The 144,179-nt window shown below is 37.1% G+C and overlaps 1 protein-coding gene across 1 annotated transcript; it reads left to right on the forward strand.

Moving 5' to 3' along the window:
- The first annotated feature begins 38,715 nt into the window (after positions 1-38,715).
- Positions 38,716-86,131, forward strand: SLC6A15 (solute carrier family 6 member 15). Its single transcript, XM_084794123.1, has 12 exons — positions 38,716-39,131; positions 55,567-56,014; positions 59,978-60,135; positions 60,631-60,757; positions 61,814-61,995; positions 69,422-69,532; positions 72,937-73,178; positions 73,281-73,473; positions 75,884-76,076; positions 77,343-77,502; positions 83,425-83,587; positions 84,781-86,131. Exons 2-12 carry the CDS (start codon positions 55,726-55,728, stop codon positions 85,150-85,152), a joined length of 2,190 nt encoding a protein of 729 aa, XP_084650249.1. The 5' UTR covers positions 38,716-39,131; positions 55,567-55,725; the 3' UTR covers positions 85,153-86,131.
- The last annotated feature ends 58,048 nt before the right edge of the window (positions 86,132-144,179 follow it).

Here is a 144,179-nt window from a genome sequence, read left to right on the forward strand (position 1 = left end):
AAAAATAAGTAACAAACAGAAACAAAAAAGTTGGTGTAATGCAGCTCATTTGTCTAGACAATGATAACGTTATATTTTCATTCTATGAAAATTATAATTAGGCATAAATCTTCATGTGGTGGTGGTGGTGGTGGAGGAGGAGAAGGGATTACCTCGGATGTGAACTCTGGTGCCTGCAATTTGATCACTGCCTTTTGTTGTTGCGGCCTTGAAGGGGCACAGAGAAAAGGGACGCAGGCTGCCCTAACGAGACCTTATAGGCTGTGGTCATATGGTGGGGGAAGAGGCCCTCTCCAATCAGAGAACTAGAGTAGAGGAATAGGGCAGAAGAGGGAGGGAGAGTGGGAAATGGGGAGATAAGAGCAAGGGAATAACAACTGGGATGTTTTGGGAATAAATTGTAACAAATAAAAAATTAAAATTAAAAAATCATTAATTTGCAATAAAGTCTTGAAATCTGCATGCATGGTTTTAGTCATTTCTGTAATGAAAATCCCTTATTATAGCAACAGGAGCTATGTTATCTATGAAAGAGTGTTATAATTTTATCATGTTATTTGACATATGTGTGGATCAATATGCATGTGCTCATTCATGTTTCTGTGGGTGCATTGTAGAGGCTGGTGGTCAATCTTGGCTATATTTGCTCAGGTACCAGGCATTGCTTTTATAGAGGGGTAGTCTCTTATTGACCAGGAGCTCACAGAGTAGGCCTGGCTGCTCCCTGAGCCCTCAGGATCCATCTACTTAGTTCCACCTTATAACTACAGTGATTCCAACTGTGTATGTCACCGTGTTGAACTTTTTTTTCTTTTACGTTTTGCAGATTAAATGCATATCCCCAGGCTTGTGTGGCAAGTACTTCATAGAATGCACTATTTTGCCAGTCCAGAAAACATAGTTTTACAAGTAATTAGAGGCATGTTACTCACACGGCTAAAATGTTGCCTTTGTGAATGCAAATTCTGGAATCTGAGAGTCTAACTTTAAAAGTCATCATTACTTAATAGGTATATGACTTCAAACATTGCTGTTCCCTCAGGGCCTTGACTTTTATTATCCACAAAATGAGTATATTACAAAAAATACCAACTTCACTTAGAAATGCCAGATTAAGCAAGTGAGTATATGACAGGTTCACACCTTGCAGGCAGTACTCAGTGTGGACACAGAGGTAGTGTTCTTTTGCACAAACAATGTTTATCATCCTGGATCAACTCACTGTTGGATGGATATCATGCATCAATGCATGAGGAAAGTGAAGGGAAAAAATTAAGGTTATAAAAAGAAAGATGTAGGTAATAAAATGTGCTTTTACGTATACACTGACTACTTTGAAACTTGAAACTTACCTTTTCCAACACAGGAGTTGATGATTTTCTTGGGTTTCATATACACTGTTTTAATTTACATTTATAGAATTGGTGAACTATAGAGTTAAAAAAAACTCATATAAGTTAGGTAGCCATAAACTCATGCTAGCATAAGCTGATTTATTCAGTAAGTACTTACAGAATGAATTTGCATATCATGCATGATTTTAAGTGTAAGAAGCAATAAAATGAAGGGAGCATACTTCTGCTGTTTAGGGATATAGATTAGTAGAGATTAGTAGAGATAGAAATAAATGGTAAATGAGAGGTAAATAGATATGATAGACGGTCATATGACAGATATAGATAGTTGATAGAAAGATAGATAGATAGATAGATAGATAGATAGATAGATAGATAGATAGATTGAAGATCCATGATGCCTATGGACGTCCAAGGACATCTTATAGAAGTTAACTCTCTCCTTCCACAATGTGGGTTCTGGGGAACAAACTCAGCTTATCAGCTTTTGTGACAAAACCCCCACTATTTTAATGCTGTAGAGCAAACTCTAATGCTGTGCATGATTTGACATGTAAGTTCATAAATGTGCTTTTATGTTTACGAGGAATACCTTGGCACTTGAAACTCACTATTAACTTCCCACCACAGTAAGACCTCATTTATATTGGCTTAACATACATTGCCCTAAAAAGCAAAAATGTGTTTAGTGAATTCCACCATGCTATTTTAAAAGGATTATAATCACAAGGAAAAGTGCATTAACTTCATAATACTACTTAATATTAAATAATACCTTTGCAATTCCATTATGGTGAAATCACAGAATCATAAACCATATGATGTAAATCTACCATTCATTAGGAGAGAACATACGGAAAAATGAGAACAAAACTTAAAGGCAGCAGAAGATCCAACAACGTGAACCAAAAGTGGGATATATATGCATATGACTCACATGCATTGATGTATTGTAGGATTATATAGAAAAGTGAGTTTGCTTTGGATTTGGAGCAGAGTATAAGAAAACAATTTTGATTATATAAAAATGAATTAGCAAAACCATGGAAAGATTGGGGGACATCACATAGCTGGTGATAATGAAGGGCTCACAAGGGAAAATCAGTTTATGTCAGCTCAGAGAATACTGAGTTTGTATTACGTGACATTTGTTTCCAGGATACTGAAGGAGGGACCCACAAAGAGCAAGAAGCGGTCCAGGCTCTGAATACTGTAAACCGGTAACAGTGAGAAGTGTTTGTCAAACACATGCTCAATCGGGGAAGATGCCCCCAGAAAATTAACTTCTAATGACTTCTAAAACTTTCCTTGTATTTGACCCATATATGGTTACTTGCACTGAATCTATAGGCTGGAATTACTAAGTCTCTCAGAAACAAACAAATTATAGCAGAAGTAGATGATTATTCATTTTTAAATTACATAATAAATAGGCTATAATTTACATCTTGGTCACTCTGGCTACTTTCGAGAAAGCAAATGGCTTTTATTGCTACAGGGCAACTCTGAGGCCATAAAAAGAGTGTTCACCCAACAGCTACCAAGAGTACAAGATCTTCCTCCAGCCAGGCACAGGGCTGTAAAGACTCCTTCCAGAAGTTCCAGACCAGCTAGTGGTGAACATATGATACACGTTAAGCGAAAGGTGCCCAAGGTGAGCAACACTGGGTTCTTAATGCAAAGAGGTGGTACTCTTAAACTTCGAGGGATTAACAGCAATTTATTATGCAGCAGCAGATAACTAATACCATGTGGAACAAAACATACAAAAATATAGCAATAGTGGTCCTAGAAGGCTGTAGCATACATAGAATGTTGACGCTTTGCCTAAATGTGAGCTTGACAGCTTCTTGAACTGCTTGGTATGGAAGAGTGAAAGCTATCCAACAAAAGAGAAGGGAGGTCTATGCTTTAGACAGTAAGTGTATTATCATGCATAATGACCACAAGGAGGGATGGCCATGTAGTCACACAGCAGGCTTGGGAGACACTTTTCAGGTCCAAGAATCATTAGATGTTAAGTTGTTATATGCAAATTAGTGGAATTAACCAGCTAAAGGGCAGTTTAGTTTAATTACTAAGGCACTGAAGGTTTGAGCACATGAAAAATCTGGTCAATTAGATGTACAACCCTGCTTCTACACAGTGAATGAAAAAATGAGGGAAAATGCATAATGTGTACAGAGGGAGTGCATAACATAGTTAGGAAGCTTTACAGTTTCCAGTACTCTTCCCTAGAAACAATCAAGGTGGGACTCTGAGACATTCCTGTAGGACTGGAAAACAAAAGATGGATGTTTGAATACAGAGAAGATGATGCCAGCAGGGCATTAGCAATTATTGGCTTTCAGAGAGCCACAAAGGAAAAAGGAAAAGCAAGTAAAGAGAGGCAGACTGCCCATCTACTACATCTGAGCAAAGGGTCTAGGTCCTCACCAGTCATGGTCCTTGGTTGGTGCATCAGTCTCTGAGCACCCCCCTCCTCCTCCCGAATTTGTTGGCTCCATTGGTCTCCTTGTTGAGCTCCTGTCCCCTCCTGGTCTTTTTATGCCCCAATTATTCCACAAGACTCCCTGAGCTCCACCCTGAAGTTTGTCTGTGAGTCTCAGCATCTGCTTTGATCCCCTGCTGCGTGGGGGCTTTCAGAGGACATCTAGTGTAGGCACCTGTCCTGTTCCTTCTCTCCAACAGCTTCCGGTTTCTATTCTATTTGCCCTTCTCAATGAGAATCAAGCATTCTCCTTAGGGTCCTCCTTGTTAATCTGGGGCAGGGTAGATATTAATCCTCTAAACTACGTCCCTAAGTGGGGCAGGTATGGGATCCCTGCCTCAATTCCATGCCATCTGCTTCTAATAATGTCTATCAAGCTACCTCCCATCCATAACCACAAATACTTGCTAATGTTCTTCATCTGGGCCAAATCTCCATCCACGGCAGCCATGTGCTTCTCCTCCACCTAACCCATGGCAGTGTAACCTTCTTCTCTTCCATCTCCTCTCTTCTTCCCATTCTCCACCAGACTCCTCCTCCTTCTTCTCTACTTCTTCTTCTTCTTCTTCTTCTTCTTCTTCTTCTTCTTCTTCTTCTTCTTCTTCTTCTTCTTCTTCTTCTTCTTCTTCTCCTTCTCTGGTCTTTCCTCCTCCCAGGATTCTCTAGGTCTCTCTTAAGCCTGGGAATTTTAGACACACCTATCCTCTTTGCTCTGCCCAGGTGATGGCTTTTTATTGGTCAAAAGGTGGGTCACAGAGACAGCAAGCAGCAATTAGCATAAAAATATATCAGACCAGAGACCACCTCTCTCTCTGACATTAGCAAATCTTATCCTTGCTGATTTTGCAGCAGTACAGCAGCCAGGAGTCTATTTGGCCTCAGAAAATGAGGATGCTCTGAGCTGCTTGTTAAAAATTATGAATGTACTGAGAGGAAAACCAATGGAAAATAGCTAGAGAAGTAGTTTGTCCTACTGTTCCAGGGGCAACACCAGCAGTTTCGCTGAGGATTGCAAGGAAGCACAGGAATTGAACTGCTTGCTTGTTAGGCCTTGCTGCTATAAACCCTATAATGGGAACCAGCAAAGGTTCTTCACCAGGCACCACTCCTAGTTTTGGAAAAGGGAGCACCAGAGCTCAAGCCTCAGACCATTCAGTGGGTAGGTAATGGAAGACTTGGGTGCCACAGAGAATTGTGGCATTGTGAACACTTGGGGATAGGGGCTGAGAGAGTGTGATATGTACTCCCTCTATTTTGATTGTTCCTGATGGGTGGCTGTGACAAATGCTGTAGTAAAGTTTACCAGCAACTCCTGCTTCCCACCTGAGGTTCCAGGGGTCCTCTATTAGGATGTAAATATTTCCCCATTCTACATAAAAGGTAGTATGCTTTCCCGAGTATGCATCATGTCTCCTACAGGACCGATAAGGACAGCCTCCATTAAGTCTCCGGTCAATAGTGATATTAATCCTTCATTTGATCATACAGAAAACAAGCATAGGTGTCAGGTGTTATAGAAATTTATTTGGGTGTTATGGAAATCAGTATGCCCTTCTGGCAGTCTGCTGCTGAGCACTCTCCAGACCCTATCTCATGCATGGTCTGGTTGAATTGTCCAGTATACATTTCCTGAACTTGAAATCTTCATGTGTAGTGCTTACTACTGATGGGAGTAAGCAGGAAAAAGTGGAAGGAGAAGAGGCAGGCCGTAACCCAATAGGATTGGGCTCCTGTCTCCAGAGATGTACAAGGTCTCATTCTGCTCCATCTTGGTGTCTTCTGGAACTTATAAGAGCAAGGCCCTGTTAAGGATGAGATGCAAAATGGAGGATTACCTTGGGGTAATGATTTAAAGGGCTTGAGATGAGAAAGATGAATCCAATAAGGGAAGCCATCGAGCTTAGCGTGGTTTGGGGTAGTAAGGATGACCCTAGGTGGAGGTACAATACCCCAGGGGACATCTGAGCTAGGGATCAATTTATAACTTGTCTCCTGGTTGGACTTTGTAAGGCATGAGAACCCATCACAATTCCTAGAGTGCCTTCCAAACGCCCTCTTACAATACACCAGTCTGGATCCTGAGACTCCAGATGGAAGACAACTCCTTATGACCTTACTTCTCTCTTCCCTGAGCCTGTCCTAATCTTCATAAGCCATTCTGACCATGTGCAAGGTGCTGTCAAGAGGGACATTGAGAAAGTGACTTTCCTCATGCCCCTGGAAGTGTAACGGCATCATCGCCAGAAGCCTCTCCAGCAGATCTCCTATGTCTGGCCATGGAAAACTGAAGGGGCCAGGGTTTTCTAGAAGGCAAACCAAGGGCGAATGAAAGGGTTTAGAGGACATAATTCCCATGGATGAGAAAGGAGAAGGGAAAGCAGATCTGCTGGAGCCACCCCACTCATGGGTGACTTTAGGTCCTCTTAAAGAATAGAATGCATTCTGTTTAAAAAAAAACTTTTTAGTTTATATCTTCTAGCATTTTTGTTTTTTAAAATATATTTTATTAATTTATTCATATTACATCTAAATTGTTATCCCATCCCTTGTATCCTCCTAGAATGCATTCTTAACAGCTGAGTCGTCTTCAGTCTCTGTGTGTGATATTTATGCCAGGAACACAAGATTGTGATCATGCTTAGAAACCAACCCACAGTCATACACATGCCAACAAGAGGAGCTATAAAATCAATTGTCTGATATTGTAGATAGAAGGACCAGGGAAAATGACAACAGGAATAGTCAGGGATGGATTTTAAATATTTCTCCTCTTAGCAGAGTACATATGGCAGCACTTTGAGGTAAAGGAAAATACAAGAAATAGTTCCAAAAGAGACACTGTGGTCCATTTTGACCTTGCCAAACTGTGATACCTGCAGGGTGTCAGGTGCAGATGAGCAGCAGAAAGTGAGCGTGAGCCTGAAGCTAAAGGATTCATGCAGGCCTCACAGCCAGATATGTGTTTTGAAATAAACTAGGTCAATTAGTCATCTGCTATGCTACATTTTGCTAGAAAAAATATAGATAATATAGATATTGAATCCCTACAAAAGAGGCTCAAGCATCATGAGGAATTTTCATTATGATTAAAATATTTACAACCACTTTATAATGTTATTATAAAAGCAAGCTATTGTGAGATCTAGAGAGAAATTGTAGTATGACTTTAGGGATTTTTTTCCTTTATTAATTTATTCTTGTTACATCTCAATGGTTATCCCATCCCTTGTATCCTCCCATTCTTCCCTCCCTCCCATTTTCCCCTTATTCCCCTCCCCTATGACTGTTCCTGAGGGGGATTACTTCCCCCTGTATATGCTCATAGGGTATCAAGTCTCTTCTTGGTAACATGTAGAAGGATCCAGAGGGTCCTAGAAACCTACAAGTAGAACATTATGATAGGTAGATTTGGGCCCAGGGGTCCCGCTCTAACTAAGGCACCAGACTTTAGGGATTTCATTCTAGGAAATCTGAGTTCTTATTTTCAGAATATGAGGAGTTATGGAATGGGTATGGCTTTATGCAGACACAGAGGCAGTAATAGGAATAAAAAGAAAAGGTAAATGATTAGGAGAAATCTGTGGTGAACTTCTGCTAACCTTTTCACGGTGCTTTTATTATATTCAATTTCTGCATACTGTTTGTGAATGACCTACTTATTTAAGAGCTTTTGGTGACTGTTATCTTGTACCTATTTATATTTTATGACATTATGACTCTATCATTATTTAATCTCAAGTAGTTTGAACGATAAAAATTAAAGATGCATTTTAATTTTCTTTGTTTTTGAGCATTTTATTCATCTATACAATAAATATAATAAAACCTCACCCCTATTTCCCTCTTCCACCACCCTCCATACTCTGCCACCAATATTGCTTCCTCCCAATTTTTTCCCCCTTGGGTAGCTCAATATATTCATTAGGACTTCCTATTTATACATAGGCCATCCACACTGAAGCATTTATATTGGCCACATTATCAATGAAGTATGATTTCCCTTCCCAGAATCTATTACGTATACCGCTTCAGTACAGGGCAGACAGAGACTGAGTATGCTGCCCTAGATGAAACATGTATATAAACTGAAATTTTCAAAGTGCCTAAATTATGAGCAAGTATAGCCTAGCATAGAAATACTTTAAAGAAAAAAGAATTTTAAAAAGAATAAAATAATTTTTTACTTAACAGTTATTAAAATATTCAATAGGATTGATTATTAGTACACATGATATTCAAATTATCTTGTTTTGTTTGGTGTCATAATCTAAGCTTAATGTAAAAGTTAGAATGTCAAGAAATAATGTTACTTTATATAATATACCTAAAATCCTTATCCACAAACGTAAAATCCCTAAACCAGAAATATAACTATGCAGTGCTAAAACATTATAATAATATTTTACATATTAATGTATACTCATATACCCTCATAGTAATCTATCATACACAGATTTGTACATAACTAACTTCAGCCACCAACCCATTAACAAAGTTTTGCTCATGTGATAGCTAAGCCCATAAACTGTTTATCTCCTAAGCATGACAACTGAGTTCTATTCTCCACAATTCACATTAAAATAGTAAAGGATGGTTGTGAATACTTGTAACCCCAGACCCGGGGAGGAAGACACAAGTGCATGCCTGTGGCTATTTGGCCAGCCCAACAAACTACTCAAGCCTCAGGATACTGAGAAATGATGCTTCAAACAAACAAACAAACAAACAAGAATAAAAGTGGGTAATACCTGAGGGATGACAACCAAAGTTGTTAAAATTTGACCTACCAAGGTATGTCACCCTGTAGATTGAATATTCTAATGCACATGGTTGGTAAAATTAGTCTTAATAATCTGCTATATACATTTAAATACGAGTTTCAAAGATATTTCCTCAATGAGTTTAGAGCCTTTCTTATTATGTCCTAGGCACACAATATGATAGTTATTAAAAGCTATCTTTTAGTAGCTTTGCAGTCTCTTCTGTTAACAAAAAAAAAAAAAAATCAAAGGGCATGCTTGAGCAGGGAATACAAATCATTGTTAGTTTTGCTCCCGAAAACAATCAATAGACTGTTGAATTACTTACTGTGATTGGCTAAGAAAGACCAATGATGCTTTCCTTGCTGAACATTAAGTATTCCAGAGAACAAAGAACACTAATGAAAGGATATGGAATTGAGTTCTAACGCTAATACCAGAAGGCTCTAAAAAGCCTCTCTGCTGCTGCTAATGTGCTGCCAGCATCAAGGTGAAGTGGTATAGATTACCCACAGCTCTTGTTTGCAACTGAGATCAATCTCAAAATCTATTGGCCTAACGTGCAGCAATGACAGTAGCTATTGGGAGGCAATCACATTTCCCCAGTATTGTACTATTTCTTTAAAAACCATTAATTCAAAGTCTGTTCTCAAGTAAGTATTTGAAAAGAGTACTCTAAATATAATGGTGCTTTTTTTTTCATTCACAACTCCTACCACAGTTTCATCTGTTCATTATCCTCACTGTTCATATTTATTTTTCTTATATTCACTGGGTATCCTTATACCTAAGGCGGCGTTAATGGTTTTTTAGTATATTCTAGTACAGACAATGTATGGATGAAGCAAACTTTCATGAAGTTGTTCTTGAAATCCAGTTTCAGACAAAGAATCTTCTCGTAAGATCAGTGTGGGGGAACATTGTTTTAATAATTTAGGGACTACCTGCACGGATCATTATGTGCCCTTCCTGAATCAATGCTTGCTTCTAATGCCATCAAATGTCTTAAATACTCAGTCTTGACATTTTCATAGAAAATCAAATGTAGTGCAAAGCACTTTACAGTTGTCTTAGCAAATGATGTTAGGTAGAAATTACACACTCCTTTAAAAAAAATAATGGCTTCAAAAATTGAATAGCCAAAACCATCCTGAGCAACACAAGCAGTATTTCATGCCTTGCCATAGGATTCAGATACCTGTAACTCCAGGTACAGGGAATCCAACATATTCTCTTGGCCTTTAGAAGCAACAAGCACACACAGAGAGCACATACATCATCAGGCAAACACTTTTACACCTAAAGTAAAAACGAATAAACTGAGTACAAAGAAATTTCTCAAAACTTAAGTTCCTCACGCCTAAGACAAATAACTGCTCTTCTAATGAAGGAAATCATTTGACCTAGAAATAACTCTAATTTCATTGTTATTTCTACTACGACTTGACAAATATAACAATATTCCTCCATAAACAGTTAAATTACATTATTCCTGAGAAACAGCTCAAATATCAAGAAACAACAAATATGAACTATTTTTCCCAACAAATTAAGACACATAAGCCTGGACCAATGTGTTGGCTGTGCGATAACAAGAATAGGGCAAATTGAAACAAGCCACTAGGATAGAAAGAGAAACAGGATCAATTTCTATTCTGGCATGGCACATTTCTTTTTCTGGTTCCCTTCTCATCTGAAATCTTCGAAATGTGCATCCTGCAGGTAATTTCCATTCTTCTTTATGCATAGCTGGAACATAATTCATGTCTGTTAGATAACAGGTTTATTCTCCAATTCTAGGAAGCCACTGTTTGAAATATTTCTGCCTTTCAGAAGTGGTTAGAAGACACGTCACATAGAAGCAAAGACACATAGCTTTCCAGTTGAGTTATGTGTGTGTGAAAGGATGATGAATGTACTTAGGAGTAAATATGTAATAAAATTAAGTTATCTATCTATGGCGTCCCTTCTAGAGTACAACCTTAGGAGATTAAACTATCAAAAATGATATTACATTCTCTGAAGGAACCATTTTTACCACAACTTTAATAGATTAATGTAGTTTTCTCTTAACCCAAATGAAGTCATGAGTTGGTTTAGGCTAGGTGAATCGGGGGAAGTGCTACTTTATTAGAATTTAGGTAGTAAATGAAGAAGTTTAAAAACAATTCCACTAATGCAAAGAAACAGCAGCAAAGAATATAAAGTGGCCAAATTAGTTCATTAGGATTTGCATTTATCTATGAACTCTACATACAAATACTATAAGAGGTAATAAAGGTATTCCAGCCAGAAACGGAAGAAAAACCATCAACTATACAAAATGTGGTATATGAAAAGGGAAAATATTTTTGCGGTTTGTTTTGTTTTGTTTTTCGAGACAGGGTTTCTCTGTGTAGCCTCAGCTGTCCTGGACTCACTTTGCAGACTAGGCTGAGACTCACAGAGATCTGCCTGCCTCTGCTTCCCAGTGCGGGCAGGGAGGGAGGTGGGGAGTGGATGATTTAAAGATGTGTGCCAGCACAGTGGGCTAAAAAGTGGGAACTTGAAATACAGTTCTGTGCATGTTGAACAGCTGGGGCTTTCGGTTCAGAGAGACTTCCTAGAACTGGGTATGAGAGAGGTGTTAAAGTTCATTAGTGATTTCTTGGGCAGGGGTACTGCCATTATATCACAGGGATAGAAAAGAGTTTTCATTCAGAAAAATGCAAACATGTGGCTTGCTTTGAAGAAGCTGTATATGGATCTATATTGTTGAAGGAAACTTTGTGCAATCTTTGGAAAGGGTGATTTTTTAAAATTTTATTTACAGTTTTTTAAATTATTATTTGTTTACATATATATTTATATTATTACACATATGTAAAATAAACTACTTTTTTTCCCCAGAGATGGTTTTTAAAACGTAAAAAACAAGAGGCCAAATCTGAGAGGTAGAAATTGAGACACAAATTATGGGAAACCATAAAGTCTGGAAGAAAGAGAGGGTAGGGCTGTCTACACATGATTTTAATGTCTCCTAAACATTCATATGCTGGCAGTTTGGTTTCCAGTGTGAAATAATGTTAAGAATGATGGATTTGAAGATATGAGGCCTAATGGAAAGTAATGCAAGGCTGACCTGATCTTTTGAATGAGCTGGTGTTATAGAGGTGAAAAGAGTTTGGTTTGGTTTGGCTTTTGTTTTTGTTTTAGAAAAATTACATCTACCTCTAAGCTCATAAGATTCTGTTCTTTTTAAACCATATAAATGTTTCTCCTTAATTCTTATCTTAAGTGGGATAATACAAATCAGAGGCTGACAAGGAGTTAAGAAGTTTTTGTCACAAAGCAAAATAATAGCACACTCTGCAGAGAAAGACTGGAAGGAACTGATCCAAAAAGAAGGTGGGGATTTTCTTAGTTTATTTTACTGTTGCTATGATCAAATATCCTGACAAGGCAGCCCGGGGAAGAAAGAGCTTATTTCAGATCACAATGGAAGGGTCTATGGGTCTATGGCATCAAGATAGAGGAGGTAAGGCCTCTGGGGGCTCAAGTAGCTGATCACAGCATTCCTATTATCCAGAAAGAGGAAACAGAGATCAATGGATGCTTCTGTTAAACTCATACTGTCCGTTTCATACGGTCTAAAACCCAAACCTAGAAAATAATGTCACCCACCTAAGTTAACCAGCTATCATAGACCCTCACAGTCATGGCCAGTTGCTAGACAATCCCTCCATCTTGTGCCTCAGGGATGTCTCCAAGGTGATTCAAAATCATGTCAAGTTGACAATACTAACGTCACAGTGGGGTAAATGGTGAGTCTTGTGTTAGGGATTTTGAAAAAGTTTTGATGAATTATTTATCCAGATAGATTATTTATTAGGGTATTTATGAGACTAAATTGATGCTTTTTCCTTCTCTCAAGTCATTGTGGGTCTGACTTCCCTCTCAGAGTATTTTATTTCACAGTCTTCTTGCAAGGCTCACAAAATAGTCAAAATCAGAATGCCAATGGTTTTTTAACAAAGCCAAGGTCTATTGGGGATCCAAACATTTCACCACTATACCAGTTTCACAACTGAGGAAGTGACCCAGCCTCTGAGTTTCTGATGGAAAGAGAAGAGCCTAAATGGAATTTTAAAGATGTCTTGCTGCAAAGGTACATAATAACAGTCGTAAGACATAGGTACTAAGATATAGCTTCAGTTTTCCTTGTTTATTTCATATCTAACAACTTTCCCATTTGTCTTAGGTTCTTTTTTTCCCTCCCTCCTTTCTCTTTCTTTCTTTCTTTCTTTCTTTCTTTCTTTCTTTCTTTCTTTCTTTCTTTCTTTCATGTGTATGGGTGATTTGCCTGCATCACAAAAAGGCCAGAAGCACGTGTCAGAACTCCTAGAACTCGAGCTATGGATGGTTGTGAGCCATGACGCAGGTGATAGGAATCAAACTAAGGTCCTCAAGAAGATCAGCAAATGCCCTTAATAGCCAAACCATCATCTCTCTGGCCCTAGGTTCTTGTTTCCCTGTCAGCCAATTTCTTCATATGTTTTCCCCCATGTGATTCTGCTTTGCTTTGTAAGCACCAGAATTCTTACCGGGGTCCAAAGTAATGGGGCAATCTGATCTATACTTCCAAATTATAAAATTATGAGCTAAGTAAGTCTATCTCTACTATCCATCCACAGGTAATTAGTTTAACAAACAGAAAAAAGAATAATTCAGAGAATACTGTAGGCTTTCAAGCTCTGAGAGATATAATTAAACACTTATTCCAAAAATAGAATCCACAGGAATGCATAAGTCCATGAATTTTAGGGTAAGGATGGAATCATACAGTCAAAATGGGTGTAGTGGTGCAAGGTTGTTTTCCCAGTACTTAAAAGGTTGATCTAAGAAGAATGTAAGTTCAAGGTTAACCTGTACTGTGTACAGATACCATCACTTCCAATACAAAAAAAAAAAAAAAAGCCAGAGAATACTCAGCATATGGAACTAAATTTTATTGAATATTGACTTTTTGTTTATATAGACAAGCCATTTTCATTTTGCTTCTTCTATTAAAGTTTTGCTCACATTTGACTGGAAAAACGTAGCCCAATATATTCTCTAATTGTGTTTTTCTCTCCACATCCCTCTCCTACTGGCATGTGATTTTTTTTCTAACTAAAGACCATCAACAACTGTTTAACAAATGAATGATTTATTATGGCATGGTCTCGTGCTTTGTATTTAATTAATTGCTTTCCCCCCAACCCCACCCAAAGATTTTGAATGTTCTACAAGCAAACCATCACATATGCCAAAATGATGTTGTGTAACCATGACTCCAAATTACCTCTGGTTGGTCAATAAATGACTACACCTGGGTAGAGCAGAAGTGAGGAAGGCAGAGCCAAGGTTTGAGGGCTGGACCACTGGAGGGGAATGGAGAGGAGAGGAGAAGAGAGAAAAGGAGAGGAGTGGAGGGGGTGGGGGGGGGCAGGGCAAGGGAGGGGAGGGGAGGAGAGGAGAAATCAGAGTCGCCATAGGTCAGTGTGAATAATAATCATGTAGCTAGGAGGAGCTAGCACTGAGGATTGGTGGATGAAGAGAAAAAGCCCAGATGAAGGTAATATGCAAGTATTCATAGAAATGCTGTGGGAAGTAGCCCACATAGGAATAATTAAAGCAGGTGGCATGGGATGTGGGCCTGGGGGGGGGTGAAAGATAGCTTAGTGGGGGTTAGTATCTACCCAGCCCAGTGTATAGACATATTAAAAATCTAACAGGTGTCTGTGTCTTTTATTGATATTATAGCACACCAAATAATAACCACTGTAATAATTATATGCTGTTAATAATAAATATTATAGACAATTTTCTACAACAATGATGCAAGGAGTTAATGTCAGATTACAGTATGACAGTTACATCGAATGCTTGTCTTTTGTTCTGAAAATCTGCCTATAAACTGACTAGTAGTCATTCTTTACTTTTTTTTGTCAAAACTGTGGCTTTCCTATCTTGCTGACATCAGCATCCATTTTATTGGTAGGGAAAAAGCAATACTTATTAATTTCAAATAGTTTTAGGAAAATCAATTAGATTATTATATATAAAATTTCTATCTTCCTAGCATTCTGATGTGCCTTTTTCTTTCTTTCTTTCTGTCTTTTTTTTTTTTTTGGTAGAAATAAAATACACACACCTCTGGTTAATATGGACATGAGTTTTATACAAACCTTATTTTTCTCCAAAGTTTGTATACATGGTGAACAATATGGCAGGAGTATAACTATGCCAGCACCGCATTAAGAGAAAATTGGAGCAAAACAGTTTGACAGAGATTTGTTCTCATTAAAGGAGTATAGATGTCCAGTCTGTTCCTTCTGTAAACCTACATAAAATATTCCACTCCTAAAAGGGGCTCTAAGTGCTGCCTTTGGTCTGGATTTGGAGTCTGATTTAGCAGCAGCAGACATGTTTTTTCATAAGTAACAGAAAAATGCTAGACCATAACTGGGAATTTGTATATTTGATCAATGATATTGAAGGGAAAGTCCATTAATGAATGTCCTATTTTTATTTTTCATCAATTGTGTTATTAATATCCTACTTGATTCTGGCAAAAGTAATGATTAGAATTGTAAAAATACTGAAAATAGAGATCTGAAAATCAGATAGGTAGTTTTTAATGAAAAGTGACAACTTGGAGTGTGTGTATGATAGTGTTTCATATTTGGTCATGAAGTTGTTTGTTCATTTACTGCATAATTCTTTTTAAAATTATTTCTTTTTAAAGATCTTTATTATTATTATAATTTATTCATATTACATCTCAATTGTAATCCCCTCACTCATATCTTCCCATTCCTGTTCCAACCTTCCCTCCCTTTTCCATTGTATTCCTTTCCCCATGACCTCCCCACTTCCTCCCCCACCATCCATCCACAGACTATCAAGTCTCATCTTGATAGCCTGCATCCTCTTCCTCTATGATTCCACAGGGCCTCTCCCCTAAAGGGCAGTGATCAAACTGAGGGCACTAGAGTTTGTGTCAGAGGCAGTCCTCCCCCTCCCCCGACCCCCACTGGAGAATGATCCGTCTATAGACTACATCTGTTCCAAAAGATGCTCCACCATCATACAAGGTCATTTTCTCAATTCTGTTCATAACAGCCTTCATCATAATAACCAGAATTTGAAAACAACCTAGATGTCCCCCCAACCAAACAATGGGTAAAGGAATTATGGCACATTTACACAATGGAATACTATTCAGCTATCAAAATCAAGCAAATCTTGAAATTTTCAGGCAAATGGATGGAACAAGAAATGATCATCCAGCATGAGGTAACCCAGACCCAGAAAGACAGGCATGGTATATTATGAGAGGATATTAGCCCAACATAGATGTCCTCTGATAGATGCCACCCGGTGGAGGATTGGGACAGATATGGGGACGGGGAATCTGGTTGAAGAACTGTGAATTGCATGCAAAAGTTGGGGGATAGAAAAGAAGGGGTGGAGGTGGGGGGGGGCGAGTGGGTATCAGGAGCACCACAAGGAGACTATCAAGGCTGGTGGATCTGGTCCTTGGGGGGGGGGCGGGGAGGGGGCCTGCACAAACTGATGCACCAACCAAGGATTTTTCTTTTGTTTTTGAGGTTATAATATAATCAAATAATTTCCCCTGTTCTCTTTCTTTTTTCTTCTTTTAAGTGTGTGTCATCCTTGAAACTTTCATTACTCTAGGGACTGGAGATACAAGTGTAACATAAATACCCTTAGCCTCATGGACTATAGGGGGTATAAAGCATGTAGGACAAATAATTGTAGTTCATAGTTGTGCTATAAATGCTATAGAACAGTAGAACTGAGAATGTGAGGAAGCTATGCTTCTTATTAATGTTTACATGATAAAAATGTTATATATTAGCCAAGGATATTTTTTAGAGAATAGTTATATATAACTGTTTCAATAATACAATACTATTACAATGGTTAATTCACTTAATACTTTCATTAATTATAATATTATTGTAGTGAAAGAATTTAAATGTATCCACTCTTGACAATGCACAATGTAAAAAGATATGCCACTAGTGATAGAGGAAAAGTGATAGAAAAAGATAAGGTAAGAGTGAATGGCTAGTTTAATTTCTTCCAAGGAAAAAATATGTAAATGTATACTAATATGATACTTTAAAAAACTATTGACATAGTGTGCTTGGGTATAGTGGCTTACAGAAAGACAGAAAATTATTATAATGAACATAATTAATTCTGGTCTTACAGCTTTTAAATTGTATGCTACTCAGCACAAAAACAAGAGAAATAGTCAACAGCCTCTGTAACTATAACTATAGGGAAAGAAACTTAATAATACAGTATTTGAAACACATTGAAATTATGTGAACTATTTTTTTTCAAAGCATAGTAATATGTATTTTGATCTTGATCTGTGAGCATGCATTTTTGTCCTGAAGTAAAAATTATTTGATAAAATCTACGATATAAAATTTTAAAGTACAAGTTCATTTATTATATCAATTTTATTTTGATTTTTCTTATTCTCATTTAAATACTCCAATGTAAGTAAAAAATAATAGGCACAGAAAGGGAAAGGGGGGGAGGAAGAAGGTGTGAGGGTTGGACTGGGGAGAGAGGAAAGAGGGGCTGTGATGGGGGTGTAAAGTAAACAAATAAATAAATTTAATTTTTAAAAATCCCAGAAATTAAAGAACAAGTCCAATAAACAGAGAAATGAAAGATCCTACTTGCATTATTGAGATGCCATGAATAATTAAGACTTTGTATTCCTTTAAACTGATATTTAAAATTTAATGTACTTGAAAAAAAATTCTCTGGCTAAAGCTGAAAGCACATTAGTAAGTGTAATAATAAATTGCACATCGTCGAGGCACTGAACAAACTGATTAGTGATAGCGTTAATAGGACTTTGTGTAGCAGGAGACCGCAGCCTACAAAAAGCATTAGAAGCAGCTGCTCTTAAAAAAATCTGAGAACATTAGATGGTTTTTCAATATTTTCCAAAGTTACTTTTTTTTTTCATCGACTATATTTTGATCAAATTATTTCCCCTCCCCCAACTGATAGGCTATCTTTCTTTCTGCTGGTGAAAGGAGATAATTTAAGACAAGTTAAAGTAATCAAATGCAGGTTTATTGTGAGCAGCTCTAGGAGGGGTTCACCTGCCCCAAAGAAGCCACCACGCACGGGGACACAGAGAGTCTAGGAAGAGAAAGTGTGCTAGCAGACAGAGGAGAGATGAAAATAGTTAGAGAGAAGAGAGGAAATGGAGAAAGAGAAAGAAGAGAGGCAACCAAAATGTCTGGGGGAGAAAAAGCCCCAGCCTCACTGGGATGGAGAGGGCAGGAAAACCAGCCGCTCCCTGTAGCAGGCAGGAAGAGAGGGATGCTGGGAGAATCTAGAGGCACCTCAGCTGCTTATCCAGGGTCTTGAAGCCCAACATCAACCTCTCCCTTCTCTCTGCCCTCCCAATTTTGTGTTCTTAAAAACAACAAAGAAAGAAAATCAAACAGCAACAAAAGAGGCAAAAATCAATAAAAAATAAAATAAAACCAACAAAAGTGCACAAAGAAATAGGGAGCACATTTTGCATGCCAACTACTCTTGCCAGCCTGGCGTGTAGCTGATCTGCCCAATGACACTACTGGAGAAAGTTGATTTTCCTTTTCCCTAGGAGGTGTCCACAAATAGGTGCTTGCTTGGTTAATGATGGAAATTTGTAGCTTCTTCCTCTTCTAAGTGCTGGGATTTAGTTTGGTTTGGACCTTATACTCCCACCAAATTGGTATCAAGCTTATGCTAATAAGATTATTTCAGAGGCACCTTTTGTGGTATTATTTTGGCCTTAGAATAATTAAAAATAAAAAATAAAAATAAAAAAGAAAGGAAGTAGTCAGGGATGGTGCTGACATATGTCTCTTTCCCCCAGCACAGGAAGCCGGGGAAGATTTTGATACCAGTCTGGTCTACAGAGTGAGTTTCAGGAAAGCCAGGTGAAACCCTATCAACAACAACAACAACAACAACATCATCATCATAAAAGAAGAAAAAAAGGGAGGAAAAGAGAGAGGGGGAGAGGGAGAGGGAGAGGGAGAGAATCTTTTAATTCAGAACATGGCTGCTCTGGACAACACAGCCAAAGACCTCCTAGGTTTGTGTGAGGTGATCCAGCTGGAATACAAACAGGCCTTTAATCCAGGAGACAGAGGCAACCAGATCTGAGCTCAAGGCCAGCCTGGTTTAGAGCAAGTGTCAGGGAAAGAAAAGCTTAAGTCCAGGCCTGGTTGTACACATCTTTAATCCCAAACAATGAAGGTAAAGTTAGTTTGTAGACGGAAGCACCCACGTTTGAAAGAGATGTTTGAATAGCAGAAAAAGTGAGGAATCAGAGAAGATTTGACAGAATAGGATATGCCCAACTTTCACCAGTAGAGAGAGGAAGGGAAAGCGGGAAAGCTATTTAATAGGCAGTGCAGAGAGAAAGAGAGAGCGGGGAGGTAGTTTTACTAGGAGAGTTATGCAGAGAGAGGTTGAATGAGAGAACAGGTTAGACGCAGGTGAAGACAGAATGATCTGGAATGGGAAGGAGCCAGATTAGAACGGATTGCTGGAGTTAGTTTGAGGCCAAACAGAGCAATTAAGGGACCGCGAGTAAGTCAGGTTGAGTAAGTCAGCTGGGAGAGTAGTTTGATTCAGAACAGCTTAGTTGAATCAGCCAGCCCAAAGCTCAGTAAGAACAAGAAAGGGTGAGCTTATTAAGAAGTAGGTCTCAGGGGCTGAAAACATTCTAGGCCTAGGTTAGATTGTATAGATGCTAGAAGCTTCCAGGAGTAGGCCTAGGTTAGCAGACAGAGCCAGCAAGCTTCCCTGACAGCAACTGAGATAGGGAAGGAGAAGTTCCTTTTATAAATAACGGACTCAAAGAGTACGGAATAAAATGAGAAAGGGTCAGGGATTCCAGCTCACCACGAAGCACGCTTAACGTACATTAGTGCGTCTGGAAGCTGCCCTGCTCACCCACATGAGCCACTGGTACCTCATTGGTTGTACTGATCACTTTGCACGCGGCTTGGGTGTGTTCATTTTCTGGACCCGCCCCTTCGTTCAGTAACATTTCTTTAATACCTCCCCACACCAATGAAAGCCACCCACAAGAAAAAGCATCAGAAATATAAAACATAGGTTTGTATTTCTCTAGCTTCGCAGACATCTTTCATGCCTGCAGATATTTTTACTCCTAAGACAGGCGGCAGCTCTGCGTGCCAAACTCAGACTTGTTCAACAAAATTTTCAGCAGCTGGTATGAAAATAAGCCAGTTTTATGCAAATTAGAGATTCTCCTAATCGAATTTTAACTACAAAATTAAATTTTAAAAATTGAGTTCATTTTTAATGAGATAAAATACCTGATTGCCTATTTGATCCACACTGTATTAAGCCTCTGATTTGGGGAAATATTTCTGTTTGGTCAAGGCAGCCTCTGCTTTCTTGATCCACATTGTTTTAAGCCTCCAATTTTGGGAAATATTTCTATGTGGTCAAGGTAGCTTCTTGGCCGAATACAACTTTTAAATGTACTATTCACCTCACTTCCATTGAAAATTTATTTTAACTTTCCTTTTGATAAAATTAGGTTGTTTTTTAGTAGTTCAAATATTATGCCATTGCTGCATTTTCACCCTAAGTATTTAAAAGCAACATGTTTATGTTAATAGTTTATATTGGAAGATAAGGCATAACAAAATAAAAATACTATTTTTTATTCTGAAGTAAGTTAACTCTAACTTGTCTGCCCGGATCTTTTTCAATCTAGAAAGTAGTAAATATTAATATAATATACTTTTTCTAAAGTGATGAATGTTTGTAAAAGAAAAATAATTTGCTATCTGTTTATAAAGCTACTTATTATTGTATGCAATGATATTTGATATTAATTCATGATGAGTCTTTATTCTTTGATTGTATACATATACCCACCTTTTCAATATCATGTCCTGATGTAATCAGAGATGAAATCGCTCAACTTGAATAATAATTATGTTTATTTCTTTTTGTAGGTACCATTTTTCTTTCAATTACAATTCATCATGTCTTTGATTTTTTATCTTCTGTAATAATCAGGAAATGTTAAATTATTCAATTTAGAGATAATGCAACACAGTCAACATTCAATATTCTCAGATGGATGCTTTGGAAACTGAGTACCTACATGCACAGTAAACCATGTAGGACCATTTGACTCTTAATAACTCACCAAGATAGGAAAGATGTTTTTTCAAGGTTGCCAAATACAAATAGCCAAAACACTATGATGTAACATTTATATGTCCTCGTTGTTTTGTGGTTCTTCCTGCTGTATGTAGTTTATTGTAGTTATGTGTAATAATATAAATGTATGTGTAAAAATAAGAAAAATGTCTGGTAAATGTAGGTAAGTTAGCAAAAAAAAAAATTGTAGGAATTCCCAATCTTAAGAGCTGAGATTTTTAAAACAGAATGCATCTGACTTACTTTTTTTGTATGGAATTTTCTTACCTTCTGGGTTTTGAATTGATAAGTCTTCAATGTGATAGTAATAAAACACTTTCTATAGAAATGATTATATTGAATTGAAAATCAAAACAACTATTTTTTTCTTGAATATGCAAATTTTTCTTTTTGTTGGGACTGAAAGAAGCTAGCCACATGTATCTTTAATCCCAGCACTCAGGAGGCAGAATGAGGCAGATCACTGTGAGTTCAAAGCCATCCTGGTGTATGCAGTGAGTTTTAGGACAGCCACAGCTACATAAAGAAAGCTTGTCTTAAGGAAGGAAGGAAGGAAGGAAGGAAAGACACTGATTTGTTAACTCTAAAAATTTATTCTGGAATTCACTTCAAATATGGATTATACTTCTCCCATACTACTCTCACCTAAAGTCCCAATAGGAGATCCCCACATCTATCCCAATCTCCTGGTAAGTGAAGATTTTCATGGAACATCTCTTTTGGGCTAGTGCCCAATTGTAAGTGAGTATATACCATGTGAGTCTTTCTGCTTCTTGGTTAACTCACTCAGGATGATCATTTCTAATTCCATCCATTTGCCCACAAATTTCAAGATTTCCTTGTTTTTAATAGCTGAGTAGTAGTCCATAATGTAAATGTACCACAGTTTCTTTCTTTCTTTCTTTCTTTTTTTGTCTTTTTTTTTGAGATTTTTATTTTATTTTATTTTTTTATTAATTTATTCTTGTTACATCTCAATGGTTATCCCATTCCTTGTATCCTCCCATTCTTCCCTCCCTCCCATTTTCCCCTTATTCCCCTCCCTATGACTGTTCCTGAGGGGGATTACCTCCCCCTCTATATGCTCATAGGGTATCAAGTCTTTTCTTGGTAACCTGCTGTCCTTCCTCTGAGTGCCACCAGGTCTCCCCATCCAGGGAAAATGGCCAAATATGAGGCACCAGAGTACGTGAGAAAGTCATATCCCACTCTCCACTCTACTGTGGAGAATGTTCTGCCCATTGGCTAGATCTAGGTAAGGGTTTAAAGTTTACCACCTGTATTGTCCTTGGCTGGTGCCTTAGTTTGAGCGGGACCCCTGGGCCCAAATCTGCCTATCATAATGTTCTACTTGTAGGTTTCAAAGACCCTCTGGATCCTTCTACATTGCTATTCTCCCATGCTTCTCTCATCTAGAGTCCCAATAGGATGTCCTCCCCTCTGTCCCAGTTTCCTGTACCACAGTTTCTTTATCCATTCTTCGACTGATCTTGGGTGTTCTGATGGGTGTAAGATGGAATTTCAGGGTTTTGATTTTTATTTCTCTGATGACTAAGGACATTGAGCATTTCTTTTTAAAAATTATTTTACTTTGTACATATACATTTATATTATTACACATATATACAATAGATTACCTATGGCAGGAAGAACTGTGACACAATCAGGAATTATATAAATGTTACATTCTTAGTGTTTTCGCTGTTTGTATTTGACAGCCTTGAAGAAGACATCTTTCCTATCTTGGTGCATCTAAATTTCTGAGTGTAAATCAGTCTCCATCACATATTGTCATTATCAACTTAGAACACCTATCTAGACCTAAAAACGTCTTAACCCCTACACAATTAAGATTCATTGTAAAACTAAGCTACCTGGTCTTCAACTCCCTCAGAGACTTGAGAAGGAGGACACTATTCAGGTAGAAAACTGTCTCTGCCATCTTTTCATTTGGAAAGCTACTAACCTGCACTCCCGGCATATGCTGAGCATTTCTTTAAGTGTTTCTCAGCCATTAGAGGGTCCTAGAAACCTACAAGAAGAACATCATGATGGGCAGATCTGGACCCGAGGGCGGGAGCGGGGGCGGGGTCTGCTCAAACTACTGCACCCAAGGAAAATATATGCAGTAAACATTTAACCCTTACTCAGATCTAGCCAATGGACAGGACATTATCTACAGTTGTGTGGAGAGTGGGGACTGACTCTGACATGAACTCTGGTGTCCCATATTTGACCACTTCCCCTTGGTGGGGAGGCTTGGTGGCACTCAGAGAAAGAATAGGCAGGCTACCAAGATGAGACTTCATAAGCTGTGACCATATGGTGGGGGAGGAGGTCCCCTTCTGTTACAGAGCTAGGGGATGGGAATAGGGTGAAAGAGGGAGGGAGGGAGGAATGGGAGGAGACAAGCAAGGGGATAACAATTGAGATGTAATCTGAATAAATTTTAAAAATATGGATTATACTTGGCATCCAAGCTCATGTCACCTTGCCCAGCTCAGCAGCTGAGGCTCTTAAGAAATGCAAAGAAGCTTGTCAGTGAAGGTGATGCACTCCTTTAATGCCAACACTTAGGAGGCAGAGGTAGGTAGCTCTCTCTGAGTTCAAGGCTAGCCTGAACTACAGAGCTCAGCCAAAGCTACACAAAACAACTATTTTTCAAATGAAAGCATCGCTTGTGCTTCTTATCAAATTCAGGACTTTCTGTTCAAATGTTTCCTTCTTAGTCCTGAAATTTTGCACTGTAGTAAATATCTAGCACTAGGTTTAGGATACACATGTATTTATTGAACAAATTAATGAAAATACAGAAACAGCATCTTCCTAGTTGCACTAATGATGAATTGATTATTAAGAATAAATTCTGATTATATTCTTTCCAGCTACAACCCTACTGATTATCCATTTTACTTCTATGACAGACTTCTTTCTTGTTGCTGATTCTTTTTTTTTAATAAATGTTACTAAAACCAATCAGAATCCTTAAGAGAAACACATGACCACCACAAGAATATTATCTGAGTTCCTCCCAATTTGCTAATTCTCTTCCACATCTGTACTTAGTCCTTCTCAGAATGTCTTGTGTATGTTTTAAGTTAAGACATGTGTGTTAATTTTTTTTTCTTTTTTGGTTTTTTGAGACAGGGTTTCTCTGTGTAGCCTTGGCTATTCTGGACTCACTTTGTAGACCAGGCTGACCTAAAACTCACAGCGATCCACCTGCCTCTGCCTCCCTGAGTGCTGGGATTACAGGTGTGCACCATGGTGCCCACCTGCAAGGGTGCTAATTGTATCTTTAGGTTTTGTTATCCTTAGTGCAACTTTCACCTACTTCATCCAGTGTTCTGTGTAGGTAAAAATGTTTGTAAAACTATTTTCTCCCCAAAATTTGACTTTTTACTAAGTATTTGACTGTTATAAAATTATCTGACTTCCATGGATTACAGAGATCTCTTCTAATAAAATGAAGAACGTTTTTTTCCTGAATAATTGTGAAGCCTTTTGTTGTTGTTGTTGCCTACGCCTCCATGCCTTCTCTAGATTAGGACCTGATGCTTTCTGTCACTTGGGTGCAGTTTTTCACACCATCTACCTGGAATATTTAGAATATATACACCTCTTTTTTCACTATGTTCTCTATTTTACACTACAAATGTTAAATTATGCTTTAAGGAATAGGTGATATTCCTTCAGCTGGAGAAAAATACAAAGTGTGATACAATAGAAAAAGGCAAAGTATAAGATCAACGCCTTCACACATTCAACCCTTCACACATTCAACCACTCGAACAGAAATTCTTTATAATGGTTTCACACACATGTAATATAATGAACCTATATATCTATAGATATATACAAAGGATGGATTTATATTTATGTGTTTACATACATGAATTTATACATATATACATGTATAAGTATGTATGAACATGCATATGAATGCCAGGCACTATTATAAACTTTTAAATGAGTTCTTAATATTTGTAACTACTCTATACTTTAAATGCCATATTCTTCATACTATACTCAGGAAATCTGAAGCGCAAGACGTTGTGTGATTCTAACGTACAAATACAGTTGAACTTCAGACCCCACCAGGGGGATCCTGAGTCTTTGTGAGGGCTAGTACAAGAGTTAAAATATTTCTCTGTATTTCTGTATTTGAGATTTAAATGGGACGGATTGTATATCAAAGGCTAGAGCTATAGTGTGTATATACAAGGTTTATTGAGTAACAGTTAGAAATGGCAATGTCACAAAAGACAGTCAATCCTAAGAGTGTTTTGTGAAACAAAAGAATTGGCTCATATGCAATGCATGGAAGGGATAAAAAGAAATGCTCGCAACGCAGTCATTATTTTACTTCTCATTTGATTAGTATCTTCAAGGACTTTCTACAGTCATAATCAAGTAGCTATCTAAAGGATTTATGACCTCTGTGTTATGGAGAAAGAAACTCTTTGTTTGGCAAGAGTTGATTCACATGGATCGATTTTCACTTAAAACCCCTGTACCTTATTTTAAAATGTTTTTTAGAAAGAAGAAGGAGATACTTAAAGAAATTATAGGTCTTGTGCGAGGCACAACGATGTGTACTTTCTATACCGCGAGTCTAGTGGAAATGGAATGACTAACAACCTGCTTCTCTTAGTGACTAATGACTCAGGCAGGGTAAGTTGTGCCTAAACACGGAAGACCATGACATCCAGCTAAGTTTAAGATTATAATTGTCAAGGACAGATAAATTGAGCTTTCCAGGGGAGAATGAAGTAGCAAGTTGTGGAATTGAGAGTTGAGACATCCCTCACCAAGTATTTAGATTCTTTAGTTGCTCCTGTCTTTTTAGGTTAGCATTCATGAATCTTCCATCCTTTCTTTTTCCCTTAGGGCAACTTAGGGAAAATATAACATAATCATCATCCATGGAACATGTTTTGGCCAATGAAACTTAGGAAGCTGTGAAAACTTGCCAATTCCACTTCTAGTCTTTAAGTTTCAAGTTTCTGTTGAACTTTTTGATGTTCCAGGATATTTCCAAAAGAGGTATAGTGCTTGGAGGTCATCAGCCTTACATGAGCAAGAGTCATATGGAATTAGTAGAGTAGGGCAATTTAGAATGTAATTACCACCACCATTTGTACAAAACAATGTATTTTCTGCAGTGTATTTTTTGCATGCTTGTAAATTATCACAGGGTTATAGTTTTGGGCATTCATGTTTGGGTCTTCTATTTTTGTTCCATATATCTATATGCCTATTTTTATGCCAATACCAATCCATTTTTGTTATTATAGCTTGAAACCTGGTAGAATAAATCCTCAAACATTGGTCTTTTTGCTCGGTATTTCTTTGGCTATACAGTATCTTTTGTGGTTCCATACAAATTTTAGGATTTTTTTTTCCTAGTTCTCTGAAGAATGTCAGAGGATTTTGATTATCGTTGCATTACATCCATAAACCACATTCAGTAGAACCAACTCCAGAACATTAGTTCCACCAATCTACTACCGTGGGTGGCTTTTGACATTCTAGTGTTTTCCTCTTCCTCAAGCTCCTCTCTCAGGGATTTAAATTTTTCATTGTAGAAATCTTTCACCTCCTTGCTTGTTTATTTCTGGATATTCTATTGTGAACAGAAGTATTTTGGTGGCTTCTTCTCCAGTGTGTTTGTTATGGAATGCCTACTAATATTTAGAGTGTGCTGTTGTATCCTGTCACTTTGCTGAAAATGTCCGTTGTTTCTGGATCTCTGGTGGGATACTTTTGACCTGTTATCTCTAATGCTGAATCACCTGCAGATGGGGATCCCTTGACATTTCCTATTTGCATTTCTTTAATTTCTTTTGGTGTCTGTTGTAATGTGTCCCTGTTCATCTATTAATACGCTCTGTGCGTCTTTTCCTTGATGCTTTTCCTGAACTGGGCCAAGGGCATGCCAATTTTTTTTTTTTAACTTTTTAAAGAAACAGCTCCCAGATTTACTGATTGTTTCTATTGTTTTCTTTGTTTCTATTTCATTAATCCCTACTCTTATTTTCATTATTTCTTCCCATCGACTAGGTGTAAGCATAAGTTGTCCTCCCTCTGTGTCAATTCTTGAGTTGCATCACTTATTTGTTACTGTGGGCATGCAGAGCCGGGAAAATGGAAGAACGCTATCTGAGTAATATCTGCCACTACACAAACAACAGCTCAAAATGCATCAGTGCTCTCCATGTGAAACCTAAAATGCTGAAAGTTCTAGAAGAAAATATAGGCAGCACACTATAAAGACATAATGTGGGGTTACTGTAAGTTGCTTCAGGATATTTGATCCCATTGTAAGCCCTGAGATTGTGAACTGTAAAAACCTGTTTCCAGTTGTGGAATTGCTCAGCACTAGCATACAATGTTAATCCAATAACTGTCTGTTTATTGTAAACACATATTTATGGTGTTGCCCAGCCTTGGCACACACCTTTAATCCAAGAGCTTTCTATGCACAGGGTTTGATAAGGTTAACCCTAGGTCAAGAGGCAGGCCATGAAACCAGTCAACAGGAATTAAATAGAAAGGAGGGGCATTGAATTGAAGGGTATTTAAGACAGGATGGAGAAAAAGAAGGAGGTTTTTGGCTTTTTCCTCCTGGGCTGTCAGGTGAGCTAGCAAGCTTTTGGTTTTTGACTTTTTCCTTTGGGATATTTGCTGAGTAGAAAGGTCAGCTGGATGCTTTCTCTGCGTCTCTGAGATAGTAGGTTTTCACTCCAGCATCTGTCTCCTGAGTCTTCACTGCTAAAACAGATCCGTTGGGATTTTTCATTCATTCTTTCTTTCTTTTCTTCCTTCCCTCCTTCCTTCCTTCCTTTCTTTTTGTAATCTTATTTGTTATAATGTATTCATATTATATACCTATTGTTATCCCCTCTCTTGTGTCTTCCCATTCCCACTCCCCCTCCCTCTTCCACCCTATGCCTCTCCCCTAGACCTCTGACAGGAGGGGGGCACCTCCCTGACCTTTTGGCCACAGCCTATCAGGTCTCATCTAGGTAACCTGCTTCCCCTTCTTCTGTGTGCTCACAGGGCCTCCCAGCCAAGGGGAAGTGATCACATCTGGAGCACCAGCGTTCACGTTAGAGGCAGTTCCTGCTCCCCCTTTTCCCTCAACTGTGGAGAATGAGATGTCCATTGGCTATATCTGAACAGGAGTTCTAGATTCTCTGCATGCACTGTCCTTGGCTGGTGCATTAGTTTATGCAGGCCTCCATGGGTCCAGATCCACCTGCCTTGATGTTCTCTCTGTGGTGCTCCTAACCTCTCCAGGTCCTTGTATCTCCCCATTCTTCCATCCAACTCTCAGATTTCCACCCAGAGTCCGGCTGCAAGTCCCAGTATCTATCCCAATCCCCGGCTGGATGGAGTAATCTCAGACGACATCTATGTTGGGCTAATGTCCACTTATAAGTGTGTATATACTATGCGTATCTTTCTGTGTCTGGGTTACCTCACTCAGGATGATCTCTTCTAGTTCCATCCATTCCAAATCAAAGCCCCTCTGTGTCATCACGGCAGGAAGCATGGTAGCATGCAGGCTCATGTGGTGGTGGAGAGGTGCTTGGGAATGCCACACCTTGACCCATGGGCAACAAGAAGAGTGAGACACTGGATCTGGCTTGAGCTTTTGAGACACCAAAGCCAACCCCAAGTGATATACTTCCTCCAGCAACATTATACCTCCTAGTAGTGCCACTCCCTAAATACCATGTATTTAAATATATGAACTTATAAGGGCAATCTATCCATACCACCACAGAGTGATGACATTGTTGGCATTGCATACTTGTGTCAAAACTCATCAGTTTATATAATAATTGCTGAGGGTATGTGTTTAACTTTCTGCCCAATTTGGTCACTAATTAAATATTTCTCTAACACTATCTAATGTTTCATTGTTTATTTTAGAACTCAAGGAGACACTTCTTACACTTAGCAGTTTATTTCAACAATAAATGAATAACCAGAGGAAGGGGTTCATAGTACAAAGCCCTACAGACTCCCGAGCAAAGGAGTTTCTGTTTCTATGGAATGGCATGTGGTTCTCTTTGCATACATGGGTAGTTTCGGGTCAAAAGCTCATCACCTTACGGTTTTGACTTTTACAAGAACTTTATCATGCAAATATAAACAATTGTTAACTCAATTGCCAGCTGCTCCTTCCCACTCTAAAACTAGAGGGTGTGGCATCTTATCACAGCTTAACCTTCTGTTGGTCAGCCCTCATCCCAAAGCTATACAGAAGCCACTTTAGAATCCTAACTACTGATATCACTCCGGAAATTAGCAACAAATTATGGAGTTTGTGTTATAACCAGAATTCAGATACCTAATACCAAATACATGTATCTGACATTATAATGCATGCTAAACCCAATAGACTAAAATGTGAATGGAAGAATATAAATAATGTTACACACATACGCACACATGTGCCACCTGGAAAATTCTCAAATTCATATAATTTATCTCTATATTTTTAATTTTTCATAGTCATTTTTGGAAAATATTTCAACTAGTATTATTAGAAATCAGAACTTATTTTATCCAGATCAATTACTTCTTTCTGGTTACAAAATGGTAGCTCTTTGTAAGAGCTTCATGCCAATCACATCATTATTTTGCATTTTACTATGTGAAAGTACAGTTCAGACTCTCATAATTATTGATTTATATCTTATAGATATGATCTTGTATTTTATTTTATTTATTGAGCTATATTAAATTATTTTTGTTACTCATCACCAAGGTCAAATTTTCTAATATTTAGCGAATTTAAAGTCTTACAAGCTACCTTTTGTTTCTTTGGTATAATTCTATTTTTGTAACCAGTTGTAACAGAAGAGTGTTTTCCATGCTCCTGTGATAATACTGTGCACCACACCTAGATACATCCATTCCTTTCAAAAACTGATTATTTTGCTCAGAGAACAGTATTGAGAATTCAAGATGAAAGGTCCATCTCATTGCTGATGTTATATTTCTTTTAGATTTTTATACTCATATAAAATTCGTAGAAGACTACTAAATTAAACTCTATATATTTAAATAATGAGTTTATTTGAAAGCCTTCAATTTTACTCTAGCACCAGAAGATTCATCTTTGCACTTTTCCTTATGTGGCATGCATCATTGCATATTTTAAATACTTCTGCATCAGTCAAAAGGCTGCCTCTCTACATGAGTGATTTATGCATTATTCAAATCATATAAGATACTCTCTCTATATATATAATTCAGCTAATGTTGCTGGGTAAGATGATGATATAAGCACAGGCAATTACCTCCCTTTTGGACCCTACTGTAATGATTAAATGAAATCCTACAGGGGTTTCTGAATGCATGCTGAAAAATAAGGAATAAATTTTTAGAATAAATAATGGTGATGAATTATATATATATATATATATATATATATATATATATATATATAAATATATATAATATGTGTGTGTGTGTGTGTGTGTGTGTGTGAAGTGTTATTTTTCTCCTTTGAATTTATTGTGTCACTTCATGATGAACTTTTTTATATCATCATAAATGTACTCTGACTTGCCAAGCAAGTATCAAGTCTTCAGTAAACTATGAATAAACATGATTTGCGTGTGGGGATTTGAGTGCATGCATACAAGAATATAAAGGCTTGGAATGGTGTCCAAGCTAGTTCTTGTTTTCTTAGGCCTGAGTTCCTCAGCTCCTCATGTGTCAAGGAGTTCAGGAACACACCGCTTAGAAATATATGTATTTGAAAGTAGCTTGGCTTTAAGCTGCAAGCTAAAGACAACAAAGGACTTTTAGAAAGCTGAAGCAGCATTTGAGAGAAAATCATGACACTGAGCAACAGCTCTAGGAAGGACACTGATAGTAGTGTCACTATGATTGGTGAGCCACTCTCCTTATCCAAGAAAGAATGAAGCAAAAACATCAGCTCAATATTAGGAAGAGCAAGAGATGTAAAAGTCACCAAACGAATATACTCAAGAAGATATGAAAGACTTAAAGTTTCATTTAGCAAGCTCAGAAATAGAAAAATAAAAGAAAACAAAATGAACCAAAACCAAAACCAAAAATATGGCCTTCCCAATGTACAGGATTTCCCACTCTTTACTGATTTAAGTACAATTGCATGGCTTGGCTTATGCCTCTTTTCCCCTCCCCTTGTCCTTGAAGGCATGATGTCCTTGATGTCCTTGATGGATAGCCATGTTCAATATAGCTACCAGACATTTCTCTTGTGCTTCAAAGTCAGAAGCCATCTGAAGCCTGTCTGATAGGCCACTGAGTTGGCTTAGTGAAAAACTGATCAAGCTAAGCAGTATTGTAACACAAAACTACAGTAGCAACAGAAACTACACATGTAGAATTCACTTTGGCTCAGGAAGTGGACATAACAGTTGCCAAAGGCTAGAAAAATAACAATAAATATGAAACAATGGAGAAGTATTTGGGAAACCCGATAGCTTCAATAACCGAGGAAATTGATAATATATCTAAGGAACACATGGTTACAGAGGAAGATATTTGCAAATGAATGGGAGTCTTGTTTCATTTTATTTTTCTTTTTAGCTGCATCTAATAGAATATTTCAAAATAAGAGGTGAATCTAAGATTTGGTTCTTCTACAAATATTGTTCTTATTTTTAATTTTGAGTGTATGTATGTACATGCGCGTGACTTTGGTTACTTTGTGCATGTGAACGCAGTCTCCATGGATGCCCGAAGAGGGTATTGGATTGTTTAATGTCCTGGAGCTGGAGTTACAAGTAGTTGTGAGCTGTTTTGCCATAGGTGCTGAAAACTGAATCCAGACCCTTTACAAGAACGTGTATTCTTTTAACTGCTAAGCTATCTCTGCAGCTCCAGCGTCTGATTCTGTCTAAAGAAGAGATGAGAAATATAGCACAGAAATTCCAGGAGTTGAAGAATTTTATGTAGATTTCTCATTTCCAATGAACAACAGGGGGAAAATGCTAAAATGTCATGAATGTTCCATGTACAAAGTAATTGTATGACTGGCATTTATTTTAATTAATTAATTAATTAATTAATTAATTACACCTTTTACAATGGGTGTTTGCCTGCATGTATCTGTGTGCCGCATGCATGCAGTACTCACAGTGGCCAGAACAAATCATCAGAATTGCAGTTTGACTTTGCTGGCTGTAGTGTAGGCTCTGGAACCCTAACCTGGGTCATCTGTAAGAGCAGTAAGTGCTCATTGCCTGATTTGGTTTGAGTTCTTGGTCTTCCCTTTCATTGAGGTAAGAGATATACACTGTATCAAGTTTTCTTCTTCCAGTAAGGTCCACAGTGAGAGGGCACTTAGCACTAAAGAGATCAGAACAAACTACAGCTTCAGAAGTGTAGAGTAAGAACAAGCATTCATTGTGTTGTGATCAACTGAGGTTTCAGGTGGCGAACTGGACAGGTAGCATGGCTAATGTAAGCTGGTGTGTAGTCATCTGTAATTGGGTAATTGTATCACAAGGATGAAACCCTCATGAAAGTGATTAGTGTCCTTAGTGGGACAAGAGTCAAGAGGTTGCTCTGCTCCCCCCTTCTCTCTGCCATACGAAGATATTTTTAAAAAAACGTTAGCATCTGCATTCCAGGAAGATCATCTTACCCAACCCTAGCTTTGGCAGCACCTTGCTGTAGCTTTCAGCCTCTTGAACTGGGAGAAATAAATGTTTATGGTTTAAGGCAGTCAATCTACGATAACCTCTTACAGCAGCTTGAACTCACTAAAATGCATGCTTGGTGACAGAACTGATTTTTAAAGATATTTAAAAGTGTTATGTATATTTGAACCTTAATATTATGATTCTTGACAAAATTTCCAAAATGACTACAAAGATAGGAATGTCTCAATAAATAGATGTTTTTAAAAACTGTAAAATAAAAATATGATGTATCTCTGAAAGGCTTCTATGTCCAGACAGTTTTATAAGCTAGTTAATCCCAATCTCTCTAAGAAGATTTTCTTCCTAAGTGATGCATGCACACCATTCAGTAATTTAGTAAGATACAACATCATCACACTTCACTTTGTAAAATAAACAGAGCCAAACTAGCATCTAACATAAAGAACTGAAAACAAAATAAGAGGAAGGAAAAAGGAAGGAGAGAGGAAATGAGAGAAAGACAGACTCCTAGAGTAAAAAGGAATAGATGGAGGAAAAAGTGTATGGTTGGAGGTGAATCTCAAAATAATTCAGTAGTTATGTGATGCTCTTCATTGGATTGGTTGTTGTCTCCTTGGTACTGCCTTGTCATGTGGCTTCTCTTGCAGGGACAAAACAATCATCTACTCACACCAGACAGGGCATCAAAAGATCAAAGAACTGATCTTATCTAAGTTTAACCTAGTGAACCCGTCACCTTATTGAGTTGATTATAGGAGCATGGAACACAGGTGAATGAAGACAGCTGTATCACCTGCAAGTCCACCCTCAGCACCACTGGTGCCTTGCAAAGCCACATCCCTGGAGCTCACCTCACATCTTCAGGAAGCTTTACCAACCTCCTTGTCCCAGAGATTGTTTTGACTCTCATGACTGGGGGCGTGTCATTTGACTGTTGCAAATTCATGAATTTTGTAAATGTTGTTAGTTTTCTGACTCTTATATGCTCCCTCCACAGAAGATAGTGATGCAGTTCAGATGAAACAGATACACAACCTGCCATCAGTTCTTTATAGTTCAATGGATACTTGTTCTAATAATTTCCTTCCCTAATGGCTGTCATAAACACTAATGCTCTTTGAAAGAGATCTTCATGCCAAGTGAAACTACACTGCTTCAGGACAGCCATTTTAAACACGTAAACATTTACTGAAATGTATAAAATCTAGGACAGGCCATGCACTTAAATGTCTTTCTTAAACTAGCTGTGTTATGTTTTTATTTGTGAATTAGAATATATTGATTTTGTTAAAAATAATTGAAAAAAATTGTAAAGACCACGAATCCATGGGAAGTTGTCCTTCTTATGAGAGTCACCAAAGTTCCAGTGGCTTCTTCAGTTTCTTTGAGAGTCTACCTGCTACACGGCTCGAGTCTGAAAATGCCAGTGCGTGTCTGATTCTCTCCATGCTGCTTATTGCCAGGTGCTACGATGTAATTTAAGAGAAGAGTTCATTGTTGCTCATAGCCATAGAGTACATCATGACCCCGAAGTCAATGATGCAGACGTTTGCAGTATCTGTGCCCACGTCACACCAACAAGCAGGAAGAAGAGAATAAGGAATACCAGCTGCTGTTCAGGTCCCTTTCTCCACTTACACAGTCCAGGACTGCATTCAGAGAACAACGGCACATTTGTTTAACCAAATTATCTTAAGTAAGACAACCCTCAACTATCATGCCTAGATTCTCAAGTAATTTTAGAGTCCGTTGTATTGGCAGCATTAACCATCATCAGTATGGTTCTAAACCTTTACTGTTTACCATGGGTCCATTCACATATATAAAGTGATATTTTCTATACTAGGTATCTTTCCTCAAACGTTCACCTAGCTCCATTTTTCTGATCAAATGAAGGATAGCTAAAAACACTCAAGCAAGAATAGTCTTAAGTATACAGTGCTTTAGGAAGGATATCGACTCCGGAATCTGTTTGCGATTTGAACGTTTGTGCTGTTCGTTTTTTGAGACAGGGTTTCTCTGTGTAGTCCCTGGAACTCTTTGTATACCAGGCTAGCCTTGAAGTCAGAGAATCGACAGTCTCTGCCTGCTGAGTGAGTTCTAGGATCAAAGGTGTGCACCAAACCACCAGGCTGGGCTATGATTTGAACTTTTAATGATTTCCCCTACGGTGATAAATGAGATGATAGTCTTCCCATGGCCAGGAAACACAACAGCAGCAACAACAAAACATTAGGACAGAGTGGTGAAACTGAGTCTAGAAGCTAAAGAATTATTAGTTGCAAGGAAGGACCCAATCAAATAGGGACGGCAGCTTTGTAACATTACAGCCTCAAATAGAGGCAGGTTTGTAACATTACATCCTCAAATAGAGGCACTTTATGAAAAGTTTGGTTGGTTTAGTCTCAGACTGTGACGTTCATGAATGTTGCAGTGGCTTTTTCTCTACAAGCCTCTCTTTCTATGTCTTATTCAATTCTACTGAGTAGCCTTGCTTTGTGTGTATGTGAGATCCTCATGCAACATGGTTTATCATAAGTCGTTTTGTTTACAACTTAAAATGCTGTTATTGTGATTTTAAAACAATTCTCTGAGTAGAGTTGCTAAGAGGCATTTTTTGTTCCTGCTGCGAAATGGGGAAATATCAAGAGGTTTTTCTAAGGTGTTTAATTTTCTAGATGTCATTCTTTTGTGTGTGCTTTCCAGTGTAATTAAGAAGAGAAGACCCCATGGTGGTACACAGGGGTCTGTACACATAAGTATTGGTATAATAGGAAGTACACTGCTTATTTAATATACTTTGAATAGCTCTGTCTTACTATTTGCATCAGTTAAACTTAAAAGAACACAAAGAATAAGCATATATTAATTTTCAGTTTGGGAGAATCTTAAGCAAAAGATTCTGTTTTTAGCAGATTGGTTAAAAACAAACAAACAAACAAAAACAGGGACTAGAAATAGCTGTAATATGAAAGCACTGTGTTTTTTTTTTCTTTAGATTTTCAAGACAGGGTTTCTCTGTATAGCCTTGGCTGTCTTAAACTTACTTGGTAGACCAGGCTGGACTGGAACTCACAGAGATCTGCCTATCTCTGCCTCTCAGAGTGCTGGGATTACAGGCATTCACCACCATATCGTGGCCAGGTCAGTGCTGTGAATTTTTGCTGATCATTTTGACAGGATGACACTCAATAATCAGCTGATGCCAACTCTCCTGGCTGGAGCTCCAAAATCTGATGTTTTTGTTTTCATCAGATCAGGTACATTGACTTATCCTAGACTGGAGAAACAGTTGGGTGGGGGGTCTATGAGCACTTGCTGCAGGAAACCTGAGGACCTGATTGTGGATTCCAGCACCCTGATTAAAAAAAAAAAAAAAAAAAGAGCCAGCATTCTTGCAAGCAGAAGAAGCAGAGACTGGAGGAGCATTGGACCCTGATGGCTATAAGTGTAACTCCAGGCCCAGTGAGAAATCCTGTCTCACGCTGTGAGTGACAAAACTGGGCATCTGACATCTGGCTTCTGTGAGAACAGGCACATAAACTATACAAACACATACAAATACATATATGCACAGACTCATAAACATAAAAATAAGAATATGTTTGCTTTATTTATTCAGCTCAGTTTACCAGTTGTGCACTTAAACCTTTGAATATGCAGCCTCCACATGACTGCGCAGTCCTTCCCCAGTCTGAGTTTTCAAGGCAAAATGTGAGCTCCCTTTTCACTTAGATGGTTTGGATTTGACCTCTACACTTTCTAGGTAAAAGACTGACTGTGATTAACCTTGTGTGTTCTTATACCCAAACTAGCATGTTTCTAAAAAGGAAGTTCAGTGACCCATAACAATCAGAGAACAGAGGCTACTCCTCCAACAACGTCATTATTAACAGAAAAGAGATTAAGAGAAAATAACATTCTAGATAGTGAAAAATATGCAGTAATACGGATGATAGAAATGAAGAGACAGAGAAAGTAAAATTATATATTTGATGCTTGCTATATTTTATATAGAATGTGGCCAGAGAGACCAATATTCCTTACTTGGGTTGACAGATTTTTGGTTCTGTTCTCCTGTGTCAGCCTCCTCCTCCATATTAACACCATGTGGACATTTAATATAGCACGAGAGAGAATTCACTCAATAATTTCTAGCATAACAGCTATTAGCAGCTTGAGACTTAAATCTTGCAAGCACTGTTGTTAAAACGAAAACGTGAATACTTTCCATCTGTGGCTGGAGTTCCCTGCAGTAAGGTGGACAATCCTCCCCTTCCCAGTCTACTTCTTGTTTTGTATGTGACTAAGGCTTGCTAATTTCCCCCCCTTACCTCTTATTAAAGAAATCTCCATGTTAACTAAATTTTTACAAAATATTTCAGACCATGTACTGAGTACAGACAGGTAGAGGATCTAAGTTTACTTTTCAACTTGCTATGTAACTCCTGAAGTCTTTTTTTTTTTTAAATATCACCTTTCTGGATTTTCTGATTTAAGAAAACCACTATGCTAACTAAAGAGATTAAGGGAAACATGATAAAGCCCCCAGGTACTTAGCCAGAAGCTTGGTATTTCACTTGCTTTCTCAAGTCTTCTTTATGGACATCGAGAACCAGTCATCATTAGCGACACCACTATATAGTTGGTGGCATGTGCTTGTTATGTGCATTTAGAGTAGAGTTTAATTATCAGTTGAATAGACTAAGGAATATGAACTTTAAGCATGCATTGGTTCCAAGAAAAACATTCGCGGGAGCAAACATACTACTTTCCTCCACAGATAAACTTCTGTCTTGTTTTTAGAGGGCAATGCTACTCATTGTCTAAAATTCTTTACCTGGAGTTGTAAGAAGTCAGTTTCAACATATAAAGCAATGGATATGTCTACACAAACAGTTGCCTGCCACCAGTCTTTGAAGGAAACACACGCCATTACCCAAGATCTTCAGTAAAGGCTTCTTGCAGATGTGTTCATTTTCCCTGTGGTTTTTCTACAGAAGAGCATCCGCAGCGGCAGAAATGGAGCACTAAGGGGATCAACCTTGACATTTAAGATTTTTTTAAAAGGTGAATTTCAGGACAGGCTGATGGGGGAAAAAATCTCTCTCGGTTCCTTTAAAAAAAAAAGATTAAGAGCAATCTTCTGACCTGAAGTTTAGGCCTTGTGATTTCTCTCCAAGACATTTCTCAGTTTGAGAAAACCTTTCTAGTAGTGACTGTACTATTGAAGTCAATCTTAATTGCATAACAAACCCTGAAAACTGAAGGGATCCTTGGAAGGCCCACACGTGCTCATTTTTACTGATATAATAATCTAGAAAGGAGATGAAACTCATTCTTTTGAAATAGGTTCTAGGTTCGTTTTGGGTTTCCTTCACACATTTAAAGTTTCGACTGCCATAACTTTAATGCGTAGGATCATAGTCCTGCTTAGGGAACAGTTCAACGATTTTACAGAGGCAAAGCTTTGTGTTCATTGGTGTGTACGCTAAGAATTCTCCACGTGGCTTAGTTGAATGCATGCTTCGATTATTGGGAGAGCTTAAGTCAGACTTCAGCTGGTAGACACTCTTTGTAAAATAATCTTATATATACGTACAGATCTAGAGTGAGGACCAAATCGCTAAAACCACTTTACTCAACCTGGCTAGAATCCTTGAGGCTGTAGGGACTCTGCGGAGAAGCAAAGCCCCAAAGGCTTTTCTTTCACAAAATATGTAAATGGATGGTAATGAAGAGAGAACCCAGAATCCCTCTTCTCTACCTAGACTCCTTACTGATTCTAGGGGAGTAGCCTAGCAAGACTTTTGCAATTGTTATCTTTGCCTTTTGCCTTTTAGCTGAGTGGGTTAGAAGACAGATGTTAGAATGGCGGGCGTGGGCGGGGAGGCATCCAATTTGTTTTGTTGGCGCTACGTGGGGCTTCCCCAGATCCATCCAACATCACTCCCCCAACCCCCAACCCCCAACCCCCGCCCCAGGCTGGCCTATCATTCAGTGCTGGGAGGACGCAGCCAGCAGCCGCAGTGGCCTCTGCGTCACGGGGTGGTGGGGCGGGGAGGCGGCTCCCAGCCTGCAGACCTGGCTGGTTCCCTGACGCCGGATCCCCGCCCGCAGCCGCCCCCCCCCCCCCGCCCTATCCCCGCAGCCTGTCAAGGGCCGCAGCACCAACGAGCTGGGCACGTGGGAGCCTCCGTCACACTCTCACTCATACACACATACACACACACACACATACACATACACACACATATGCACATACACACACTCACATACACTCACGCATGCACACACACACACACAGGCTCCCCAGTAACCGCGCGCCAGCGCCAGCGCCAGCATCCTGTGCCATATCCCTGGCAGACACAGGCGCTCACGAGTCTGTCGGTGCCAGCCGGCAGGACAGGGACTCCTGAAACCAAGCCTGCCCTTGGCAGGCTGTTTTTGCTTCCCAGACAATTCCTCTGCGGCCTGTGTCATCACCACCTGGATCCGACCCTTTCGTGACCTAAGAACGTGGAAGCTCTAAGAGGTGCTGGCTCAAGAAACACTAAAGGTAAGGTCACGCTCCGGTACTAGTGCTCCGCCAGGGGTAGGGTGGGGCACTCTAATAGCCATACAGGAGTCGGAAGGAAGGACAGCAGGATGCTTGGTTGCACGGAGCTTAAGGCTCAAGCTGGATCCTGGGATGCGTGGAGGAAGGGCGACTGGAAGCGTAGAAGGATGAAGCTGATTTCTGAGGATACCCTCTGGCTCTGCGTCCTGAATCTGTACAAACTGGGGTTCCGGTGGTGGGGGTCCCGAGGTAGCACTTGTAGGGAGAAGCACGTGGGTCGAAACGTGCCGCCATCCTTCCTAATCTAGGTGGAAAGTGCCTAGTGCATCCGCGGCGACCGCCTCCTTTCCCAGTCAAGTTGGGGGTTGAAGGGTGCGGTTCAAACAGGGCAAGTCCGAGAAGAAAGTTGGTGTCGGGACAGAGATGCGCTCCCGGGGTAAATTGAAATCCAATCTTCGTACCGATGGGGGTTGACGCTGGAGGGCACCAACACCGATCCTCCTTTTTGAGGTCTTGTTGAACATTTGCAAAGGCATCACAGACTTTCAAGGCAGTGCTTTCACGTGACCCGGATTTGGTTCTCTCCAGCTTGAGACATCCTGTGATGGGCTCTTCAAAAACTGGCCTTTGGGCTTACGCTAGGCACGTGGCTGTTGAAGACAACACAGCTTTGAGCTTCTCTGTGCATCCTGGAATCGGAAAGTGTAACAGAAGGGCTGGTGGTACTGGGATCCTGAGGAACGGCTAGAGAGAGACTAAGCATCCTCATACCTTATACATGGTTTATTCACTGGTCTGTATGTGATAGCGCAGAAATAGACTTAGTACACTGGAGCCACAGCCATACATACACTTACAACTTGCGCACCAATCTTTAGCAGTGGGGGACTTGGGGCGCCAGAGAAACCAGCCCGCTTTCAGGGATTCTGTGGGTGGGGCTTCTCTCCCAGCGAGCTGAGAAGTGGCATTGAATGTACTCGTTAACACAGCTAATCTAAGAAGCATTACCACTCTGGCTTCTTTCTTTCTTTCCCTTTTCACCCTCCATCCTAGTAAAGACAGGTTAGAGTAAGACTAGGCGGGGCCTAGAGGCCAGCGTAGTGACGTAGTAAGTGTTTGGGTGCTTATGCAAATAAGACTGCAGCCATGGCCTCTAGTCCATCCTCCCTGTCTCTTTAGATCTTAAAGGTATACCCATTCCTAAATCTGAGTTCTTGCAGAGCTGAGAAAGATGGGAGGAATGAAGGATTTACTTTAGGCGCTCCGTTTGGGCTCCTTTTAGTCTTCTCTGTAAAAGGTATTTTATGACTGCCAGTGCTTGGTCGTTTTCTGGAAAGCCATCAAGCTTCAAAACCTTAGCATCTCATTTCTTAAATGCAGACCTAATTATATATTTCCTAAATAGCATTATCCTGGGGTTTTTAAAAGGCAGTTTATAAGTTATTGATGGAACGAAGTTTCTTGTTTGTTCATTGACAGTATGTGTAATTTGTCTCACATTAACTCAGACGATTTAGTATTACCCAACCAAATTCAAACTTACATTAGCTAACTACTTTTCTCCAAGTGAAACTCAAAGTGTGTTCTTTTTGTGTTGCTAGAAGATAAGATTTCTTTGAAAAGAAATTATTAATATTTCTGTGTTCATTACTAAATGATATATATTATTGCACATTACCTAGTTGGTTTAAGAATCATCATATACTTCCAATATATGTTAACCCAAGTTGTGACTTTTGATGGAGTTTAAAAGGTATTTCACAAAGACAAATGTTTTGCTATTTAATTAGCCATAGGTAGGGAGTCTTAAAATTAGATGATCTAGCCTTTTTTTTTTTTTTTTTGAGATACCAAAAGGATGTCTTTCTATAAACTTTTGTAGAATCTAAACAGGAGTCAAAATAGATACCACAGCTTGAGCTTTATTTATTCACTTACCCAGTGTTAGGACATTCATGCTAAAAATGTTTCTCTGTCTTTAAAACTGTATACTTAGGAGATACTTAGATGTTTTTAAACACTGGAATTATTATTCAGCCAGCTTGAAAACATCACTCCCTTACAATGCCAAAGCAGAAAGAGACCACAGTGGTTAGTAAAACCTCCAGGTTTTTTCCTTTACTTCATTTATCACTCAACTTTTTTGTTGATGATAATGTTAATTCTTTACAACTACATATGCAGTACCAGATATAATAATATATTAATATGCAGACTTGACTTAGAAGTGATTTCTGAGCAAATGGAACTATTAACAAAAATCCATGCAAATAGTCTGTTTCATGAAAGATATGGCCATCTTCCATGTCCAGAATATTTTGATTTAGTGTGATTTATTAATAACATTACTCTTTTGTAGTACTTAGTAATTTCCAATATTTTTTTTACGTAAAATGTAAGCTGTAATCAGTAATTATCATTTCCTCTGAGGCTTACCAACATTTATGATAGGAAGGCAGGATAGTTTTAAAGAAGCAGTATTATTTGATATAGGAAGGAGAGAACTACTTTCGTCTTGATGGCCAGGTTACTCAATTTACTTTTTACTTCAGAGATTAGTGGCTAAGTATTACTCTGACTAGAATGCTCATTTTCATGCATCAAACTGGAAAAGATCACAGAGATGGTTCAATGAGTGGAAGAAAGCACAGTCACTCTCAGTGTGGTCTTGGAAGTTGAGGGAGTTACATAAAGAACAGCTTAGTAATACTGATTAGAATTATAAAGTTACTTTTGATCAATCAGTTTCACCTCCAGGAATTTATTCTATAGACTCATAAATGCAACATATGCAAAATAACTTATTGGAAACTTCTAATGTAAATCATCAGATGCAACATAGGTCTATAGAATATAAACGTAAGGGATATTATATGGTGATTAAAATAAGCCTAGTGTGTTGAGATCAAAAGTGATCATTTTTAACATCAAAAACAAAATAAATGCAGATTTAGAATTAAATAGTTATATGAAAAGAAATGGGTTAGAAAAGAAAACCTTGTACAGTGAAGACCTAAGGAGAGCCCTAGGTAGAGTTGTATTCAGACACCAATTCAGAAAATCAAGTTAATGAAGTACACAAGTCAAGGGGTACTTAGCCTTTATACCGTTGTTTCCAATTTTGTAAGGAATTTACTCTTTTAACATTTTTTTTATTATTTGTTTTATTATTGGAGATTACAATTACATCATTTGCCCCTTCCCATTTCTTCCTTCAAACTCTCACACACAGACCTTTTGTTCTCTTTCAAATTCATGGCCTTATTTTTTTCCATTGATTTTTGTTATATCCATGCATGCTCAGCAGTCAGTACAGCGTTGCTTGCATGTATGTTTTTGCATGTATGTTTTCATGGTTCTCCATTTGGTATCAGGTAATCAACTGATGATATCTCACTTGAGTAAGATTCTTCCTTCTGCTCCACTCTCAGCATTCCTTAGCTGCTTGTAGTTTTTGTTATTTTGTTGTTTTTTGTTATAGGGTTGAGACCTCTTGGGTTTTTTATTTTTCTTATGCAACAGAGATCATTAAGAAAAAAACACACACACACACACACAATGAATAAAAATTGCAACCCGTGGAGCCCAGTCCCAGTGGATACATCTGCAAAACATTCCCATAGGTAAGGCTCAAGGAACTTTGAGGAAGAAAGAGTCGAAAAATCATAAGAGGCAGAGGACCAAGGAGTTTTCTGTGAATCGGTAACTCCTAGTGGTGTTGGAAGCTACGCCCACAGTCTCACTAACATGACTGCCTATACATGAGCTAAACAGGACACAGCAATAGACAGGATAAAGTGGTTGAGGGAAGGCCACAAGGCCTAAATATTTTTTATAATAAAACTGTATGAGAAGAAACTTAAGATGCAACTTATTAGCCATCTTCCTCCATTTCATTTAGAGTGGATTTAGTTAAATCACTGAACTTAACCAGGAATAGAGTGACATAAAGTCAAACAAACAAAAACCCAATCTTTTATTAGTGAGTGGATGTAAGATTTTAATTTTAGTTTTACAATGCTTACAGAATCATACGTAGCTCTTAAGGAACGACAGAATGTGTTTATGAGTTAAAACAACAACCAACCAACCAACCTCCTTTCCACTGTTAATCTCTTTTATAAAAAAAACTACATTATAATTTTTTTTCTCAAAATATTGACCTTGCTGTAATCACAATACAGGGTCTTCCCAAGCACACAGAAAATCCCGTGTCTCCTTTCCGTAATCAAAGCCACTTCATTTTAATTCAAGAATGTTACATAACAGAACCATGAAGTTCCGTGTGTCATGCAGAACAAGTGGCCGTTCTACATGCATAGTTTTATTAGTGGGTTGGGTCGTGCCATGGGTGCACCAGAGTTTAAGCATTCACCCATACAACGACAACTCGGTTATTTACTATCTGGAGTTATTATAAGGAGAGTTGCTAGGGAGAATTCCTATACAGGTTTTCATGGAACATAACTTTTAATTTATCTGGAGCATGCGCTTAAGAATACAATTGCTAAATTATACAGCTATAGCCTGCTCACTATTAAATTCCCTTAGGAAAAGCTCCCTAGCTGTTTTCTGGAGTAGGGGGGCAGAGTTTACATTCCCATAATGGAAAAATGAATGATCCACTTTTGATTTATCCTCAGGAGAATTTAGCCTTTCAGGTAGGTATGTAGTGCCATTCCTCCACTGTGACTTTGTTTTCCTAATTGATTTTTAACATTGACTCTTGCCTCATGTGTTTGTCCTCCGCATAGCACTCAGTGGAATGCTACACTAGGTTCTTCACCCACTTTGTACTTTGTCTTTGTAATGTATGAGTTGTAGGTCCTTTTAGATACCTAAAGTACTAGACTTTTGCTCATAGTGTGGTCTTCAAACATATTCTCTAAGGGGACCAAATTCAGGATCTGGCTCCTTTTAGGCAACTGCTGTGCCACTTAGTTAAATTGTCAACACCTTTTCTTAAATAATTAAAACATAAAATAATATAATTACATCACTCTACCCTTCCCTGTCCTACTCTCAATTGCTCCCACATCTCCTTCTCCAACCTCTACTATGTTCCCTTTTCACCACAAATTGATAGCCTTTTTTATTACTATTATTTTACATGTATATACATAAAATGTATAAATATAAAAATACGGCCTGCTGATTTCATTTACTGTGGCCTGTGTGTATTATCTTAGGACTCACCATTTTGCACAAGATAACCGATGAGGGGCATATCCCTGGGAGACGCTAATTTCCTCTTTCCCAGGATGACATGTTTGGTCCAAGCCAGGAGTGTGAAATAAATCTGGCTGGGTGGAAGGGTTGAATGTCTCATGGGAAGTGCCCTTGGGATGAGGTGGACAGGTAAGGAGGGTTCTTACAGAAGCCGGGAGAAGGCTGTGGTGGAGGCAGAGGTGGACTAGGTTGACTAGGGTGGCACACTCTATGTGGGACTTGGACTAGCAGAAAAAGGTAGGAGGTCTGTGTTGTTGGAAAAGTTTGCTGAAGTTCAGAAGGGACTTGCTTTTGGTGCCAGGTGGGTGGTGGTGGTGGTGGTGGTCCTGACAGAATTCTAAGCGTTTGTTGCCATATAGGTTTAGGTGGAGAGATTTGACATGGGCTTTGGATTTGGAACCTCGGCTAATTCTGGAAGGTTCTTGCAAATGCATCTGTGGCGAAGGTCAGGAATACGCCCAGGCTAGACACTGGAGAAGAAATGAGGTGTTCTAGCTCTTTGACTCCCCCCCCCCAAATCCTTCAGGACCAACTTGTGCTATCCAAATACCACTGGACCCACTTAGCAGAGGATACACTCTTAGAAAATTCTGTCTGTTCTTTTCCCAGAAGCCAGGAGTGGGGATATATGCCTAATTCCTCTCTCCCTTCTGCGTTTTGGTTAGGCTTGGCCTCACTCTGGTATTGTGGAAGCTGTCCTAATCACTGCGAGTTCTTATGTGCAGCTTCTCAGCTGTTTCCAGCAGACAATGCTTCCTTGTAGTCAACCAATGCCTCTGGCTCTTCTACTCCTTCTCTGGCCTGATCTATAATGATCCATGAGTCTTGGGAGGCAGAGAACAGAATCTATGGTCTCTTTAGGGCTGAGTGTTCTGCAGTCTCTTATTCTCTGCACCTGAGCCAGCTGTTCTTCCTGTGCAGTACTCACCACCTGCTGCAAATAGAACCTTCTCAGGTGACGGCTGTGAGATAAATTGATCTAAAGCTATCATGGTAAGTCATGAGGAGTCACTTTAATATGATGTCCATTTAGCAGAGTAATATTAGTACATTTCCCTCTGTGGCCAATGTAATAACTATCCATAATTTCTTTTTGGCCTGATAATGGTGCTAGATGTGGGTTTCTTCTTCAGAACTGAAGCTTAAATTTAATAGAAAAATAGTTATTTGCTGCCATGATTTTTGTGTCACTATTGCAGCCGTGTGGATAATTCTTGACAGACTTGATATTATTGTAGCTCACAGGGTTCACAGCTGGGCATGACTGATGATTATGTTTTCCTTTGATGGTGTGAATACTGCTTATAGTACTGTGGAAGCTAACTAGTGGAAGTAAAGCTTGGAGGTGGATACCGGCTTGGTTTTGCCCTGTTCTATGATTCAAGTATTTGGTGCCTTCTATAATAGGCTTTAGTTGAAAAGTTCTGAAGGCTATTTAAGAACAAAAGTAATAGCTTGTAAATTTTTTTTTTTTGGGTGGAGGAAGGGAGAAGTCTATGGAAACTCACTGGGTAACAATTCCAAAGAAGGATCCCATTACTGGCACTGGATGTTTCATTTGGTAGCTTCTGGTGTCTAGTCTTTCACTGTTGTCCTGATGAAGGGTGATTCAATTTTAATTATTTTTCTTTATGTGTGTGTGATGCTTTTATGGTAGTAGTATTCCATATGTCTTTTTTTTTGAAGGGTCTTTAATGTGATTTATCCATTTTCAGGCTCCTCCTATACCATGTTTTTCATTTCCCCTTCAGTTTAACAGTTCCTGTTTCATGATTCTCTCTTAACATTTTATACAAGTGTGTTCCACCACACTCTATTGTAAGCCCGTCCCAATGGCCTCTAAGTGAAATTGCTGACCACTGCTAATTTTTAATATGTTTTATTAATTTATTCATATTACATCTAAATTGTTATCCCATCACTTGTATCCTCCCATTCCTCCCTCCCTGCCATTTTCCCCCTACTCCCCTCCCTTATGACTGTGACCGAGGGGGACCACCTTCCCCTTTATATGCTCATAGGGTATCAAGTCTCTTCTTGGTAGGCTGATATCCTTCCTCTGAGTGCCACCAGGTCTCCCCATCCAGGGGATGTAGTCAAATATGGGGCACCAGAGTTCATGTGAAAGTCAGGCTTTATACTCAGCATCATTTCCCTGCTGTCCATCTGACTTGTTTCAGGTAGGGATAGCACTTAGCCCTATAATGCTGACTGTTGTTTCATATTGTGAACATATGTTTAGCTATTCCCTCACTTAGGGACATATGTGTAACTTCTGATTTGGGTTCCACTGTGTGTAAATAATCACTATGACGGTTTTATCTAAGCTTTGTAAGTTTTTATTTCTCAGACGTGTGCAACTGAATGCAGTCAGTGATCACTCAAAGAAGTTTATTGTTAGGTTCAGCAATTATTGCATAGTTTTATTCATATCAGATATTTCATTTTATGTTGTTGTCTGTAATATGTCAAATTTCATCATAATGCCACTAGTATTTTGTACTAATACTTTTTAATACTGACTTATTCTGACAGATTGTGGTTTAGCATATGTTTAACAAAGTATAGATTATGATTTTTGGAGTGTCACGGGTAAAATGTATTCTCACATCTTTTAGTGTGTCATTTGGTTATCTTTTTGTTTAGTGCAACAGATATAGATGTCAGGATTATAGTTTACAAAAGAAACTGTTAGATTGAATGCTATTTAGCTAAAATATTTCATTATTTGCCTATGTCATTATTTCAGTATCTTATAAGTTTCTCATCTCTTTCCTTTTGCAATTATTTGACAACTTTAGAGCAAACAGCTCTATGTGTCAAAAGTAGAAAGTGTATTTAACCAAATCCAGGATGGATTTCAAATTCAATACTAAGATATTAGCTGGTAAAATTTTAATTTATTAAAATTTAAGTTTCCCACTTTAGATTTGTGGGTGTTCTACAACATTGTGAGAATAAAGATTTTGGCAAATGCCAAAGCTGAGGCAGTGCTAGCTGGCTGTCAGGACCATCCCTGCTGCACTGCAGATGAGTATATCAAATTTTTATTTTAGTTCTGTGTAGTCAGGCCTCTGGAAGCCAACCTTGATAGACCTATACGATGCACATGTCTCTTAGTCTGCAATGTCTTTGCCTATTTACATGACAAGTGTTACGTTTTCAGAGATTGTAATAGTTTGGAGTTTGAAGTATGGGACATAAAAATCACTGAAGTATTGAGGTAATTCTGCAATGAAAATATTAGTGTGACCTAGGAAGAATATGAAGAAGGAAGAGAAGAAGGAGGAAAAGGGAAGAAAAACAGAAAAGAGCTAATATCAAAATTATGAAAAAATCAAATAAAAGGACAATTGCTTTTTAAAAATTCTATGGAATATCAGAGGTCACTTTATACCAGTAACATTGGTTTAATGGACAAAATTCTTGCAAAAGATGGCTTCCTAAACCATGGAAACAAAGAAGTGATTTACGGAGATGTATATCACTGAGATGAATTACATTTCTAAATTAAATATATATTCTGAAAAGAAACTCACAGTCACAGATGGCTTTATTGGTGGGTGCTGCCAAATACTTAAAAAGAAATTAAACTGATCCTACACTTTTTCTTTCAAAAAATAAAAGAAAAACCACAACAAAAACTCCTTTTATAAAAGCATTATAACTAAAGAAGCAAAACATAAGACAAACATTACAAACTCACACTCTTAAAAATATCTATCATAAAATATTCAGTGTGTGTGTGTGTGTGTGTGTGTGTGTGTGTGTGTGTGTGTGTGATCACAAAAAGCTTCTTTGATGAGGTTTGTTAGCCACATGTAGTAAGGAATTATTCTGTTTTAACAAAGTGGCCATAGTATATTCTTTTCTATAGACCGTGAGCTCACTAGCTTAGAAACTTGGCAAGTACTATGTGTGACTTCCTTTTTGTTGAGTGGTCTTAAGTCTACGTAGACAGCAGTTGCTTGTCCCAACTTGTGAGTACCACATATGAAACCTTTGGTTGTTGTGGTATTGCAGCCCGGTATGGCCTTTAATCACATGACCTGCAAGGCAGCTCGCATAGCATTTTCTGGAACCGTGGAAACAAGATCACAAGTAAAGGATTCAGGTCAGATACAGCTCAAGTCATCTGAGTCCTGTGTCTCAAGTGTGTGGTATCTTCAGTAATGGGGGGGGGGCACGCTCAACCCTTAAGAGACAATTAATGGTAACAGTTATCTATAGTGTTTTGAGAGTTACTCGGACTCCTCTGACTAACCATTTGATAGGAGGTTTCTTGTGTCTTGACGCAATGTTCTATCAATAGATTCTGGGGAGCTCAGTCCTCCAGATCATGGTTCCTGTATCTGTGGCTCAGAGGACATTACAGAAAAGGGAGAAGTATATTAAAAGCTGTAATACTGGGCATTCTCCCATGAAGCAGTTTTTTTTTCTAGAAATAGTTGCATAAACTAGACTAGTACAAAGACAATATCCCTGAGCATGTTTAAATAGAAGTGGGGAGAACTTTTTGGGTTTCATCTCTAGGCAGGGAACTGCAGGTAACTAAGGACTGCAAGGAGGAGAAACACACACACACACACACACACACACACACACACACACACACACACATCATTAATCCAAGAAAAAGAAGCTATCTTTTGAGAGGAGGCAGGCATGGGAGAAGTTGAAAGAAAGAAAGGGAGAGAAAATTTTTTGTAATTCTACTTCAATTAAAAATATATTAAAAAATAAAAAATACTAGCGCCAAGTCTTACAAGTAATGTTTACAAGCTTTTTCTAGTGATACATTGCACACGAAATACATACATTATCACCTAAATGAAATCAATTTGAGAAACAGTAAGCTTTTATCATGCTGAGAAGCTATAAAATTATTTTAATAAATGCAGACATGTATGGGTTTATAATATCCATACAGAGTATATTTTCACAGTTGTTAGGACATAAATAAGAATGTCTGTTTTTAGCATCTTTGTTCAACATTTTTCTTAGCCAGTAACATCAGTTGCATGAGGGATATTAAAATTAAGTAATTAAGAAAAACACAACTTGGCCAGCCTATGCCCTCTTCTTGTTGAGACTGTATTGTCCATATTACCACTGAGGGCCATACTGCATGTCTGTGGTCCTACTGCAGCTGGGGTCGGTATTGATGTCCTTGGCCTGTGTTACCCCCCAAGGCCATACAGATGTCCATATCTGAGCTGCCATCTGAAGTCATGTTGGTGTCCATGGCTGTGTTGCTGCCAGGGGACTGCACTGATCTAAGAGGCCTACTCTGCCACCTGACATCATGTTGATATGTGGAATCCATGATGCCTCCTTGTCTAGGTCCATGGTCCCATTGCAGCCAAGGAGCCATGTTTATAGTCGGAGCATTAGCCAGAAACCAACTAGAGGCTCTTGATCCCATGCTTCAAAACACTGGGAAGAACAAGAGGCTGTTTTTGCTTTAATGAGTGTGGAGGCACAGTTGAGAGCAAGGGACATGGAAAGTTTCTGTGACAACCCTTATCCCCACCCCAAATATTCCCCCCTGCAAAGTAACAGTCTAGACCAGAAGCCATCGAAGAGAATTCTCAAGAAGTGTAGGGGAGGCTGAAGTGTGGCTCTCCACAACTGATGGCCTCTGGTGGGGGTGCAGGAGGGGAAGATCACAGCTCTATTTAAGAAGCAGACCACTGAGAGCTTGGCCATCCTCCAGTGAGTACATGGTAACACAAATTGGACATATTTCTCTATTATTATTGTTGTTGTTGTTGTTGCTGTTGTTGTTACTATTATTTTACTTTTTTGAGGTGGGAGGTTACCAGAGTGGGGTGGTGGACATGGTAGGACTAGAAAGAGAGTATGTTTGGCATGCATGACGTGAAATTCACAGAGAACCAGAAAATGTTATGTTAAAAATAAGCGCCAGTAGAATTATGTCTATTCATTGATGTCATGATCGTGTAAGCCTATTCTAGGTTATATTATAAAAATGACAAAATCTAATTTATCACTATTAGAGGAGGATGCGTTAACAATGAATTTACAACCAGTTTTATTCTATATATAGTAAAAGCAAAGCCTGAAATTATGAAAGAGTTGTAATAATATAAAAATGTAATGTAACTAGGGGTACATTTAACAAAGTATATTATGAAGCGTTGTTTAGTAAAATTGATGAATACTCTTGTAAATGTAATGATATGCTAAGTTCACACACTGAGAAACCCAAACTTGCAGACACCATTGTTATCAAATGCGTTTGCATATTTGATGCAATACTGTTTAAAATACCAGTGAATTTGCATTTAGTTAATTATTTTTTTTTCATTTTTAATTTCTTTCCCTGTTTCTTCTGTCTGTCTTTCTGTCTCAGTTTTTCTCTCTCTTTCTCTTTGTCTCTTCTCTCTGTCTCTGTCTCTTTCTCTTTCTTTCTCTGTCTGTCTGTGTGTCTGTCAGTCAGTCTGTCTGTCTGTCTGTCTGTCTCTCTCTCTCTCTCCCTCTTTCTCTCTCTCTGGATGTGTGTGGTGTGGTGTGTGTGTGTGTGTGTGTGTGTGTGTGTGTGTGTGTGTGTGTGTGTGTGTACATACCATGGCATGCATGTGGAGGTAAGAGGAAAACTTGCAAGAGTTGTTTTTCTACTTCTACTACATGGGTCCTTCGTAATAAACTCAATTAATCAAGCCTGGTGGAGAGCAAATTTACTAGCTAAGTTACTTCAGGGCTTCTTCTTTTTGTTCTCTGGTAGACTTTGACAAACTGATTTCAACTCATGTGTGGGAAGACAAAGACCCAAAATAGGTAAAGATGTTTTCTTCAAGGCTACCAAATACAAATAGCCAAAACACTATGAATGTAAGATTTATATAATTTCTGATTATTTCATGGTTCTTCTTGCTGTAGGTAGCTTATTGTATATATATTTATATGCGTGACAATATAAATGTATATGTAAAATAAATAAATGACAAATTAAGGAAAATCAACTGGTATTTATGACACAAACACAGAGAATAAACGAAGCTAGTCAACCTTAAAAAAAAAGTGCTGTTTCATTTAGAGTTCTTGTTTGCAAGTTGTGGAAACTGATGCTGGCAAAAAAAAAAAAAAAAAAAAGATACTGGCATAGTTTCAGGCATCATAGACATAGCAGGGTGCTTACAATGAGATGGAAAGGGGAAAGGAAAAAAAAGTCATTCTAAGAGACAGAATGCAGCATCCATGGCTACAGAAGTTGTGTTCTGCTCATTTTACCTTTGGAACCGAATGAGCCACTGATTTTTTTGATAATGTTGTGTCTCCTTATGATTCGACACCATTTTCTCTTCTGCTGTCACACACCCTTTGTTGTATAACTTTTTTTGCCCCTTCCTGCAAAAACAATGGGATTTATATCTTCTTTATTTCTCTTTAAAGATCAGCTTGCACAGGAGTACAACTCTAGGCCTTTAAACCTGGCACTTGGCTGACAGCTGCAGGTGGATCTCTGTGAGTGCAAGGACAGACTGATCTACATAGTGAGTTCCAGAACAGCTAGAGTTATGTAGTGAGACTCTCCCAAATACCTTCAAAACAAATGGAGCAGCAAACAGAACTCTTTTTTCTCTGTTGTCATGTGATTTAATACCATCTAGTTACCATTTACTTAACTACAAACCTAGTGACTGATAACAGAATGACTACACAGTTCAATCAAGGATTGTGTCAACATTTTCTTTATACAAAGAGATGAAACAAGCTAGAAACTTCTAATGTTATCACAAAAGGACAGACTTTCCATAAATGAAACAAGGGAAGCTAACAGCCGACCTTGACAGCAGACCAAGACAGCATTTGATTCCAAGGTGGTTTAAACTTCTGGATCCGACCATGCCTGGAGTTAAGGATTGTCTGTGGTATTTCTAGGCTCTCTATTATTATTATTATTACTATTATTATTATTATTATTATTATTATTATTATTATTATTATTATTATTATTATTATTCACATTAGATCCCAACTGTAATCCCCTTATTCTTTTTTTTTCTTTTGAATTGTTACTTTATTTACATTATCTGCAAGATTTGGAATTGACATTCATAAAATTGGTGGTGAATTGTCATTTGTACACTTTTTTTTACATTACATATACATTTATATTATTACACAGCTATGCAATAAACTACCTACAGCAAGAAGAACCTGTTCCCACCCTCCCTCCCTCTTCTGCCCTATTTCCCTCCCTTAGACCTCTGACAGATGGAGTACTTCTCCCCCACTGTCTGACTATAGCCTATCAGGTCTCATCTGGATGGCCTGCATGCCTTTCCTCTACGTTCCCATGGGGCCTCTCTGACAAGGGACAGTGATTCAATTGTGGGCACCAGAGTTCCTGTGAGAGGCAGTCCCACCCTTCTCCACCCCCATTCTCCATGTGGAGAATGAGCTGTCCATCAGCTGCATCTGAACAGGGGGTCCAGGCTCTCTGCTTGCAGTGGCCTTGGTTGGTTCACCAGACTTGATAGTCTCCTTGTGGAGCTCCTGACCGCCCTCCGCCCTCATTCCATCCCCATCTCTTCCATACAAGCAGGCCTCTTTAAGAAATTATACAGCAAAATAAACTGCTTAATTATGATGTTTCATACATTCTTTGTAGTAGTTGGTTATTCTTGCCTGCTCCTGTCTTCCGCCTCCCTCTGGGCCTTTTGCTCTCTTCTATTCTCAATACGCCCCATTCCACTTTAAACTAGCATTGTTCCAGCATCCTCCCTTCCTTCCTTCCTTAAAACCTCTTCTCTCATATGGGCCCCTTTCATGATCTGAATTATACCCATTCTCATATAAATATATATATGTAATATTAGAAGATAAGATCTGTATGTCCACTGTATTGAAGCCGAAAGAGGTCATTGGTGCACGAATACAGCATGTCTTAACTGGTGCCACAACTGTCCATGAAAATCTAGCTCATGTCGCCAACCAATGAATCATACACAGGTAAAGCTTTTGAAGTCAGTAGGTTTTGAAGCGATCTGGTATGTGGAAAGAAAACTTAGTATTAAGGGAAAAAAACCTGCTGAAACATGGAGAACTTATTCTGAACACGCAACAAATTAATTATAGACTAATCTATCCAAAGAGTGAGCATGGTCACACTAGTAAAAGTGGACGTTTATAACACCTTCTCACTGTGGTGGTATTTCCGTAAGAACCTTTGTTGGGCAAGATTATTATCATTATCAATTTATAAATGAGTTAAATAACTTGGCCATGATCATAAAACCATTAAGATTTAGAGAAGAGATTGAACTTCAGAGAGTCTGTCTTTACAAGCTAGATTTAAATGTTTGGCACTGATATGTCTCTTCATATGGACAGACCAGTTCTTACAAGATTTAACTATCATAAAAGATAAAAGCTTATGTGAGACCATGAAGAGATGAGGAAGTAGAGACTACATCTTCTTTCAGATTATGAGTGCCTCTCTAAAGAGTCCTCCATTTGCACGAAATAGCAGCAACATTTTCACGATTGTATTTCCATTTAATCCTCTCATTTTACTTTCCAATTTTTAACCTGTACCTTCCCCTTCACATAAGTCATACAAATTATAAATTGTATTTCCTATTTATTAAAGTTCCAATTTTTCCCTGACTTTTGTTACTGGGAGGGGTCTTTGCTCTCTCCTCTGTATGGCTAATTCTTATTTTCCCGTAGCCCAGTTCCCCAGTATGCTGTCTATAAGGGCTCTTCGCTTTTCTAACAGAAGGAATGCTTTCCAATGATATAAACATTTATAACAAAGTAAATAGTGTTTGTTCAAGTGGGGTCTCTTTGTTACTTAGCTTTGGGTAACATTTTTCTCCCTTTGTCCTTACATCTTTTGCATCTTCTTCCAGTTCTACCCCACTCTCTCTTGTGTCTATAAAATACTAGTCCGTCATAATGACTCATATCTGAGGGGAGAAACTCTACATTGGTGTCCATTTTTAATGAAGTAAAATGAAAAGTAAATGAAGATGACCGTGGCAACTTAACATCTTAGATGAAGGTTTATGTTTTAGAAGAGAAATTGGAAAACGTTTTTTGGGAAAAAGGGTTTGTGCATAATTCAGGTTTTGTAATCCATAACAGCAAGTCTTCTGCTGTAGCACAAAGTTAAGTGTTATATAATACGTACAATTGGAAAGATTAAGAACATTGGGTGGAAAGGACAGTTTGGCCGAAATGGAGGAAAGGCATAGCAAACCATAAAAACCCTGTAAATAGAGGTGGGAAGTTGTCACAATCATGATAGAGCTGGTAAACATCACCACTTCATACACCAATCAGTTTGAAAACATTACCGTTTTATATTTATATGCTACATTTCCTATCCTCTGCATATGAAAATGCAGATGGAACATGTGCACAAAACATATCTGCATGTAAAAAGTGCTGACCTCTTTAAAAGGTTACTGAATATATGAGTGGTTTTCATCAAAGACAGACAGGCAAGATTTATAACTTTGTCATTCATTGCTGGAAAGAAATGTGGATTTTGTGTCAAAATAGCTTTCCACAGATTAGAAGAGAGTCTACAATATTAGGGTGTAAGAAACATAATTGGCTTATTTAGTTCATGGCCTTCATTTAGTAGGTAAAATCATGTAGAAATACTCTGTTGTCATTCGGTTATATAAGAAACAGTTTTCTCTTCATTAGATATACAATTGATAAAAGTGGGCACTGCATGTGTCATTATTGTAATCTATAGAATGGCTTGTCAGTTAATTTCCAGTTCATGAATAGACAATGAATATATAATAAATGAATGATGGAGATGATTTGAGACAGACTTACATAGTTTGCTTGAATATATATACAATTTGTAATTAGAAAAAATAAAAATAACAGATATGTAAGAAAAATCTACTTGAGTTAGAGAGGAAAAATATTAAGAATGCTAAGAAAAAGTAACTAACAATGAAAAGCCTAAATACTGTACATTAAAGTGGAGATTAAAGTGTATTTTTAAGAATTTAGCCAAAAGAAAAAATATGTGAGCCTCATACATGTTCTAATTAATATGCTTTTGAAATTACTGAACCCTGAATGACCAAGATCAATTATGTTTTATGGTCTTAGAGAGAGACTTGGCCATATAAATGAGCAAGAAAGAATGTTGAAGTATTGTTGATCTTTTTCATTACTAAATATCACATTTCAACTTTTCCTTTCACAGGTATATATACAGAGCATTGGGATTAGGTCCAGGATCCATAAGAATTTCTCACCTTGAACCAAGGATTTATATGATCTTCTTCTCATGTTTACTTCATTTTAAGTAACATTTAAAAGCATATATTTGCCTCAAGGGTGTCTTCAAGAAGAATCCTTTCCAATGCCTAAGAATAGCAAAGTGGTAAAGAGAGGTTTAGATGATGAGGTCATTGAGTCTGTCAAAGACCTTCTGTCTAATGAAGACTCAGCTGAAGATGCTTTCAAGAAGAGTGAACTAATCGTTGATGTTCAAGAAGAGAAAGATGCAGATGCTGAAGATGGATCCGAAGTGGATGATGAAAGGCCGGCTTGGAACAGTAAGCTGCAATACATTCTGGCACAGGTCGGCTTTTCCGTAGGTCTGGGCAATGTGTGGCGATTCCCATACCTCTGTCAGAAGAATGGCGGTGGTAAGTTGCATTTGTTTGCTTTAACGATGAATTGCCTCACTAGTAAATTGCAGTTCCTCATTGCAGGTAGCTCCTACTCCCACTGCAGTCTCATTATTTCTGATACAGTGAATTCCATTACCAATTCCATTGCAAAGCTATGGAGACTCATTTGTGGGAAGAGAGCCCAGCTCTGTGTTCAGATTAAGTTTCCATAGGAACAGATTGGTGCCCTACAAATACTCCAGGGATTGCTTAAAGTAACACATTCTCAAACCTCTTCCATGGATACTGTAAACATTGCTGAAGTACTGACGGGAACTATTCTAACAAATGTTATGTTCTTTATGCATGACAGAATTTTGCTGTCAATGAGACTCTAAAGCCAACAACACCGAGGGAACATGGGTGTTTTCTCTATGACTGATTACCTCTGAATTTTAAATTGTTTCATTCTTTAACAAAAGCAGAGCTAACATGTAATTTTAAAATGATTATGGTCTCTAAATGTTGGCTAGCCCTTTTAGAACTCGTAAGATGGAGCTGAACCAGGTAATTACCAGAATGCCAGTCCTCCTTTAGCCTTACAGATTTTACCCCATTGATTCCAGTTCCGTAAGTAACACTGTGTCTAGCTTCAAAAGAATACTTGGAAAAAAAAAAAAAAAGAAAATACTCTTAATTTTAAACAAAAAATGGTTTCAGCATTGTCAACACTTTTAGTATGTAAATGTGGGCACATAATTATCAGCATTTTAAAAAGAAAAAGAGCTGATAAAAAATCCAGTTTAAAAAAAAAAGTCAATATGAGGGAGGATATTCTAATAATTCTGTAATACATCACCCCAAAACTGAGGGAACTGTAATTGGGGCTCAAGAGTGAAATGCTTTTCTGCCACACACAGGATCATAGATTCAACTTGAGCTCAAAGGAAAAAAAATAAACAAAGGCAAATTGTTTTGAAATTTTATAATATATGCATATGAATTCTGCTGAAGTAAACGTGGATAAAAATACATATTCTGGACTAGGAAGATGGCTCAGTAGGAAAAGTACATGGTGTGCAAGCTTGAGTGCCTGAGTTTGGGTTTCCATTACTGATGGGAAGGCCATGCAGGGTGGCTGCGTCTGAAACCTTAATGCTCCTAGCCGGCAGTCAGATGAATCCCTGCCAGCCAGCCGGTCAAACCAAACCAAACCAGCAAGTGCCAGTATCAGAGAGAGACCCTGTCTCACAAAATAGGGTGTATACTGATAGACGAAGATGCTTGAAGTTGACTTCTGGCCTCTACATGTTCATGTCCATGTGAGTGGCCTTCCTTCTTACACATGCACAAACCCAAACATATATATTCCATAAGGTACACATTTTTATCATCAGATATTGGAAGGATTATTTTGATCCTTTGCTCTGGTCTGTGATCATTTGGTTGCATGAAAACAATTGTGGGTCTATTTGACACACCATGTCAAATGAATATAACATTTCACGTGCAGTTTTTTCTTAGTTTCTAAGGATGTTTGAGATGGTTAGATAATTCCAGCTGGAACACAGTAGGACATTAGGAAAAGCAACGTATTTAACATATCTATCTGTTTGAGAGCTAGGAATTTAATTGGACATGAAGTGAACCTTACAGAAAACACTAATTCCCTAACAAATTGACAGTATCACATGGGAATTATTTATGGTGTCAAAGATTAGCACCTGTGTGTGACTGCTTTTTGAAATTTTTGTTGTTTGTTTGCTTGCTTGCTTGTTTGTTTTATTGTTAGTTACTCACTACTCATTTCCTTTGCTAAGACTGTCAGAAAGTGAGTTCTGATTTTGAGACGTTTCACTTTCTGCATGGTACTGGGTGTCCTGCTAATGATGAAGGTAGCCTCAATTTAAAATCAGGTTTGCCGGGTGGTGGTAGGTAGCTCATGCCTTTAATCCCAGCACTTGGGAGGCAGAGGCAGGAGGATCTCTGTGAGTTTGACGCCAGCCTGGTCTACAGAGAGAGTTCTAGGATAGCCAGAGTTGTTACACAGCGGAACCCTGTCTCGAAAAAAACCAAAATAAATAAATAAATAAAATCAGGTTTCATTCCTTTTAGTATGACGCCCGCCTCATTGGAGAACAGTTAAAGATTTGCCATTTGGTTTTTAGCAAGAGGAATCCCTCTATTATACTGATAAAAGTAAAAGTCAGAATACTTACACTTTTGTTTTCTTGCCTAGGAATGAAAATAGAGAGCAGTATTGCATTTCTCATGAGACACAGACTGGATCGGAGAGGGACAAAGACTGTACAGCATATTTTTCAAGAAAGCTGAGGATAATCTTAATCAAACACAAAACAACTCTAAATCCTTCTTCATGAATCATTTGAAGCATTTTTTTTTAGTAACAGAAAAAAAAAACCAACCACAGGTTCAATACATACGTTGACTTGTGTAGATGTTACATTTAATGCCCAGCAATTAAGATTAAAATGTATTAGGATGTGGAGTGTGTCTCACACTTGGGAGTCACTTGACAGTTGGATACTTAGCTGTTTCCCATGTTTCAAGCCATGTGACCTTTCTCTAGCTGCCCAATTTCTTCAAGCTCAGTTCCTACCCATGATGTAAAGTTGATCTCGTAATTGTAACACATTACGTGTGTGTGTGTGAGTATTTGTATATGATTATTTGTGTGTGAGTGTGTATGTCTGAGTGTGAGTATGTGTGAGTGTTGTGTGTGTAGGCCTGCACATTGTTTGTGCCAGCTACATGCTCCTGGGCACCCATGGAAGACAGAGGATCATTCAGTATCCTGTGTTAACTCTCTCCACTTTACTCCTTTGCAATTGGGTGTATTTATCAATGACCCAGAGCTAGGCCAGCCCAGAAATTTGGATGCATGAAGCCCAGGGTGTAGGTCATTTCACACTTTATTTACAATGATCTCATATAAAAACGTATGTGCATAGCTTTATCTCATCAATCAAATATGTGAATAACCTTGTCAAGCTATCCAGTTGATTTGCAAATCATTAATAATAATTTACATGTGATTTTAATAAACTGGCTGTTCCCTTAACTAAGAGTGTTATACTGCTAATACAGCAGCGCATTCACTTTAATGACAGATATAAAATGTGTTAGTTTTGCTTTCTCAAACACTTTATGCATCCTTTCTCATAATCGTGGAAACAAAAAGCATATAGTTCCTGAAATGAACTTTTTATGTATAATATATATGGGAAAAATCATATTGCCTTTGTTCGGATTTTTTTTCTTTTTCTGTCTTCTGCACTAGGTGTTTGCTCTTCTATGGTATTACTTAATTTAGAATACAAAAAAAATTTAGTTCTGTCAAGTGCCACTGAGCTCAATTCGTGCTTTTGGGATGCAGGCCTTGAATGAGTTTAGCTTAGTAGTCAGCAAATAACCTTGTAAACACTGTGTGAAGATGGATCTGAGTTTGTGAAGCCTATTGACAAAAAAAAAAATTATTTCAAAGAACTGATCCTTTATTGTCAAATGAAACCAATTAAGTTTTCAATAAAATAAAAGTGGGGTAATTTATATGACTTCTAATGAGATTTTTTTTTTACCATGAACTACTTTTTAAAATATTTAAACTTTGCTATTATTTTGTATGTGTGTGTTTGCATGTGGCGCATATGTGTATTGGGGAAACATGCATGCAGAAGCCAGAGGAGGTCTTAGGAGTCGGTTTTCCGCTTCCGCTGTGGGTTCAGGCAATAAAACTCAGGTCATAAGATGTGCACAATGCACGTTGTACCCACAGAACTGGCCTGAGGAACTTCCTAGAGCATCGAAACTCAGGATTCAAACTTTTGAAAACTTACAGAAAATCAATTATGTTTTCTTCAGGGGCCTCTATGTGTATCATAGAAAAACCTCAAATACTGTCTTTCATGAAATGATTATATCAATACATACTATGACTGTTGAAAATATGACGTACTCTGTTTCTTCTTGTTTCTCTAGGTGCATATCTTTTACCATACTTAATACTACTTCTGGTAATAGGAATTCCCCTCTTTTTCCTGGAACTTTCTGTGGGTCAAAGAATTCGGAGAGGTAGCATCGGGGTTTGGAATTACATAAGCCCTAAACTGGGCGGAATTGGATTTGCAAGCTGTGTAGTAAGTTTCCCTCTGGGGAAGTTTGGCTCTTACCTGGCCTGGTTTGGGCTGGTGTAATCTTCGTCTCTGTTAACTCAATGTCTTCATCTCTGCATGGCTCTTTCATCATATTTTAGAAGCTGCTGGGACATAGCGCATTCACTGTGCAAAACTATCTACGACTACTGATAATACCTCAATCTTATAATGTACTTTAAAAGTTCAATTAAGAGATATTATTTTAAAGAAAAGATAATGTCTTTCAGATACAAAGAAATAAGATCAAGAATTAAAAGTCATTAGGTGGAGTGAATTCCACATCACTGTTTTTTATTTTAAATTTATTTACTTATTTATTTATTAACCGTACATCCTGATCCGAGCCCCATTCCTACTCACCCCTTTCTCCTCCATCCCCCTCCCCAGTTCCTCAGAAAAGGGGAGCCCCACTTCACTGTTTTACAGGGAGGGAGTGGCAGAAGGTTCATTAGGTAACCACATTCCTTTCTTTTGCAGGTGTGCTATTTTGTGGCTCTGTACTACAATGTCATCATTGGCTGGACGTTGTTTTACTTTTCTCAGTCTTTTCAACAGCCTCTTCCTTGGGATCAGTGCCCCTTGGTGAAGAATGCATCGCATACTTGTAAGACATATGTTGCATTGTCTTCTTATATTTAATTTTTAAAATTAGTAAAGGCACAAACTTTCTTTCCGGCTTCTTAAATACTGTGGTGGGTGTGGGAAAAAAAAACCCTCTGAAATGAGCATCTTATCAGACTTTCTTTTGCTTTTAGAATAGCCCCTTGCTTCAGTTTTTGGAGCAGCCCAACCAGAGAGATAAAGTAGACATTATGTAATTTTGCTGAATGTTTTCAGATGGATTTAATGTACTTAAGGTTTTGGTTTAAAAGATTGTAAGCTTGCACATTTTCTGTTGTAGACCTTGTATACCCTGGGTTAGCCTCATTTTCATTAAAATCAACAAAAGGGAGACAAAACACTGATTGAACTAAACTTACTATTTTTATGCTGTTGGCTATACTGTTTTGCAGCTTTTATTTTTAAAATCTCAAAAAAAAAAACCCCACCATTTCCTATAGAATAAAATCACTTATGAAGTTAAAATATTTTATTAGCCAGATTTAAGAAAGTAAATATATAAGAAGGGAAACATTTTATTTAACCCAGTATATATGAAACATAACTATTTGAAGTTGTAGTATACATAAACATTTTTTGTTAGCATAATAATTTACATTAGTTTTTATATGGCAATCCTGAAAACATTGTTCTAATTTTGCATTTGCAGCACATGTCACTTCATTCTAGCCCTTTACCAAAGTCCCTCTGGCCAGCAGCTATCACATTTTACTGTACTATGTTAGTGTGTCGGATAAGTATGGGTCTGGAAGGCAAATGGTTTGGTTTAATTATGTCTTTAAGAAGGTCACATATACTTTAGGATTTTTTTTTTAATAACTATAAAGGAGGATACCTATTTCGTGATTTTACAAAGCTTTCAAATCTTTGCTGCTCATTGCTAGGACGATTGCTGTTGGTAGGCTAATGAGTTGTTAGGAAATTGTAAGAACTGGCTTATGGGATTGCTAGAAACCTCCCCCCCCCCCCCCAGTAATTCTCACTACTATTCATATCATCTGATGAGTGCATTTTATCTCTCCCCTCACACCCCGTGCAGATATCGAGCCAGAATGTGAAAAAAGCTCTGCCACCACCTATTACTGGTACCGGGAAGCACTGGATATCGCCAGTTCCATCTCTGAAAGTGGAGGCTTAAACTGGAAGATGACTGTCTGCCTGCTGGCTGCCTGGGTCATGGTTTGTCTGGCCATGATCAAAGGCATTCAGTCATCTGGAAAAGTTAGTATGTTAGAATCCCTCCTAAATCTGTTACGCACCCGTGTGGGTACTGTCAATCCCTTGCAGCTATACCCTACAATTCAACTGACAAATTTCTTGAATACTTCATCTGGGTATTTACAGATTGGCCAAAAGTGATGTTTTTAAAAAAAAATGGGTGTAAGAAAATGACATTAAAAACTAAGTGTTTTATACTGACCATTTAATATCATTTGTAATATTTCCTTATTCCAGCAAAATCCTTTTAAAAAGTTTTCAATATTTTAGAGTCTGTTTATTTTGCTATTTATTCATCATCTGATGCTTATGTTCTCTGAGTACAAGTGAGCTGTCGTCTTGACTGAAGAATTTACTTGTTTGGTTTTGTTTTTTTGCCATGTCCTCTTTTCAGATATTGTTTTAAGAACTAATTGCATAATGAGCATTCAATTTATGTACTGTTGAATGTTTCTTAAGGCTCTTGTTGTCTTCAAATAGTTAGAATAATTCAAGCTACCAATGCAGGAAAAATAAAAGGAGGACAAGGACACACCTCCCAGCCCCAAAAAAGATTTTAAAATATTGTGGCCAAAAAACATATTATGTAAAGTGTGACAACTATATAGTTTGCTGTTTTCTTTCTTTTTTTTTAAATGATGCAATGGGAATGCAATTCCTATTAATTCATTTGCTCTCAAAATAATTAAATCCTATTCTTATGACTGCCATTGTTTTAAATCTCTTTCCATCTCTCAGTTGATTCACAGCAAGACTTATTTAATGTTGGCTCTTCTCTCTGGCACCTAATGGTATATTATAATAATTTTTCTTCTCAATATGTGGCTGTAATAATGTATCTGTTTAGTCTAACTGGGCATTACAGGTTAGTAGCAGTGGGAAGAGTTACAATTGGAGTACTACTACTGCCAATAATAAGAATAACTAATAACAATAAAACATGTTGATAATGGTAATAATAATTATAATTGTAATAATAATAATAACAAGAATAATAATAATGTGACATTGGCACTGGTGATTTGAGTTAAGCCAGTATTAGGCACTGATGTATAGTACGTTGTTGTTGTTGTTGTTGTCCTGGGGGCTGTAATAGTTTGTATCTTACTTATCCCTAAAAGCTCTAAACTGTAGTTATTACTTTCAGACCCACTTTGCTACTTTTTTAGAAAGAGGCTTGAGAAACTAGGTGACTTGCTTAAGTTCATGAGTAGCCAGTCCTAAGACTCAACTAGGCACATACGTATGGAGAGAGGAGAGAGAGAAAGGGGCGGGGGTTCTTTCCTTTCTAAGACAGGCTTTTCTATATAGCCCAGCTTTTCTTGAACCGGGGTCCTCCTGCCTCCTATGTGGTAGGAATACAGCCATGTTTCTCCTTGTCCTGCTGTCTCCTGTCGGTAACCCACGAGGCCTGGGTATGCAGCACTCTCTGCTGCTTCTTAGTGTGGTATTTATGACCAGCAAAGGATGACGTGGAAATGGGGGCAAGGGCGAACAGAAGATGGTCTAACTTACTTTTGCTTCTTGTTGACTTAATTTCAGTAAAAAAAATTATTGATATCATTTTAACCTGAAAAATCACAGTCGGACTGGCATTTTTCCCCCTGTTGTGGCTGCTAAGTTACTTTGCGTGTAAATAAGGGAGCATAATAGCTAACCCAAAGCTAATGTCTTTCAATCTTTTGTAAGTGTTATTATCTTTAACAACAACTTAGTAATTTTAGACACTGCTTCGATCGAGTGCACCCTGACTATTTAGGAGTAACTGAAGTTCTATTATACATAAGTAAGTTCTTAAGCCATGTCTAATCACTTGCACATAAATGCTAAGATAATGTTGTGTAGAAGAGCCACCTCTGGTGGGCCATAAGCATTTAAAATCCGTCACGATCATGTTTTCTAAGTGTGTGTCTTATTGTCACTTAAAGAGTAATATATTATTTTAAAAAGATAGTCTAGTTTCTATTATGCTGTATTCATAAGTGGTGATTGTATACACGTATGAAATGCAACATGCAACAGTTTTCGAGGAAAACATCTGATAATCAGTTCAAGTTAATGAATATACCTGTCACGTCAAATATTTAGCAATTTTTATGAGGAGAAGATTTGACATTTACTTCCGGTGATACTGGTGGTGCTTTCCTGCTTTGTCTTTAATATCATGCAATAAAACTGAGTCAGTAGAATGGAACATAACTTATGAAGTTCACGGGATTTACTCATCCAGGGAGAAGACACTAGGGAGAGAGTGACTCTGAGCCAGAATTTGAAACAAGACTTGCGTTGTACTGGATGCTGTAATAAAACCCAGGGTCTCTTCCACTGAGTCATCTATCCTTATCCAAAAAATATTTAACAGTTCAGATGGGGCAAAAGCTAATTGCAGTGAATGCTTAAATTGACACAGTTCTTTAGTATGGAATAGTGACAGGAGAGCTGTAAAGGAGGAGTGTACAGCTCTGTGTCTGTATTAAACAATCAACAAAGGCCTCCAAAAACAATTACGCAAGCATTAGGTAGAGAAGAGTGCTGGAGGCTAGCATGGTGTGCTAACTGTCATGGAGAAGTCCCAGCTAAAAGAGGAGAGTTTGCTAAACAGTTTCTTAAACATGCAAATACATGCAGGGTGGGGAGGAGGAAATGCCAACTGAAGCCACATGAGTGACAAGAGGAAGATGCTGGTAATCTCTCAGGCCCCAGAATGCACCTGCAGCACTGAATTGTCATGGCTTTTATTTTTCTACCTTTATTATAGTCTGTGGTCATAGCCCATATCTAGCTGAAAAAAAAAGGAGTCAGCAAAGCCACAAACAACAGGACTATGACCCAATGTCAGACTAGAGACAGAATAAGAGTGATAATAAATCCTTAAATAAAGAAAATCTTTTACAAAGGATGCTTGGTGACAGTGAAATTAGTGGCCTCTATAGTAGACAGCTCAAAATTATTTTGGTTGACAACTCTAAGGAGGCTTAAAATTAAGGTATTTCATTTATCTATTCTAAGATTATGTACTTCTTAGACTATACAAGGGTCATAGACACTTCCATTTACCTATTTATTTGACAAAAGTATTGTAGCATTGGCTACATTCAGAGGTTGTATGTGCCTTCATCACAGTTCCAGCATCTTATTGAATTCCTGCCCCCAGAATAGAATATTGAAATGAAGTGCTATCATTTTCTCCCAGCCCCAGGATGATGTTTCTTGTTAGTATTTCTTCACTATTAATGTATTACTCTGTTAAATATATTGCATATGTTGGTTTTTTTCATTCTGTCAGTCAAATGGTTCATAAGTTTTATTTCTAATTTACAACAAAGTTGACAAGTTAAGAAGGAGTAAGCTAGCTGTCCAGAATTAAGTAACTAATAAACAAAAGAACTAAAACCAGGCAACTAAGTCCTCAAAAATAATTTTTTTCTGAATGTGTGTTTGTATTAAACAATTTAATATAAAGAGAAGAGCAATTGAAAATTTTATATATATTCTAATTTCAGTAGTGTAACAAAATGAAAATATTCTCTATAATATTTTGGTTGGCAAACTAATCTTTTACTTCATGTAATTGTTGTGAAAAGTATCTTGGTTGACAACTCTAAGAAGTCTTAATATTAAACAAAGAAGTATGTCATTTCTCTAATCTAAGACTATGTACTTCTTAGACTATTCAAGGCTCATGGACACTTTCATTTTATCTCTTATCTATCTATCTATCTATCTATCTATCTATCTATCTAACAAAAGTACTGAATACATGCTGTTTACAGGAAACTGATTTAGTTTTAGAAATACAGCAAGGAACAAAACCTAAACTTAGGAAGTTTCTATTCTAGTGACAGAGGCAAACCACAAACTTGTAAAATAATTACAGGTAACAAGCTTACAACACCAATGGATACAATGTATAATACTTAGGTAGCTATATACAATAAAGCAATTTCATATAACAATGTACCTGTGCCTGGGCTATATACAAGCAAATTAAATGTTTATTAGTACTCTTATAAAAGATTTTGCTATGGAAATACAGACATTTGCTTAAATGTAAATTTGTGCTTAAGAAAAAGGTGGGTGCTTTCGATAGTGCTTACTTAAGATACATTATTTTAACTCTTAGAATTTTAGAATGGAATATATGAATATTTATCTGCTTAGAGGAGAATACAATCAAGGATTTCTCATACTCATTAGTATTCATCTGTTTGAAATCTTGACAGTTTTTACATTGTAAGCGTGAATTATTTCTGTTTTCCCTTAAATAAAAACACGCTAAAATTTTATCACTACATTCAAATTAGTGTATTGAAGAACACAAACGTATGTTGAACTAATAAAAGAAAATGAAAATAATAGGGCCCACAATATTAGGATACAATTTTAAAATAGCATGGAGTAAAGATAATGTTTTTTTTTTTTAGAGAATTGTACACAAAAGAAACCTTAACTTTCTATAAGTTCTCCTTTAATGTACAGTATTTTTGATGATATCTACTGTGAGCTGTACCCTAGTGAATGTAGATATTAACTGAAACGTCTCTGTCTTCAAAGACCATAGTGCGAGGAGCCAGGCAGATGACTGCTGTATTAAACACGGCAACAGACACAATCAGAACATGCATTAGGCAGCCTCAGAAACGGTCCTGGAGTTTGAGAGATTATTTGGGCCTCACTAAGATTCTTGGAGGAAAGCTTACCAGAAGGTTCACAGACAGGTCGTTGTAGGCACAGAATTCAGCAGGATGCTAAGTGCTCGCCTGTGACTTGGATATACAGTTTTTGCAGCCAGAGGGAGATAAAGCAAGAACTGTGACCTTTTTGCTGATGGACATTGAAGTGTCTGCAGAAACTGCTAAAGCGACGGGCGCTTATATAATAAACACTGTAAAGATGTGAAGGTTTTAACAGTTCAGCAAACAATAACATCAAATGTCTAGAAAACTCCGCCCTAAGAGGCATGCGTGGCGGGATCTCTGGGAGGAGAGGAGAGCTGACAGGGAGACCCCAGAGGAAAGATGAACAGGAAGTAAACAGGAAGTAAAGTGAGGATGACCAGAGTCTTCCAAGTCACTTGTGAAGCAGCAAGTTGAATTTGATTTTTAAAAATGTGCAAAAAGACTTCTTGCTTTTGGTAGCCACAAGATTGTGGAAAGACCCGATTATACGAGACCTAGGGGATTGGCAGCGGGACAGAAAGCTGACGTCATCAGAGAGAAGCAGGAAAGTAGCCCCTATTTCTGAAAGCACCCTAATAAGGAGAAACTACCAAATATAAATGAAAGCGTATTATCAAAGCAGAGGCGAATCTAAGATTATTGAACAGGTGTTTGTCTCGATTAATGAACATAAAATTATTTTATTAAAATATTGATTTTAATATACTGACATTCTACACACAAAATTAATTTGTACTTGATATCTTCAGCATGCTTAAATATGACTTCCAGAGGATAAAGTGCAGAGGAAGTACACAGAGGCAGCTTGCTTTGTATTATAACTTCTTCACAGTAACTCCAATTCCCACACTCCCTTCTGCAAGGCCCCCTCTGCTTTCACAGCTCCCCCTTATCCTCCTCGCGTCCCCTCATTTCCTCTTTACACACATACATTTTGTACAGCCATGTTGCATCTGCGAATGTTTTAGAAGTGCAAGAAATGTGAGTGAGCAGGAAAGATGTGGCCTCCATCCTCACAGAGCTCATATAACGGCAGACTGCACGGACCGCGAGAGAAAACTCAAGTAAGGTAACATCAGCAGTGCGACAGGCTGTCAGAAGCATCGCCAAACCCAAGGATGACATCTCCTAGGTGATATCCTCACCTCTGCTGTGGCAGAAGTAACAGCAGATGGCAGATTTCACTTTGAAAAAAAAAAAAGACAGTCTTGCTTGGGGTACCCAGGAAGATTTCTGGGGAAAGAGGGATCTGTGAGCAGTGAAAAGGAGGAGAAATGTGCTTACAGGGAGTAGCTGACCATGCTGCACCTACCATGTGGTAAGGATGTGAGGGCCAGAGCTCTGCAGGAAGAAAACATACTAGTATAAAAGCTTTGCAGGGCCCAGGGAGCAATTAGCAATTCATTCAGTGCTATTAGAAACTCTCAGGATGCATTTAGGGGAAAATAACGCAGCTGGGAAATAACACTGATGTGGAAGCAAGGAGCAGATTGCAGACTGTCTTGGAAATCTCCGCATGGTTGACTACAGCAACTGGCTGGCTAGGGCCATTTCTTGAAATAAAGGGGGCACAGCTTGGAGGGAAATTTAGAACTTTCCTTTCCCAGTGGGACAGTTTTATAGGTAATAGACTTCCACGTGGAGATTTCAAGGAGATAGCTAATGCCTGGGTAAAATGACTCCTTTGGGTGATAGCAATTTGTTGAGTTTCTCAGAGGGAAACATTGCAGAAAACACAGTTAAAGGTTTTATACTGAACACAATGCATAAAAATGACTCAGCACGTTGGGAGATTTACAGATTGCTTCATCATGAAACACTGCTCAAAATATATGTGAAACATGGGCCAGGACTTATTAGGGCGTTCATGCCGTTTCTTTCCTAAATACTGCTTTTTAAATGTACGTTATAAACAATCAACAGCATTCATCCTATGCCGTATTTATGCACCAACTCAAGGGAAGTTAAGTCAGTATTTTTCAGCACAGATCCACAGTGATATACTGTTCAGCCACTAGGCAGGATTAAGTTCTGCTATCTGAAGCATCATAGATGATAAACTGTGTGTGTCACACACACACACACACACACACACACACACACACACACACACACCACACTATGCGGATGATGCCCTGTCATTTACAGAAACACAGATGTAGCATAACTTAATTGAAGTAAATCAGGAAGTAAAGGACAAGTTCTATGTGCTCTCTTATCTGGATGCTAACGAAGTCTATGACATAAGAGTAGAGGGCAAAATAGTGGTCATTCTAGAGGCTGGAGAGGGAAGAGAAGGATAAAGAATTGTTGGACAATGGCAAAAAAAAAAAAAAAAAAAAAAAAAAAAGGAAGAGCACAAGCTAGCATTCTGTGCCACGCTGCGGTGAATAGAGTTTACAACAATTTCAGGTGCATCTTAAAATAATAACAAGAAAAGAATTTAATGATTCATAACAAAAGATGTTAGTGTTCTTAAAATTGTTATTAAACATTATATATATATATATAATTGAATTATGCTGTGGTCTACAAATATATACAACAGTATGAATCTATCTAAACAAAGTTTTACTTATGTCTCTAATGAGATTTTTTTTAAAGGCTGAATCCAGAGCAATCTCCAGAGCAAAAAGTGACTTTAGCAGTTATTAATATTGTTACACAAACAGTGGCTATCTAGAGTGTTCTTTTAAGTAAAGATTAGTCACTAGTCTGTCTCACCTGTTGTTATTTTTCTTTGTTTGCAGATCATGTATTTTAGCTCTCTGTTTCCTTATGTGGTACTCATATGCTTCCTAATCAGATCTCTCCTTTTAAATGGTTCAATTGATGGCATCCGACACATGTTCACCCCTAAGGTAGGTATCTTATTTTCCATGACATTTATTGTAAGAATGTCCCCATAGCTATGTTTAAGGGCTGATTGTTCTAACATTAATATGTTAGATTTCAAAATTACAGTATGTTAACACCTGCCATGAAAAAAGTGGCTTTTCTGTATTTTTAACTACATCCCGCCCAAATTTTCAAGCCTACCATTCTCGTTCTTGAGTAAGATTGTTATTATTTATGTGAGAAAATTCTCTCTTTATGAAACAGCTTGTGGTTTTTACACTGATGAGGTTGAGAAATTTTGATCTGCATTTAACATTCACCCTCTACTTGAGGAGTGTATAACCAACTTGTGTCACTGATTATTTGAAACATCAACAACAGTACCTTTCTGCTAGAAGAACTCATGAAAATATTAATCTCCCAAGTGTCTGCAGGCTACAGATAATCTAAAATCCACAAATTCGGAGGAATAAACCTAACTATTTCCTAGAAAACATGACCTCAAGCAGAACCAGTGTTTTCTTGGAAATGTTTTGTCCCCTCTGGAATCATAGTTATAGTGATAAGCTTGGGAATTTTTATAAACACATAACACATTTCAGGAAAATTTCCATTGGCTTCATGGGGAGTTTGAAATTAATACTGCTGCTCTATTAAGTTGATCTAAATTTCCTGCTGTGCACCTTGATCCTTATTACCCATAAAGACCTTGTAGACTTAATCATGCCTTGTTATTTTTAAAAACAACAGAAAACAGAAATAGGTTTGGATGTGCATGCGTTTTTGTGATTCACCAAATTAAAGGATCAGCGAGCAAGCTCACCATTAGCCTGCGAAAACTCAGCGAAGGAGGGCTTGGGCTGCAGTCAGACAGTGGAGGTTATGTGAAGGACGAATGGGGAGCTAGGGTGGTCCTGTAAGCCGGGGCGGAAGGGATTAGCTCTGTGGAATTCTTTGTCAGATGCCTTGTTCAGAGGCAAAAGGAGCTGTGTTCTTTGCATGTCTGGTTCTAAGTTTGTATTCATTTTGTAGGAGCAAAAAATGCTGATGTGGGCGTCTGGTTTTCTTCTGTAGCTCAAAAGTGCTCTTTAATGTTTGGTACCTTTGAGAACTTTCCATGAAACACTGCTTTAGACTCATAAATTTCAGCCACATTAGAATTAAAATCTGTTTCAAGCCTCACATACTTAATAATCAAAACTATTTATATTCAGAGCGTTGAAGAAAATGTTTCCCAGAGTTCAATGCAACTAATTCTTCTGGGTAAACTTCTGAAAACTCCCAAGTTCACAGCTGGTTGTCACACAGTTCTGGAGTTGTATTTTAGTACATAGTTTAGAACGGACACACACTTTTAAATGGAGCTAGCATTTAAAATTCCAGCCAGCACAAATCAACATTTTAAATTTAAGTTAGGGATCAACATTAAAATGATAGTGTCCCTTTCTTTCTTTCTTTCTTTCTTTCTTTCTTTCTTTCTTCCTTTCTTTCGTCTTTCCTTTTCTTTCTGCAGCTCACTTTCCAGTTGCAGTTGATAAAATGGTGTTAGTATACTCTAGGGCAGTGTTTCTCAACATATGGGTCATGACCCCTTTGAAAAACCTCTATCTTCAAAAACATTTACATTACGATTTATAACAGTGGCACAAAAGTACAGTTACAAAGTACCAAAGGAAATTATTTTATGGTTGGAGGTTAGCATATGAGGAACTGTATTAAGAGTCACAGAACCAGAAAAGTTAAAGGACAAATATCTAAACTGTTGATATAAAAAATATAATAATTATAGCATACTTTTTTGTTTACTTGCTCTCAGACAGAGTGTCTCGAACTGAGTTGAGCCTGGCCTCACACCTGTGGCAATCCTCCTGTTTCAGTCTCCCAGGTTTTGGCAAAGCAGTCATGAGCTACCGCACCTGGCTATTCCTTACTTTTAATTTACATTGTTTATGTAGGGAAAAAAGTGCCTAAGCTCACAATATACACTGAAACAGCAAGTTGAAGTTCAGTTCTGAATTTGGAAGCAGGAGAAACGAAGTCTTTAGAAATGGCTCTTTCCTGCCACCTAGTGGTAATGCCATGATAGACAGTTGGTTGTATTCGGAGCTAAGCATCGCAATGTAGTAGTATGTACGCATTAGTTAACTGCTAAAAGTACAAATATAATCATTATGTTTGATAACAATTTATAAGGTATTAAAATAATTTAAAATTAATGCTAATTAAAACTAACTGAAGCACTATATCCCAGTATCTAAGGAAAGGTGGGAGTTTTAGAGGCCGCATAGGTTATTATTTATTTCTGCCTCTGACTTGTTGTGTGACGTTGGGCTTTTTTTTTTTTTTTCATCTTCTTAAAGGCTCAAATAATAGTTTCAACAAGTACATGGGCTCCTGTGACTATTGAGTGAGAAAAAATATGCAAAGCATTTGTGTTTACCATTTGGTGTCTGTATACAGTATCGATATTGGACACTTAGAATGTGGTTGAGACTGTGGAAAAAAATTTGTTGTTACTCTTTCCATTGAGAAGGCTGCATCAAGAGGACAGCTATTTGCCATGTTTTCTCTTTTGTTAAATTACTCAGTGGCAGCATCGTGACCTGAAACTGGGTAGAATTCGTATTCTCAGCACTCCCCTCTCTTGCATTACGCTCAATAAAGACAATTTGACATTAATGTTGGGAAGATAAAAGATACCAATTAATCATGTTTTCTGACTGAAAATGAATATAAATGCTTACTGAGGTCCAACAGCTGTAGATAATATTATTAAATTTAACTATTTTATTACATTCTTTAACGATTTGAAGGTTTTTTTTCCTAAAGAAGTAAGGCAAACTTTATGAAACTTGCTTACACATTCAGAGCATTAATGTGTCAATAGTCTATTTTCGAAGAAACTATTCTCATGAAATTTTAAAGTGAGTAAATAATACCAATGGAAAGGTACAGTGGCAGCCCGATCCTACCAGTTATGTACTGGTTGCTTCATCATCATATTTTCGCAGAAAACACAAAGCCCGAGAGGATTGTGATGTGAAGTAATTATTTCACTTGTGTTGGTAGTTGACTTATTATGCCATGGAAAAGACAAAAAAATTATATACCATGGGGAATTATCAAAGAGTAGTAATTTCCCTGTCATACTCTCCTGTGATGATTTATCTGAAAACACTGAAAAGTTATTTTGTAAGCAGAAAATCTTCATGTAAGGGCTTGATGGTATCTCCTATTACATTCTTAGCTGCTTACTTAGACAAATAGTTATTTCTGTTTATTTATTCATAGCTCATAATTTGTTCTATCATTTTAAATAACTTTCACATATATAATTTATCCATATTAAAATGATCTAATTCCATAAAAGTGAATGCTCTGAAGTAGGAATTTGTTACTGATCTCTGTTCTCTTCAATTTCACACAGCTTGAAATGATGCTGGAACCCAAGGTTTGGAGAGAGGCAGCGACTCAGGTCTTCTTTGCCTTGGGTCTGGGCTTTGGTGGAGTCATTGCCTTTTCAAGTTACAACAAGAGAGACAACAACTGCCACTTCGATGCTGTGCTCGTGTCCTTCATCAATTTTTTCACTTCGGTCCTGGCAACATTGGTGGTGTTCGCAGTTCTGGGCTTCAAAGCCAATATCATAAATGAGAAATGCATTTCACAGTATGGACAATTATTTTCCGTTAGCCTTTAATGACACAATTCCTTATAAAACGGGGATCGAAGAGCCTGAGTGCTCACTCTCAATCTGTTCCATTTTTCCAGAAATTCCGAGATGATCTTGCAGTTTTTGAAAATGGGAAACATTAGCAGGGATGTCATTCCCCATCACATCAACCTTTCAGCCATCACTGCAGAAGACTATCACTTAGTTTATGACATCATTCAAAAAGTGAAGGAGGAGGAGTTTGCTCTTCTTCATATCAACTCCTGCCAAATCGAGGATGAGCTGAACAAAGTTAGTAGGAGTTGCCTGAGCACCCAAACAATTATCCTCCAGTTAACTTATGCATCAGCATCAGGGAAGTGGGTTGCAAAATGCCTGTGGATGCAGTCTTAAAATTCTCAGATAATTCTGCATCGAATAGAATATGTTTGCTTACAAAGGTCGTCTTTATTTTACAAAGCAGTCTCATTGACTGAGTCACACGACTATACAATCTCTCTGAAAATAAATTAATATTGATTCTGAAATGAAGACTAATTCAATACATGTTTCGCTAGAAAATTTGATGCAGAATTTGATTTTAATTTCTGAGTTTCTGATGAATAATTAAATAAATAATAGTTTTGGTCATTTGACAGTTTAGTTAAAAATATTTTGCTTACAATATAATTTATTTTAATCAATGAGGAATTGGGTATGAATTTCCTCTATTGGTTGCTACCATCTACTTCCATTACCAAATAGGAAAATAGAATTTTCCCATTAATCATTTTCAGTAGGATAGTTAACTATACCTAGATCTCGACATAAGGATCTCATGCTGGCAACTGAGGCTGAATCCATACATAGTTATAATAATCTTGAATTCTAAAAGAAAACATAATTTCTAGTTTTCATAATTGAAAAAATCTGATTCTGCTAGCTAAGGAGATAACACAGTCAATTTGCAGGTAGGTTAGAATTTCACATTTTAAATAATACAGTGTGTCTTTGTAGGCTAGGACGTCATGTGTGGGCACTCTCCCATGTGGGAACGTGTAGAGAGGCTTTAGGTGGTCAGATGTCATCATTAATCACCTTTCTACCTGTGACTTGAGACTGGATCTCTCAATGAACCTGGAACTTGTCATTGTGATCTACAGGGATATGTTTGCTATGTTGCTATTTGCCACTGAAACCTTATCCTTGTGCTGCAGTTATAGACACATAGCAACAGGTGTGACTTTTACATGGTGCTGATGATCTGTAATAAGATCCTCATATTGCAAAGCAAACACTTCACCCACTAATAATGGCCTCATTTTGTATTACAATTTTATTTTTTTAAGTTAAAAATATTATTATGCAATGTTCTGCCTGCATGTGTGCCTTCCCACCAGAAGAGGGCACCCAGATCTCATAATAGATGGCTGTGAGCCACCATGGGGCCACTGGGAATTGAACTCAGGACCTTTGGAAGGCAGCCAGAGCTCTTAACCTCTGAGCTATCTCTTTTGTTTTGTCACATGGATTGATATTCATCTTACAGGGTACTAAGTTACATCAGAAATATTTCATTTTGGAGTTTTATTTCTCCCATACATCTTCACATTTCTTACTAATTTTTATTCCTCTAGGCAAGGTTGCTTATACATTCATCCACAAGAACCTTTGTCATTCTATTTCTAGGAAGAGAACAAAACCACAAACAAACAAATGTCAGGCAAACAAATAGACAAAAAAACCATTTCATGCTGTCTTTTCCTTTGAAAAATCTTTGAAATTAATTTTCTTATGATTGAATATTGACTTTATGTAATTCAGTAATTCCTGTTTTGCATTCTTTTATGCTAGAAAGTTTATTATTTACATTGTCTGTTTTCTTTATTATAGTTAACTAAGTTACTTCATAGGCCAGAAATATTTGCACACATATATATTGTGTTTTTTTTTTTAATTACAGTAAGTCAGGGTTTATATTCACAAGCCTTAACAACTTAAAAAATACCATATATTTATTAATATGCTATATCATTTCACAGCATTTGAAATAATAAGCAATACCTTATAGTTATACATTATGTTTGGCAACTCTGAACGATATTTCAGTCTTTGGCTACTCGATATCATCCATCTTGACTCTGGGAATGAGAATATGATTTAAGAACAATTGGGATGTAAAGTGAATAAAGAAATAAACTTATATATGTATATATTAAAAAAGAAAGAAAATACAATAAAGTCTGTGACTGTTTTAGAAAGTAAAAAATAAGAAAAAGACATAGGAGCACAAGCTGCACGCCAAGGGGAGGCCTGGTGGCACTCAGAGGAAGGATAGCAGGCTACCAGGAAGAGACTTGATACCCTATGAGCACATACAGGGGGAGGAGGTCCCCCTCAATCACAGTCATAGGGGAGGGGAGTAAGGGGAAAATGGGAGGGAGGGAGGAATGGGAGAATACAAAAGATGGGATAACAATTGAGATGTAATATGAATAAATTAATAAAATATATTTAAAAAGAAAGCATATATACAATATTATTTCATTTCAATAAACCACCAAGCAATTCTAAAGCAATTTTTAAAAAAAAGAGAGAAAGAAGAGCATATGCTAGCATATCACTTTGCAGTAGCCAGCCAGTACTTAGTGATTTCCCACCTTTCCTGATGGGAGAAGCATCTCAATCTCTTGCCTTTGGGTGGTGTTTCTATTTTCTGCAGGCTGTGCAAGGCACTGGCTTGGCCTTCATCGCCTTCACGGAAGCCATGACACATTTCCCTGCGTCTCCCTTCTGGTCAGTGATGTTTTTCCTCATGCTGATAAACCTCGGGCTTGGCAGCATGTTCGGAACCATTGAAGGGATCATCACTCCCATTGTGGACACGTTCAAAGTGAGGAAGGAACTACTGACTGGTGAGATCTTACTCTTGACTTTCAGCATGAACTGTAACTGTATGCTGGTGAGAGGTGAGAGAGGGTACTTGTGTTTTCTCTTGGGTTTTATTAATATCTATATGGTAATAGATTACAGTTTATAATACTCTAGTATACTTATCTTAGTGTATTAGGTATTTTTCTTTAGGACAAAATATATACTTAACAAGTTACATGTACATATTTATCTTCTTCAAAAAGTAGTTTTCATTTTTGTCCTATATTGGTTATTCATCAATTGCTGTGATAAAACAAGGCAACTTATAGAAGAAAATTTTACTTGGGGTTAACATTTTTAGAGGGTTAGAGACTCTGAGGTAGCAGGTAGTTTGAGCAGCAACTGAGAACTCTCAAGGACTCACAAGGAGGAAGTAGAGAAAGCTATATCTACCTTGGTTTTTTTTTTTTTTTACTTCTCTGTGTTAAAATGGCATTGAGACAGATAATATAGTCATTATTTATTTAACTGCCAAGAAGCCTATAATAATAGCTCCACAATATGTGGAAAAATCACATGGATTACAAATGTATCTGTAAATTGTTATATTAACAGCAACGTGCCCCTAAGTTTATAAATCTATTTCTTAGCTGTTAAGCAGAAAAGAAGTTTAAAATAGATTTTCCTATCTGTTTCCTGGATAACCAGAATGCTCAGTTTTATAATCATCACTTTCCTTTGCATGCTCAAGCTGCTCAGGCAAGATAAATATGTAAATATGGGTTGATGATGAAGCTTTTTCTGATTAATTTTTTTCTTTTATGCTGTAATGATAATCATATTTCAATCAAACATGAAGGTATGTAAGTTTGATAATCTCATTAGAAGCCACACTAGACTCATTATTAATTCAAAATTACATAGGGATTTCAAACTACCGAAGCTTATTAAATATAGTAATCGCCTATGACTATGTGTTGCCTGGAAAGTTACTTTCTATTAATAATAGAAGTAGGATATGATACTTATTTTCAATTTTTAAATACAGTTTCTTCCTCAGCTATTATTTGTACTTGGTATGTATGAACACACAGAATTAAGGATATGAGTTATGTATTATTAAATTTAGTAAAGGTTAATCCTGTATAAGCTAACTTCCAACATGTAATTTTTCATAGAATCAGAGAAGCTATTGCCTACAGATTATAAAAGTTGAAAAATGTTGTCTGAATGTAGTAACTTATAATGAAGGAAAGACTAGGCTTTGACTAGAGGCTAATTTTTATTTATTTATTTATTTTCTTTAGTTATCTGTTGCCTCCTAGCATTTTGTATTGGCCTGATATTTGTGCAGCGCTCTGGAAATTACTTTGTTACAATGTTTGATGATTACTCTGCTACTTTGCCTCTGCTAATTGTGGTCATCTTGGAGAATATTGCTGTAAGCTTTGTTTACGGCATAGATAAGTAAGTATACTTGATTGCATGCAGTTATTTTTCAGCTCTGTTTTGAAAAGTTCAGTCAATATTTCATTTGAAAGGAAAGAGAAATGAAAAGGGACTAATCTTTACTTAGTCAAATATTTCACAGCTTTGGCTTATTTGACAGTGTACTGAGGTGTACTACCCAAGTGTATGAGGGTTAAAAGTTGCATACAATGTAAAGTTGTCTAGAATTACAAACATTTGGCTAATTACTATTATCAAAGAATTACACCAAACGTAGTAGATTTTTGATATGTTCCAAGACCTGAAGTTTCTTTGGCTTGTTATTGTTGCCCACATTTCACTTATGGGGAAAATAGGAGACACAAGAGGCACTTTAGCCATTTAGAACCTGAACAGCAGCACATCGGTGATTCACACATTTCCTCACTCCTTTATTCTAAACCTTATGCCTTAGGTATTTTGCTGAATTTTTATGAGGTGGTGAGAGAGAGAGAGAGAGAGAGAGAGAGAGAGAGAGACAGAGACAGAGAGAGAGAGAGAGAGAGAGAGAGAGAGAGAGAGAGAGAGACAGACAGAGAGAGAGAGAGAGAGAGAGAGAGAGAGAGAGAGAGAGAGAGAGAGAGAGACAGAGACAGAGACAGAGACACAGAGACAGAGAGACAGAGAGAGAGAGAGACAGAGAGACAGAGAGTGACAGAGGGGGAGGGATAGAAAGAGACACAGTGAGTTAATGGTTTATAATATCAGAAAGATTTGGGAAAATTGTCTGTTCTATTTTGGGATACATATATAATTTGATTGACAAAAATTCATATGTAATTAACTGAATTCTCTATATGTTTAAATCTCAGTTGCACATTTTTAGGTGTAAGGAATGTGAACTTGATATGAATTGATTTATGAAGTTCATCTCAGTGAATAAGAGATATTTGAAGTATTAGTCAATATAAATCATTGTAAATTTTACATTCATTTTCCCCACCTTATATGCAGATTGAATGATGAAAGCCTTATGTAAAATGCATGTTGGATAAAGACTAGAGTACTGTTTTGTGATATGAATAATATTATTGGTATTGAGTGGGTGTTTTGACAAAAGTGAGAACGTCTTACTATTGTTGTCCAAAGCTAAAAGCAAGGAATAATAGGGAATTGTATTTAATAAGCATTTTCATGTAGCAAAAGTGCCAGTAGGGATATTAGAAGTAAATAAAATCCTATGCTTTAAATTGGGTGAAAAATTCTGTGTCATGGAAATTTATGGAGAGTAAAGGGGCTGGAGAGATGGTTTAAGAAGAAAAGGACTTACAGCTAGCATCAATCCTGGAGTTCAGATACCTATAACCCATGTAAAAAATGTTAGTTGGGCATGTGGGCCTACCCTTAATCTCTCCATAAAGAAAACACATGGAAATATCTAGTAAGTTGACTAGCCAAAAGGTAACATTCAGTAAAACACTGCCTAACTATATCATGATTGAGAAAGTCATGGAGTGTTAACCTCAGTGCTACACACACACACACACACACACACACACACACACACACACACACACACACACATATACACACCATGCATAAACATTCATGCACACCTGAATGCCATGCCTACATATATAACACCAAAAAGGAAATGCAAATTAAAGTCGTAATGAGATATCTCTATACACTTAACAAGAACGGACAATGTTCAGACAAAAAACACAAAACATGGCTAATATAGACTAAAAGGAACCCTATTTTGTTGCTAATGGAGATATGAAATAGTTCAACCACTTCAGAATACAGTTTAACAACTTATCATAAAAATGAAGATACTTTTATCATATGACATGTCCGGTGCACAGTTAGGTATTTACTAAAAGGACTTGACAATATATTCCAGACAAAAACATGTACATGAATGTTTATAACATCTTTACTCACAAAAGTAAAGAGATGGAAACAGTCAAGATGCTATTCAACAGATGAATGAATAAATTCATCCAGAGAATCAAATAATGTTCAATCCTAGACAAAGCCTACCAAGCCATAAAAATAATATTGGAGATATAAATGTGGAAGCCATATTTGATAATGCTGTATTCTCTTGAACACCATCTTATGCTCTTTTATGGTATTTAGATCAGTGTTTGACAGCAGTTGAGGATAGGCACAGATGTATATGTTGAGCCCAAAGGATGTTTAGGACAGATACTATAATAATAGATATATATTGTTATGATTTTGTCCAAAGTTATTGAAAACACAACACTGATGAATCTTTATCATTGGCTATGGGCAACAAATGATAGTGATATGTCCATAAAGTTTCATCATTTATACCATGTGCTACTCAAGTATAGGATGTCAACAATGGGGGGCATGATTTATGAGTTGGGGTCAGGGATATATTGGCTTCAGCATCTTCAGGCCAGTTTTGTATGAACCTAAAATTGTTCTAAAATTAAATATATATGAAGAGATATTCCCTAGCTACTTTTCAGAGGGTAAGTGGTTCCTGCCTGTAGAGGAAGACAGCATTCTAACTGTGCAGCTAGAATATTGATTTAGATCTTGACTCCAAAGCCCTATTTTTCAATGTGTTAACAAATAGTCACTGATGCCTAACCTTCCTTGTAATATTATTTGATATTCTTATCAGACTTCTTTCTCAGTCAATAAGTTATCCATTGAGATTTCCATTTAAATAGTTCATTATTTGCAGAAGGCTTGCTAGGGAATTATCATTTTTATAGTCGTGTTCTTTCATATCATGGAGCAGCTTCGAATGTTTTCTGTTTGGCTCAATAACTTTATGATTTTATGAGCTCAGTAACCTCATGCACTTTTACTGGAATCCCTACTAATACAGTTAGAAGATCCTAGACCATCAATAGTCAACAATCTAAATCTTAGCTTTTGAGATAGAAAATAGTTTAGCACAGAAAAAGAATATATTGAAGCATAGTGGCATGGTGAATATTAGTAAATATGGATACAAATGTAAAAGGAGTATTCTAAAATGACGGGAATGATGACAGCACTGTTCTTTATTGTTTGAGTTTTTAGTTAGGTTGTTTTCATTTATTTATTCATTGGCTGTAATAGTGAAATCAAATACAGCCTTTGGCAAGAGGATGCCTCCACAAAAGACACCTTCAGAAAAGGATAAGTCTCTGTGAACCTCAAGACCTATGTGGGAGTGTGCAGCGAGGAAAAGCAGCCGTGTATCTAGCCCCTTCTTTAATATCTTTAGTTCACTGCATCAAAGGGTGCCATGCTATTCTCAAGACATAACCTAATTTCAAATGCATTTCCTGGATTTTTCACTCACTGTAAAGACTGCAAAGAGCTCAAGCTACAGTTAAGATCATTAGTGAGGGAATGAACTGCTTTCTGAAAACAGAAACAAACCAGTGTTCCCCTCTAAAATTAAACTCTATTCTGAACACAAAATAATGAGGAGATATTAGCAGGATAGAGATAGTCAGAGCCAGCACAAAAGGAAAGCACAGGTAAAGGAGAGGAGGAGAGCAGAGACCATAGGTCTGAGTCACAACAAGCCAATCTGCAGTCATTTTTCAAATATGGAGGTGTCCTAACTCCTTCCTCCTGCAAATTCAGGAAAGTGAATTTTATTTAAGTACAGTCAAGTCTTAAGGGAAAACAAGTCATTTCAAAAGAAAGAAAATGAGGGAATGAGACACACAACAAAGAATGAAAAAGTAAAAATATTTCACAAGGTATTCAAGTAAAGTTTTAGAATTGATGGATACTTCAAAAGGGTAGAATTGTAGAATTATTTAAGAAAAAGTACACTTAAAAACCCAAGTGTGGGAACTCAGAAAATAATTGTGAGTTAAATGTAAATATGTCATATATGAGGCTCAAAATGAAAGGAACATAAGGGAAAACACAGTAATTAACTATATGAAAAGAGAAAATAGTTTTATTTTAACAAAATCAAGTAAAAATAATGAGTTATTTAGAAAAAAGGAATAGGACAGAAGTTAAAGAAGGATGAAAATATATAATATATTATTTCAGAGAAAGTTTTATATTGAAAAAGACCTGGTGGCACTCAGAGGAAGACAGCAGGTTACCAAGAAGAGACTTGATACCCTATGAGCATATACAGGGGAAGGTAATCCCCCTCAGGAACAGTCATAGGGGAGGGGAATAAGGGGAAAATGGAAGGGAGGGAAGAAGGGGAGGACACAAGGGATGGGATAACCATTGAGATGTAACAAGAATAAATTAATAAAGGAAAAAAAATGTCTAAAAAAAAAAAAGAAAAGTTACCTGAAATAAGTGGTAATTTGATTACTGAAAGGGCACACAGAGTTCTTAAAAACCAGATGTAATAGCCAATATCAGATCTCTAAGTTATCAGGACAAGAAAAAAAAATACTGATCATCATACCAAATCACAATTTTATTTATATAAAGCAAAAATCATTTCTAATAGAAAAAATTGCTTGTAAATGATTTTTAATGACAACTTGTTAGCTTTATATGTTCATAATCAAGAAAAGAAAAACTATTTTTGAACACAGCTAAACTGACATTCAAGCGTAGCGACTGTTGATAGGAACCGTTGTGAAAAACTGTAGGTAAAATTATTATGATCCCACTAAAGAATCCACCAGAGATCTGGGCTTAGATTCCTAGAAAGTCTGTGAAACACATCAGTACAAGGACTTCTGGGTGGCAGCAAGAGTCATTATTATTTACCAATCTATGTAGTTATCATTTCACTACATTTTTACTTATGTGTTTGTGGAACACATATGGTAGAGTACATGTGAGGATGTGAGGACCATTTTTACATGTTGGTTCTTTCTCCCCACTATGTGAGTCAGGTCATTGGTCTTGATGGCCTTTACAACTTAGTCATCTTGGTGGCCCCAAGACTCACTTTTAGCAAAAGACAAAGGGTGGCTTTGCAGTGGCTGTGTGCTGTTTCAGAGTTGGTGCTGGATACCTAAAAGGCTGGATCACTTTCCCCTATAAATGGTGCCACCATAATAACCAAAATTTCCAAAATCCAGTATAAGTCTAATCACAACTCTGCTTCTCTGGTTAATGTGTGAGTAGTAAAGGAAGCAGATGCCTTTGTGGGTAAGAAAATGATGATGGCCTCCGGTAATTGCTACTGAGAAACTACAGGACAAAGTAAAGCGATAATCCTCTGAAAACACAAAATGTGAGGGAGGAACTTGAAGAATAAGATTGGACTTGAGAGAATGAGTTGATTGGACTTGAATGAGTTACATTCAAGTGGGAACATTTGATTATGACACTACTGAACAACCCAGTGAAACGTCTCAAAACTATGAACACCCATTGCAGGTATTTGATGAAAGCGTAGAACCATTATTGTGTTTTATAAAATGTTAATAAAGATGCTTAAAAGTAACAGCAAATTTAGCATTCGTAAAATAGGGTAGTCATCCACAGTAGACTTCAACAATTAGCCAAAGGTTTACACTGAACAAAATTATAATAGCTCTATTTATTTTGTACAATTCATCTTCCATTATGAATTTGTGTGTGATTGTATTGTGAAGGGAAGTGTGCCTGTTTATGTGTTTGTGGAAGCTATCGGTTAACATTGAGTTGTCCTATTTTGATGCTATCTATCTTATTATTGTTTTGAATGGGTCTCTCATGGAGCCAGAGGCTTGCTCTGTCAGCTAGACTAGCCAGCAAGTAAGCCCCTGGAATTTGCTAGTCTATATTTCCCTAGTCCTGAGGTTGAGAGGCATATTCATGTGGCTTGGCTTTTTATGTCGGTGCCAGAATCTGAACTTGAATGGTAGGCATTTAGTCCATGGAGATATCCTCCTTATGTGATCAGTCCAAAACATACTAATGTGTTTAAATCTAGATGTCTGTCAAGTTATTAAGGCGGTGTTATAAGATGGAAGAATAATTAAATGTTTTCTTTCTACCCAGGTTTATAGAAGACCTAACAGATATGTTAGGTTTTGCTCCAAGCAAATATTATTATTATATGTGGAAATACATTTCTCCTCTAATGCTACTAACTTTGCTAGTAGCTAGCATTGTGAATATGGGATTAAGTCCTCCTGGCTATAACGCATGGATTGAGGAGAAGGTAAAGCACAAAACACAGGAGCTTAATTTGAAGTGAAAATATTCCACCTTATAAAGCTTTTATTAGCTTCATTGCATTTCCCCCCACTTTTGAATGATGTTGGTTTGGTTCAGGGATATTAAGATGTATAATATGTATTTCCCACAGCTTTGCTGTTTATTCACTATGAATTTCTTTAGCAAATGGTAGTCATTAGTCTTCCACTTATTAAACCAAATCTCTTCATCTTATCCTTGAAGAACAGTGGCTGCATGGCCTTTGACTCTTGGAAACATAGAAAACCTCCAGAAACATTTTTCTATAGAAACTTATCACAACTTAGCTACTTACAATACTTAAAATACATATTAGTGATAAGGACACACTTTAAAGAAATGTTGAAAAGAGATTCTATTACAATATGAGCAGTAACTATGAAAGGTATTTTCTTGAGTAGCACTAGCCACACTGGCTCAAGCATAACATCTGTGTTAACTGTTCCAGACCAACACACTTGCTTTAACTATTCTATGGTCAATAATTCTACCAAATAATAGCAAGTTAGCAATGGAAACACAGACCAATTCATCCTCCTTATCAAAACGCTTGGGACCAGATATGCTTTGTATTCTAAGTTTTGCAGATTTTTGAAAGATAATATGGCACACTTAACTGAGAGTGACAGAATACCCCAAAACATAGTGACTGAGAGCTTTGCTGAGTTATTGTCAATTCTCTTGGGTTAACAGTGAACAGTCAACAGTTGCATTCAGGTTGGGGAATTTCTCTCTCTGTCTCTCTCTGTCTCTGCCTGTCTGTCTGTCTGTCTGTCTGTCTGTCTGTCTGTCTGTCTGTCTGTCTGTCTCTCTCTCTCTCTCTCTTTCTCTCTCTCTCTCTCTCTGTGTGTGTGTGTGTGTGTGTGTGTGTGTGTGTGTGTGTGTGTGTATGTCTGTCTCCCTCTCCTACTCTCTCTTTATCTCATTCTTGGGTTCTCTCAAGTTTTATGGTGCCAGGGAAGAATTATAGCCAAAATAAAAATGATTGGACTTCATAGTCATTGAATTTGCTGAATGTCACTTTCATTATTTGTCGTCAGTCAGAGCAAGTGACATAATTATCCCAGCATTTGACATATAAAACCAATAACAATGTAACTTGTTCATATGAGCACACAGAAAGACGACTGACATTTATTTTTTCCCTGGCTTTACCAGGCATCGGAAGAATTTCTGAGCTACCCTATGTGGGGGATGGTTGTCTGCTTCTCTCTGATGGCTCTTGCGATACTTCCTGTCCCAGTTGTTTTCGTCATTCGTCGCTGCAACCTCATAGACGATAGTTCTGGTAACTTGGCCTCTGTGACCTACAAGAGAGGAAGAGTCCTGAAGGAGCCTGTGAACTTAGAAGGAGATGACGCAAGCCTCATTCACGGAAAGATACCAAGCGAAATGTCATCACCAAGTTTTGGTAAAAATATTTATCGAAAACAAAGTGGTTCTCCGACACTGGACACCGCTCCCAATGGACGCTATGGGATTGGGTACTTGATGGCAGATATGCCGGATATGCCAGAGTCTGATTTGTAGCTGGGGTGAAAGCAAGGGTTGAGCTTGATTCATTTTTATTAATGAATATCGGTTCTACTATGAGAAGCATTGGGCTTCGCTTATCACAAGGTGATCTCAGGTGTCCATGGCTGTGATCTTTAATCCCAACAGTTTAAGACAGTTCAAGAACAGCAATCCTCAGTTTACATTTGCACAGAAATGATTGCAGACAAAGCTTACAGCGACTGAGGTCCTATTTTGCCAGGATTTTTTTAAAAAGCACTTTTGGCATATTTTCAAGTATTTCTATCTCTTAAAAAAAACAAACAGGTGTTACCTCAGTTTCTAATAATTTCTGAATTTAAGGTTATTGGCAATTTTAAAACTCCCTGGTCTATCTTACATTTTATAATTTTGCCTTCAGAGTAAGTCCCAGTATTACCATGAATAGTTGTGTGGGCCGGTGTCTCTCAGCACATTTCCATGAATAAGCTCTGTAGATAGTCTGTACTTATTTTGGTAGCATTGGAACCTTCTTAGGCACTTAGTTGAAGGAACCTGCAAAGTATTTTCTTATATGATAGCTGTATAGAGCAATAGTATCAGAGTAAGAAGGCACTAACGCTGGACAACAGGTTGAGTTCAGATGTGACTGAGGTTAATGTGATGGCTGAATATTTGGTGTAAAATAGGTGTGCGAAAATGACCTAAGTGAGTTGCTCCACACTCTAAAGAGTTATGCAGACTGCATTTTTCTTATGCCGTGTGCCTAAAAACCTACTTAATATTTATTGTGGTTTCGAGATCACTTATAGTATATTTATATAATATACTTGCAATGTATAGAGATGCCTATCAGGACTCTAAGTGCTGATTTGAAAACTTGAAGCAAGATAGCATTTGATTTCATATATTTCTGTTTTGCTTCGTTTTATGCAAATATAAATCCTTTTTTAAGTGATTGTTAAAACTGTATGGCATTACATTTTAACCTACAAATAAACAAAGTTTAAACGATTGTGTTTGCTTCCCTCGTTGATTTGCCTTGGCTAACCTGAACTGGATTATATCTCTGGGATGTAACCTAAATTGTTTTGTATTTCAGCCAGCACCTAAGCATTTCGTGGCAATCATCACATTCCAAGTGGGATTAACAAAGTCACAGGGCTGAGTCCACTTCACGGACAAATCAACAGTAGAGTTGACTGATTGAATGGTGTTTCAATGTAGTCTCAAAATATGGAAAAATTGTATATAGATGCTAGAAAACTGTGAATGCAGTTCAGAGCTTCAACTGTTTCATGCACGATATCAGTTAAAGAACAGGAAATGTGCATAAAACAGCTTTGGATACACATTACAATGTTATTAATTATGATCACATTTCTGTCCTCCCTTCTTTCCTTCTTTACTTTACTTTACTTTACTTTAAAAACTTACATACAAGTAAAATTGTGTAATATCTTACTGTTTTTGAATCATTTCACTTTGTTAGTTCCTTCTATATTGTCACAGATGGTAGTATCTCTCTTAATGTTCTACTGCTTTTATATATGTCCACTTGTTTATCTCTCAGTGCTTTGGGTGGACACATATGTTGCTTCCATACCCTCAGGCTTTTGCGTGCCTGAATCTCTGTGGGAAGATTTCATTTCTCTCCTGGTAATGTTTGTGGTTTGGGGATCTTACCTTATAGAGTGAGACAGATCTCCATGTTCTATTCATGAAGTAATAAGAACAACTCAGGAAGTGTATTTTTGGCTTAGAGAACAATTTAAATCAGTTCCAATGTCCCCACTTGCTGCCCGAGGAACACTGGCCAAGAGGTTAAAACAAAGTGAAATGTCCTCTTGTTTAGTATTGCCATGCTTTCAATTCTTCAGTTGTCTTCTCAGGTAGCCTTTGACTTTATTTCCACGTCTGATAGATAAAAGTCTGGGCAAGATGTTGTGGTTCCTGTCTGTGAGCCCAGTATTTACAAGATGAAATAGGGGGATTGCCGCACTATGAGTCCAACCTTATCTACATAGTGAGATAGACATAGTGCTAAATAGAACCCTGTCTCTAAGTAAATAATAAGTAAATAAAGGTCAGCATTAATTCGCATACATACTGAGTCAATGCACTGTGATAATTAAAACATAGATACACTCATCTTTTCCTTATTCTCTTCTTGTTGCCAGCAAGAGCTGGATCTGTCCTTTCTCAGATATTGAGGTATTTAGCAACAACAACAGATAAAAAAGTAATATAGTAAATTGAGGTATCCTTCTCTTAATTGTTTTTCTATACTACCTCCTCACCATTTGGCCTAAAATTATACCTACGATTTGTATTTGTTTTATTTGTTTTGTTTGTTTGTTTATTTGTATTTTAAGAGTAAATAAAGTTAAATAAAGCTTTATTAAAAATATCGAACATACAATTAAAACACTTTGCAATATTTTATATAAATATAGAATCCAAAAGCAGTAAAATCCTTCTAAGTCTTTCCATTTCTTTGAGTGACAAGTGTGTGATAACGCTGATCTTCAGGATAGGTCTTACCTCACCTCTTCTCTTTGCTAGCCCAAGGAGCAACTGCTGCTTATTTTTAAAGCCCTTTGGATTGTCAATTCATTCTGGCTATTTCCTGCATTCACTTTCCTTGCTACCCTATCCTCTATCTTTGGTTAAAACCAATCCGTGTTTTTCTTCTCAATTTAGATGGTACTTTGCTTGGTGGGGTTGTTCATCTTGACCATATTTCCTGCTCGTCCTTGGAAAAGCACTGGTCAGATTCTATTAAAATTCTTTCTTCCATTACCCAATCAAGACCCAAAGGTCAGAAATTATGTTTAAGTCAGAAGGATAGTTCCAGAACATACATAACATGTAGCATATGTAAGTGTTATTTTATTTTGTTAATTGCAATTTATTTACATTACATCTGATTTCAACCCCCTCCCTCTTATCTTCCTGCTACCCCCTCCCCCCCCTCTGATCTATACCTCTCCCCTAGACCTATGACAGGTGGGCCCTCCTCTCCCAGAATCTGACCACAGCCTATGAGGTCTCATCTGGACAGTCTGCATTCCCATCCTTTGTGTCCACACAGTGCATCTATGCCAATGAGCAGTGATCAAATCCCTGGCACCAGAGATTTTTGTCAGAGGTAGGCCCCTGCTCCCCCACCTTCCTCAAATGGAGAATGAGCAGTCCATTGGCTATACCTGAGCAGAGGGTCCAGGTCCTCTGCTTGCACTGTCCGTGGTTGGTGCATCAGTCCGTGCAGGTTCCCCTGGGTCCAGATCTGCCAGCCTTGATAGTCTCCCTCTGGATTTCCTTGGATGAAGAACTGAGATGGGAGCCATTCCCAAGCCTTTCTAGCTCTTTCTGAACTCAGGCTGGCTGGTTCAACTCAGGTGTGTTGGCCCAAACTCCTCTCCAAACTGATTGATTCAATAGACTTTTCTTAGCTTCTGACTGAATTGTTCTGCTTGGCCTCAAACTAATTCTAGCAATGTGTTCTGGTATTCTGGCTCATTCAATCTTTATCTGTGTTTACGTTGTTTTCTCTGCAACCCGTCTCTGTAAAACTGTCCTGGTAAAAAACTTTCCCCCTATTCAGATCTAGCCAATAGACAGCTCATTCTCCATGGTGTGGAGAGGGTGGGGACTCCCTCTGACATGAACTCTGGTGCCCCCTATTTGACCACTTCCCCTTTGTAGGGAGGCCTGGTAGCACTCAGAGGAAGGAGAAGCAGGCTATCCAGATGAGACCTGATAGGCTGTGATCATATGGTGGGGGAGGAGGTCCGTTTCTGTCACAGGTCTAGGCGAGGGGAACAGGGTGAAAGAGGGAAATGGGAGAGGGAAGATACAAATGAGGGGATAGCAATCGGCATGTGATATGAATAAATTATTTTAAAAATATGCTAGACTTTAAAAAGGTAATAGATATCTTAGTTTTAACATTTACAATATGATGCTAACTTAAAGAGTATCTACATTTGTCATGCTCAAAACCAGGCATAAAATAATAAAATGGCTGTATCCTAGAACGTTGATACCATTTCCCTGTTTGAATTTCTGGTGATGAGATATAAACATCAGAATGTTGTTCTCCAAGAGATGAATTCAGAAAAATATGAGCAGGCATGTTGTGATTTCTCTTGCACTGACCACTATGCCAGTATTCTTAATGTTATATTAATGTATTAGATACTCAGAGTATCTTACCTAACAAACGTGATTATTTTGAGTTTATAAATTCATCAACATTTGGGAGAAAACAACAGAAACAGACTCATTTCTTTCTCCCTGTGTTGCTCTTTAGTAGCCTTTCTCTCTTGTCCTGTTCCCATGAGAGTTGACTCTGTTTTATCTCTGACTCACTCTGTTAAAATCTTTTTCTGATTTGTCATTTATCTGCCCCTCAATCAAATACCACTTTCAAACGTGGCTGATTCATTCTATAAATGAAATTTACCTTAATTGTTTGGGATTAAAAGTGTATACTAAAGGCATTATCCAGATCACATTGTAATCCAGGGCATTTCTGCATTTCAACTGGATAACGTAGACCTAGAAGGTCTTTGGATGCTATCTCTTGCTAGAGTAGCCATGTTGCTGGATTAAAATTCTTCTATAAGCATGAAAGAGTGAAGCATTGTTTAAAGGAGGAATAGAAAAGAAGGAAGTGAGGAAAATGAAGAATAAAAGTGATGTCAGAAGAGAACAAACAGCTTTACATCTGTTTGCTGTGGACCAGGTGTGGTTGGTCAGTTCAAAATTCTGTCTTTCTCCACTGTCATGAAGTGAAACATGGTGAAGGCTTTAAGTGAAAATCACTGAAAGCACCATCCTCAAAGGGGTCAGCATAGTCTTTGTAGGGTCACAGTTAATTCTTTCATTCAGATTACTTCATGACTGTTATCCCCTCACTTGCATCCTCCTGCTCCTCACTTCCTCTCTTGCCCCCCCACTCCCCTAGATCATCCCCCCCACACAGAAGGAGACCTCCTCCCCCACCATATGTACATAGCCCATAAAAAACATTGTTATAAAAGAGCAGAGCCAACTCTTCACTTTGTCTGAATTCCTGTCTTGTCACCCAAACTCTTCCCAGCCTGCATCTCCCATCAGGTTGCAGTCAGCCAGGAGCCTATATGGATACAGTTGTTCTTTTTTTTTTTTTCTTTCAGAGTTCCCAAGAGGATTTATTTCACATGAAATATTACTCAGCACTTGTCCTCTTTAAAGGTACATCTTACCTCCCAAACCCACATTATCCATTTTAAGCTGTTTGCAAAACAGAGAAGAACAAGAAAATATGTATCGCGAACCTGTAGGAGCCACAGGTATCATTGGGATGCATACAATCACACCCTTTTCCCTAGATATGCTATAATTACAATGTATGTACATTAAAATCCTTTCCAATCATTACTTAATATATTATAATCACTTTTCTATATGATTGCACAGAAACTCCCTAGGATAGCATTCAAAGCCTAGTGCATTCTGACTTCCCTCTTCATCTTTCCTTTTTCTGCCAAATATCATATTCTGCTCCACTACTCAGAGATAAATGTTGCTGACCATACAGTTTTATCTTCCTAAGTCACCCCATTTCATTTTCTTTAAATCCAATACAGTTGTTCTTAATGGGAGGTGATTTAATGGGGAAACTAGATCTTGACCATTCATACTAAAATAAATTCTATTTTTTTCTTAAAAATAAAAAACAAACATATAAAGTCTTCATATAAGTTTTACTCACAAAGAGACAAGTTAGAAGTTATAACTAGGTTCCTTAGTATCACAAAATGTTAGATTTGTTACTTAATACCCATGTAACTCATTTATGTAATTTCTGCATGCTTCCTTTTCAATATCTGAAATTACCTTAAACTCTCAAAGTTTATATGAAAACATAACAGGCTAAAGACCTAGCATCATTAGCTCGGAACCTAGAATAATAATGACATGCAATAATGCAATAATGACATGGTTTAACTCTGACCTAAACACAGTGTGTGTGCGTATGCATGCATTTGGAGATTATCGGTCGAAGGTCAGAATTTTCTTCTCTCTCTTTCCATCTTACATTTTAAGACAGGATCTCTTGTTGAACTGAGTCCATTTATTTAAATATGCTGGCTGGTCAACAAACTGTCAGGATACTCCTTTCTGCTTCCCCAGAGCTGGGCTTACATTTTTAGGACACCATATTTGGCTTTCAGTGTGGATGCTGTGGATTCTAACTCATGTTCTAATAGTTGCATTGCAAGTGTTTTATAAATTGAGCCATCTCTTCTAGCCATTGACATTGTCTTTATATGTATGTATGTATGTATGTATGTATGTATGTATGTATGTATAGACAGGATCACACCGTGTAGCCCTGGGCAGTCTGTGAGTAACATTGCAGACTAAATTTCCTTAAAAATCATAGAGTTCAGACTAACTCTACCTGAGTGCTGAGTTAAAGGTGTTTATCACAATGCCAAGATTTGTCATCAAAATTAAATGCTTCATCATTATGTCTCATTTTTTCATAAATTATACTATCATTTTTCAATACAAGTTTTGAAGTACACATTGTGATAAAGAATTTTCTTGAAATGATATACTGATTACATGATGAGATAAGAGACAATTTAGCAATTGTTTAAAATATATTTTAAAGTCATTAACTAACAAAAAGTAAATAGCAAAACAATAAAGACACATAATAAAACTAAAGAAAGAATCACAGTGTCTAGAAGTTATTTATCTGTCTCCATTTTGAACCTGATATTTAAAGTTCCTGTCATTCAAGTGTCTTCCAGAAGAGGGCAATAGCACATTTCCTTATCACTAGACCTTAGTATTTAGGCTATATTTATGCTATGTCTAAGCCATTGACACTAATAATTTAGCACTGGAGGTGATTTTTTTTTTAATAAAAATTTTTCTTGACTTATCAGTTTATAAGTCTTCGTCACCACGTAATTGAAAATGCAGTGATTTTAGTTCTATATAGAAAGGACACAGAAAAGTAGAAAATGATTAATATTTATTCTTTTTTTCTTTCCTGAAAATTGAGTTATTTTTCCCACATAGTACATCTTAATTATGGTTTCCCCTCTCCACTTCTCTAGTTTTCCCCCACCTCCCCTCTTATCCAGATCTACCCCTCTCTATCATTAGAAAGCAAACAAGCGTCTAAGGGATTGTAATATGACTGATATGATACGATGCAATATGATAAAACAAAATCCAATGCAGCAGCAAAAGGGACAAAATAAACAAAAAGAAGGAAGAGAAGTCAAAGAAAAGGTACAAGAGTCAGATATAGACACAGACATCGCCTCATTCACACACTCAGGAATTCCATAAAAACACTAAACTTACACAACGTTATGAAACAAGGAAATTTCAACATTGTAGTTCAGTAGATTTTCTGTTGGCCATCTACTGCTGGGTGGGCTGCCTTCTCTTTAGACTAGCTCGTTTCACAAGTGAGACTCCCTTGAAGAAAACTGAGTTTTCATTTGCAAACGGTCATCAATTGGAGATTGCTTCTAGGTTAGTGATGGGGGCATGTGTCCACTTTTCCTTTCAGTTTTAGGAAACAACTGGTGTAAACCTATGCAAGCCCCGAATGCACATGCTATCTTCATCTCTATGAGTTTATATGAGCATCAATCTCACTTAACTAGAGGGCTGTGTCACCTTGGTGTCCCCAATGCCTTCTTGCTCTTACAATCTTTCTTCCTCCTCTTGTGCTGGTTTCTCAGAGCCTTGGTGTATGGAGGGGTGTTTTTCATACTACCTACATTGTTGGTGCTGAGTCTCCTTCCTTGCTTCCATCTGCTGCAGGAGGAAGCTTCTGTGATGATGGCTAATCAAGACACTGATCTATGAGCACAGTAGATTGTTATTAGTAGTCTTTATTTTTGCCATGTACTTCTGGAAAAGTAGTAGCATTTGATTTTGTTGTTGGTCACTGGGCTATCCAGTCTCAGATTCTTGGTTACCCAAGCAGTGACAGGTATGGGTTTCATCCCAAGGATGAAATTACATATTGCTTGGCTACTTCTACTAGACTTGTCCCACCATTGCACTAGCATATATTGTAGGTAGGATACCATTTTAGATCAAAGTATTTATGGTTGGGTTGGTGTTTCCTTTTCTCATTTGATAGCATGTAGAATACCTTCCTGAGCCAAAGACTTTAGCAAGTAGGGGGGAAGGCTCTATGTAGGCACAGGCTTGACTTCTCTATGTTCAATGACTGGTATAAGGCCTTGCCATCAGTTTATGGAGAGCAACCTACAATCTTGGCCACAGTTTGAGTTGTTTGGCACTTGCTATGGAACCCATTTGGACAACTCAATTACATGTACCCCATTTCTGGTACTGGTGACAAAAGATGTCCAATTGAGGTTCTGTCAACCTCATTATTTTGTGATTTCTGTTAGATCACCTTTATGTATATATATATATTTTAGGAGGCTTCATCTGTATTAGGTTTCCATATGATTCCTCAAGTGGCTTCCTGTCCCTACATCCTCTTCCTTGTCTCCTTCTTCCTTCCTGCTCCCCACTTGATGCTACTATTCTAGGCCCACCCCGATATATCTATAACTGTCTATATGATTTTCTTTCCTAAAATAACTATCTGTTTCTTCTAGTATGTACCATACACTTTACTTCTTTGTTTCTTGGATTATAGCATTGATATCATTAACTTAACAACTAATATGCACATATAAGTGAATATATACCATATTTGTCTTTATGGCTCTGAGTTACCTTACTCAGAATGACTTTTCATTCATTTTAATGCCTGAGTAATATTCCATTGTTAAATATACCAAACTCTCTTTATCCAGCCATCTGTTATGGGACACATAGGTTGTTTCAAATTTCCAGCAGAAATGAACATGGTTGAGCAAGTGACTCTGTGGTAGTACAAAGCATAATATGCCCAAGAGTGGTATAACCAGTTCTTGAGGGCTTGAGATCAATTCCCATCTTCCTAAGGAACCACCATACCTATTTCCACAGTGGGTGTACATGTTTGCACTCACATCAGCAATGGATGAGTGTTCATCTTACTCTACATCCTTGTCAGCATGAATTGTCACTTTTTCTGTTAATCTAACATATATAATGTTTTGATTTTCATTTATATGATGGTTAAGGATGTTGAACATTTCTTTAAGTATTTCCTAGCCATTTGAATTTCTTGGATTGATAATTCTCTCTTTAGAAATGTATCCCATCTTTTAATTAGGTGATTTTTAAAAAATACCTAGTTTCTAGAGTTATTTAATTGGTAAAAATATTTTCCCCTTCTTTAGGCTGATGCACTGTCTGAATGATGGTATCATTTGCCTTACAGAAACTTTTCAGTTTCATGGTGTCCCATATATTAATTGTTGATCTTATTACTGATGCCAATAGTGTTCTGTTAAGAAAGTGTTTTCCTGTGCCAATGAGTTAAAGACTATCCCCAACTTTCTCTTCTGCTGATCCTGTGTATCTGGCTTTATGTTGAAGTATTTGACTCATTTGAAGTTGAGTGTTATGAATAGTGATAAATTTGGATCTATTTAGACTCTTCTGTATGCAGACATACAGTGTGACCAGCACCATGTGGTGAACATGGTGTCCTTTTCCTTTTCATCATGTACCTTTGACTTCTTTACCAAAAATGAGGTGTTCATAGGTATGTGTGTTTATGTCGGAATCTTCTATTTCATCCCATTGATCAATGTGTTTGTTTTGTGCTAATATTGTCCTGGAAGTAAAATTTGAGGCTAAACCTCTAGAACTTCTTTTATTATTAGGGCTGTTTTTACCTATGCTGGTTTACCCTGACACCCAAACCACAAAAAGACTCAACAGATCAACTGAAAGAGAATTGCAGACCAATTTCTCTTATGAACATAGATACAAAAACTCTCAATAAAACACTTGCAAACCAAATCCAAGAATATATAAAAAATATCATCGACTATGATCAAGTAAGCTTAATCCCATTGATGAAGGGTTGGCTCGACATATGTAAATTCATAAATATAATCCATTAAATAAACTGAAAAATGCATTATAATTTCATTATATGCAGAAAAGGCCTCTGAGAAAATATAACACCAATGCATGAAAAAATTCTGAAGAGATATGGATACAAGGAATATATCTTCAACATAATAAAAGCAATTTACAACAAGTTCAAAGTCAACAACAACTTAAATGGAGAGAAACTCAATGCCTCAAATCCAGAAACAAGACACTGTTGTCCAGTCTCTCCATACGTATTCAATACAATACTTGGAGTTCTAGCTAGAGCAATAAAACATCGTATGGAGATCAAGGGGCTATGGATTGTAAAAGGAAAAGTCAAAGTCTTGCTATTGGCAGGTGATATGATACTATACATAAGTAACCCTAAAAATTCTACTAGGAAATTCCTAAACCCGATAAACACATTACACAAAGTACCTAAATAGAAAAGTGATCCTTAAAAGTCAGTAGACCTCCTATATATAAATGACAAGCAGGCTGAGAAAGAAGTTAGGGAAACAATACCTTTCACAATAGTCTCAAATAGTACAAACTATAAAGTTAAGTCTCACCCATCAAGAGAAAGACTTGTATAATCTATCTTTAAGTCACTGAGGATAGAATCTGAAGAAGATGGAAAGATCTCTCATGCACAAAGATCAGTAGAATTAACATAGTAAAAATGGCCATCGTACCAAAAGCAATGAACTGATTCAATGCAATCACCATAAAAATTCTAACACAATTCTTAGCAGATATTGAAAAGATTAGCTTTAGTTTTATATGGAAACAATATTATTCATTCTTAAAAGAAAAATACAGATACTGAATAAAAATGTTGCCTTCCCAAATGTAAGCAAATTAAAAGATAATAATGGTTGCTTTTGTAGGTAATGATTGTGGATATTTAACAAAAAAATATTTTTATAGAAGATAGTAAAAGTATGCATTGCTAAGCGATTTATTATGTGAACATGTCTCTGCAAGGATGTGGATTAGCATGCACGAATTATCATAATTCACATTTAAAACAATAGAAAATTTTTATCACAGTATAACAGAAGTAACTGATTCACATCACTCTCCAGAATACACTCAGAAGCAAACAGTAGTTTTATTGTTAAAATTTTCTTTAGGAAAGAAAAAAAAATCCTTCAGCTTATTTATTTTTTAATTGTAACTGGGCAATTTACAATTTTGGGAGAACTAATGACCTAGGTTATATGATGTCCTCATTTTTAAAGGAAACCTGTTTTGAATGTTTGAGGGTTTGTGTAAGAATGTTGGTTAACTGTCAGACTCCCTGATATGTGACTCTGCTACTTGCTAATCATCCTGAAATGGGGAAACAGGTTTTCATCTTAGAGTCTAAAATGATGCTCGTTGTGTTTTCCCACATCTACACATAGGACTTGTGAATGTCTGTGCATAAAGTAGTCATTATAATGTTGCTTGTACTTAAACTAAATCTTTAAGGAGAAAAATGGCTTTACTAAAAAGATGTGATGTCCTTGGCTCAAAAAAAAAATGTCGACACCAGATATCAGAATGGCAAAGCTTGTTTGTGTTTTGCTTCCATTAAAAAGCCACTAAGCAAGAATAAGAATACTTGCAATTTTTTTTATCAGGATGGTGGTTTTGATATACTTATACTGTGGGGTTCTATTTGTACTGTACATTTATAGAGAATGAAGTGAGTATTTCTAACTCCAAATCATCACAGTATTTGCTGATTGTGCTCGGAAAACATGTTTTGCTATCATCATACTTGATACAATTGTCCTGGTCGACAAATCTTACTCAGTTGCTCAATGTTTATTGAGAATGTAAATGTGTTAGAAACACTATCAAGATTCAGGAACACAAAATCGCTAGTCAACTGGTTAGCATTGCACATTGCACATTCTGCATGTCATTAGTTTTCTGTCAATCTCAGATGGTTGAGCTTTGTCATTTCCCTTCACTGATCTCAGCCTCCATCTGGGAACGATCTGAGTCATCACATCTGTCCCTTTGCTTGTTCATTCCTTTGTTCTGGCATCTCATTAGTTTTACCAATTGCTGTAGAGGCAAGGAGAGGTACCAGTAGGGAATCCCTTAGGTCACAGGCAGGCTCTTCTATAAAAGCAACTCCAATATGTTCCTGTTAATTAGCACTTATCACCCTAGCTAGTTTCTTGCTTCAGCGGCATGAGGAGTATGAAACAGGCAGGTAGTTTCAACTCCCAGTGCTCTGAAAACAATGCCATGCTGCTACAAGCACACACACATCACAGAACCTCTGTTGCACTTAGCCCTCAGTGATATCACTTACCAGCTAAACACTACTATGTGTCTGAGTGCTGGCCACCAGTGAACACAGCACACACTGTAAGCATGGACCTGGTGACATTCACATGGCTTCACAATTGATTATAGAATTACATAATGGAGTAGGCAAGCATGTCTTCTTCATCATATTGTATGTATGAGTTGCCTTGTCCACTAATCTTTTTCTAAACATTTCATTAGGCATTATCATGGGAGAATATCTCTACACTCCTCACCTCATATTAAAGAGTATTTAAATGTATTTCTTATTAAACAGGGAACAGTCTTCATTTTGAGAGAATTGCCTCACTGGGATCTTGATTGGCTTTCTCAGAGGCAAAGTATGAATAATAATCAAAGGCAGAGGATAAAAGTGTGATTGTTTTACACGATTGTATTTGTGCATTTTGTTGTCATTTCAAGCCCTCACTCATTCTGTATTGGTATCATTGCTGACATCACTGTCTCCAGCAGTTACAAGTCTTCTGTATGCGGTGATCAGTTTCCAGTTTCCTCTTGTCCTACGACTCCTCAAACAGCCTGATAATGTCCCCCTATAGAGTCCAGGTCCACCTATGTGGACACCTCTCTTTAGAGATCTGGGCTCTAGCCTCTACAAAGCAGCATGCTTGAACTCTGGCAGCACTTCCCACTGGGCAACATCTTTTGTTTGGAGGTATAGGTTCCACGTAGCTGGGCTGCTGCTTTCTCTCTGAAATGTGACATCAGTTGATCTGCACCTTTTCTGAAACTAGAGCTCAGCTATGCTACTTTTTCTTGCAGAGTTTCAACTATAAATGCTCCATAAGTTTTCTTTCAACCTTAAAAAGCCATGGTGGTGTATACTCTTTTTCTCTCTGTGACATATTTCTAACATGGTAAATCATCAATCCCATTTACATGAATTTTCTACACTGGATTACTATATTAAAGTAATGTGTATGATTTGTTTTTTACTGAACTTTGTATTTCTCAATACACTGCGTTCATCATCAAATTCTGAGCAATATAATGAATTTCATCAAGAATGACCAATGCAATGAGATTCCATTTTCCACAATAAACTGGCATCAGAATTCAAAGCAATATTTCCCAAGAAGAGACACTTGGAAACTTATTAAATGCAAAATTATTCAGATACCCTATAGACATTTGTCAAAGAAACTCCTTTAGTGTACTTAGGAAAGAAAGTAGTGACATGCTCAACAAATGGCTGGATCAATTGAAAGCATAATTTACCTTCTTTTTATTGCCTCTTTTTTTGGCTCATTTGTCTTTCAACTCTAAAGTGTGCTACAACTCACCACATAGTTGTTGATGATGCTCTACATTTCAGAGTCTAAGCCTCGTTAATATTTCCTTACTTGGTGTATTACAGTTTTTGAATGGTGATACTCACATGCAAAGCCACATAAAATAGTAATGAAAAATTAGAGGGTGTTTACTTTAGAGGTTGCTAAAGTCAGAACTTTATGTTCTGTTATGCTCTAGACTAAAACCTAGTAACTTTTAATGATGCAATTTTCAATCATATCCAAAGATGAAAGAATAACAGCTAAGTCATTTGTCCCACTTTCATAACTATAAAGGATTTACCAATACTTTAATGCATTTAATAAATAATTCAGTTATATTTTTAAGTTATAGTAAGAGATACTAGAATTTTAATTTGGTTGTCCTAAAAGAAACAAAACTTACAAAGAACCATAGTTTAATCTACTCTGACTTTTTGTCACTGATTCTTAGCATGTATTCAACACATTTACTTTTTATGCACCAAATCAGCAAAAATTAGTCCTGATTTAAATGGGTTTTTATCTTCTTCCTTTGATAAAACTCTGATGCCTGTTTAGGATAAGTGAGTTATAGAAGTTAATTGACAGTTGATTAAATCATGGTCATATCAATTACTATTCTATTTTTATCACAAGAATATACACCCTAGGTGTAACAGATAGATATGATTCTATAGAAAGATAAGGTGAAATAGTTAGATAAGGTCTTCAAAAACCTCAGAGACATACAGAATATGGCATTTAAAAATGTTTTTATTATTTTAAAGATTCATTAACAAGGAGACAGGTTAACTCCTGTCAACACCCACATACATCAAAGTGGATGGTGAGCATCAAAGAACCTCCTTATGGAGATTTCTTAAAACGTTGCAAACCAGTCACTGGGAAAAATGTTCTTGTTTCAGCTACAGACATAATTCTGTTTCAAAATGGGCAAAAATGGGATGTAGGCAGAGTCCACGGCCAAACTCTACTAAGTTAGGTTAGCAAGTCTTCAATAATTCCTGCCTCACAAATATGTCTGTCAAATATAGTGGGCCAGAAGGCTGAAGATGATGCTCCAACATTATAGAGAATTTTGGGTGACTGTTCAGGCAGTAAACTGTCTTAGTTAATTTTTGCTTTGGAAGCTGCTAACCTGCAGTTCCTGTATATTCAGGTAATTAATTTTATTCCTTATCAAGTCTCTGATGGGGTTGAAGACCAGATAGTTTAGTTTTACAAATAAGATTACTTGTTGAGGGGTTAAGATGTTTTTAGGTTTAGATAGATGTTTTAAGTTGGTAATGAGGAGATATGATAAATATTGATTTGCACTCAGAATTTTAGACTCACCAAGATAAGAAAGATATTTTCTTCAAGGCTGCCAAATACAAATAGCCAAAACACTATGAATGTAATGTTTATATAATTCCTGATTGTTTTGTGGTTCTTCTTCTGTATGTGGTTTATTATATATATATATATATATATATATATATATATGAGTAATAATATAAATGCATATGTAATAAAAAAAGAAAACTCTGATGAAATCTGGGCAGCCCATAGAGGAATGCCTGACTTTGGTTACAAGCAAATGACTACTGGAATGTTGAGAAATATTGGTTATTTTTATTATTTACTCTCTAACTGGAACAATAAACCTGATACCAAGCAGTCCTTATTCTATCGTCTTATGTAAGATTAATTCAGTGAGTCGGTGGCCTCCCTTTAATTCCTAAAATAACATTATAATAGTAAAATAGCATTGCACGTGGCTTACATTTTGGTTAACTTTATTTTGTGATGCAAGTGTCAACTCCCACTTCTGTCCTGTGAGAAAGGGGGAAAATGCCTTTCCTTTTATGGTGTTTGGGAATGGTCTATCTTTCCCCCAGTCATGGAAATTTTCTAGAGATTCCCTGACCTATGGTTATGTCGCATGATTCAAGTCCTGGCCACCACTTCAAGGCCTCTCTCTCCTCAATCTTATGAAAGACACTCCTCTTTAGCTCTCACGTCGTTTGAGAACTTCACTCACAATTGCAAAGCAAGGGCCCCACTGGAAGACAGCTTTCCAATCATAATGCACCTTGCAGATTTAAAAATGTAACTGAGTTTAAGACAGGCTGGCTTAAGTTACCAGCCATTCTGTTTAAAATAAATAATGAAGAAATGTAGAGAAATTTGAAACAGACTGTTTAGGTGTAGCTCATGAATCCAAGTCCCATTATGGTACGTCACATTTCAGCCCTATTTGACACTTCTTTTTTTCTTCTTCTTCTTCTTCTTCTCAATCACGCTTTATTGGGAGCATCCTTTGAAACACATACCGCCCAACGTGGGGCTCGAACTCACGACCCTGACACTTCTTTTCTTGGATTTACTGATACAGGCATGGTGTACTGAGATGTGCAGTTCTTAGTGAATAATTGGTTTGAAATGCATACACTTGCAATTTACACAACCATAGTTAAAATATAATGTCTGTATGGTCTTATTAAGTTCGCTCTTCTTTCTTTAGTGTACTTTGCCTACCATGCAGACATCAATGCTTTTTAATTCTCCAAGGGATCATCTTAATTATAAAGCCATACACAATGGGCTGAAGGACAGTGAGAAATAGTGTGAATTGTGCATTTCCCACACATCTGATCACATGGGTAGTTTCTTGCATAAAAATGCGTTCATGAATAAAGATAGACACCACATCGACTTAGATTAGCCATAAGCCAACAGATATACATGGATGGTGCCAGACGATAGTTCCTTATTCTCGCGTACATAGCCATGCGTTATAAATTGTGCCAGGAGTTAAGACACAGTTGGAAAGAAGAAGTTCCCAGTTACTAGCTTATCACATTACCACAGATTTTCCATCCTTTTAAAATTAAAATTTTTATGTATCCATTTATATTATTGCACATATACGAAATAAACTACATATAGCAAAGAAGAATCACAAAACAATCAGAAATTATATAAATGTTACATTCATAATGTTTAGGCTATTTGTAGTTGCCAGTCTTAAAGAAAACATCTTTCCTATTTTGGTGTCTAAAATTCCGCATGTAAATCAATATCTATCATATCTCATCTCTATCAACTTAAAACATCTATCTAAACTTAAAAACATCTTAACCCCTAAACAACTAAGCTTAAACTTCCTCTTTACTCACCTATTGAATTTTATTCCATCTCATGTTTCTGATGGGGTTGAAGACCAGATAGTTTAGTTTTACAGATTTTCCATCTTAATGTAGAAAAATTAAGGCTTTATTTCAGAATGACGGAAGGATAGAAGGTGTGCTCCCAGAATAAAGTTACATGTATGGTGATCTGATATTAATTTCTGAAGACAAATCTTTCACAAATAATATTTATTTGTGCCTTTATAACAATAGTTTTAAGACTTTATAGTAATTAGAATGTTATTGGAAACACCTTGGAAATTAGCTTTGTAGTTCTCAGGAATGGTTATTCATCGGCCTGAAAGGGGCTCAGTGATCAAACACTGCTTTTTGTTTGTTTGTTTTCTAAGTATCTTTTGGAAGATTTCATGCAACAGGTCTATAACAATTATGTGAAAATATTCTTCCTCACAATATAAATGTAAAAGTAACTTTTATTCTACTCACTTAATTGTTTCCTGGGAGGCTTACTACCTCCTTCTCCTAGCTGAGGCCTAGTCCTGGAAGCATCTAGCTTCTGTATAATCTAGCCTAGGCCTAGAATGTTTTCAGCCTCTGAGACTTACTGCTTAATGAGCTCACCATCCCTTGTTCTTTCTGAGCTCTGGGCTGGCTGGTTCAACTCAGCTGTTCTGGATCAAACTCCTCTCCCAGTTGACTTATTTAACCTGGCTTCTCTTGGCCCAGAATTGCTCTTCTTGGCCTCAAACTAACTCAGCAATCTGCTCTAATCTTCTGTCTTCTTCTCATGTTTGGCTCACTCCATCTTCACCTGAGTTCTCTCTCTGCAACCCATCTATCTATTACTGTCCTTGTAAAACTGCCTCCTCTCTCTGAAAAGCTACCTCTTAAGTAGCTTCCCTTTCCATTCTCTTCTCATGAGAGTTGGGTGTATCCTATTTTGTCATATCTTCTCTGACTCATCCCTATTCTGTCACTCAATTAGACATCACTTTCAAACATGGGTGCTTCCTTCTACAAACTAACTTTACCTTCATTTGGGATTAAAACATGTACCACCACACCTGGACCTAAGCTTTCCCTTACCTGATATTGGGCCTATACCAGGCTGGCCTTGAACTCAGATCTGTTTGCCTCTGTCTCCTAGATTAAAGGAATGTTTGTATTCCAGCTGGATCACACAGACCTAGTCGATCTTTGGATGTGATCTCTTGCCAGCCGGATCACATAAACAGAGGTCTTGGGATGTGATTTCCTGCCAGAACAGCCATGTCCTGGATTAACATTCATCTACATTTAAACATAAAATTGGTCTTTTAGTTCTTAGGGAAAAAACTTGAATTGGGTATATGTTAGACTCATTTTTAAAATTCAAATAGGTTATTTTTATATAAATATTATGAATACAATAACGTCTATGTTAGATAAGCACAGTTGCCAGAAAACAAATTCAGTTTCCTTTTTGTATATTAAAACAAAAAGGATTTATGATCTTCAAGTCACTTCTAGATAATGAATGTTCTTCCTGTCAGTTTTGTCACAAAACGAAGACTCAAAGTCCAATATTCAGTGTAGAGAACAGCAGTCAATAAACACTAGCTCTTATTTTTAGTACCAGTTATATATACATTAGACTAAAAACTTTGCTTTAGTAATGAAAATACTTATACATAATATTATTGAATAGTATAAAATGTCAAAATATCAACTAAAAATATAATTCCTACAAAATCTGCATTATAGAAAACCATTTGATACCTTAGTTGATTCATTCTTCATACATTTGTATTTACTACCCTCTGGTGGCCATGCCTGACTGCAGAAATCCTTAAACTCAGATGGATATAATATTTAATTTTGCCAGGTACTCTCGGCTTCAACCAATCAACTGGGGCTATTGGTCCTGATTTCTTCATCTCCAACACTCATCCTCCTGCACGAATTCTTTCATTATGAAGTGATCTTGTTTTGCTTCATTCTCTCCTAAAGTCTCCATGTGTGAGAAATAAAGAATAAGCTTAATATAAATGTTTTCTTTGTGCTTTTGAGCTAAAGCACCCAGAAGCAGGACGGAAAAAAAATTAACAAGTCTGAACACAAAATCATTATTATTTCAGCATACGGTCTTGTCAGCCAAGTATATCAGTGGCTTTAGATATCCTCAAACATGATAATGCCCATGCCATATTTTTCCTTTTTTAATTATTATTTTTCTTTTTCACATATACGTTTATCTTATTACACATAAATACAATAAACTGCATAGAGCAAGAAGAACCACGAAACAATCAGGAGTTATACAAATGTTACATTCATAATGTTTTGGCTACTTGTATTTTGGCAACCTTGAAGGAAACATCTTTCTTATCTTGGTTAGTCTAAAATTCTGAATGTAACTCAATCTCTGTCGTATCTCATCTCTATCAACTTAACACATCTGTCTAGACTAAAAACATCTTAACCTCTAAACAACTAGGCTCAATTTTAAAACTAAACTATTTTGTCTTCGACCCCATCAGAGACTTGAGAAAGAATAAAATTAATTACCTGAGTATACTGGGACTGCAGGCTAGCAGCTTCCAAAGTGAAAAGATGACAGAGACAATTTGCTACCTGAACAGTCACCCAAAACTATGTTGGAGCATTGTCTTCAACTTCTGGCCCAATATGTCTGACAGATATATTTGTGAGGCAGGAACTATTGAGTACCTGGTTACCTGTCTTGGCAGAGTTTAGCCGTGGGCTCTGCCTGCATCCAAGCTTGCCCATTTTTAGGCAGAATTCTAGTCCATGCCATATTCTTTACATTCCTATTTGGTATACTTTCCAATTTTCTTCTAAGGAAAGCAATTCATAAATATTATAGAGATTCAGAAAATATAAAATGTCATGGTAGTAGGTGAAGTCACAAGATGTACTGTCATTGGACATGTAATATACATATACATATATATACATACATATATATATATATATATATATATATATATATATATATATATATATATATAACCCTTAAGTTTTCTCTAACTATCCCCAAATTTTTTGCAGCAGCTTTTTTTTCATTTATTTCAAAAGCAAAATTATGAAATAATCACCGATGGAGCAATATTCTAAGAAACACTGGTAAGAATAAACATGACTTAATGGAGTATGGGAAAAAATAATTGCAGGGATATTTTTCTTGTGTTTTTTTTTTCTCTTTCCCGAAATTATTCTGTTTACCGCAGAACATTGGCTTGACAGCCTAGTTGTATTCTGTGGTCAATATGGCTGATCTTAGAGAAATTATAGGATCTAAAATAAGTTTGGTTTTATGCTGTATGTAAAACAGTTTATCTAAATCTTCAATGAGTCCCACCTCAGATACTGTGCACCATTAATAGCTTTTATGCAGGCAGTACATATGTCCAATTTCTTTGTTTAGCTTTTATCTTTAACATGATAATATACATTTGTAGTTTTAAGTAGACTGCAAATCCACACATTTAGACTATTAGAACTATAAATACAAAACTTCCACGTCAAGAGCTACAGTGGAAAAGACCCATGAGGAATGAAAGCTTGTGCACTAATTTCAATTAAATACCATGAGTGAATCCAGTACGGATATAAGAATAAAATCATTGAAACCTATCTGTCAGTAAAAGTTGTTGTATTTTTAAAAGAGGTTTAAAACATTTGAACATCCCTAAAGTGTATTTTACCACAGTGTCTTGATTATCTGTGACTTAAACTTGCATGATTCTTGTGTTGTGACTACTGCATTTGAGGGGAGAATTGATGATATTGTTTAGAGTTGCTGAGGACCCCACTCAGTATTGGTCACCACTTTTCTTAGTATTCTACTCTCCACACTGCCTATGGAAGCAGACACAGCTCACATAGCCACTCAGAATACAATATGTGTGTTGGAACACAAGCTACATTACATCCTGAAATACTCATTCTAACTTAACTTTCCTTTAGAACATTTTCATTTTTCAGTTCCATCATAATAGCTGGTTATTAGCGTCTGAAAACTTTAGTTAAAAATCAAGACAGTTTTAACTATATAATATTTTCTTTATTCTAAAATGGAAGCTCAGTTTGCATTTATTTTTTAATCTAAATCTACTAATAAGTCATATAATAAATGTAGATTCTTTTCATCCTTCTGTCCTCACTGGGACTAGACAAAAGAGTCATGCCAGGAAAGCATGTAACTAAGTGAAAGGCAGACAAATAATGAGCAATGAGCGTGTAAACACTTGGGAGCAACGGGAAACACTTTGTTCTTCTAAATTCAGAGTCATAGTGAGGCAGAAATGCAATGTTGAATACAACAGTTCTTTGTACACTTCTCACTATTACTGATCAATACCTTCAAATTGGAAGGCGTGTAAACTGACAGTCCTTTTCAAGTTTGGATGTAGCAGATGCACACATGCTGTTTTAGTGATGTTTTGTCTCTTTAATTTGTTATGGAATTTTGATGTTTTCCTTCAAAGTATTCTACTTACTTTTGGTCTCCTGAAATAATGACTTAGGTTGCTGAATTTTGATTATTTTTGTTATTATTTTTCTTTTATGCGTATGAATTTTTTCTGCATGTATTGCTCTTTATATTTTTTATTTTTGGTTTATATTGAATGTAAATTTTTAGGCAATATATTCTGATCACAGTTTCCCCTCCCCCATCTCTTCCCAGATCCTCGCCACCTCCCTCATCCATCCTACTTCACACTTTTCCCTCTTTTTAACAAAAAAAGGAAATAAAAAGGGAAAGAGAATAATAAAAACAAAATCAATACATATAAAATATATGTGTATATATGCATATGTGTTCATTCACTGAGATGATATATTCCCCTTCTGCACATTCCTTCTGTATAAATTTAAACATGCAGAAAATGCCATTGTGTTTGCAAGAAAAGAGAAGATTACAAATAGTCTCTGCTCAACTTTTAAAACATTTAAAAAATTAATCGACTAATAATTTCTTTATTACATCAAGCTACACAGAATTAATATAATTAGATTTCTGGCTGAACGAATGATTTAACAAATTGTTCCCATATTATGAAACATGGGCAGTAAAGTGGATCTACTTTGCCTGAGAAGTCTCCTGAAGAGTTTCTATCTTCCTAGGTCACGGTTACTTCTTTCTGAGAAAGACACATGAAGCATTTGGACAATATGTACACAGACATTTTGTGACTGGCTTTTCCTCCCAGCCCCAAGCTCTCAGAATAAAGACTCATGAGTCTCAGAAAAAAATATATATATTTACAAATACATAGGCCATATAGTTAGGCTTTTATCTGACTATTTCATAACTTAAAATAACCCATTTATTCTTATCTGTTTTCTGCCACATGGCTAGGTACGTATGCTCAGGTACCATGCTCCTGTACTCCTTTCTGTCTTTCAGGAAGACTCTTTTGTGCCTGGCTCAATCCCATAAACCTTTCTGCCTGCCAGATGGCTCAACTCCTATTTTCTGCCTCAGCTATAGGCCACTAGCTTTTTATTGACAGGTGATGCTTACAAACAGACACAAGAGATTCCTTCTACACAGACTGGCTGAAAAAGAAGTGTGGAGAAGAGATCAGAGGAAATGAGTCTCAACGAGTCTCCAATATGAGTATGAAGTACCCGAGGAATAAAAAGTACAGATTCTAACTTCCAAGTTCTCTGACGTGGACAAGATTCCTTCATTTCTAACAACAGAGGTTAAACTGAGTAGCTAGGAAAAAGTAGAGTGGATAAGTGTCCACTTGGTGGAGCCATTAAACTAAAGGAGAGGTCTGGATTTTAGCCAGCCCTGAGTCAAGGTCACCTGAGGAGGGAATCTGGATATGTGGCCAATTCACAAGCTTCATCAGCTATAGAATCTTGTAAAAGGAATTTTTATTCTCCTGAGGTAACTCTTGTCTTGGAGACTTGCTGCCTCTGTCTGCTAACCGAGGCCTACCCCTGGAAGCTTCTAGGCTCCATACACTCTAACCTAGGCCTAGAATGCTTTCTGCCTCTGAGACTTATTGCTTAATACGCTCACCCCTTTCTAGTTTGTTCTGAGCTCCTAGCTGGCTGATTCAGCTAAGCTGTACTGGCTCAAACTCCTCTCCCAGCTAACTTATTCAATCGGCCTTTTTCTCTCCACCTCTAAATTGCTCTGCTTGGCCTCAAACTAACTCCAGAAATTCATTCTAGTCTTCTGGCTCTTTCTCATTCTCTGGCTCATTCTGTCTTTACCTGTATCTGGCTTGTTCTCTTATTCAACCTCTCTCTGTAAAACTTTCATGGTAAAAATTCTCTCTCTCTCTCTTTCTCTCTTTCTCTCTCTCTCCTTCCCTCTCTCCCTCCCCCTCCTATTTCTCTCATTATCTGATTTGCTCCCTTAAGTAGATTTCCCTCTCTGCTCTTGTGAGAGTTGGGAGTACCTATTCTGTCAATTTTTTCTCTGATTCATCACTTTTTCTGTCACTCAATTAGGCAACACTTTCATACATGAGTGCTTCCTTCTACAAACTAAGTTTGCCTCATTGTTTGGGATTAAAGGCTTGTACCACTACACCTGAACCAAAGCTTTTTTTTTTTTTTTTTTTTTTTTTTAACCTGAAACTTGCTCTATACCAGGCTGGCCATGAACTGGGATCTGCTTGCCTCTGTCTCCTGGATTAAAGACATATATATTCCAGCAGGATCACACAGATCTAGATGAGATGAAATCTCTTGCCAGAGCAGCCATATTCTGAAATAAAATTCATCTACAGAATCTCATCCAGGGCAAAGAACTGTTGACTTTCACATATGGTGCATAGAAATAGTGTGAGTGCCTATCATAATGTTCTACTTGTAGGCTTCTAGGACCCTCTGGATCCTTCTACTTTGCCATTCGCCCATGCTTCTCTCCTCTAGAGTCCCACTAGAATGTCCTCCCCTCTGTCTATAGGCAGATTTGGGCTCAGGGGTCCCGCTTAAACTAAGGCACCAGCCAAGGACAATACAGGCGGTAAACCTTAAACCCCTACCCAGATCTAGCCAATGGACAGAACACTCTCCACAGTAGAGTGGAGAGTGGGATATGACTTTCTCACGTACTCTGGTGCCTCACCTTTGACCATGTCCCCTGGAGGGGGAGACCTGGTGGCACTCAGAGGAAGGACAGCAGGTTACCAAGAAGAGACTTGATACCCTATGAACATATACAGGGGGAGGTAATCCCCCTCAGGAACAGTCATAGGGGAGGGGAATAAGGGGAAAATGGGAGGGAGGGAAGAATGGGAGGATACAAGGGATGGGATAACCATTGAGATGTAACAAGAATAAATTAATAAAGGAGAAAAAAAAGAAATAGTGCGGGTGCATAGGGGCTTTGAGGGAAAGAGGTATTGGCAGGAGAAAAAGGATGTTGGCATGATCAGTTATATTTTCTCTTATGCATTCTCAAGCTGTAAAAAGCTGGGCTATGGGTCAAAGTCAATGTGGCATAGTCATAGACAGACATCCAGAAGGAAAGTACGGACTTTATTTTTAAAATGTCCTTTAATGACTCACACAGCCCAGCTTCTCACTGCCTCTGTGAAATTCATTTATACTATTCCCCCCTTCTCAACTCTGCCCCTTATACACTTTACTCTGCTATTTAGTATCATCCCCAGGCAAACTGATTTAATTGTTTGTTTGTTTATTTTGTCTGTAATTCTCTTTTAATTATTCTGTGGCTGGATATCTTATCTCCTGTTGTGTGTCTGTTTCTGCTGCATTGAAACAATCTCTTCTGCAGGGTGGCTCGAACACCTAGAAAGTAAAGGAAACATAGAAGAATCAGGGGGTGAACAGAAACCACAACTTTCAGGAAAACCCATAACTTTTCAAGATCACCAAGCCCTTCCCCAAGTTAGTAGCTATTGGGGAAGGAGACATTCCAACTGGCTGATCTTCCTGCCAGTGATACAGGGAGCTCCAGGCGCCTCGCTTTTGTGTGCTGTCACAATGCCGCTGCCGAGATGGGCTTCTGATGGCACAGCCATTCCTATATGTAACTCTTCTCTATGTTCTTGGAAGTAGCCTCAATAAACTCACTTCTTTACTAAAGCTGATTTGAGAGGACTCATTTATTCTACCCGTCAGATTCTTTTTCTGCAGGGAGTAGACATTTAAATACGTATCTCAAGGAAAATTCAGACAACACTCCCCCCCCCAAAAAAAAAAATGGCTGCTCAAATATTGTCTCTCCACTCTACTTCCTCCCTGACTGCATTATATAAGCGTGGACTTTGACACTGCTCTTCTGAGTTACCCTGTAAGGCATATATCAGGCTCATGTTATATCCTTCACAGGACAATGCATTTGTATTTCTTTTTCCTTCTTCTTCACCACCATTAGAAGGTACATGATAGAGAGCCTTGTTTATTTGTTCACAATTACTGTCAGATTGACAATAAAACAATGTCATGAGACATAGTTCATAAATGAAAGAGTGCATGTAAACACACAGGACATTTCCAGGGGCTCTTCTGTGACCCTCCCAGCAAGTGAAAAGATGACTTTCATTGTCCTTCCTTCTCTACAAGCTCTTTGTTATATTGCTTTGTCCGACTACCTTATAATTTCCTGGGTTTTATACCTTTGAACAAATAGGTAACAATCTCTCTCTTTTTTTTTTCATTTTTAAGTTTATTGAGAACATGAAATGTTTAAGCACAATGTTTTTGTTTTTTTGTTTTTGAATCTACTAAACAGCTATAATATCACCTAGGAGAGTAGACAGCTAGTACTTATTAAACAGTTCTTTAAGTGGGATTAGAAAACTATTTTGATTCTTTTGCATTGATTTAATAAATACTTTCTCTGGTCTACAGTTCTCTAAATTGAAAACAATTGGCTAGTGTTGATGGTTCATTTATTAATGTTATTAAAATGAGGACCAATGGATCACTTGAAGGCTTATCCTCAATATCAAAGCCATGATTCTTTCACTGAGCAAAGTTTAGAATAAGATTGTGTCCAGTTGATTAGTTTGCTACAAAACACTCAGGTATTCAGATGTTTCTTTCTCATCCACCCTACTCTTGGCTCCAAAAGATGCACGCCCAGCATTCTCCTAAGGATGGATTGGCACTGTGGCTCTGGCTCAGCTCAAGGCAAATTCACACAGCTGGGTGAATCAACGGTATGGTGGTATGCTGTTTTTCTACTTAAATCTTCTTGTGGTCTTTCAAAAGCTTGCCATTTCACATTTAATTTTTTTAATCTGGCCAAGCCTATTGTTTACACTTGTATGGCATTTAAGGGAACCTGCAGCTGCTGAGCTGCCCATGTGGATGTGGCATGCATGCTCAGATATGCACAATGGACATGAATGTGGTGTCTGTGTAGATTTTCAGTGACATAAGTCAGCTTTACTCTTTGATTTATTTGCGTGGCTTGTAGCATGGGCTATCACAATTTTTAAAAATTCAATGTGACTTGGCTTTTGTCCTTTATGTAAACTTAGTTATCTGTACAGGGATGTGTAGAAATTGAAAATTACAGCAAGTTTCAACATCAAAATATCACAGTATTATTTGCAGTAATTATTACATTGTTAAAAATCAGAACGATCATTTCCAAAGTGACAAACCAGGGACAAATTTCAGAAATCTTTCAACAAAGCTAGTTAAACTAAATATGAATAAACAAGTAGGAAATGGCCACGCATGTAGTCATTATATGAATTAACCTCCATTAAGCAAATATTGATTAAGGATCTTGTTCTGTGGCTAGGAGTTAACCTTCAAATGCGTATAGACAATTATTGTTTGTTTGTTTTTTTTGACAAATTAGACCTGCATAGTACAAGAATATAAATTTTATCTTTGGTAGTTGAAAAATTAAAGAACAATAGAAAGAAAGCATGTTATAAAATCATGTTTGTTACTACTGTTTCCTTGTGTGCCAATGAATAAAAAAATAAGATATTAAGACTCAATGTTTGCCTGTATTCATTGGAGTATTATTTACAATAGTCAATATATGAAAAAACTAAATATCCATTGACAGATGAATTTAAAAAAATGTAAGCAGGCATGGTGGCTCTTCCATTCTGTCTGTGCCACCCTGAAGAGGCAGCTCAGGAGTCATGCCCTACTACCTGCAATTCTCCCAACCTTGGCTCCTTCGTACTGGCATGTAGTTTGCAAAACTGTGTCAAGATTGTCATCTACACTCTTTTAATTCCTCCATAGAAGTATTTAGTTTTTCTTTTACAACAGAATGTAGGAGCTATTAAACAATTGTATAAATAACTAGTTCATAGACAGTTGAAAAATCCAAATCTTACACAGTTAGCTTCAGGCCCCATTCTGAAGAAGAGTAGAAATCTGCAGTGTAGGAAAAGGTCTATGAAAATGATTGTTTATATCCCGCATGACTTCTAAATATCTATGACTCAAAACACTTAACATAATTGTTGGAGAATAAAAACAAAGATTTTTTTCCAATATTTAATTCAAACTCATTTAGAGTGAGAGCAACTGCTTTAGAAACTAAAGGAAAGGGATCCATTATTGATTTGGAGAACATAGCAAAAGTAATTAATATTGCAGCATATGAAGAAAGTAATAGTTACTGATACCACTTAAGTAGGCATATAGTGTGGATCAGAGTTAGATACAGGGAATCCACTGATGATCAGTGAAAGTAGATGCCATCCTTTTATGTCAATTAGCATAAACCTTGATCATTGACAGGAAAAGAAAGTTTTAAATCATAAAACAATGTATTTGCCTCTCAGAAGTCATTTCTCATGAGTTATATTTAATGGTTCTTAGGTAGATAATGTTTTGTCTGCAAGTTTAGTTTCAGGGATACTATTGGGGTGTTGCAAAATTACAAGGAATTGAGGAGGAAGTATAGAGAAGAATAATTGATCCAAAAGAGTTTTGAAAGTGCCATATGGAAACTTCTACCATAGCAGTGCCCCGAAACACATACATATGCATTATGTGACAGGGGTTTTAGTAGAACTATCCTATAATCAGGATCATGGGATTCTTCTTTTTGGTTTATTGGCTCATGAAGTCCCCTCTACAGCCCTCCCAAACATTACAGGCTGTTGTTCTTGGTTGCCCTCCAGAATTGGATGGCAAGACTCGGTTGCTTTAGACACTAAGTCACATCAACGTGGACTAATCAAGTGTGTACTAATCAACCTTCTTTCCTGCCGGTCAGCATTGACTGTATTGGAAAGTTCTATACATAATAACGACGAGGAGAACTCATGATAAGTTACACCTGGCCTCTGGGTGGAGCGCTGAGAGTAGTATGGAAGAATGGGGTGGATGAAAGGACCCAGAGGATTCAGGAGCCCCACAAGGAGACCATCACAACTGGAGGATCTGGACCCAGGACGACTATTACAAATGGTGGCATCGACCAAGAACAATGCATGAAGTAAACCTAGACCCCATGTTCAAATCTAGCCAATGAATATCTCATTATCCATGGTTTTGGGACAAGTGGGTACTACCTCTGACATGACCTCTGGGGTCCTGATTTGATCGCTTCCTCTTGGGGAGTCAGGAGGCCTAGCAGGCACACAGAAGAAGGGGATGCTGGCTATCTGGATGAAACCTGATAGGCTGTAGTCACATGGCCCCTTCTGTCAGAGGTCTAGTGGAGGGGAATAGGGATGAAGAGAGAGGGAGGGTGGGAAAGGGAAGATACAAGCTAAGGGATTACAATTGGGCTGTTATCTGAATAAATTATAATAAACTAAAAATTACAATGAAAAAAAAAAGCATCTAGGTTGTTTCCAGTTTCTGACTATTATGAATAAAGCTGCTTTGAAAATAGCTGAGCAAGTGTCCTTGTTTTTTCTTCAGGATTCTTTTTTTTTTTTTTTTATCAAAGGCTTGTCCACTTCAATGCTGATACTTTGTTTATCCTTCCTGTAACTGTCAATGGAACATTTTCACTCAGGCCATTCTCCTGGAGACACTTGTATAATGCAGAAAGAAACTGTGGGGGATTGATTTCTGGTCATGTTCAGAATAGCAAGTTAATTCATATGCAGGCACCCCCATGTCTGTCAGAGAATAATGGTAAGGCATCATCAAATATTATACATATTGCTATTAATGAGACAATCAATAAAAATGGAAGGATAGACAAAGTTTAATTCTTGTTATGAACCAGTGGAAAATGGATATGGACTTTTAATAAGTGAAGAGATAATTAAAATGTGGATTTTATCTGATAGTCCTTCTTATCTAAGCATCATGTTGGAGAATGATGTACAATCATTTATTACATAGTTTATCTACTCTGGATAATGGAATTCTGGCCAGGAGCATAAATCAACTCTAGCCAATGTAACCTGGTAATGTTAGGAAGACAAAAATGCTGAGCTTCTTTTTGTATGTAGAAACCAAGGCTCATGAAGGTCTTAAAATATCTTTTTAAAAAAGAATTTAAAAATTGAACACTCTCCCTTTTATAGTTTTTATTATTGACTAGTTTTACTCACTGCAATAAGTTCAGGATAGAATATCCCATTCAGTTCTCCAACGATTGAAATGATGACGTGTAAGCTCAATTTTCTTAACAATTATATTTTATTACAAACTTATTAACCAAGAGTACCTCAATTATAACCCGACTAACCTAAACAAAAGGAAAAGGAGGTTAAAGAACACAATAATGAAACCTTAAGGATATCAGTTCCAAGGAACAATTCTCCTGGAGTAAGTCAGCATGATTTTTTCTGCTGGAACCTGTCTCAACCAGAACTTGGAGCCTCAGCTGGAGCCTGGAGCCCCCGAGCCCTGGAGCCCCAGAGCCTTCCCTCCAGTGATTCTCTCTAAAAGAAGTGGAGCTATGAACAGCTAAAACTATGCCAAGTCTCCAGAACGACCCCTCTCCTCCTGTCTTGGGCTCCTATATATGTCTTCTTCCCCCAGAGTCTGGTCACGGGTTTTGGTCATGGTTTTTCTTCAGCTCGCAATAATTAAGCTTCCGCACAAGGTGGTTCGTCTTCTAGATTAACATCACCTGTTCTCTCACAAGCCCACTCTCCATCTCACTCTTGGGATCATATCAAAAACCATGTTTATCTCTCCTTCAATGACATCTTTAAGGTTACAGGGTGAACATTATAGTATGCTCTAACTCTATTTCAAATATGTGAACCAAAAGTTTTTATAGAAAATCTTTAAAAGTGTTTTTTATTAAAAATATATATCTTAAACACATTTTAATATATTTAAATATACTGTTTATATAATACATTTAATAATATATAATATATTAAATAATATATTTAAGTATATAAATATGTTTATATATATGCAATTAAGTATGTTATAAACATGATGAAATTTAGAAGTTAATGGATGTCAAATGATATTCTAGAAACATAGAAACATATATGCCATATCATATTCCAAGTCACAGTTCTTTGAAGTGCTGTATTTTGAGTACCATTCACAATGACTTCTGTATAATCTATTTCTTCTTTAATGTATTTCTCCTGAACATACACTATTGTTGATTACATTATAATTATCACTCAGTTTTAAGAACAGAGACTTCACTCTTTAAGTGCTTGTGATCAGCTTTCAGTTTGTTATATCCTTACATCTTTGTTCTTTTATTATAAATTGTATGCATTTAATTTGGGCATAACCTGTTCCTATTTATATTTATTAATTTGAATTCAATTATTTTTTATTTTAAACATCCTAGGTACATTATCTTTCCTTATCAAAAATCATTACCAATGCCAGCCATAATACTCTTTAAGGCTTTTCTACATACAATAGCATGGCAGATGCATACATGAACTCACAGCAATTAGGATAGGATGCACAAGACTTGGAAAAGACCAATCCCTTCCAACGCTTAGCACTGGGGCGCTGAGTGGGTCTGAGTTCCCACCTTTAGCCGAGGACACACTGGCATTTGGTAGCTGCTGTATAAAGCAGAGTCCATTTTTTAAAAGGTATTACATCTGGTGTATTTAACACACTCCAGGTTAGAACTCATATCCAGGAGTAGTTGTCCAACAGAAACTGGACTTGACAAGAGAAAGAAGGGGAAAAAGGGAAGGGGAGGTGGAGACAATATCAAGTTAGGTGGGGGAAGAAAGGGGGTGAATCTAAAAGGAGAAGGGAGATGGGGTAAATGTGTTCAAAATACATGTAATGAAGTTATCAAATAATAATGAAATTAAAATATCACTGCAGATTCTCTTATTACAGTTTCTCTCTTGCTGTGCCGTTATGTAACTTTTTTTCATGTCTAATCACTGCTCTTTCCACAGTGCCTAAACTGATAGACAGTTGATAGGCAGATAGTTGATAAGTAATGAATAAACAACGGGAGGAATTTTCAAAAACGAATGCAGAACAACTTTTAGAGAATGTTTTAAAAACATCCACATGAGAAATTTGCTCAGCAATGAAATGTTTGTCGGGAATGTGTGGGCAAGGCCCTGGGTTTTATCACCAATATTTTAGAAAACCAGGGAGAATATGAAAGAAAGAAAAATCAAAGCAAAACAAAATAATAAAAGAAAACTGTCCAAACACATATCTTAAGCAATATTTGAATAAATGTTATTAAATTTTATGGAAATAATTCACATAATTAATTTTGCTCAGCTGATTTAAACCTGGGGATCAGTACAGGTGGGGTTCATTGGCGTCTATTTAATGGATTAGCTTCATACTAATAGTGTTCTATTTAATTCAAGTTTCTGAAGAAACATAGAAAAAGAAGTACAAATGGAGTCACAATTCCAGAAAATAAAAGTCTCTGAAATTGATCTTAAATGTTCATCTCCCAGACAACAGAGAAACATTAAGGTAACATAAAAGTCATCACTGAACATATAATAGATTTTTAAAAATCTAAGAAGAGAAAGAACAAGAAGTGTTTACTTCTTGGTTTTATCAAACAAAACAGAAACCCCACCTTATTGCTTCATTTCTTAACAACTTTCACCTTTATACATTTTTTTTATTAATCCAGACTAATCCTTTTTTTCATTCATCTGTTAAGTCTGTTTTTTTTTCTTTCATCTGTTAAGTCTTATACTGTGACCAAAGTGAGTTATGGAAGAGTTTATTTTGGCGTATGGTTTCAGAGGGAGAGTCTATAATGGTAGAGAAGAAGCAGAGGGCTGAGAAATCACATCTTCAACATCAAGTATAAAATGTAGAGAGTGAACTGAAGTTAGGCGAGGCCATAAACTCTCAGAGAGAGATCACCCCTAGTAACATATTTCCTTCAGGGAGACCTCTCCCCTTCAGGGAGACTTCCCCCCTTCAGGGAGACTTCCCCCTCTTCTCAGGTTCCACAACCTTTCCAAATTGTGCACCATTGAGTGTTCAAATATCCCAGCGTAGAGCGGTATTTCTCAATCAAACCAACACACTTAGTGTTTTCTATCAGTTTTTACCAAACGTCATTACCACTATTATTAAGTGATATTGGAGTGCAATGTTTTTTAATTAAGGAACCAATTTCTAATGTACAAGTGTAAATAAAACATGAATGCAGTAATGACTGTGCTTCGGACCTTCATTTGAACCGTGACCAACACGTATAACAACAAAAGGCCCTGAACGAACAGACAAAGGACCTCCCCGAAGACCGGAGAGTGAGAGAGAATCAGGCAGCTACCCAGAGGGAAATGACAATCTCAGGAGGGGAATAGTGCATGAAGGCTCCATTATTTTAATATTCTTATCTGGAGGCCACATATCTAACTGTTAATTATAGTTTCCAAGGAAAATACTTTTTGGCGTGGAGAAAAGGCCAAAGTTCAAAACCAAACATACTGGAAAGCTACAGAATGAAGCTCCCAGGACACAGAAACCCAGAGACAGAAACTTCTAAGTACTATGTGGGGACTTGTACAGTTTTGGTTCAACTCTGTACAAATCTGTGTGCAGGGAGGACACAGAGTAGCTTAGAGAAGCTAAATTAGCTGAGAGGAGATTTAATTTGAAATTTACATTCAGCCAAGTCAAATCCCTGGTGAAATTTTTAAAAACATTTTGGAGAAAAATAAAAGTCAAAATGTTTACAACACATAATTTGTAATACCCAGGGCAACCATCTGAAAATATTTTCTATAAGATGAATGAGGAACAGCATGAGAAGAGAGACAGTTTATTTTTTAAAAAATTCTAAAAATGACTGGATATTGTGAAAAGAAAATCAACTGCAACTATATTCTCCTTAAACATTAGGCATTTATATAGATAATATACTTAATTAATAAAATAAAAAGTTTTTAAAGAACAAACTTAGGGACTATCTTTCTAAAATATCAGTGTGCTAAAATTTGTTATGATATAAAAGTAAGTGATTTTTAAAGATGTCTGAAAATTTTTATAAGAAAACACATTATTAACTATCTACCTAAAAAACCCCTACAATACATGTAGGTTTATATATGTATTTTTTTTCTCATCTGGCTGGCAATGATTTTTTCAACTTCCAATTATTATACTACAAAAAGCCCAACATCAGGTTATGAGAAAATCCCTTTTGAGTTGTTGGTCACTGTTGTCTATAAGATTCCCCTTCATTGTCCCTCAGAAGTGTACAGTAAGTTCTTATTAGAGAAGACACCACACACTTTAGACACAGGTTTCAGAGGCCCCTGAGCTGGAAGAGAACTGAATGTCTCCTCCTTAAGGACTGGCATTCATAGTATCAAATGGCACCATGCAAGCTTCCAAAGAAAAGTAGTACCAACATTCACACGCAGCTACGATGCCTATGAACCTCAACAGCTAGAATAACCTAATACCAGCACAGTAACCTAACAAGCATACCCTGGTGACAGCCCACTCAACAAGAGGAAAGCATGCCTGGCATAGGAACCCTAGGGCTACACGGATCCTGGAGACGGATACACAGCCACCACTTTACAAAACCAGCGCAATCCCCCTAAGTACATTCTACGTATTTGACTTGAAACCCAGAGCCAATCAAAACGCAAAGCTGTGGAGACCAAACTCAGTAGAAACATCTACAAAAACAACTCTGGGCAGGGTTCAGGGTCAGGTGGAGGTGGGGAGGAGGGTTAGGGCGTGGAGGATTGTAACAGCCTGAAAATCAAAGGGTTTGCTATGAAACTGGGTCTCACTGTAATCTCGGAAGCAATGCCCATTAAGTCTTACCCACAGAACTGCCGAAGCAAGAGCTGAGCAAGCACAATAAACAGGTCAAAGGGGAATGGCCATGATGCTTTAGCCCTAGAAAGAAAGGCAGTCATCAAAGTGATGCTGACAGCAGGAGAGGCTTAGCCAGTGAAAAGCACGCCAAGTGGGATCCAATACCAAGTGGCCATCCCTGAAAGCACGAATAAAAGGAACATTAATACAGCCTGAGCAGGTTATAGTAAGGAATATGTGCGTGTGTGCATATGTGCGATGTAAGTGTAACAATTAATGAGAAACAGAAACCATAAATCTGAAAGAAAGGAGACATATATGAGGGATTTTGAAGGGAAGCAGAAATGATGTAATTATATTTTAACCTTAGAAATAAAGAAAATAATTTTAAAAGTAAGTTATCATAAAGAAAAAGTTATAAAGCTTCCGTGCATTAAAATATGTCACTAGTGAAGCAAATATCCAAATCCACAGTAAATTTGGAAAATCTTGAAATACTTGGAAAACATTTTTCTTATTAGCTTTTAGGAGACATAAAAATAAAAAGCTCCACAACTCAAGAACAATCAAAAGGTAGGCAATCTAACATCAATTATTAAATATTTGAATATGTTATTCACAACTACATACATAAAAAATAAGTAAACAAGTGCATGGGAAAGCATGAAGTATTTTAAGTCACTGTGCAATGCTGTATTAGCATCACAGTGAGAAACCACATCCTATGCCCAAAATCACTCAAATAAGAGCAATCTTGAAAACAGAAAATGATGGCAAGAGTGTGATGACGGTAGAACTCTTAAATATTGCTGGCTAGAGTTTAAACATATTTTGAAAATGTCTTAGTGTTTATTATAAAACCAACCCATCTATACTAATAATTCTGAAGTGCCAATCCTTAATATTTACCCAATGAACCTAAGAGAAGGCTCTCCCAAAGACACTTAGATGAATGTTCATATAGATTACAGTTAAAATAACCAAAATTTCTAGAAACACCCTGGTTGCCACCATTAAAATTGAAAAAAAATGATCTTATGTATTAATAAAGTGAAAGAAAATTTAACAATAAATGGGAGTATATATTAATACTGATGAAACAAGATGGGAATTCCAAAATATAGAGTGAAAGAGAAAGAGTACTCACAGATACTGACGTGCCAATCATGGCGCCTACCTGGGTCTGCACCAGGTCCTCCGCACTTCTGCCTACACTTGGGACTCTTTTCCTCCTATTGGGTTGCCTTGTATAGCCTTAATATGAGAGCTTTTCTGTTGTCTTCTTGTTGTTGCTTTCTTGTGTTTGGTGGTTGTCCCTTGGAGGCCTGCTCTTTTCTGAAGGGAAACAGAGGGGGAGTGGATCTGGGGAAGACAGGAGTGGAGGGAAGGGAAAGTGTGTTCAGGAGATATTGTTTGAGAGAAGAGTCTATTTTAAATAATAATATATATATATATATATATATATATATGGCATGTAGCTTTATTTACTGAGAGATTTTAGAAAAAAACAAGGAATAATATAAAATAATTTTTTCTTGGCATGTTAGTTCAGTGATTTATTGGGAGACATAAGTGACATTTCTGGGGAAGTAATCATGTTCTATACTTGGTTGATACAGGTGTATGCTTTTGTTAAAACAATTCTTTTATATTGCATACCAGTGTCCCTCTGTTTGTAAATATTATTTCAAAACAAACTTCCAGTTAATTGTATACATCTAAATTCTTTGTAGTGTTGGCTACTGTTGTCTACAAGTACTTTCATAATGCATCAAAATATTATAGGTTCTTTTATGGGCTGAGAGATGAATTTATATAAACTAAACAAGCAATACAAAAATTGATTTAGTCTTCTAGATTGTGGACATACATATGTATTTATATGCTATAAAATAAATGTATGATAAAAATTAAACTTTAATTGTTTAATTCAAGCAGGCCTTTACTGACTGGACTATTCCTTCCTGAGTAAGACAAGAAAATATATGTTAACTATGAACATTTTTGTCACAAATCATTTTCATACTACTGGAAAAGGCATGCAAGTATTTAGTTCATGAAGGTCAAGGAAGTTCAGTCTTAATGCATGCAGGTTATATGCCAGCACATGGACGAAGCCTCTTAAAAAATTAATAAGAACCCTTGAAAGGACAGCTTAATCATTGGCAGTGTTAATGGCACAAAGGTTAAGGGTGTGTGTGTGTGTGTATGGATAAATACCAAATATTTAAGTAGAAAGGAATTCTCACATGAAGTTTCAATGTATTTTCAGGAATATATACAAAGACCTATGAAGATGTAAGAGTTAATTAAAACTGCCCTGAGACTTTTATCTTATCTTACTTAGGCTGCATTATGGTACAAGGCTGATCAGATGGCTTTTCATACTTAAGTGGATATTAGCCCAGCATGGATGTCCTCTGAGAGACTCCACTCAACGGGGTATCAGGGCAGATGCTGGGACCTACTGTTGGACTCTAGGTGAAGAGCTGAGAGTGGTATGGAAGAATAGAAGGATGGAAGAACCCAGAGGAGAACCCAGGTCTCCATATGGAGACCATCACGGACAGCAGATATGGACCAAGGGGGAGGGGGCCTGCACAAACTGTTGCACCAACCAAGGACAATGCAAGCAGTGAACCTAGACCCCTTGTTCAGATAAAGCCAATGGACAGCTCATTTTTCACAGCTGTGCAGAGAACAGGGACTGCCTCTGACATGAACTCTGGTGCCCTCGATTTGGTCAGTTCTTGGTGGCGAGGCCCAGAGGGCTCACAGAGGAAGGGGAAGCAGGCTATCCAGATGACACCTGATAGGCTGTGGTCATAGGGTGGGGGAGGAGGACCCCTTCAGTCAGAGGTCTAGGGAAAGAGAATAGGGAAAGTACGAACAGGAAGATAAGAGCAAGGTATAACAATTGGGATATAATGTAAATAAATTATAATACATAAAAATAAAACAACAAATAAAAGAGATTGCTACTGTGATCTGGATCCAATGTTACCAGTAAAACAAACAAAAAACAAACAAACAAAAAACAAAATAGTGTTAAACAGTGACAGATGAAACAGTCTTTGTCATTGAAAAATACACATGATCATATTAGTTAGCCATTTATTGAAAAATTCCTGTTATCTATGTTTCATCATGGAATATAATCATTAATTCACCTACTTGAAATGACAAGAAAAAGTTATCTAGAAATTAAGCACAAACAAAAAGGCAGGAGTGAACTTTTCAGTAGTGCTCAGATCTTTTGTACACATGGACACAAAAATCCTAAAGCCATGCATTCACGGACAATACAAGGTGGATTTGGTGACATTACACAAACAGAACACATTAAATCAGGAGGAAACAGAGCCATGGGTAGATACGGTAAGACTTTTATGGGATAGGACAAGGTATAGATGTGTTCACATCACATTATATACATGAATGAAAATTTCAAATGTATAATTAATATTAAAAATGAAACTTAAAATATCAAATGTGTTATGCTTTATGAGTACACAAAATAATAACAGAAATTGAGGAGTTAAGCCCTTCTTTTTTGTTTACTTTTTCATTAACATATATTCACTTTGTACAACACTGGGGTTCATATTTGGAACATTTTCACATATTCATGTAATATATTTTGATTATAGATGCCCTCCTTGACCTTGTATCCATGAAATAGATTTCCAAGACAGCAGTATCTAAAATGAAAATTCGTATTGACCTAGATAGCAAGCTTTCATAGAGTCATTATTAGGACACAGACATGCATATAAGAAGAAGGTTAGTGCAAGTCCAAGAGACTGAAAGATTGTGCATTTGAGAGTGGCACTGTCTTACTAACGTTTGTTTTACTCAGATATTAACATCTCTTTTTTTCCCCCTCTAGGAAATTAAATATCGCCCAAGATAAGTAAATGATTTTTTAAAAATTTAAATTATAGAACCAGAGCCAGGTTTGCAAATCAGACACTCAGACCTGGCCCAGAGGAACATGTAATGCTGATCATATTGCTTGACTCACTCATGATTTTACAATAACTCAATAGAGGTAGTAGACCAAGGCCGTGGAAGTCCCAGGCTCCTCCTGCTCTTCTACCGTCTCTCTTTTCCTTTGCCCTCTATTTTTCCCTTTGGGATTTAACCCAGGATATGCAGGCTCACAGAATCCAGTTAGCATCTTCACACTAAGTGAAGCCCAGGTACAGAAGCTAGGTACAGGAAAACACCACTGAGCTTAAAGGGAGACGCACTGTACTCTCTCTCTCCCTCTCTCCCTCTCTCCCTCTCTCCCTCTCTCCCTCTCCCTCTCCCTCTCCTCCCTCCATCCCTCCTCTCTCTCTCTTGTTTTTATTTACTTTTTAATTAAAAATTTTTTTTCCTTCGTTCACTTTACCATGCGACTGTAGCCCTCTCCCTCGTCTCAGTCGCCTCCTAGTGCTGACCTCCCTCCTTCACCCCCTCTCCCGACTCACCTAGACCTCAGAAAGGGAGAAGAGAGCCCTTTTCCCATATCATCTGACCCCAACCTACCGCGTCTCATCTGCACTGCCTGCACGCTCTCTTAGATCAGCTATCCATGCTCTTAGTTTGACTCTTGGGATCCCCAGGCATGGTACTCAAATTCGTTCCTTACCCAACCTAGTTCCATACCTATTTCATGTTATCATAAGAGGACTTAGAAAGCAGCGTTCCCTGTGTTCATACTATGTTCCTGAGAAACCCTGGCTCCTTGTAGAAACCTTCATGTTAAACTGCCTTGCTTGATGGCATCTGACATCCTTTAACTACTAAAACTTCTGGTTCTCTAGTAGTAAAGAACAAAAATACCTTTATTATAGATGACGTATAAAAATAAAAGATGATAATAAGGGAAATACTCTGATATGATTTTTCACATTCCAATTAATCATTAACTATTATGACCACGTTATCGTGAGTTGATGCTTGTTGTTACACTAAGAATGCTAAGAAGCATTTGACTGGACTGTTTCTTTTGTTACACATATTAATATTTTGTCATCTAGTTTTAAATGACTGACTTTTAAGTTTTGTGCTAGTGGTTTTGAAAATAAACCATTCATATCATGACTGCTGACATTTTTCAATACAATCTGTTCCTACAACTAATTTTGTAAAATGGTATGTCATTAGTGACATATGGTACCTTGTGAGAGTCTATTATTTAAGGAATGACTAACAAATGACCACAAGGAGTAGGTAATAAATCACAGAGAAGTATGCTCATAGGCTAGAATTTCTGTACAAAACAGTAACTGAAAACTTTATAACAAAACTTGTTTTTTTCCCCAATGGAAAGTTTCCCCCCCAAAAAACTATTAACCAAATTATTTTGTGAATTATTTTTGAGATACTAATTTAATTTTTAATAAATTACACAGAGATTTTGAAATTTACTTATTTATTGAATTGGCTTTTGACAGGAGTCAAATAGTGAGACTAAGATTTTAGAACAAAATCTGTCATAACAGCACACACAATGAATTGAAAGAGGAATGAAAATAATTCATACAAAGGAAAAAAAACCTGCAGAAAGTGTGTCTGCTTGTTTTGTGTATTTCCTGCACTCTACAAGCCTGATCCCTTTGAATGGGCTGAGATTAGAATAAGACAATCTTGTCTCTAAGATGTAGTAGAAAGTATTACCGTTGTGTCCACATGTCTGTTAAATGAGAAGGCTCTGATGGCTTTCTTGACTTTCCAACTCAAGCTAACAATCTCAAATACAAGAAACATTTTCTTCCATTATTCATGTACTCATGTTATAGGGTGACATGCATTTAATGTTAAATATATTTTAATAGAAATTATTTTTATGGCTCAGAGGTTATGAGCACTAGCTGCTCTCTCAGATGATGCAATTTCAGTTCACAGCCTTCACATGGCAACTTACAAACCTGTAACTAACTCCAGTTTTCAGGCAGTCAAATACCTCCTTTGGCCACAATGGATACTGCATGCCCAGATCATGCACAATACTCATGCACATTAAATAAACATTAACAAATTCTTAAAAAAATATTTTTCTAGAAGGATCCAGAGGGTCTTAGAAACCTACAAAAAGAACATTATGATGGGAGGATCTGGGGCCAGGGGTCCTGCTGAAACTACGGCACCAGCCAAGGACAATACAGGCTGTAAACTTCAAACCTCTACCCAGATCTACCCAATGGACAGGACATTCTCCACAGTTGAGTGGAGAGTGGGGTCTGACTTTCACACGAACTCTGGAGCCTCATATTTGACCACGTCCCCTGGGTGGGGAGGGCTGGTGGCACTCAGAGGAAGGATAGCAGGCTACCAAGAAGAGATTTGATACCCTATGAGCATATACAGGAGGAGGAGGTCCCCCTCAGTCACAGTCGTAGGGGAGGGGAATAAGAGGAAAATGGGAGGGAGGGAGGAATGGGAGGATACAAGGGATGGGATAACCATTGAGATGTAATATGAATAAATTAATAAAATATATTAAAAAGTATTTTTCATTATTATGTCACTGAATTAGAAAGGATTGATTATTTACAATCTTACCATGCAATGATACTGCTATAGTTAATGGAAATATAGCTGTAAAGAAACCAAAGATCAAAAAAAAAAAAGGAATGTGAAAGTTGAAGATAAAGAAAAATATAAAACAGATCTCTTTAGAGAAAGTGGTCATAAAAGAAGATAGACCTTTCTGTGGGCTTTTCTTTTCAGTTTTTGTGCGGCAACAAAATAGATCCAGTAAGATGGAAGTTAAATGTTCCTTTTATAAAACATGAATTTAAATGAAATGGTGCTGTTTGTCTATTTTATGATTTTAAAGTACACACTATTTCTATCTATATTCATGTGTGATTTTTTTTCATTCTTTTCTGGCTCTATTTTTAAGAAAAAATGGATCCCATGGGTCATTATCACTAAGAAAAATATAGCTTCTTTAAACTCTGAGTCCTACATTTTGTATTATACATTTATGATGAAATTGAAAATTTTCAAGACTAGAAATAAAATATTTAATAAAATATTAAAACAAAATATCTTGTACTCTTGCAATAATAACAGTATGAATTAATAAAGAATAGAATGAGTAAAAAGTGTATATACTTGATCAATTCTGATTTTATTGTAACAGATATGGACTGGTGGTATATGGGTAGAAAAATAATAACCTGTGATTAAGTAGGCCATAAAGGATAATGTGATCTGTCTCAAATTAAATTCTCTGCCCTTGATTTCTGGCATTGTATACAAACTTAAGCAAAATGAGATATTTTCTCCTAAGCTATTAGGACAAGTTTGATCCACTTTGTAATATCCTTCATTTTTTTTTTTTTGTTTTTTCAATTGTTAGAAATCATTCCTGTCTCCATACACGTGCATTTTTGTGACTACAATGTTTTAAAATTGGAAAGAATTTTAATAAGACATCAGTAAACCTCCCAAAGAAGTGTGGATCTCTCTCCATGGCCTTAAGGTATTCTACATAGAAAAATTATCTATTTTCCCTATCAATAAAACACATCTTTAACAATATAAAAAGGTATCATGCTAAGTCTTTCTGAAAAAAATTTATTTAGGTACAGAAAAAACCAATTAATAATTAATATGCATCAGATAATGAAATTATGAATTTAAATAATGCATGATCTTGATCTTTATTGCCTAGAATTCAAAGTAAAACTAGAAATACCTTGGATTCAATCTTTAAAAATACCTGAATATCTTCACTTACCAGGAGATTGGAATAGATGGAGGGACCTCCTATTGGGACTCTAAGTGAGAGAAGTACGGGAGAATGGGGAAATAGAAGGATCCAGAGGGTCCTAGAAACCTATAAGAAGAACATCATGAAGGGACCAAGGCAGATATGGACCAAGGAGGTCCTGCTCAAACTACTGTACCAACCCAGGACAATACATGCAGTAATGTTGAACCCCTACTCTGATCTAGCAAATGGACAGGTCATTATGCACAATTGTGTGGAGAGTGGTGACTGACTCTGACATGAACTCTGGTGCCCCATATTTGACCACTTCTGTGTTCTAGAGAGGCTGGGTGGCTCTCAGCGAAAGAATAGGCAGGCTATCAAGATGAGACTTGATAGGCTGTGACCTTATGGTGGGGGAGGAGGTCCCCTTCTGTCACAGACCTAGGGGAGGGGAACAAGGTGAAAGAGAGAAGGAGGAATGGGAGGAGACAAGCAAGGGGATAACAATTGAGGTGTAATCTGAATAAATTAATACTAAAAAGAAAAAACCTGAATAAAAGTATATAAATAGTAATATAAGGTAAAAGTATATATTAATTTCAAAACAGAAAAGTAGCACACAAAGCCATAAGTGAAACTTGCAACAATTTCTCCCACTTTGTCTACCTGAAAAATTTTATGGTAGGCAAAATAATACCCAAAATAAACCTCAGAATCTGTGACTGTATCATGTTACATGATAGAGAGAAACAAAGTTCCAAATGGATTTAGCTTTGCTCATTGGCCGACTTTAAAATGAAAGGTTGCTTTGTATATCCTGTTGAGGTCAGTCAGTGTAATCACTAGGGTCCTTTAAAATGAAAAAGCAAGTGAGTGTGGATGACAGAATCAAAAAGAGTTTTGGCAATTCTCCCTGTTTATTTGGAGGATGGAGGAAGTTACCACAAACCAAAGTGGGCAGGCAGTTGCTGCCATCTGCAAAAAGCAAGGGAAACACATCTCCTCAGAACTTCCAGCCTTACCAACTCTTGATGGAGCTTGGGCCTATTTTTTTTTAATAGAGAGGACGTGAATGTAGAACCTTAATACTAAGAACCACACAATCCCGTGTCCAACATCTGGGGAAATCACAGGGTCAACACATTGGGAGTGTAATGGGTAAGCCTTGCCCTGGAAAAATGACCTTCTTGATTTTTGTTATGCTTTACATCGGGTAAGTGAGGCATATTGTAGACCTCTTGTATCTAGAGCTGTAAGATAATACACAAGATAATACACAAGCTGTAAGATAATACACAAGTGCTGTAAGTCACTTTTATAGGATACAAAACCAAGACAACATTCTTTAAAAAACAGAAAACAAACAAAGAAAACCCAAACAGTTAACGCTGGCTAAGTAAAATATAAAAAGTGGAAATAAAACAGATTACACACACACACACACACAGAGAGAGAGAGAGAGAGAGAGAGAGAGAGAGAGAGGGAGGGAGAGAGAGAGAGAGAAAGAGAGAGAGACACAGACAGACAGACAGACAGACAGAAAGACAGACAACAGACAAACAGAGACAGAGAGACAAAGAGAGAGACAGAGAGAGAGAGGGAATGTAACACTAACTACCTATAAAAATGAAATTATGTCATCTGTGCCACTGTAGATGGAATTGAGATCATTATGTTACATGAAATAATCCAGGCACATGATCTCATTCCTACTGGAATCAAATAAAATTACCTCAGATATTGAGTGTGAAATGGTCTCTACCAGAGAATCGGAGCGAGGAGGAAGGACAGAGGAAAGATTTACCAATGGATACTGTATTTTCTGTAGAGGAGCAGGAAATTGGAGTGTTACTACTGAACAGTAGAAAAACTCTGTAATCTGTAAGCACAACATATTCTCTATTTCTAAATCAGGAGAAACGTTTCTATATTTTCTTTTTAAAATTTAAAATTTTAATTTTATTAATTTATTCATATTACAACTCAATTGTTATCCCATCACTTGTATCCTCCCATTCCTCCCTCCCTCCCGCTTTCCCCCTAGTCCCCTCCTCTAGGCCCCACGAAAGTCTTCACTTTTTTATATTTTCACCAAGAAGATGATAAAACTTTGAGGAGATAAAAAGTATTTATAAGTATTTAAGTATGTTTACACATACCAATACATTATCTGTTAAGTGTATGTTTTATGATTTTATGTATCTACTTGAAAAATGAAAATTTTTAAAATAATTGTGATGAGATAATTTGAGTACTTCATTCTGGTCAAAACTTTTCCACTCCTAGCCACAGGATAATTTTATCGGTCTAAGTGATAATCTATGAGGCTTTCAAATTCAGCTCTACTTTATCTTTCTTTCTTGGACAAATTACTTCCTTTCTGAAAAGAAGGCAACCTTAGCTTCATGTTCTAGAAGAACCTTTAGCACACTATTTTAAGGGTTTGCACAATTTTTGAGAGATTTGTGGTTAAGAATGTCCCTTTTAAAGGCCATAGAAATAATTATCTCAATCTTGGGAAATAAGTTTGATTGATTGATAGGAAGACTTTTCCAGGAGGATTGCTCCATTTTCAGGAGCCCCCTAAGAAGCTTATTGTATCTAATTTACTGTATTAGTATCTAATAATGGCATATATTGCCTTCTTGCTTTGACAGAAAGTTATAAGCTTTATACTTGAAAATGCATCAGACTGTACATGCCCCAGAGAAGGCCACAGCCCTCACTCTCATGATCTGGTCAATTCTAACATGAAACCATAGGGGGAAAGAAACTCTGGAAATGTAGGTGCCAAGTCATCTCAGAAATACTCACCGAACCCTAAAAACAGGATTCAAGTGGACAACAAAACACCCTGCTCTGACTTCCATCACAGTAGTTCCTTGCATTTTTTTTTTTTTGACAATGCTTTTCTTTGACTCAGAGGAACAACTCAGTTTATATATGCACTACAAAGGACCAAGGGTAAATATCTGGGAAAGACACATGAACAAGGACATAGCTTGTTCATAGACAGTGGTTGATGTACCATATCTGTTCTACTCTACTTCTCGGGTAAGTTCAAGATCAGAGTTCTATTGGAGTGATGGTGTCACTCCAGTTTCCGCCCCCCCCCTAGGAATTTCTCCATCTGCTTTCTTTGTTTATGATTTCACCCAATCTAGTAAGTCATAAAAAAAAAAAAACAATCCTAAATGCTCTTTTTTTATTTTTAAGAATTACAGAATAATAATCTTAGCTATGATGGATCTCCTCCAAACTTTTCAATATTACAGAAGTTACAGAGTTATCAAATTCAGTTCATAAATAATTAAAGAACTTGGTCAGGTCGGTGTGAGAACATCTGTGTCTGTTTATCCATGCACAGTCTTTCCATTGGGGAACCATGCTTTTAACCTTTTCCAGTTGTCAGTTTTCCATTTGGGTTTATGCCTCACATCATTTCCTTTTACCCATCTACCATGATTCATCATCTGCCTTCATCTAACAGCATGTTTGGGAAATACAGATATTGATATTGAAGCCAGTTGAAGTCATTTTATAAACTTACTTTTGCTTGCACTGTAAGAATGGCATGGGCTTGTAATAACTAGGGATATTCTTTGACATTATGAGAATTGAAACTGAAAATAAAAGTGACATAGAAGAGAAAAACAGTGCTGAGGGGATCAAGAAAGGGTTATAATGTCTTTGTTTTGTCTCTGGATGCAGTGATACTCAAATGTACACATCTATGTTTTTACCAGATAGAAAGGTCAACGGATTCTCTTCCTATATAAACTAGCACCACTGGATTTTGTCACTTATATCATGAGTTTTGATTGCCAATGTTTTGTGATTTTCAGTAAGAATGTGCCAGCAAATATCTAAATGTCTGTTCATATAGATAAGGCACTGATGACAGACCAAAGAACAATCCCATCCAAATCTAGCTTCGTATCAGTTTGTCTCTTGGAGTTACTTACAGAAGGAGTTTGAATCAAGGCTTAGTTACAAGAGCATGCATGACTCAAAGGAAGCTTCATTATCAAAAAGCCCATTGCACTTTGGGTGACAGTCATGAGAGCTGTACCACTGATGTACTTTACATGACTTATAGGCAGTTCAGGAAGAACAGAGTCTCATTTTACCTGCAGTTGTTAATGTTGGTATAAACCCATGTCTTATGAATCTTGTAACTTTGAGGAGGTTTTGAAGCCATATAATTTTCATTTATTTACTAGGCCTTGTATATTGCATTTACTTTTCTCTTCCCTCTATGAGGGAATTCTTTGATTCAGAAGATATAGCTGCTCAACATACAGTTAACTAACTAGGTAGAAAATAAACATTAGGACTAAAAGAATCAGAGTAAAAATGATAGATGCTCTCCTACCAGTGGCTATAACTGCTTTGCATAAATAAAACCTAAGTGATGGATGATTCTGAGGCAAGCTTATGGGGTAACATGGTGTGAATAATTTAAATAATTAAAATTAAAAGAAAATTGTTGTACATGAATATTGGTTCAAAATAACTAAGAAAGGAAGGTTCTCTGTCTCCTCTAACTCCTTAATTCATCTACCCTTATGTTAAGGTACTAATGATAATAGTTTTTCCAGGAAGGCTTAACTATAATGAAACAGGATTCAAAGAGGTTATGTATTCCATAAATAGGGACAAGTGACGTGATGGAAAGCATCTCCAATGCCTCTCTGGGAGAAGAGTTCCTCAGGAAAGCTATACCGAAACTCATTGCATGATATATTCTGAACTGTGTGCACACCTTCTCCCATTGATTCAATTTAAAACTAAAGTAAAAGTTGATGAAAAAGGAAAATTTAGTGTCTTGCTATTCAAGAAAAAATACATACGTAATTGGCCACTAGTCTATGTCAGTATATTGAAAGGTAGTAAAAGCTGCATGTAAAAAATCTCAGCTTTTAGATTTCTGGGTACTTTACTTTTTATTAATTCAAGACACTGTGAATATAAAAGTAAAATAACATTCTTCGAGGCAGAGGCTGGCAAATCAATGTGAGTTTGAGGTCAGCCTGATGTACAAAATGAGGCCAGGACAGTCAAGGCAACACAGAGAAATCCCATCTCACAAAAGCAGAAGAAAATACAGCACAAGTCTATCATTTTTCCTAACATCAAAAGGAAGCTAGATTGCTAAATTATTTTTAAAAAATTGTCTATGTGGCAATTGTCTAGATAAGCAAATATTTCTTATGTCACAGACATAAAGGCAACTAAATAAAAAGAATTTTCTTAAGTTTTGAAGAAACTAATTTTTGGTTTGGAAAACATCACCTGAGGAAAAACATTGTTTATCAAGTCATCAATGATATAAAATAAAATTATTTTCAAATGTTCTCTTGAATTACAGAAAAGTAACTTCTGAACCACAGCCCTGTACCAGCCTGACAATTTGAATTACTCTACTGTAACATTGTTTCTGTTATACTGACATTATAAGTATTTGTTTAACTACATCAAGCTAAGTCACTGAAAAGTAGTGTTCAGGATTCATGCTCAGTTTAGGAATTAATTTTTGCATGTTACAAAACCGCAAAAAAATCTCAATTTATTATTTATCTGGATTAAAGGTAATCCACCTTAATGCAAGTGTAAGAATGTCATTGTTAAGAGTTGAACTACAGAAGGTCATGTGCTTTCATTTTTTTAATTGTTAAAGTATGTGGTAAAAATATTTCACACATATGTATAGTTGAATCATAATTATAATATCTATTATGCTTGACACACCACAATGCTGTTTAAAAAATAATTCATTTTACATAATACAGATATACATATTTTTCGGATTTAAATTTAAGAAACGTTTATTATAACTTCATGTGTGAGTTTGGGCACAGGGTCAGAGCACAGTTTCCAAAAGTTAGTTCTCTCTCTTCAGCATGAGTTCTGGGGAGAAACACATGTTCAGGTTGCACTTTCCTTCAGCGGCTGAGCCATCTTTCCAAGTGGAAAATTCAGATCTTGTTGAGCATGGTGGCTGGCACTGACAGTTCCATCACTTCTGAGGCTGATTCAGGAGGATTGCCTCAAAGTCCGCAGGCATACTGGGCTAAAGAATGAGATCCTGTCTCAAAAAACAAAATCAGAAGCCACCAAAGCAAAATAAGTAAGTAAATTAATTAATTAATTAATTAATTAATTAATTAACAAATAAGCCCCAGAGCTTTTGAACATATGTTTCCATTGCTTGAGTACTTCCATAAACCTGTTTTCTGTAAATTATCCAAAAATATTTGTGCTTTCTTGATATTCTATTTTGCCTTTCTCTGTGTTTATTTACAGATCTAAACAGAGAATTCTCAACAGAAGAATATCAAATAGCAGAAGAACATTTAAAGAAATGTTCTATATCCCTACCTACCAGGGACATGCAAATCAAAACGACTTTGAGATTCTGTTTTAAATCTGTTAGAATGACTAAGTGTGGACAAAGGTTTTGAGTTAGTTCCTCTCCGGAAAGCCAATTTACCTGTGCGCAGTTAAGAGAAAGCAGACTCCCTCCTGTTTCTGGAGAAAACTCCTAAAATCCCATTTGGTAGGAAAGGTGTAATAATTCTGGCTCCATGGGGCCACTTCAAAAAGTCCCAGAGACAGGCCCCAGGGGAGATATCCTGTGGCTGTCTCTTTTACAACCAAGATCCCTATTTTTCTGTCCGATTAACACCAAGCCTCTCCCCTGCTTGGATGCTCTTTCTTAGACTAGATATATGGAACTTGGTGTGTGAATTAAAATTTAGCTGTTTGTCTATGCCCCAGGCTCTACCCCTTGAAGACACCATGGATACCCCACTGAGATAGACATTGTGATATACTGAGGAGCCATCCTGGGTCCTGAATTTAGGAAACAGACCAGGGACTCCAGCTGGGCTATTGTGTTTCTAATTGACCATGGATGGGCATGTGGAACCAGAGAGACCAAGGAGAGAACAGGCAGAGAGGGGTGTGTGTGTGTGTGTGTGTGTGTGTGTGTGTGTGTGTGTGTATGAGGGGGAGGGGCTGCAGGTTTGGATCCCAAAGGTGCAGATGATTTCTATCTGAGAGAGGATCAGCATGCAGGCCCGGAGACACCTAGGGATTTGTCCTGTGGAACTGATACCTGAAGGTTTATTCTTGTACCCCTTAACCACTTTCCCCTTCTGTATAGGATAGTGGGTTGTATAACAAAGTCTAACTGTTAAAAAACAGAGCCAAGATGGTACATTTAAACAATGGAGTATTACTCATCTTTTAAGAACAATGACATCATAAAATAAGCAGGCAAATGGATGAAACTAGAAAAAAACTTTCATCAGGTAATGCAGACACAGAAAGACAAATATGCTATTTGCTTACTTATAAGAGGATGTTAGCTGTAAAGTAAAGGATAATCATGCTTCAATCCAGACTCAGAGAGGCTAAGTAATAAGGAGGATTTAAGGGGAGAACTGAAGGATCTCTCTGGGACTCCCAGGTGGACTGCAGGAAAGTAGGTTAGGAACAGGGGTGGGGGAGGGAGAAAATACTGGGAGAATTGAACGGTATTGAGGTGCATAAGGCAAGTATACATTTTTTTATACTTCTAGTAAAGGAAATTAAATCAGTCATTTAAAAGTGAAATTATTTTATAAAATTTTGGATTTTAGTTTTTTCATTAAAGAGGTTTTATTACATAACAAATGTCTCCTCTAAATTTACACTATTCATTTACTGTGATGAATTTGCAGATGCAAAGGTTTAGGATAGTTTTTAAGGCACATTTACATTACTGGGAACTAAAGTTTAATAATTACTCATTCATAAATATGTTATAAATATTATCCCAAGTTACATGTAGTTTTCAAATTTAGGCTTCCCTATGGTGACTAACCATGAATCCAGGGTCAGTACTTAGTTTGAGGAAGTCAGAAACCTCCACTGGGTTATCGTTATGTCTGAGATATTTACATTACTCTTACTGTACAAATGTACATATAAAATACATTCTTTACTTACTATTTTGTCATATCTGTTTTATTCTGCATGTCATGCTGGATGGGAATTTCATCTTCCTTATTATTGGAATCTTGTTTACCTTTAAGCCTTCGTCTGGGCACCATTTTAAAAACTGATTACCATTGCTACTGTTTTCTCTGTTCCTCTGAGGTCTAGATGTTGGATCTTTCAAGTTACAAATGACATATTAAAGCCTTTGCACTAAGAGCCTAATTTTCTTCTTCTTAGATAAAAAAAGATGGTCTTAAAAATCATCACTTTCCTTTGATACCATGCACTTTAGATAAGAGGCCTTTTCCCTCAAGATTTAGAAATGCATGCACTTCCTACATGAGGTGAATCAGCATGCCACTGTCTTCTGTCCAGAGGACTTGGCTCATAGATAAACCTCTAGCACACCAAGGACCAGTGAGATGAAAAGTTCTTTATTGGAGAAGGAGTCCTAGAGAGACCACTTCTCTTTACACTAAATTATAAAGCTTAGAGCCTATATAGTTTGGGTTGGCTAAAGGCTTTTAAGCCAAGAGGTTAGGGCCTGTTAGAAAATAACACTGATAACATTATACTGAGTGGAGATGAAAGGCTAGAAAAGAAAACTTGATTTTTGGACAGTTTATCAAATGCTTTATAACATTTTCAGTCAGTAGGCCAACAGAACGTTTTTCTGTTTAAGAGTTTGGATCTGTTTTTGTGACTTTTATGAAACACATGTACCTTCTTCTGTATATCATATGCCTTCTCCAACAAAGGATGGGGCATTTTTGTCAGGTCCAGCTAGAGGTATTACACAGATACGAGCTGTCCTTGAATTCAAAATTCCATCTTCTATTTCATGATCCATGTTCACTGTCCATTTGCTTTTAAAAAGTATACTTTCTCTTCATACCCTGCCAGCGCTTTTAATACAATTTTTTTTCTATTGGCTTGGGGCCCAGACATATTGAATTGAATTTCCTCCTACAGAGAGAAAAAACATATTAGCAAATGGTTAGGCTTTTCCTGAAGCTTCGTGTCTTGAACTGTCAACACTCCTGTTGGCCTGTTTCAGCCCTGAGTTAAATATATATATATATATATATATATATATATATATATATATATATATATTTCAAAGAAAAATATTGATCTATAATGTTGTTTTAATACTTAAACTTGCCAATCTGACAAATGCTTTCAGTTTTTACAACATTGCTACCTAACTTCGTAGAAAGAAGTGAAGATGATTAAAAAGAAAGACTAATCATATATTCCTAAGTCGACAGGTTGTCTTGATTAACTAACATTATATGAATTCAGTGCGGAATTCCACAAGACCTTCAAAGAAAAGCTAATACCAATTCTCTTTACACTATTCCATAATTTAGAATCAGAAGAAACATTACCAGACTCATTTTACGAGGCAACTGTCACCTTGGTACCTAAACCACACAAAAACTCAACAACAAAAAAAGAGAATTTCAGACCAATTCATCTCAAGAACATTGATGCAAAAACACTCAATAAAATACTCACAAACCAAATACAAGAATACATCAAAACCTCATTAACCATGATCAAGTAGGCTTCATTCCAGGCATGCAGGAGTGGTTAAATATAGGGAAATCCATCAGTGTAATCCATTATATAAGCAAACTGAAAGAAAAGAGGCCACATGATCATGTTCTTAGATGCTAAAAAAAAAAAAAAAAAAAAAAAAGCATATGACAAAATCCAACACCCTTTCATATTAAAAGTCTTGGAGAAATCAGGGATACAAGGCACATACCTAAATATAATAGAGACAATATACAGCAAGCCTATAGCCAACACCAAACTAAATAGAGAGAAATTAAATCAATTTTACTGAAATCAGGTACAAGACAAGGCTGTCCACTCTTTCTATATCTCTTCAATATACTACTAGAAGTTCTAGCTAGAGCAATGAGAAAATTAAAGGAGATGAAGGGAATATAAATTAGAAAGGAAGAAGGCAAAGTATCACTATCAGTAGATGATATGATAGTGTACATAAGTGACCTCCAAAATTCTACCAAGGAAATTCTACAACTGATAAACACCTTCAGCAAAGTGGCTGGATACAGAATCAACACAAAATAGAGACCACAGTCAGACAATGTGAAGAGAGTGAGAGAGCTTGGAACACTCATTCCTAAATGGAATATCTCCGACAACTCCTTCCCTCAAGAATCAAGGTGTCTTCAAGAGGACATAGAAAGAGTTTAAGAGCCAAAGGGAATAGAGGACACTATAGAAAAGAGACCTCTAAACATAGAAAAAAAACCACACGCACATATGAACTCACAGAGACTGTGGCAGCATGCATAGGTCTGCAGTAGATGGGGTGACAGCACTGAGAGGGGAACTGGGCACAAACCGAGTTTCCTAACCAAGAAGCAATTTCCAATTGATAACCACTTGAAAATGGAAGCTTACTTCTCTCCTATAGAAGGTCTTGAAAGGGATACTAACCACTCTTAATAGAAGGACCTATGCCCAACATTAGATGGTCAACCCAAAATAAACTCAGTGGAAACTTAGGAGGTTCATTGACTCATAATGTTTGCCAGGGATTTTTTTTTTTTTACCTTACAAGTCCTTTACATATATATTATGGATTCCTGTTTTCTGATTTCTGTGCATAAACATGTATGCCTCTGTCTCCGTATCTATACGTGTTTCTCGTAGTCTTTCTTGGTACTTTTTATTCTGTTTGTTTTGACTTAGTCTATTTCCTTTTTTTTGTTTGTTTGTTTGTTATTAGTCTTTAGGTGCCTGTTTATTTTCTAAAGAGTGATGGAAATAATTCATTTGCATAGTTGGTGGAGAAGATCTCAGAGAAATTGTGGTTAGAAAATCATAATCAAAATATATTGTACATGAAAAAGATTCATTGTTTCTTTTATTATACTTTTGCTATTTGAAAAAAAATCTCTAAATTTCAATATATTTTGATCACATTCTTCCCCAATTCCAAGTCCTTCCAAAACCTCTGTCCCTCCCTGAAAACCCAACTTTAAGTTTTTGTTTTCTCAAAACCCAAAAATAAAATTCAATAAAACCCCCCAATCTATTTTAGTAAAGGAAAAATACAAATTAAAATATTTAAAATTTCTAGAGCTCCAAAATTTATTTGATACACTCTATTTCAGGTTAAGTGCTATCCTGTATTTTTCTGAATCCGAACAAACCTAAATTTAAAGAAGTGAGTTTTCTTTAAATTTTCTTTCACAGAGAAAATATTTAATAATTTGTCTTTTCTCAGAGTCTGGCCTTGGTTTTCATAAAATTATTTCAGATATGTGAGCTCTTCACCTGATTCTCGATCTAAGTTCAGCATCCCTTGTTTCAGGCTTCTGTGACAGCAATATCCCAATTCTGGTACAATTCATTTTATACTTGTCTACTGGCATACAGTGTACCACTCCAAAACTTATTAACTGAAGACAGGAACTATTTCATTCACAATTTTATAGATCATACTCTCAAACAGTGGTCAACAGAGAGAGTGTAGGCTTTGGAAGACCTAGATCAAAACTGTAACAGCAAAAAAGCGAAGGCTGATTAAAACAGTAGATTTCAGTAATACAGTTGGGGGTTTGGGCTCAATATCTGCCTAGTACTTTTTCATTCATTTTTACATTTGACTAAATACTTTATTTGTTTGTTTGCTTTTGTTTTTTATAGCGTGGTCTCAGTTATCGAAGCAGTACCATTTTAAGTGGACAAAGTGCATTTGCATACTGTCATCCAGGCTCTGTTTATGTCATTATTAATGTCCTCTTGCTCCTGAAATGCATACGACCAGGCTAGGAGGCACTATGAAGGAAAAAGAGTGAAAAGCATAAAGCATTGTAAATAGCAAGTGCGGTTTGCATAAGGGCAATGTGGCCTCTTACCTAATTGGGAAAGGTTTCGAAGGCGTACATGACTACTGCTTTCACATTTTGCTGTGTGTTCTCATTTGCATGGCCCACTCGTTTTCAGGAGAGAAGCTAGTATTTGCAGTTCATCTTTATCTTGATTTGGGTTGTGTTCAGTTAGTGTTGATTAAGTTTCATGAATACGATCCTTGTACATGGGGTTTTGAAAGGGTGAGCATCCGGAGCTGGGACGATAGTTCAGTGGTAGAAAGCACATGCTGTGCTTGTAGAGGACCCTGCTTCCATCTCCGGCATCCACATTAAGCAGCTCTCAGTGGCTGTGACTCTATTTCCAGGGGATCCAACACTTTCTTCTGGCCTCTGTGGGTACTAGGCACACACGTGGTTCACGTACAAATATGTAGGCGTTCACATATGCATGAAGTAAAATAAATGCATCTCTTAATAATGTGTACTGCATATGTAGACTTGGAAGACACTGTGTGACAACATCTCTGGCTTGGCCTGTGGTAATTTGATTACAATAGTGACATTTATACTTTCTTTTCTACACATGTGTCATTGGAATATAACATATATTTATTTTCAGGCAGGTATGCTATACAAAACTATAATTCAACACCTTTGGTCCAAGAAATTTTTATGCAACTATAACAATATTGGCAAATAAAACAGATATACACATCATGGGTTTACTCATAAGAAAGTATAAAGTACTTTCAAATTATTTATAATAAATATAATGCTATTTATTAAATATAAAAATATAAAAATATTCATGTAAATGCATAGTACATTACAAAATGCTAGGAGTGTTTTTAAGGTTATTAAAACTGTCAGAAATTATGTCCTATTACCAAGCCTACACTGATTTACTGTTTTTTTTTAACAGTACTCAAGTCAGCAATTAAAATAGTAAAATTTCAAATAAAACATTAACGCAGCTAAGTTTCTCCTCAATATCAAATAGAAATGTGCAAGTTTTCTGTTTTAACAAGAGATAGATAGATAGATAGATAGATAGATAGATAGATAGATAGAAAGAAAGAAAGAAATATATATAGAGAGAAACACTGTGCATATGTCTGTCAATATGTGCCTATGTAGGTACATATAAAAGCCAGAGTTTGATATTGGTTGGGTGTCTTCTTTTTCTCTACACATGACTCTTTTGAGGCAGAAAACTTTCATTGAACCTGAACAACACTGACCCAGCTGGACAACAAACTCCAATGCTCTAGCTGTCCCTTCCCTGGGCAGTTTTAGGGCTACAGGTAGCTCACTGCATCTGGTATAAGTGCTTGAATAAACTCAAGACTAGGCCTATGTTAGCTGATTGAGGCGGTAAGGCCCTGAGATGACACTTACTTCAGGGGAATAAAAGATACTTCTTTCTACCTATGTGTGTGCTTGCCATGAGCCACGTAGAAGAGGGAGCCTTGGAGTGTACAAGAGTATATAAGCCACGCGGACGATGAAGATGTGGGTGGCTGTATTTCACTCGGTATGGGTACTGCAAAGCAAACTCAAGTCCTCCGTGGGAACAGAAAGTGCTTTTAAGCAATGAGAAATCTTTCCAGTACATTGTTCTCTTCCTAAATATTTTCCTGTACATGTAGTTGTCTTGGTTCTCACTAAAGTTAAACATCTAACGAGAAAAACACACTAATATTTATGTGTTTGGCCTTCCAGTTGCTATTGTGAATTATATACTTAACCTCGACGTTCTGAGGGCCTTGCCTTGAATGAAGAAAAAAAGATTGACTTTCTATCAGGGTTATTTAAATAGATGATTTATAGCTCTCATTAAGGAATAAGTCTAGAATATACAATTCCAATTTAGAGAAAATGTCTGCTATTTAATTAATGGGACTTTAAAATGAAGGATATATCTACCTCTCCACAAAATTTAAGAAATAAATAGATAATTAAAATATAAAAGACCATTGAAATATTCAAAATGTTTACTTTCTGTAGTACTTAAGGTAATATAAGTATATTGTGTAAAACATAACACTCATAGAGTTGGACAAAAACAAAACAAACAAACAAACAAATAAAGAAACAAACAAAAAAACCCAACCAACCAATCCAATGAGCAAATCTAAATGCAAACCCCCCAAAAATCTTCCTGCTAAATTTAACCCGATCTTAGCACTTTTCTCACCCTTACTTAGAGAAATGAGGGAGAAATTTGTTCCATAATTCAGATTTGTAGAGGTAATAGAAAGCATTTTCACTGTCTTTCTTCTCAATGACAGCTTGATGCTCCTGCTACAGGAGCATGATGCTACGGGTTGGCACCTGGCTTTTATAGTCAAGTGCTTGGTGGCTGATCTTTTATATCTGAAAAACAGGTCCTTATTTAACTATAGGACATAGGAAATTTAATGACTTGTAATCACAACTTATGTTTACCAGCTCTTTTTTTTTTTTTTAAGATTTATTTATTTATTATTGTGTATACAGTGTTTCACCTGCAGTCCAGAAGAGGGCATCAGATTTCATTATAGATGGCTGTAAGCCACCATGTTGTGGTGGTGGGAATTGAACTCCGGACCCCTGGAAGAGCAGCCAGTGCTCTTAACCTCTGAGCCATCTCTCCAGCCCCTACCAGCTCCTTTTTGTGTTCTCCCCCGACCTTGTTTTTATTGCCATTTGTTTAAAAACACAGGCTGGTCATTTCTTCATATTCACTGTGTTTGCATTAGTATCCACGTATCGTCTACCATGCACTTATCAGCTCTCTGGTCCTAGAAACTGGGTCTGCTCTAGGAAGTTTACAAGGCTTATGTTTTATGTATTTGAAAAGAATCATTCAGAACTAATATTTTTTTTGTTTTGCCAGAAGACAATTACTAAGCTACACTAAAAAAAATGTTTGCTCTTTTTCCCTTTCCTTCTCCATCTTCCTCCTGCACCTCCTCATCACCCCCCCACCGTCTCCACCCTCCCCCCGCCTCTCTCTCTCTCTCTCTCTCTCTCTCTCTCTCTCTCTCTCTCTCTCTGTGTGTGTGTGTGTGTGTGTGTGTGTGCGTGTGTGTGTACCTACTGAGTCCAGAAGAGGTTTTCAGGACCCTGGACTTTAACTTATAGGTGGTTGTGAGCAATTTGACAAGGGGGCTGAGACCTGAACTTGAATCCTTTACAATGAGCAATAAAACCTCATAAGTCCTGAGATGTGTTTGCAGTACTGTTCTGCTGGGGCCTTGTTTACTATCAAACAGAGTATAATCATTCCAACTTCAAACATTTTGCTAAAATTTGCAGCTATATAATTCCTCATTACTTCTTAGTTTATAAATAGACATATTTTTATCTTTTTGTGTGAGTACATAAAGTATGGTGTGTGTGTGTGTGTGTGTGTGAGAGAGAGAGAGAGAGAGAGTGTGTGTGTGTGTGTGTTGGGCAGATTAGAGGCCAGCCTTGGGTCATGGTTCCTGCCTTCTGAGACAGGAGTCTCTTGGTTGTTTTCCGCTCTGCAGCTGCTGGTTAACAAACTGTGCTTCATGCTTCCGAAATTCTCCTACCTCTGCCGCCCATTTCCTGAAAGATCGCTGGAATTGAGGTGCATGCTAATGTTGTTGGCATTACTGAGTCAAGAGCTTTACCCACTATTTCATTACCCCAACAAATAAGTCATGAATTCTTACAGAGAGAAACCTGGAAAATTTTAAGAGTTTTAAAAGTTTTAATTTGTAGGACTTAGATTTTTTTTTCCTATATTTAACCAGTTTAACCAATTTAATGATTTTTGGGAGGATTGGTTATATGTGGGCATAATTTTTGCAAGATAGAACCAGAAACTTACCATTCTCTGTTTTGGGACACTGGAAAACACTGATGAGGGACACAGAGATGATAATGTCTGTTGTTTCAGCAGGAGGACAGGACTAGTGACAATAAGCCAAACTTGAAATCCCCCAAAGACACAAAGTATCATGAATACAGCACTTGTCACATTGCATTTGTAGTGCAAATGCCAGTGTATTTTTATAAGAAGAAGAAAAATGGACAAATTGTTCTAAAGCTTAACTACTTTGTAATTACTGTATAATTTCGATCATAGTGATAGTTTGTATTACAATTATAACACTCAAGGTATACGAATGCATTGCATAGTTCTTAGGCATTAAATAAATAAAGAGTAATGTTAACTTGTTAATTTATTTATTCATGTACTAAATTCTAACATAGCCGTAGTTATTACCAGGTTGAGATTCTCATTTCGGTGTTTGATAAATTCATCAATGTAAAGACTTTTTCATGTTTTATTTATTTATAATAGCAACCCTTTTGCTTTTAGAAAAATTCAATCACACTTTGGATGTCTGTGTTTTCAGCTATGGCCTCAAAGCAGAAAGTAAACAGTGCCTCTTTTTTTTTTACCACCTGATCCAGTTGAAAGACGAGAAGAAGAGATTCTGAAAGGTGGGCCTTTTACGTAAGTACATTTATTTTCAATTTATATTATAAAGATTTTCTTTCAGAGGACATATGTTCATAAAAAAAATATGAGGCTTGTGCTAGTAAGGCTGACAAGTATAAAACTTTCATTATAATCCCAAGAGATTATGACTCTTCATGCACTTATGAATAAAGTGACCTGATTATGTGGAAAATAGGACTCAATAATCTCTTTATAGCTCAGCATAAAAACACTCCAGCTATATTGGGCTTTATGAACCAGAGGAAAGAAAAACTTCCTTAGCCTATTCTTTTCTTTCACCACAAGTAACTGTCCTCCCTGGTGAAGTGTAAGGCTATGGCTGTGGAACAAATGGAGAAATCTGTTTTCATTTTCATGCAAGTGGCAGATTTCTTATGCCAAAAAATGTATTACTGCGCATTATTTCCTTCTCAGTGCTGCTATTAGTTCAACTAGTCTCCGTGCCACTCCCGATGTTTCAGTTTGCAGTACATCTGCCCGAGAGGAACATGAAGTAGCATCAATGTATTCCCTTTGTCAGATATTTGAGTGTCCACTGTGTGACAGCTCTCCCAATGGAAGTGCATTATTTCCTCAAGGGGGTTTACAGAAGCGAGAGCCATTGTGCAGCATATCAGTAAAGTGTTTTGTGTAGAGATGAAAAATACAAATAACCATGTCAGAAAGGGAGTTATCTGTAAATAGAAGGTAACTGTCTGATGAGAGGAGGTAGCAAGAACTAAGGCACACTAAGAAGAGTGGGCAAGTTATTTGACTATAAAGGCATAAGTCAGAGGAACTAAAAAAGTACTTCTTGGATAACAAAGTCTTTGGTATTGGCCACATGCCACTCTTTCCTATCTATCGAAGAACGTGATCTTGATAGTCTGTATTAGAGAGAATGAATGGATCCACGTAGATTGGGGTATTCCACTATCAAGACATAATTTATGGAACAATTAACACATATAAGGATCAGGAAATGTATTAGATACCTCTTTTTTTTTTGTGCTTTTATCTTCTATATATTTTATTCTGGTCCATTTACCTTGATGTTAAAAACCTGAGAAAATCAATTTCAAAAGCAGAAATATTAATTTTGACTAA

Source organism: Acomys minous, assembly GCF_964271855.1.
Source record: "Acomys minous genome assembly, chromosome: 9".
NCBI classification, from domain to species: domain Eukaryota; kingdom Metazoa; phylum Chordata; class Mammalia; order Rodentia; family Muridae; genus Acomys; species Acomys minous.

Coding starts and splice junctions, on each gene's coding strand:
- SLC6A15 (XM_084794123.1), top strand. CDS start 55,726: ATGCCTAAGAATAGCAAAGTGGTAAAGAGAGGTTTAGATGATGAGGTC. Junction 56,015..59,977: donor CTGTCAGAAGAATGGCGGTG/GTAAGTTGCATT, acceptor TTGTTTCTCTAG/GTGCATATCTTTTACCATAC. Junction 69,533..72,936: donor GACACATGTTCACCCCTAAG/GTAGGTATCTTA, acceptor AATTTCACACAG/CTTGAAATGATGCTGGAACC.